General features: G+C 39.3%; 1 protein-coding gene and 2 pseudogenes across 4 annotated transcripts; 2 read left to right on the top strand and 1 right to left on the bottom strand.

The window, feature by feature from the left end:
* The first annotated feature begins 35,501 nt into the window (after window positions 1-35,501).
* On the top strand, window positions 35,502-94,307 carry Gvin1 (GTPase, very large interferon inducible 1). Of its 3 annotated transcripts, NM_029000.3 has the most exons (4): window positions 35,502-35,617; window positions 74,882-74,935; window positions 75,676-75,815; window positions 85,578-94,307. In NM_029000.3, exon 4 carries the CDS (start codon window positions 85,582-85,584, stop codon window positions 92,863-92,865), a length of 7,284 nt encoding a protein of 2,427 aa, NP_083276.2. In that variant the 5' UTR covers window positions 35,502-35,617; window positions 74,882-74,935; window positions 75,676-75,815; window positions 85,578-85,581; the 3' UTR covers window positions 92,866-94,307. The 3 variants fall into 3 exon arrangements, with proteins under 3 accessions (NP_083276.2, NP_001034249.2, XP_017167845.1); NM_001039160.2 differs by lacking the exons at window positions 74,882-74,935; window positions 75,676-75,815; XM_017312356.1 differs by lacking the exons at window positions 35,502-35,617; window positions 75,676-75,815 and having other exon boundaries at window positions 85,578-94,063.
* Window positions 60,743-65,099, top strand: Gm18853 (predicted gene, 18853; annotated as a pseudogene). Its single transcript, NR_040456.1, has one exon. The product of NR_040456.1 is annotated as a predicted gene, 18853 (transcript).
* Window positions 94,308-125,918: 31,611 nt separating the features above from the next.
* Gm8982 (predicted gene 8982) lies at window positions 125,919-127,653 on the bottom strand (annotated as a pseudogene).

Here is a 144,179-nt window from a genome sequence, read left to right as displayed (position 1 = left end):
ACAAAGGCAGATCTATTAGAATTACAACAACTTTTCAATGAAAATTCTAAAAGCCACAAGGGCCTGGAGAGGTGGGCTGAAGAGACTTTAAGAGACCATAGATAACAACCGAGACTACTAGGCACAGTAGTGGTCAAATTTTCAAATACCATTAATTAGAAAACAAGATATTCCATGATAAAGTCAAATTCAAAAAATATCCACCCACAAATCCAGCCCTATAGAAAGAACTAGAAGGAAAACTCTAACCCAAGGAGGTTAACTATACCCATGAAAACATAGGCAACAAATAAATAACATTAGCATAACCAAAAGAAAAAAAAGAAAAGAAAACACACACATATACACACACAAACTAAGACAAAATAGGAATTAACAATCATTGGTATCTATCAATATCAATGGACTCAGTTCCATAATAAAAAGACATAGAATAACAGAATTGATGCAAAAACAAAAGCAACCATTCTGCTGGATACACAAAATACACATCAACATCAACATCAAAAATAGATATTATCTCAGAGTAAAGATTGAAAAAAGATTTTCCAAGAAAATCACCCTAAAAATAAAGTTAGTATAGCTTTACTAATATCTAACAAAATAGACTTCAAACTGAAATTAGTGGAAAAGAAGATGGGGAAGATAGCTCAAAGTAAAACCAATAAGCTGATGTTCAATTTTCAACACCTATGCCCTCAAGTAAGGGCATCCACATTTGTAAAAGAAACATTACTAAAGCTTAAATCACACATCAATCCTCAAACATTAATAGTGGGAGACTTCAATACCCCACTGTCACCAATGCACAGCTCACCCAGACATAAAATAAGCAGAGAAATAATGGAGCTAAAAGATTATTAAACAAATGGTACTAACAGATATCTACAAAGCATTTCACCCAAACACAAAGGAATATACTTTCTCAGCACATCATGCACATTCGCCCAAATAGACCACATATTCCAACACTTAGCCAATCTCAACAGATTCAAGAGAACTGAAATAATACCATGCAGCCTATCAGACCACTATGGGGAACTCAAGAAGCTTTCTGAAAAGGGGAAATCGGATAGATTTTGCTGGTAGATTGGGGTATTGATTGTGATGGGAACAGGAGGGATCAATTGGGGGTAAATGAATGGAGAAAATATGGGGAGACAACTGGAATTGGGGGAGGCATTTCATGAGCAAAGTAGAAACCTAGTGCAATGAAAACTCCATGCAATCTATGAGGGCAACACTATTAATGAGGAACACAGAGCCTGAACTGACCATCCACTGTAGCTAGGCAAGGCCTCAAGTGGAAGGATTAGGACACCACCAACACAGCCACAAAACCTCCCACCTACAGTTTGTAATGCCTACAAGATGTGCTGGGACCAAAGGCTAACATAATCATCATCAGAGAGGCTTTGTGGAGTTACTGATGTGAGCAGATACAGAGTCCCACAGCCAAATATTAGGTGGAGATTGTTGAGTCCTGTGAATGAGGGGAAGGAGGATTAGAGGTTCCAGAGGGACAAGGATACCACAAGAACATGGTCCACAGAATCAACTGACTGGGACTCAAATAGGCTCACAGAGGTCACGGTGCCTGTCTGGTCATGGTCCTCTGCATATATGTCATGGTTGTGTAGCTCTGTGCTCTTGTGTGATCCCTAAAAGTAGGAGCAGGGGCTATCTCTAACTCTTTTTCCTCCTACGGGATTGCTTCATCCAGCCTTGATATGATGACATAAGCCTGGTCTTATTGTAGCTTATTATGCCATATTTGGTAGATGTCTCCAGAATGTCTGCTCTTTTCTGAGGTGAAGAGGGGGTGAATACAGGAAAAAAGGGAGGGGAACAGTCCTGCAGTCAGAATGTAATATATGAAAGAAGTAATTAAAAAGAAAAATGGGGTATAGATCTAACCAGAGAATTCTCAGGAAAGGAAACCCAAATAGCTGAGTAGTACTTAAGGAAATGATTAGTGTCCTTATTCGTTAGCATAACGTGAAGCAAAATCACTCTAGGGTATAGACCTGAGCTTTATCTTAGCACAAGGAGACTTGCTCAGCCATGGTTATCACTGCTTTATTCAAAACAACCAAAAACTGGAAACAACCTAGATGTCCCTCAACAGAAGAATGAAAAAAGAAAATGTGGGACATTTACATAATAAAGTGTTACTCGGCTGTTTAAAAAATTGCATAATGAAATATGTAGGCAAACAGAACTAGGAAAAAAATCGTCCTATGTAGCCCAGGCCCAGAAAGACAAATATAAAATATACTCAATTATAGGAGGGTGTTAGCTATTGAATTAATGATAACGAAGCTACAATCCATAGAGCCACATAGGGTAAGGATACAGTAAAGGACTAAGGGGTACAGATAGATCTAGTTTAGAAATGGACATAGAATAGATACTTGTGGGTGGATGTGCTTGCAGAATGTAACAGGAGAATCAGGTCTGAAAGGAGAGGGGGAAAGCAGACAAAGGAATGTATATGGAGAAAGGGAAAATATTGTTAAAATTAATGGCCATTCAAGGAATAGCATGGAAACCCAATACAGTAGACTCTTCCTAAAATATATGTTTATATGAAGGGGACATAAAGGGAATTGCCAAGTAATGAGGGAGACAAAGCCCCAACAGGGTATCTTTTGTCACCAAATGAAGCTTTCCATACCAAGATTGGATTATACTGAATTGAATTATGGGCCAAAGAGATCCCATGAAAATTCCCAAACAACTCAAGCTGTTGCCAAGACAATAATTTATTCTCCACAAACTAATAGTAAGTAAGACCACCTTGTTGAAGACAACCCGTACATAACGTACATGGAACAGTCAGGCTAGTGTCTACATAGACTTTAACACAACATTCTAATGTCTTTGGCACAGGAAGGTATTCAGGAAGCTACCAAAAAAGAAATGTGAACACCACACCACCCATAAACCCTTTGAACCATGTGATGACCAATCAGATATAGTTTATAGCCAATTGAAAAATCTTTATTTCAGGCAGCTGAGACCATGCCCAAGTATTTGGAGTTTTAGGTATGGGTCGAAATGTCCAGAACAAGTTGTTTTTGTAGGCAAATCTATGTTCTGGCATCTCTGTCAGCAACTTCATGGGAGTTGGGGGCAATATGAGAGAAGTACTAACCTTTGTTTCCTACAAAAGATTTGGGTAATTTTCCATGGGATTCTCAATCAAGATCAAATTCTAATTAAATTTTAAATGGCCTCAGCAATAATATAAGATAGAAGAACTTTTGCACTGCCCTGCCCTGTCTCATGGAGATTTAGGTTAAAAGCAAATATTGCTGGTCTTAAAAGAAAAAAATGAAATGATGAACTGACACTGTTATATTCAAAGATCAGTGCTTTCCTCAGCCATCATCAGAGACGCTTCTGCCTGCAAAGGTTGGGAAAAAATAGGGAGACCTTCATCCAGACGTGATGCAGAGAGTAAGAGACCTTGGAACACTGGGCCTTAAACAGGATGTCTTTATCAAATTCCTCCCCTAAGGGCTCAAGGAACACCATGGAAGGGTCAAAGAACCAGAGAGGATGGACAACAAGAAAACAAGGCTTTCTAAATCCATATGATCAAAGCTCATTTGACCTCACAGAGATTAAGGCAACATGCCAAGGCCTGCAGAAGTGTGCACCAGGGCTTCTGAGTTTATATTATACTTTCTAGTTTAGTTATTGTAACTAGTCTAGTTAGTTCTAGTTTAGTTTTACAGGATTCCTGAGTGTGTGAATGAGTGGGTCTTTGATCCTTGTGCCATCACCTGGGCTCTTTTTATTCTGTTTGTCTTTTCCAATTCCAATGTAATAGCTTTTGTTTTATCATATTATATTTTATTTTACCTAACTTTATTATTATCCTTTAGAAATCTGTTCTTTTCTAATGTTAAAGAAAGGAATAAACCTAGAAGGAAGGAAGGAAGGTGAAGAGGAACTGTTAGGAGTGTTGGGAAGGGGCATACTCGGGAAATATTGTGTGAGAAAATAATCTATTTCTTTTTAAATTAATTTATTTTTTACACTCCATATTTTATTCCCCCCATCTACCCTCCAACTGTTCCACATCCCACACCTCCTCCCCACCCACTGTCTCCACGTGAATGTCCCCACCCCATACCACCTGACCTCTAAACTCCCTTAGGCCTCCAGTCTCCTGAATTTAATTTTCAATGGAAAAAAAGTGAATAAAAATAATTTTGAAGCTTAGAATTTTCATTGGCACTGAAATCAATGCATAGAAATGTAAACTTCAAAACCTAACTTTCACAATTCACAAACAAGAAGTATTTCTTCATTCATATGGATTCTTTTCATTTCTCTTTTTAGTGTTTTACAGTAGATTGAACTCCAAAAGCAGCCTCCTGCATATCCTTAACTTGTGACAAAACCGTCAAACCTGGGTAGGAAAGACAGTGTTTTCAATAAATGGTTCCTGAAACTCTAGTTAGCCTGTGTGCAATAAGAAGACCCTAATTTACCATTTCATACCAAAGGCAAATATTAAAGCAAAGTAGACGACAGGCTAAATTAAAAATAATTAGTAAATTGTTTTTTAAAAAGACATGACAAAACATTTGAATGACAGTGATTAGACAAAAAATGTTTAATTTAATAATCCACTAATTAATTAATATTAAGCAATGAAAAATTACTAAGTGAATCTCATTAAAATATTTAAGTTACTGTGGAAGAAAAAAAAAACAGTTAAGACAACCAAATGTCAAGCCACAGAAGAAAAAGGTATTTATGAAAGTGTATAGTCAAAGATTTAAAATACCTAAAGAAATCTGAAAAATGAAAAGTAGAAAAGCAGCCAGAAAGAAAACAGGAATAATACTTGAGAAAAAATTATAATAGAAAATATGTTAACGATTATTAAGAACATGAAAATCTATTCGACATAGTCCTACAACAAAGCAAATTCAAACCACAATATAAGATTTTTTTCAAGTCCATTCAAACAACTAGCAGAAGCAATGAGGGCTAGTGTGTGGTGCCAGTGGGTGGCACATGGCCAATTTACATTCACTGCTTGTGAGGAAAACAAATGGTCCAGTCATTTCAGAAAACACCACGGCAGAATTTGAAGATAAACATCGATTTACCATGTCTTCCAGCCACATACTTTTAGATGTTTAATGACGAGGGATGAAAATACATGCCTATTAATCACACGTACACAAGTATTTATAGTAACATTATTGATAAGAATCACAGATGTAAACACTTCCAGCAATTATCTGACCAAGAGATAAAGAAGCTGTTGTACCATAGCAAGTTTTCGGATTTGTGAAACAGTAACAGTAGGTCTAGAGAGGCAGCTCACGGGGTATAGACTCTTGCTGCCAACTCTGAGCATCTGAGTGAAATCACTAGGACCCACATGGTAAAGAGAGAAAAGTTATTTCTGTAAACTGTTCTCTGACTTCTACACACATGTAATTGTATGTGTGCCCCCACACATACACACTATAGATATCTAGATATGGAATTAAAATGTTAAAAGTATTAACTCAGGGGAGTAGTGTTTGTTTTCTAATTCATCTTCCCAGGTATGTTTGTGCTGGATAGCTATGTCTTCAAGAACAAAAGCCCAGCTCACAAACTATCTTGTAGACAGGAGAAATTGGACTTACTTGAAGATGAATATTTTTTAAGAGTTGATCTTCTGCTCCATTATGTTCATAGAAGCCTTATTTGTAATAGCCAGAAGCTGGAAAGAACGTAGATGTCCCTCAAGAGAGGAATGAATACAGAAAATGTGGTTCAGCCAGGTGCATGCCTTTAATCCCAGCACTTGGGAGGCAGAGGCAGGCAGATTTCTGAGTTCAAGGCCAGCCTGGTCTACAAAATGAGTGCCAGAACAACCAGGGCTACACAGAGAAACCCTGTCTCAAAACTAAACTAAACTAAACTAAACTAAACTAAACTAAACTAAACTAAACTAAACTAAACAAGAAAAAACCAACAACAACAAAAAAAGAAAATGTGGTTCATTTACACAATGGAGTACTACTCAGCTATTAAAAACAATGAATTAATGAAATTCTTAGGCAAATGGATGGATCTGGAGGAGACCATCCTGAGTGAGGTAACCCAATCACAAAAGAACATATATGATATGCACTAACTGATAAGTGGATATTAACTCAGAAATGTAAAATACCTAAGATGCAATTTGCAAAACAAATGAAAATCAGGAAGGAAGATACTTCATTCCTTCTTAGAATGGGGAACAAAATACCCATGGAAGGAGTTAAAGAGATGAAGTTCAGAGCTGAGACTGAAGGAAGGACCATCAAGAGACTGCCCCACCTGGGGATCCATCCCATAAACAACCACTAAACCAAGATACTATTGCATATGCCAACAAGATTTTGCTGACAGAACCGTGATATAGCTGTCTCTTGTGAGGCTATGCCAGTGTCTGGAAAATACAGAACTGGATGCTCACAGTCATCTATTGGATAGAACACAGAGCCCCCAATGAAGAAGCTAGAGAAAGTACCCAAGGAGCTAACGGGGTCTACAACCCTATAGGAGGAACAACAATATGAACTAACAAGTACCCCTCAGAGCTCTTGTCACTAGCTGCATATGTAGCAGAAGATGGCCTAGTTGGCCATCAATGGGAGGAGAGGCCCTTGGTCTGGCAAAGATTATATGTCCCAGTATAGGGGGATTTCAGGGCCAGGAACCGGTAGTAGATGGGTTGGGGAGCAGGGGGCGGGGGGGGGGGAGATAGGAGACTTTCAGAGAGAAAACTAGGAAAGGAGATAGTATTTTAAATGGAAATGAAGAAAATATCTAATAAAAAAAGAAAAAGAAAGAGTTTATGTTCATTGTTTCACATAAGCTAAGAACTATAAACAGCCTAAATACCCTTTAACCAATGAAAGGATAATGAAATAGAGTACATATGTAGTATGAAGAGCCATTCAGCAGTAAAAAAAAAATTAAGATATGAAAATTGTAGTTAAGTGAATGGAACTAGATCATATTGAATGACGTAATCCTCAAACAGAAAGTGTCAACATGATCTCCCTCATGAGACCCTCCTAGATCCAAATCTTTAGATGTGAGAAATATCTAGGAGTAACAGCAGGAACCAGAAAAGTAAAATGAATCCATTTCTAGGAAAAGGATTTGGGAGCAATAGAAAAAAAAAAATAGCAAGGTAAATGTGACCTGATCACATGAAATGAAAAAGTGAGCTCTTGAGAGAAGGAGAAGGGGGTAGCTACAGAGAAAGAAGGGGAGATGGTAAAGGGGAATAGGAAGATTACCTGATAAGAGAAATGGGAAAGAGGAGGGTTCTCTAAAAAGGAAAAGGAAATAAATACAGAGTAATAAATACAGAGGTAAAATAACAATAAGAATCTCTGAAAAAAGGAATCATACTACTCACTATCTAAGAAAAAAACATACAATACATGTAATTGTTTTTATAAACACACAGATATAGTTTTTTTAGAAGATAGAGTGCAGCCAATATCATAAAAAACTTAAAGTTTCTTTTTTTAATTAGGTATTTTTTTCATTTACATTTCAAAAGTTATCCCAAAAGTTCCCCAGACTTTCCCCCCGAATCCCCTACCCACCAACTCCCACTTCTTGGCTCTGGCATTCCCCCTTACTGAGGCATATAAAGTTTGCGAGACCAAGGGACCTCTCTTCCCAATGATGGCCGACTAGGCCATCTTCTGATACACATGCAGCTAGAGACACGAGCTTTGGGGGCACTGGTTAGTTCATATTGTTGTTCCACCTATAGGGTTGCAGACCCCCTTAGCTCCTTGGGTACTTTCACTAGCTCCTCCATTGGGGGCCCTGTATTCCATCCGATAGCTGACTGTGAGCATCCACTTCTGTGTTTGCCAGTAACCAGCATAGCCTCACAAAAGACAGCTATATCAGGGTCCTTTCAGCAAAATCTTGCTGGTGTATGCAATGGTATCAGCGTTTGGAGGCTGATTGTGGGATGGATTCCCGGGTATGGTAGTCTCTAGATGGTCCATCCTTTCGTCTCAGCTCCAAACTTTGTCTCTGTAACTCCTTCTATGGGTGTTTTGTTCCCAATTCTAAGAAGGGGCAAAATGTCCACATTTTGGTCCTTGTTCTTCTTGGGTTTCATGTGTTTTGCAAATTTTATCTTGTATCTTGTGTATTCTAAGTTTCTGGGCTAATATCCACTTATCAGTGAGTACCATATCATGTGAGTTCTTTTGTGATTGGGTTACCTCACTCAGGATGATGCCCTCCAGGTCCGTCCATTTGCCTAGGAATTTCATAAATTCATTCTTTTTAATAGCTGAATAGTACTCCATTGTGTAGATGTACCACATATTCTGTATCCAATCCTCTGTTGAGGGACATCTGAGTTCTTTCCAGCTTCTGACTATTATAAATAAGGCTGCTATGAACATAGTGGAGCATGTGTCCTTATTACCGGTTGGGACATCTTCTGGATATATGCCCAGGAGAGGTATTGCGGGATCCTCTGGTAGTACTATGTCCAATTTTCTGAGGAACCGCCAGACTGATTTCCAGAGTGGTTGTACACGTTGCAATCCCACCAGCAATGGAGGAGTGTTCCTCTTTCTCCACATCCTCGCCAGCATCTGCTGTCACCTGAATTTTTGATCTTAGCCATTCTGACTGGTGTGAGGTGGAATCTCAGGGTTGTTTTGATTTGCATTTCCCTGATGATTAAGGATGTTGAACATTTTTTTAAGGTGCTTTTCAGCCATTTGGTATTCCTCAGGTGAGACTTCTTTGTTTAGCTAAGCCTCATTTTTTAATGGGGTTATTTGATTTTCTGGAGTCCACCTTCCTGAGTACTTTATATATATTGGATATTAGTTCCCTATCTAATTTAGGATTGGTAAAGATCATTTCCCAATCTGTTGGTGGCCTTTTTGTCTTATTGACAGTGTCTTTTGCCTTACATAAGCTTTGTAATTTTATGAGGTCCCATTTGTGGATTCTCGGTCTTACAGCACAAGCCATTGGTGTTCTATTCAGGAATTTTCCCCCTGTGCCCATATCTTCAAGGACTTTCCCCACTTTCTCCTCTATAAGTTTCACTGTCTCTGGTTTTATGTGCACAGATATAGTTTTAATGAACTTCTCTCACCTGAGCTGACAATGCTCCCTCCACAAGCCAAACACCACCTGATAAAACACAGGAACAATCATGAAATGTCTTCTTTCGACTTTTTTAGGTTATCCATGTGACTCCCAAACATACACCCTATTACTATTTCCCTTGGGTGTCCCCAAGAGATGGACTTACCCAAAGGTAAGTTCCTGTTGCTGAACATACATGTACTTCAGAAACAGGGCTCAACAAGCCCTGGTCTGGAACTAACTTGAATGTACTCTCCCTGAGGAGTAACTTTGCTAATACCAAAAGGCATCATGCAAGCTTTTACATGAAAGAGATCTACCCAGATCTTCCCAACAGATCTGCCCAGTTGTGATTCCAATGAACCACAGTAACAAGCAGCGTGGTACAATAATCCTAAGAGTACAGTAGTGGCATGCCTAAGAGTGGAAGGTGCTAGAATAAGAAACAGAGAAATAAAGAAGAAAATAAATAAATAAATAAATAAATAAATAAATAAATAAATAAAATAAAGACAGAATAGTTGGGACCAGGAGATCTTGCATAAACTTATTACTTATCTAAAGCAAGTTGATTAAGAAGTACATCATCATATGCCGCAGACCCTCTGGGTCCATGTGTCTGCATGGAAGGGGTCTCTCGACACGGGTGGGCAAAGCATGGATGAATGACAAACAGACACACACAGGAAAGGTCGTGTGGAATCTGAGTGTAATTTTCGAATCAAGCATCAGACTTTTTATGCAGAGGACAATAAGGAAGTTGGGTGACATATTCGCAAGATACAATTGAGGTAACCAGAATCTTACATAAAACAGAGGAATGCAAACACAAAAGGTCTAACAGGAACCACCTGGGATAGAATACATTGATAACAGCTGGGGTCAACAAGGGCTCCACCTAAGATTCACTAATCTTAGAAGCCAGGGTCAAGGGCTTCGCGCGCCCTTGCCATAGTTCCTATTTTAGTCTCTTGTATAGTCCACCTTCCCCTTAGGCCATTGTAAATACGTGTGTATGGGTGTAACTCTGCTATAGTTCTAAGTATCTATTCTGGTTTCTCTTTTGGTCTGAAACTTCCTTCTTCCTTAGTAATGGTAAATTCCTGTGTAAGGGAGTGACTTAGCTTTTACAATCTTACTGAATTCCAAGCCCTTGATCTTGGTAAAGGACGTTCTAGGAGTGTTGGAACACTGGCTGGCGGAAGGCTTTAGCCATGTCAGAATTCAATTTTAAAAAGCACTTATAATAGGAAAATACTGAAAGAGAGCACATGGATCCATACACTAGACTAACGTGGTAATGGAACACGGGAATGAAAAATTAATGTATTGGTAAAGAACGCTAGACTCCAGGAGGAGAGCTTCCTTGAAACTCTTTTGCCTCATGAGTGACTTTTAAGCCTTTCGGCTTGTCCAGCTGACTGGACCGGAGAGCATAGCAATCATACAACTGTTTACAGGGGGTGGGGAGAATGCCCAAGGACAGAAAAGAACTAAGTTAGACAATGTTGGCAAAGAAAACAATGGGTATCTCATACACAGCTGCCTATAGTCTAATAACTACAGCTCAGGGGGAATAGTTAGGTTCCCAGAAGCTGCCAAATTTAAAACCTCTGGAGAGGCTCCAGCCATAGACCAGCCTCACCACTCCTGAACAAGAACACAGAACTAAAGTTTCTCTTTCTGCTTTCATCAAAGCCTCTGAGAAAGTCTTGAGTCAGTCTGGTCCCCCGAATTCAGTAAAGATCTCTTGATGCCCACACAGAGGGTCTCTCACATAGAGGTTGAAGTGTGCTTTAAAATCACAATACATAATAACAGTTTTTAAAAAAGACTGCTGACACTAGCAAGTATGTTTGGAGTGCTGTCACTAATTCTGCATTGTAGTCCTGAAAAGGTCAGGGCTATAGTTTTCCCTTCTCCTTCTTGTCCAGATGTGTAGTTTGAATAACTTAGAGAAAGATATGAATGGGAGAGAGATAAGAGAGGTCCAAAGAAATTTCAACCTAGTTACTGAATTAAGACTTAAATGTTCTTATATCTAGGCTAACAACAATTTCTCATCCAAATTCCTATTCAAAAAACTCCAAGGGTTTGTCTACTAGTGGGAATTTTTTGTAAGTCTCTCCCAAGAATATGTCTTAACTAAATATAGATTGAATCTGCAGGGCAAACGCCAATCACCAATACCAAGCCTCTAGCATGCAAATGTGTTAGGTGTTGCTACATAGTCTACATTGCCCCTGGCTGAGTGTCTGACCTCTTTTAAGCCCTATAGCACTGTTCTGTGCCTGACTATTTGCTCTAATAAATCTGCTTCTTGAATAACAGTCTGCCTCATTGACCCTCTTTTTATGAAATTGATCAGGCCTGGGAGGAGGCTGGAAGAAGAAGGTTGATCACTGGGGCTCAAAACACTTGCACTGCTTCCTTCATGCCAAGCACTGGCTCCATACTCCATACTGGAAATGGGTTTTAGCTCATCAGGAGCTCTGTCATCTACCCTAAGATTCTTCAGTGAAGTGCAAGATAAGACATTCTAGAGGTATGTATAAGGGCAAAGAGTGTGGAGTATCACTATGTTCATAGCAGATTTATTCATAATAGCCAGAAACAGGAAGCAACCCAGATGTCCCACAACCAAAAAAATAAAAAATGGATACAAAAACTGTGGTGCATTTATACAATGTAAAATCAGCTATTAAAAAAAACAACACCATGAAATTTGCAGGCAAATGAATGGAACTAGAAAATACCATCTTGAGTGAGTTAACCCAGTCCCCAAAGGGCATGAATGGCATATACTCACCAATAAGTGGATATTAGCCAAAAAATTCAGAATATCCACGATACAGCCCACAGACCCAAAAAATGTAAAATAAGAAGAGAAGCCCAAGTGAGGATGCATGAATCCCACTTAGAATGGGGAGCAAAATAGTCATAGGAGGCAGAGAGAAGGAGAAATCTGGGTGGGTGGAGAGCTAGGAAAATAGGAGCCAGGATCAAGCATTTGGGAAAAACAGGAGTGAGTCCCAGAGGGCCAGGTGAACAAATGGAAATATACAGCTGCCAGGAGTCAGGATGCAGGGATTCTCTAAGAAATCCCAGAGACACAGGATGAAGAGTCAGTGCAGGTATTCTTAGCAAAATGACCAACATTTGGGATATGGAACTTGAAGAGACTACCTCCAGTAGCCAGACAGCACCCCTAATGAAGGAATGGGGACACTGACCCACTTACAAACTTTTTACCCAAAATTGGTCCTGTCTCAAAGAAAACAAGGGACAAAGATGGAGCAGAGACTTAGGGAACTGCCAACAGCCACTGGTTCATTTTGACACCCATCCCATGGGCAGGTATTAATGCCTCACACTATTAATGATGCAGACATGAGGCTAGCAAACCACTCCTCTGAGAGACTCTACCGAGCAGCTGACTGAGACAGATGCAGGCACCCATTGAAAAACATTGGAAGGAGTTCAGGGACCCCTGTGAAAGAGTTAGGGGAAAGATTAAAAACCCACAAAGAGATGGCAACCACACAGAAAAATCACAGAGTCAACTAACCTGGACCCCTGGGAGCTCCCAGAGACTGAGCCACCAAATGAAGAGCAGATAGATACATAGATAGGTAGATAGATAGATAGATAGATAGATAGATAGATAGATAGATAGATAGATAGATAGGCTGGTCCGAGACCCAAACTCATATGTAGCAGAGGGCTGCTTTGTCTAGCCTCATGGAAGAGGATATGCCTAATCCTCTAGAGTCTTGGTGCACCGAAGGATGGGGAGGTTAGGGAAAGGGTGCTGCCCTCTCAGAGACAAATGGGAGACTGGGATGAGGAGCATTTAGGATGTGAATAAATCAGAGTGTAGGGTAGTAAATAGAAGAAGTCTACAGATAGTTGAGAAGACCAGAGCTGAGGTTGACAGAATGACATATTCCCAAAAGAAAACTACAAGAACTGGTGTTTGGAAGATGGATTTGGGGGAAGCTGGAGACATTTTCCCCCAAGGCAGCCAGAATGAGAAATGAGCTTCTATCTGAGTAATTAGAAGTGGGAATGAACTATGGTTCATAAGTTACTTAAATGTTCTCCATTTTAGAATATGAGTAGATTGGAAGAAATTTAAGAAATTCCAATACATAAGAGCTTGAAATACTCCATGAAACCTTAATAATTTGGAAAAAAAATACATTCCTATGAGGTTTGTGGCTAAAGGCATTTGATTTGAATGTACAAACCTTTTTGCCTCTACCTTTCTTTATGAAATGAATTCAGATGTTTATCTATAAACAAATAATCTCCTTCATAGTATGTAGATTAACAGAGGGTAAGGAAGGTACTTGGCTGTCCCCAGAGGAGACAGTATTTATTTATGCTTCTTACTAGTATTTGGTCTGGCTATTTGCATACCTGTGGTCTAAAGTGGCCTTTGGGACTCATGCCATCCTGAGATAAATGGAGTAAAGCAGATTTCTCCTTTCCTCCTGACTCCACTGGATATAAGATGTCAGCCTCTACAAACAATAGTGTTGAGGACTCATTAAGCTTTCACAGTGCTCTGAACATAACAGAAAAAAAAGGAACTGTGCTATCAAAATTTCTTACTTCAACATTCTGAACAGTGTATAATTTGGGGAGTAACAGCAAAAGAAAAATTAGAAGAAACAAGAAAATGTAAGGAAAAATAACTTCCAAAAGATATTGGTTAATCAACAGACACCCAGTTAACTGACACTCCCCTTTCACTTGTGGTGAAAAATAGCCATTTCTCAGAAATTGGCTTTGACTAAGAAACGAAACTGAATGTCTCTGTTCAGTAACAGGATGTGGACTGGCCTAAACAATAGGAGGAAATTATTAACTGAATTCTATGAGGAGATGAAGCAGAACCTACATTAATCTTTCTGCAAAGCTGACTGATTAAAACCAAAAATATTTTTGGAATGTTGGAATGCTGTATGCCTCTCAAGTTGCTTTGGGCTGTCTTAGCCCCTAAACAGTCATCAGTGTACACTTCTATATTTGACCTAAAAACCTTGTAACTATTATGTACATACATCAGAAAATGCAAGAAAACCCCTAACTTCTACCAACTAAAAGTTCTTAGGTGCCATCAAATATGACTCAAACAATGAGTCATAAGAGACTGATTCACTTTGATGGAGCTTGCCTCACTCATGGTTCTTTTGGCCAGTTTGTTTGGAAATGTCAGAAGAAGTTAAAAATGTAGACTCAGCTACCCAAGTGGAGCTCATAAGACTTCAGGATGAAGAGTAGGCATACGATAGTGCTGAAAGAAGCTAGGTAAAAGTTGTAAGTGCATCTAGTCATCTGTAAGATAGGCTATACATCAAGAAATGTTAGAGGAAGAGGGCTGTGTAGTGAACCTGCCCTGCAATGGATTTAAAGGGGCTGAGGCTAAGGGAATGCCTGAGAAGACGACACAAGTGAAGCAGAGCAGTGCTGAGAAGAGTTGGTCAGAACAGTTTGAGTTTACACATTATTTCAGATAACTGTTGTTTGAGAACAGTGTTAGTATATTCTACTTACTTGAGACCTATGGTCTATAGGGATATGAAAAGAACACTTAGTACCTAGGATAGGAGTGAGATATTGTGTTATCTTAGAAACAATATCAAGTCTGTTGTCAGATTGTAGATAGCTGGGAGCAGATCAAAATGAGGAAAGACGTAAGATAGGATGTGAGAATCTCTTTCTTGTGTTCTCTCATACCTGGTAGAGAATGCTAACATCCAACCAGACAATAAGTCTACCAATGGGAGAAGAGAACAGTCACTAGAAGAAAAACTTTCAGTCCTGTAATGGGAGATGATCTCATGTCCAGTGGGTAAGAAAGGGAGGTTGCCTGACAGCTCCTTGGATGACAGCTTGAGGGTGATGTGAACAACCTGAGGCAAGGAGGGAGAGTAGAGAGAAAGCAAGGTGAGATATCTCACCATATAATGTGCGACTGGGAGCCTGTCCTTGAGCAGAAAAGAAAACAATAGTTACTGAAAATATACCCTGTGTCTTTGAAAATGGCCTCTTATTTCTAGGTGAGAACCCTGTGATGAGATTAAATAGGCTAACATGAGACAAGGAATAGGACATGCTCAGTAGTACAGGAGGACATTAACTATGGCATATTGGAAGGATATGAAACAGAAGATGATGAGTCCAGTTCAGCAATAACATCAGCTTTAGTATTACCTTTGGCTGTTTGTTCAGAAATGGTCTGATGGCCTATGTAGTAGATAACAAAGGCAAGTTATAAGAGCTTACAGGTTAATTTGCTTTTAATTAAATGAGTCTAAGCTAAGAGAGCCTCCTTTTTACCAAATTAAGTCATGAGAGCAGAGAGTGTGGTATGCATGATCATGGTCAGTGTGGGCAATAACCTTTTGGTTTTCGACTGGTCGAATGTCAGTGAATTCTGCCTGTTGTGAATTCAAATGTAGGCTTCTAAGATGATGGTTTCTGTGTCAATGACATAGCCTTCAGCTGGATGGAGTTCTTTCTTTAGGGTCTAGGATTTCTAAAGCAGAAGAGGACAGAAGGACCTCTTTAATTTTGAATCATAAAAGTTGGGCATGTTGGGAGGGGCCTAGAGAGGACCATGAATATCTTGAGGTCCAAATACAAACTTAACTCATTAGTTCTAAAAAAGAGAGAAGGTTGCATTTGGTCTGGAAGCAAGGGAAATATGTCCTGCTTTATAGTTTCACAGCTTTGATCTATGTTGGATGAAGAGAGACTTGAAGTAAATCTATGGTAAGTTCATGCTGAAGGTATCGGATCTTTACAAGGGAGATGCCTGATATGATAGTTAATCTTAGTTGTCTACTTGACTGGATCTGTATCACCTAAAATGCAAGCTATGGAGCACACATGTTGGACTCTGTGGTCAGATTATTTGAAGATTGAAGGCCCACCCAAAACATGGTCACCACAACAAGATAAAAGAGAGATAGAGGGTTTCTGTCTGTGCCCGGAGCTGATCCTCTGTCTCAGGGCTCCATACTCAAATAGCAACAGGTGAGAGAGAACTAGTCTCCCAGGAGTGCAGACAAGCCTGTGAGTGCAAGTAAAACTACCACTGCTACGCAGATGGACACTCCCGGAACCCTCAGGACACAGGACCTAAGGAGCATCTTGGGAAAGGAGTCTTCTGTTTCCCATCTGCACCCAGAGCTGATTCTGTACCACACCTCTTTATACCCAAATTCTTCTCAAAGAAAACTGGTCTCCCAGGAGTACTGACACAGAGGCTTGCACACAAATACCATCAAGAGAGAGCTGCTCTCCCAGGACAGCTGAAATATCTGCAAGCTCAGGAAATGCCACCACTTCTGTTCAAATTCCTGACCCAAGAGGGACCTTCCCAGAACCATCGTGACACAGGAATCAAGTAACATCTGGGGACAGGATCCCTCTGGTTTCTGTCTGCACCCCAGAGCTGACCCTGTCCTATAACTCTTCATACCCAAATTCTTCCCATAGAAAACTGGTCTTCCAGGAGTACTGACACAGAGACTTGCAGGAGGGACAAGCCACAGTCAGAGACAGCAAGATGAGCTAACATCAGAGATAACCAGACAGTGAAAGGCAAGGGCAAAAACATAAGAAACAGAAACCAAGGCTACTGGGCATCATCAGAACCCAGTTCTTCCACCACAGTGAACCCTGAATACCCCAACACACCAGAAAAGCAAGACTCTGTCATATCTCATGATGATGATAGACAACTTTAAGAAAGACATAAATAACTCCCTTAAAAAAAACAAGCAAACACAGATAAACAGGTAAAAGACCTTAAAGAGAAAAGACAAAAAAGTACTTGAAGAATTAAAGGAAAATACAACCAAACAGGTGAATGAATTGAACAAACCCATCCAGGATCTAAAAATGGAAATAGAAACAATAAAGAAATCACAAAGGATACAACCCTGGAGAAAAAAAAAGCTAAAAAGACATCAGGAGTAATAGATGCAAGCATCACCAACAGAATACAAAGGAGAGAATATCAGAGGCAGAAGATACCTCACATCAGATAACGTTGGTACAACAGTCAAAGAAAATGCAAAAGGCAAAAAGCTCCTAATCCAAAATATCCAGGGAATCCAGGGCACAATGAGAAGACCAAATGTAAGGATAATAGGTATAGAAGAAGGTGAAGATTCCTAAAGTAAGGGACCAGCAAATATCAAAGTTATACCAGGATCAGATAAACCATCTAAACAGTCCAAAAACCCCTCAAGAAATAGAAGTCATTAATAGTCTGCCAACCAAAAAAGGGCCAGCACCAGATGAGTTTAGTGCAGAATTATAGGAGATGTTTAAAATAGACCTAATGCCAATACTCTTCAAACTATCTACAAAGCAGAAACAGAGGGAATACTACCCAATTCTTTCTATGAAGCCACAGTTATGCTGATACCAAAACCTCACAAAGACCTAACAAAGAAAGAGAACTTCAGACCAATTTCAATTATGAATATTGATGCAAAAATACTGTATAAAATTCTCACAAGCCAAATCCAAGAACACATCAAAATGATCATCCATCATGACCAAGGAGGCTTCATCCCAGGGATGGAGGGATGGTTCAATATATGGAAGTCCATCAATGTAATTCACTACATAAACAAACTCAAAGGAAAAAAAACCCACATGATCATTTCATTAAATGCTAAGAAAATATTTGACAAAATTCAGCAAACCTTCATGGTAAAATTCTTGGAAAGATCAGGGACTCAGGGTCCATATATGAACATAGTAAAACAATATACAGCAAACCAGTAGCCTATATTAAACTAAATGGAGAGAAACTTGAAGCAATATCACTAAAATCAGGGAGTAGACAAGGCTCCCCACTTCCCCCTTATCTATTCAATATAGTGCTTGAAATTCTACCTAGAGCAATTAGACAATAAAAGGAGGTCAAAGTGATACAAATTGGAAAGGAAAAAGTCAAAATATTACTATTTACACATGGTATGATAGTATACTTATAAGTGACCCCAAAAACTCTACCAGAGAATTCATAAACCTGAAAAACAACCTTAGCAAAGTGGCTGGATATAAGATTAACTCAAACAAATCAGGGGCCTTCCTCTACTCAAATGATAAATGGGCTGAGAAAGAAATTATGAAAATGACAACCTTCACAATAGTCACACACAATATAAAGTATCTTGGTGTTACTCTAACCAAACAAGTGAAAGATGTCTATGACAGACAAGAACTTCAAGTCTTTGAAGAAAAAAATCAAAGAAGACCTCAGAAGATGGAAAGGCCTCCTCCCATGCTCATGGATTGGCAGGATTAATATAGCAAAAATGTCCATCTTGCCAAAAGCAATCTTCAGATTAAATGTAATCCCTATCAAATTTCCAACACAATTCTTCATAGAGTTAGAAATAGCAATTCTCAAGTTCATTTGGAATAAAAAAAAAAACTGAGGGTGGTGAAAACTATTGTCAAAAATAAAAGAAATTCTGAAAGAATCACCATCCCTGACCTCAAGCTACACTACAGAGCAATCGTGTTAAAAACTGCATGGTACTTGTACAGTGATGGGAAGGTAGATCCATGAAATAGAATTAAAGACCCAGAAATGAACCCTCATACCTATGGTCACTTGATATTTGACAAAGGAGCTAAAGCCATCCAGTGGAAAAAGACAGCATTTTCAACAAATGGTGCTGGCACAACTGGCAGTGAACATACAGAAGAATGCAAATTTATCCATTATTATCTCCCTGTACAGTGTTCAAGTCCAAGTGGATCAAGGACCTCCACATAAAACCAGATACACTGAATCTAATAAAAGAGAAAGTGGGGGGGAACCCTCAAACACATGGGCACAGGAGAAAAGTTCCTGAAAAGAACACCAATAGCTTATGCTCTAACATCAAGAACTGACAAATGAGACTGAATAAAATTGCAAAGTTTCTTTAAAGCAAAGGACACTGTCAAAAGGACAAAGCAGCAACCAACAGATTGGGAAAGGATCTTTACCAATCCTAAATCTGATAGGGGACTAATATCCAATATATACAAAGAATTCAAGAAGCTGGACTCCAGAAAAATCAAATAACCCCATTAAAAAATGGGTATAGAGCTAAACAAAGAATTCTCAACTGAGGAATACTGAATGGCTGAGAAGCACCTAAAAAAAATGTTCAACATTCTTAATCATCAGGGAAATACAAATCAAAACAACTCTGAGATTCCTCCTCATACGAGACAGAATGGATAAGATCAAAAACTCAGGTGACAGCAGATGCTGGCAAGGATATGGAGAAAGAGGAACACTCCTTCATTGTTGGTGGGATTGCAAACTGGTAAAACCACGCTGAAAATAAGTCTGGTGGTTCCTCAGAAAACTGGACATAGTTGTACCTGGGGACCCAGCAATAGCACTCCTGAGTATATACCCAAAAGATTCTCCAACATATAACTAGGACACATGTTCCACTATGTTCAAAGCAACCTTATTTATTTATTTCTGCCAGAAGCTGGAAAGACCCACATATCCTTCAACAGAGGAATGGATACAGAAAATTTACAGGTTATTTACACAATAGAGTACTACTCAGCTATTCATAAATTCATGAAATGCTTAAACCAATGGATGGAACTAGAAAATTTCATTCTGGGTGAAGTAACCCAATTACAAAAGAACACACATGGTATGAGCTCACTGATAAGTAGATATTAGCCTAAAAGCTCAGAATACCCAAGATACAATTCATAGACCACATGAAGATCAATAAGAATGAAGACCAAAGTTTGGGTCTTTCATTCTTTCTTAGAAAGGAGAATAAAATAAACATGGGAGTAAATATGGAAGCAAAGTGAAGAACAGAGATTGAAGAAAAGGCCAACTAGAGACTTTCCTACCTGGGGATTCACCCCAGATATAGTCACCAACCTCTGACACTTTGTAGATGCTAAGATATACTTGCTGAAAGGAGTCTGATATAGCTGTCTCCTGAAAGGCCCTGCCAGAGCCTTACAAATACGGAGTAGGATGCTCTTAGCCAACCATTACACTGAATGTGGGGTCTCCAATGGAGGAGTTAAAGAAAGGATTGAAGGAACTGGTGGGGTTTGCAACCACATAGAAAGAACAACCAACCAGACCTCCAGAGATCTGATGACTAAACCACCAACCAGGTAGTACACATGACTCCAGCTGCATATGTATCAGAGGACAGCCTTGTCAGGCACAATTTGGGAGGAGAGGTCTATGGTCCTATGAAGGCTCCATAGATGCTCCAGTGTAGGGGAATCAAAGGAGGGGTAGGTGGGTGGGTGGAGGGACACCCTCTTAGAAGCAGGAGGAGGGGGGATGGAATAGGGAAAACCGGGTCAGGAGTAACACTTGAAAGGTTAAAAAAAAAAACTTTGAAAAAAAATACAGTAATGTTTGTGTGTGTGTGTGTGTGTGTGTGTGTGTGTGTGTGTGTGTGTGTGTGTGAGCGAGAGACAGAGAGGCAGAAAGAGAGTAAGGAAAATTTGCTTTTTGCCTCTTTATCTTCATGAACATGGGGAGGTTCATTTATTCTGCTGTTGCCTCACTGCAATTTCCTCACTGATATTAGAACCAGCTTCTTCAAGCATACAGCATAACCTGAAGACTCTAGGAGTCATCTAAGCCTTCAGTATCAGATTGGGACTGCTGATATATATAGCATTGTAGAGTGAGAAACTACTAGATTCTTGGCCACTCTGGTATGAGACAGCCAGTTTGAACTATCCAGATAATGTCATAAAAGCCAATACAACAAATCCCTTTTCAATAAATATTCATGCTATAGGATCTGTTCCTACCTAATACAGCTGATAATACTGTTCAACCAGGAAATGAAAGACAATAAGGCCACCTCAAATCTCTTTGGAAGTGTAACCTGTCTGCCACAAATGAAGATGTTCTAAAGAGATTCTTCTGTCTCAGTCTTACTATCAGACTACTGAAACAATTTAGACTGTTCACCAAAGAAATGGAAACTTCTACCAACACTCGGTGGGAATTTTCCACCCAGAAGGGGAAAAAAGGAATGTAAGGCCACTCTGGAGCTGAAGCCTAGATAATGATGGGTCAATGGTAGGCAAAATTATACCTTGATGAAACTACTCACGTGTACTGATCCTTGTTTGCCATCCAATTAATTATGATCACGTTTCAAGATCCTGAAGATGGACTTGAGGGACTTGGGGAACTCTTTGTACCTCTTCTCACAAAGGCTGCATTGGAAAATCTCCTCTTTCTTCTTTCTTCTATTAATATTGCTCTTTTAATTGGCTCATTGATGATGGGTGTGCAGACCTGGCTTAGGGCATAAATAATGAACTGCAAATTTGATATCAAAAGGACTAGCAAGATCAGAGGAGTAGACTTTTGGATATGAGAGTCTGTTTGTATAGAAGTGGTAAAATTGTGACAAAATGAGTTAAGGGAAATAAAAAGCAAAATATCTTTGGGATTCAGGAGCAGGAAATGAGAGACAAAAAGAGGATTATCAGATAGAAGGTTGAAGATGGCCAAGTGGGTAGAAATTATAGCTTACTTACTTACTAGGTCATAAGCCTTACCTTTGGGTTAAAAGTCATCTGGATTTTATACTGCCATAATACATGGTTGCAAAGTAAGTTAGTAGGCCATAAAATGTAGGTTGAAAATTATAGAATGAAGGAGCCTGATAATTATAGAATGAATTCCCTTAAATCCCTCTGGAAATAGATACTGAATCTGGCACAGAGGAATAAGGGACCTGCTATTGATTAGTATTGGAGAATATGGATAGCAGCAGTGGGGAGGAGGAGCCTGAGGATGGATTGATGGTAGGAGAGAGGTAGGAAAGTCCCTGGGAGGGGATGAGTCAGGAAGACAACATAGTAAGAAGTATTCAAGGGAAGTTTTATGATGGAAAAATAATAAAGTCATGAAATTTTCTAAAATGTCATGGGGACATGGAGTGGGGGCAACAACCACAAATGACCAGGAAGAAATGGGAAATATCTGTGCAGTAACAGAGCAGTCTTTTTAGGTTTGGTAGGAATTCCATCCAGTCCCATAATAGAGTGAGTAAAAATCCATTTCAATAAAAGAAAAAAATTTAAAAACATTATTTCTGCTTGTTACATTCATTCATTCTAGAGCAAACAACAAAAATTCATGTTTATTTATCAATGAATTGTATTTATGTGATATAAATCATATTGATTTATATATGATCATATTTATACTTCTGTCATATATTACATGTGTTCTGTGACATGTGGAAACAGAAAAGAAAATCTGAAACAAAATCATAAGAAGAGGTGAAGTGAGAGTAGAAAAATGGGGAGATGGTAAATGCAGAATACGTGAATGTATAAAAATAGTAAAGTGTGTCCCCTTAATTCTAATAACCACTGATAATTATAGATAAATATTTGTACAGTCAAAGAGTAAATGATTTAAACCTTTCACTGTCCTTGCAGAAGTATTTTAACACTTAGTATAATTTGATGAGGAAATCCAATTTTAAAACAGCCCAAACTTATTTTAAATCTACCAAAGAAACTACATTTCAGTGCTACTTATATTTTTAATGCAAAATATTTATTTTCCAGTTCCAACCTATTGGATTTTTAAAAAGATTAAGATATAGTGGCCTACTCTCTAAAAGTCTCTATAACATCCCCAGATGCTTCATCAACATCAGCTTAAAATCTATTTACATTGCTTAGAAATGACAAAGTTAAACTGCATGGTACTGGTATAGAAACAGACAAGTAGACCAATGGAATAGAATTGAAGACCCAGAAATGAACCCACACACCTTTGGTCACTTGATCTTCGACAAGGAAGCTAAAACCATCCAGTGGAAGAAAGACAGCATTTTCAACAATTGGAGCTGGAACAACTGGTTGTTATCATGTAGAAGAATGCGAATCGATCCATACTTATCTCCTTGTACTAAGGTCAAATCTAAGTGGATCAAATACCTTCACATAAAACCAGAGACACTGAAACTTATAGAGGAGAAAGTGGGGAAAAGCCTTGAAGATATGGGCACAGGGGAAAAATTCCTGAACAGAACAGCAATGGCATGTGCTGTAAGATCGAGAATTGACAAATGGGACCTAATGAAACTCCAAAGTTTCTGCAAGGCAAAAGACACCGTCAATAAGACAAAAAGACCACCAACAGATTGGGAAAGGATCTTTACCTATCCTAAATCAGATAGGGGGCTAATATCCAACATATATAAAGAACTCAAGAAGGTGGACTTCAGAAAATCGAACAACCCCATTAAAAAATGGGGCTCAGAACTGAACAAAGAATTCTCACCTGAGGAATACCGAATGGCAGAGAAGCACCTGAAAAAATGTTCAACATCCTTAATCATCAGGGAAACGCAAATCAAAACAACCCTGAGATTCCACCTCACACCAGTCAGAATGGCTAAGATCAAAAATTCAGGTGACAGCAGATGCTGGCAAGGATGTGGAGAAAGAGGAACACTCCTCCATTGTTGGTGGGATTGCAGGCTTGTACAACCACTCTGGAAATCAGTCTGGAGGTTCCTCAGAAAATTGGACATAGTACTACCGGAGGACCCAGCAATACCTCTCCTCGGCATTTATCCAGAAGATGCCCCAACTGGTAAGAAGAACACATGCTCCACTATGTTCATAGCAGCCTTATTTATAATAGCCAGAAGCTGGAAAGAACCCAGATGCCCCTCAACATAGGAATGGATACAGAAAATGTGGTACATCTACACAATGGAGTACTACTCAGCTATTAAAAAGAATGAATTTATGAAATTCCTAGCCAAATGGATGGACCTGGAGGGCATCATCCTGAGTGAGGTAACACATTCACAAAGGAACTCACACAATATGTACTCACTGATAAGTGGATATTAGCCCCAAACCTAGGATTCCCAAGATATAATGTACAATTTGCTAAACACATGAAACTCAAGAAGAATGAAGACTGAAGTGTGGACACTATGCCCCTCCTTAGAATTGGAAGCAAAACACCCATGGAAGGAGTTACAGAGACAAAGTTTGGAGCTGAGATGAAAGGATGGACCATGTAGAGACTGCCATATCCAGGGATCCACCCCATAATCAGCATCCAAACGCTGACACCATTGCATACCCTGCCAAGATTTTATTGAAAGGACCCAGATGTAGCTATCTCTTCTGAGACTATGCCGGGGCCTACCAAACACAGAAGTGGATGCTCACAGTCAGCTAACGGATGGATCACAGGGCTCCCAATGGAGGAGCTAGAGAAAGAACCCAAGGAGCTAAAGGGATCTGCAACCCTATAGGTGGAACAACATTATGAACTAACCAGTACCCCGGAGCTCTTGACTCTAGCTGCATATGTATCAAAAAATGGCCTAATCGGCCATCACTGGAAAGAGAGGCCCATTGGACACGTAAACTTTGTATGCCCCAGTACAGGGGAACGCCAGGGCCAAAAAGGGGGAGTGGGTGTGTAGAGGAGTGGGGGTGGGTGGGTATGGGGGACTTTTGGTATAGCATTGGAAATGTAAATGAGCTAAATACCTAATAAAAAATGGAAAAAAAAAAGAAATGACAAAGTTTTGGATTTGCCTGCCTTATCCAAATGACACAAAAGACATCAAGCTCTAATAATAATATTCATGACATTTTATATCTTTTTTTTGCCTTTGTTTTTATTGTTGTTCCTGCTGTTGTTGGGTTTGTTGTTGTTAATGGTAGTGGTGATGGGTGTGTGTGTGTGTGTGTGAGAGAGAGAGAGAGAGAGAGAGAGAGAGAGAGAGAGAGAGAGAGAGAGAGGGAGAGAGAGAGAGGGAGAGAGAGAGAGAGAGAGAGAGAGAGAGAGAGAGAGAGAGAGAAGCTCTCATGTAGCCCTAGTTGCCCTGGAACTCACTCTGTAGACCATGCTAGCTGGCCTCAGACCCACAGAGATCTGCGTGTATTTACCTCTCACATGCTGGTATTAAAAGTGTATACTACTATGCCTGGCTCAAAGCACTTTAAATTTATTTAATCATTTTTTTACAGTCCATATTTTATCCCAATCCCGGTCTACCCTCTGACTGTTCCACATCTCATACCTCCTCCCAGTTGTTTCCATGAGGATGCCTCCACCTACCTAACCCCATCCCACCAGATCTCTTCCCTACCTGGGGCCTCAGGTCTATGGAGGGTTAGGTGTATCTTCTCTGATTGAGTCCAGACCCAGAAGTCCTCTGCTGTATATGTGTTGGGGGCCTCATATCGGCTGGTTTATGCTACCTGGTTGGTGGCCCAGTGTCTGAGAGATCTCAGAGGTCCAGGTTGGTTGAGACTGCTGGTCGTCCTACCGAATCGCCCTCCTCCTCAGCTTTTCCCAGCATTTTCCTAATTCAACAACAGGAATCAACTGCTTCTGTCCATTGGTTGGATGTAAACATCTGCATCTGACTCTTTCAGCTGCTTGTTGGGTTTTTCTTAGAGCAGTCATGATCGTTCTCTTTTTGTGAGCATTCCATAGCCTCAGTAACAGTGTCAGGCCTTGGGGCCTCCCCTTGAGCTGTATCCCAATTTGGGTCTGTTCATGGTCCAGCATTTTTTGTCTTAAGAGCAGATTTTTCTTGTTTTTCTTTTGTTTGTTTTTTGTTTTTTGTTTATTTGTGTTTGGTTTTGGGTTGGTTTCTTTTTTTTTTTTTTTTTTGGTATTCTATAGTATTCTTGTGCAGGATAGTTAAATATTCTTATTTTTGGCAAGATATCGAATCTCTACAAAAGTTAATATTTTTCCACTCAGGAACGAAGTGCACTCTATTGCACTGACACCAGCTAGGGTCCCATTTCCCTTGCTAACTATTAAATTTAAAGTTAGATTTGGTTATGTCTACAAGACCTATAAAATTCTGATTTCTAACTGAACTTCCCTTTAATGTTATTAATAATATAAAAGATATGAGGAAACACAGTTTTGTTAAGAGAACATTTGAAACAACATTCTTTTTCTACCTGAATTTTTTACTTTATCATTAAATAATTACTAATTTTCTGTTATTTTATACTTCATTTACTTCATAAAACTTAAATCTGAGTTGCTAAAACAGATCAGTTGAATAACCACAACTAAGAGCTATGTAATCCTCTAGCTATCAAAGATTAAACTTTCCTAAGAATTAGAGATAGCCATGTCCCAGAACTTAAGGACAAACATGCTCCAATGAGCCAGGTTTAGATACTTGTCCATGATAAGCCCATTAAAAGAGTCATATTGACAGTAAAAAGCAAAGAAATGAGATTTATTCAGTGTGGCCACATTGTGAAAAGGGAAAAAAAACCCCATCCAGCAGCACCCCTAAATCCATCCTCAGAGACCTAAAGCCAGCTGATGTTTGAAATAGAGGGCTAGGGGGCTAGGGTTGGGTGCACCTGAGCAGTCAAGGCCGAGGAATGGCCCGTCCCACTACCTACCAATACTGACTCTTCTGTAAGGTAGTCTGACAAGTTGTAAATCACTTTCCTATAGAAAAGATTTCTGCACTGACTGGCCAAAGTTTAGACTTTTTCTTCTCCTAACATGAGTTCCTTGGGAAATATCAAGTTCTTGATAGCCCATTATTTTCATAGTCTGATAACCCAAATAAGGTACACAAGTATCTTCTTAAGATATATTCATTCTTGCTGTGCAAACCTTTTATAGCTACTCCACATGAGGTGATAGGTATCTCCGGAGAAGAAGCTACAATTAAAAGACAAATAATCTCTTTAAATACCCTAATCATTCCTTAAAATAATTCAAAAGATACAGGTAGTATGGACACAGGGAGAAAAATATATCATTAGTTCAGTTAAAAATGATGGCATTGGCAGGTTTTTTGTTGGTTAAATACCTACCTCCCATATCTGCTGCCTTTACTTCTTAGGATACATAGTGTTGTTGATTTTAACTCAACATAATTATCCAATTATGTATTACATGTAATTTTTTCTATTGAGGGTGGAAAAAGGAAACAATTTCACATCACAATGGCCAATAGATTTGATGATATGATCCAGTGAGTTCTTCCTTGGATAACAACTTAAAAGCTATGGCTATAACTTTTCCTCATGAGACTCAGAACCTAAAAAGGGAAAACTGCTTTTATGCTAACACTTAAGTGTCATTGCTGGCGACATTCCAATGACATGATTGTCACTCTGAATATGCAATTAAATAACCAGAGCAGACTGGTAAGCTCATTTCCTGTTTAACATCACATGTTTCTTGGATATCCATACACTTCATGCACTTTCTCTGCCATGCTCAGGTAGATAGTCAGAAACCAGCAGGCTTAGGGGAGATTAGGATGTGTTCCTTCCTCAACAGCTTTGACTCCACATCAATGTCCCTGAAAACATTTCCAGTTGGGAAAAGTATAGCATCTGGCCCTCCTTAGAATATTAGGTATCATGTGAGAGGAGTGAGTTATGTATCATAACAGCCCCTCCTTTATACTAAAAATATTTAAAGACTTGGGATGAAAGTTGAGGTCACTCATGGAAAGGCTGCTTTCTTCTGGTAAAGCAGAGTTCTCATATAGATTATGTTTCTTTGTTTTGTTGCTTAATTCTTTTATAACTACTCTACTACATTAGTTTTTTTCTTTTTTTAATCAAAATAATGGGATCTGATTTGCAATCCTGGCCCTAGGTGAAGACATGATATTCTAAACTACCTAAAGGATTATAAAATCACAAAGACATACTACATTCTTCTGAGGTAAGAGTTAATCCAAATAGCCTTAACAATTGCTTAGACAAAAAAGTTCTTCAGAAAACCCAGCCTGACCAGGGTCACACCAAGGTGCCAGCACATGGTCACCTTGGGTGTGGAATCAGCAGACACCCCCAAGGTCCCTAGAAGACTCTCCATGTGATCTTAGGACCACTGGTGAGTGGAACAGAACTTCTGTTCCAATCCAATCACATGGGACCAGAGACAGCATTAGGGAAGTAGAAAACACTGCATGACCAGGGTCACAAGTCCCTTCTGGTTGGCTCTAGTACCTGGTCACCTTGTGCACAGAGTTGGCAGACACCCCAATGTTCCCTAGAGGACTCTTCATGCAATCTTAGAACCACTGACAAGACAGCTCCACGCTCCTCAAAGGAAACACCACTTCCAGGCACTGTAACACGCCCACTATCTTTGAAAACAGGATCCCAGGATAAAAGGAGCTTGGTCACACCAGTATTTCAGGGTCTCAGAGGAACTTGACTGCCAAGAACTCTGACACACCCAGAATCTCGGGTTCATAGGAGCCCAAAAGCAAAGGATCACAGAGAAATCTGGACTCTGAGGAGTACTGAATCAACTGGGATTATAGGAAGGACAGACTCCAATCAGATATATTGAGGACAGCAAATACTTGAGATAATCAGATGGCAGGAGGCAAGCATAAGAACAGAAGCAACAGAAACCAAGGTTAGTTGGCATCATCAGAACCAAACTTTCTCACCATAACAAGTCCTGGACACATGATCACACCAGAAAAGCAAGACATGGATCTAAAGTCACTTCTTATGGTGATGATGGAGGACTTTAAGAAGGAAATATAGGAAAACACAGGTAAACAGCTAGACACATTTAAAGAGGAAACAAAAAAAATGCCTTAGAGAGTTACAAGAAAAAAAAATACCAAACAGGACATGGAATTGAACAAAACCATCCGGGATCTAAAAAGGGAAATAGAAACAATAAAGAAAACCCAAAGGGAGACAACTCTGGAGATAGAAACTCTAGGAAAGAAATCAGGAACCATAGATATGAGCATCAGCAACAGAATACAAGAGATGGAAGAGAGAATCTCAGGTGCAGAAGATTCCATAGGGAACATGGACAAAACAATAAAAGAAAATGCAAAATGCAAAAAGATCCTAACTCAAAACATCCAGGAAATCCAGGACATAATGAGAAAACCAAACCTACGGATAATAGGAGTAGATGAGAATGAAGATTTTCAACTTAAAGGGCCAGCAAATATCTTCAACAAAATTATAGAACACTTTCCATACCTAAAGAAAGAGATTCCCATGAACATACAAGAAGACTACAGAACTCCAAATAGACTCGACCAGAAAAGAAATTCCTCCTGACACATCAGAACAACAAATGAACTAAATAAAGACAAAATATTAAAAGCAGCACGGGAAAAAGGTCAAGTAACATATAAAGGCAGGCCTATTAGAATTACTCCAGACTTCCACCACAGACTATGAAAGCCAGAAGATGCTGGACAGATGTTATACAGACACTAAGAGAACACAAATGCCAGTACAGGCTGCTATACCCAGCCAAACTCTCAATTACCATAGATGGAGAAACCAAAGTATTCCATGACAAAACAAAATTCACACAGTATCTTTCCACGAATCCAGCCCTTCAAAGACTAATAACAGAAAAAAACCGATACAAGGATGGAAACTACGCCCTAGAAAAAGCAAGAAAATAATCCTTCAACAAACCTAAAAGAAGACAGCCACAAGAACAGAATGCCAACTCTAACAACAAAATTAATAGGAAGCAGCAATTACTTTTCCTTAATGACTCTTAATATCAAATGGACACAATTCCCCAGTAAAAAGACATAGACAAACAAACTGGCTACACAAACAGGACCCAAAATTTTGCTGCTTACAGGAAACCCATCTCAGGAAAAACAGACACTACCTCAGAGTGAAAGGCTGATAAACAATTTTCCAAGCAAACAGTCTTTAGAAAAAATTTGGAGTAGCCATTCTAATATCGAATAAAATCGATTTCCAACCCAAAGTTATCAAAAAAGACAAGGAGAGGCACTTCATTCTCATCAAAGATAAAATCTTCCAAGAGGAACTCTCAATTCTGAATATCTATGCTCCAAATGCAAGGGCAGCCACATTCATTAAAGAAACTTTAGTAAAGCTCAAAGCACACATTGCATTTCACACAATAATAGTGGGAGACTTAAACATCCCAGTGTCATCAATGGACAGATTGTGGAAACAGAAACTAAACAGAGACACAGTGAAATAACAGAAGTTATGAAACAAATGGATTTAACAGATGTCTACAGAACATTTTATCCTAAAACAAAAGGATATACCTTCTTCTCAGAACCTCATGGTACGTTCTCTAAAATTGACCATGTAATTGGTCACAAAACAGGCCTCAACAGATACAAAAATATTTAAATTGTCCCATGCATCCTATCAGATCACCATAGACTAAGGCTGATCTTCATTAACAACATAAATAATATAAAGCCAACATTCATATGGAAACTGAACAACACTCTCCTCAATGATACATTGGTCAAGGAAGGAATAAAGAAAGAAATTAAGGACATTTTGGAGTTGAATGAAAATGAAGCCACAACATCACCAAACTCATGGGACACAATGAAAGCATTTCTAAAAGGAACACTCATAGCTCTGAGTGCCTCCAAAAAGAAACTAGAGAGAGCACACACTAGCAGCTTGACAACACACCTAAAAGCTTTAGAACAAAAGGAAGCAAATTCACCCAAGAGGAGTAGAAGGCAGGAAATAATCAAACTTAGGGGTGAAATCAACCAAGTGAAAACAAGAAGAACTATTCAAAGAATCAACCAAAGAGCAGCTGGTTCTTTGAGAAAATCAACAGGATAGATAAACCCTAAGCCAGACTTACTAGAGAGCACAGGGACAGCATCCTAATTAACAAAATCAAAAATGAAAAGGGAGACATAACAACAGATCCTGAAGAAATCCAAAACACCATCAGATACTTCTACAAAAGGCTATACTCAACAAAACTGGAAAACCTGGATGAAATGGAAAAATTCGTAGACAGATACCAGGTACCAAAGTTAATTCAGGATGAGATTAATGACCTCACAGATTTATATACCCTAAAGAAATAGAAGCAGTTATTAATAGTTTCCCAACCAAAATAAGCCCAGGACCAGATAGGTTTTGTGCAGAGTTCTATCAGACTTCAAAGAAGACCTAATTCCAATTCTCCTCAAACTACTACACAAAATAGAAACAGAAGGTACTCTACCGAATTCATTCTATGAAGCCACAATTACTCTGATACCTAAAACACAGAAAGACCCAACAAAGATAGAAAACTTCAGACCAATTTCCCTTATGAATATCTATGCAAAAATACTCAATAAAATTCTCACTAACAGAATCCAAGAACACATCAAAACAATCATCAAACCTGATCAAGTACATTTCATTCCAGGGACTCAGAGATGGTTTAATACATAATCCACTATATAAACAAACTCAAAGACAAAAACCACATTATCATCTCGTTAGATGCAGAAAAAAGCATTTGACAAAATCCAACACCCATCATGATAAAAGTCTTGGAAAGATCAGGTATTCAAGGCCCATACCTAAACATAATAAAAGCAATCTACAGCAAACCAGTAGCCAACATCAAAGTAAATGGTGAGAAGCTGGAAACAATCCCACTAAAATCAGGGACTAGCCAAGGCTGTCCACTCTCTCCCTACCTATTCAACATTGTACTTGAAGTCCTAGCCAGGGCAATTAGACAACAAAAGGAGATCAAGGGGATGCAAATTGGAAAGGAAGAAGTCAAAATATCACTTTTTGCAGATGATATGATAGTATATATAAGTGACCCTAAAAATTCCACCAGAGAAGTCCTAAGCCTGATAAACAGCTTCAATCAAGTAGCTGGATATAAAATTAACTCAAACAAGTCAATGGCCTTTCTGTACACAAAGGATAAACAGGCTGAGAAAGAAATTAGGGAAACAACACACTTCACAATAGTCACACATAATATAAAATACCTTGTTGTGACTCTAACTAAGGAAGTGAAAGATCTGTATGATAAGAATTCAAGTCTCTGAAGAAAGAAATCAAAGAAGATCTCAAAAGATGGAAAGACCTCCCATACTCATGGATAGGCAGGATCAATACAGTAAAAATGGCTATCATGCCAAATGCAATCTACAGATTCAATGCAATCCCCATCAAGATGCCACCTCAATTCTTCACTGAGTTAGAAAAGGCAATTTGCAAATTCATCTTGAATAACAAAAAACCTAGGATAGCAAAAACTCTTCTCAAGGATAAAAGAACCTCTGGTGGAATCACCATACTTAACCTAAAGCTGTACTACAGAGCAATTGTGATTAAAAAAAAAAAACTGCATGGTACTGGTATAGTGACAGAAAAGTAGACCAATGGAATGAAATTGAAGACCCAGAAATGAACACACACACCTATGGTCACTTGATCTTTGACAAGGGAGCTAAAACCATCCAGTGGAAAAAAGACAGCATTTTCAACAAATGGTGCTGGCACAACTGGAGGTTATCATGTAGAAGAATGGGAAATGATCCATTCTTATCTCCTGTACAATGCTCAAGTCTAAGTGGATCAAGGAACTCCACATAAAACCTAATATTGAAACATATAGAGGAGAAAGTGGGGGAAAGCATCAAAGATATGGGCACAGGGAGAAAATTCCTGAATAGAACATAAATGGCTTATGCTGTAAGATCAAAAATCAACAAATGGGACCTCATAAAATTGCAAACCTTCTGTAAGGCAAAAGACACTGTCAATAAGACAAAAAGGCCACTAAAAGATTGGGAAAGGATCTTTACCAATCCTAAATCAGTTAGGGAATTAATATCCAATAGATATAAAGAACTCAAGAAGGTGGACTCCAGATAATCAAATGACCCCATTAATATCAGAGCTAAACAAAGAATTCTCACCCGAGGAATACCAAATGGGTGAGAAGCACCTGAAAAAATATTAGGCATCCTTAATCATCAGGGAAATGCAAATCAAAACAATCCTGGAATTCCACCTCACACCAGTCAGAATGATTAAGATCAAAAATTCAGGTGACAGCAGATGCTGGCAAGGATGTGGAGGAAGAGGAACACTCCTCCATTGCTGGGGGGATTGCAAACTTGTACAAACACTCTGGAAATCAGTCTGGCAGTTTCTCAGAAAATTGGACATAGTACTACAGGAGGACCCCGCAATACCTCTCCTGGGCATATATCCAGAAGACGTTCCAACTGGTAATAAGGACACTTGCTCTACTATGTTCATAGCAGCCTTATTTATATTAGCCAGAAGCTGGAAAGAACCCAGATGTCCCTCAACAGAGGAATGGATACAGATAATGTGGTACATTTACACAATGGAGTACTACTCAGCTATTAATGACAATGAATTTATGAAATCTTGGGTAAATGGATGTATCTGGAGAATATCATCCTGAGTGAGGTAACCCAATCACAGAAGAACTCCCATGATATGTACTCACTGATAACTGGGTATTATCCCAGAAACCTAGAATACCCAAGATACAACTTCCAAAACAGAATAAATTTAAGAAGGTAGACCAACTAGTGGATACTTCATTCCTCCCTAGAATATGAAATAAAATATCCATGGAATGAGTTGCTGAGACAAAGTTTGGAGCTAAGATAAAAGAATGGACCATCCAGACACTGCTGCTCCCAGGGGTCCATCCCATAATCAGCCACTAAATGCAGACAATATTGCATACACCAGCAAGATTTTGCTGAAAGGATCCTGATATAGCTGTCTCTTGTGAGGCTATGCAAGTGCCTGAAAAATAAAGAAATAGATGCTCACAGTCATCTATAGTATGGAACACAGGGTCCCCAATGTAGGAGCTAGAGAAAGAACCCAAGAGCTGAAGGGGTCTGCAACCCGATAGGTGGATCAACAATGTGAACTAATCAGCAACCCCGGAGCTCGATCTCTAGCTGCATATGTAGCAGAAGATGGCCTAGTTGGCCATCATTGGGAAGAGAGGCCCCTTGGTCTAGCAAACTTTATATGCCCCAGTACAGGGGAATGCCAGGACCAAGAAGTGGGAGTGAGTGGGTAGGGGTGCAGGGCAGTAGTGTGGGTTAGGGGACTTTTGGGATTGCATTTGAAATGTAAATGAAGAAAATATCTAATATAAAAATAAAATTAAATTAAAAATAAATAAAAAGCTTAAAAAAAAAGTTTGTTTCTTGTTTTGTCAATTTTCACTTCTGTGTTTTCTATTTCTGGTTCAATCTAGAGGCCAAGAGAGACAGAGCAGACATGCTTTCTGTCATCTAGTCTAGGATTATGGAGGACAGCCATGAACCCCATCTGGAAACCTTGGTAGTTCTCATCTGATTTATGAATCGCTGTGTGTCTGTGGATCTTCAATGAACAGGTAGGAAGACCACCTGAGACAGTCATTTCCTTTTGGTTTTGGTTTTCTGGGAACATTATAGTGTCTGTCAGTGTGTACTTTGCTTATGGTTTCTGTCCTAGAAAAACAGCCAAAGTGAAAACAAGTATAATACTTGAGAAAAAAGTTATAATAGAAGATATATTACCAATTACTAAGGACATGAAAATATATTCAACATAATCCCACAAAAATGCCAATTCAAACCACTGTGTAAGTTCATATCAAGCCCATTTAAACAACCAGTAGAAGCAGTGAGGGTGCTCTGATGGGTGGCAGCAGTGGGTGACACATAGCCAATTTGCATGCATTGCCTGTGAAGATAACAAATGGTTCAGTCATTTCAGAAAATGCCATGTCAGTATTTGAAAGTAAACATCTATTTACTATGTCATCCTGCCACTATATTTTAGATATGATGAGAGATGAAAATAAATGTCTACTAATCATAATTACACAAATATTTGTAGTAATATTATTGATAAGAATCCCAGACATAAACAATTCCAGCAACTAACTGGTCAACAGATAAAGAAGCTGCTGTACCATAGCAGGTTTTAGGATCTGTGAAACAGCACTATGTAGGTCTAGAGAAGCAGCTCACTGGCTACAGTCTCTTGCTAGGCCACTGAGGCAGGAGTAGAGGGGAGCACCCTCATAGAGGCAGAGGGAGGGAAGAGGGGATAGGGGGCTTGTTTTGGGAAACTGTAAATAAGGATAACATTTGAAATGTAAATACATAAAATAATCAATTTAAAGAAAACTCTGATTCTGAAAGAATTGCTATCATCCTTTTATCCACACCCTGTCCCCACTTGGCAGCTACTAAGATTGGCAGCTAGGCTGATTTGGGTTATTTTTGGTTTTTTCTTTGTTTGTTTTATTGTTTGTTCATTTTTTCTCTAAAACTCATGTAAATCTTCCTCAGTCCATATTTAGCTACAAGAACTTACACAACAGACCCAAGAAAGAAACGAAACCTCTGTGAACAGGGAGGAACAGGAAGGAAAAGGGAGGTGCCTGGTTCTGAGTGTGATTTCAGTCTCTGACCTCATAGAGCCCTATCTGAGCCTCTGCAGATGGACAGCAGCCTGGCAGGCTGGAGGAAGGTGCATGTCCACCTCCAATTACTCTCTAGAGCAACAATCTGAAGACTGGAACTGGGCTTCAAGCACACAAGTAAGTGAAAGGAGTTAAATGGCTAGACAGATAAGTACAATAGACTTAAAAACTAGAGTAGAAAGAGAAAAGATGAAACGTATGGACATTCGGGGATTGTAACAAGCTAAAACCACAGATAGGAAATTAACATTTCCAGGTTGCTAGAACCTAAGGCTCACAGAAAGATTAGACTTTTGTCCATGACACTTCCAAGAACTGACAACAAAACAGGAATTGAATCTTTAGCCAGTGCTGTATTGAGAAAGCTAAATGCTAAAAATCTGCCTTCTTTTTTTGTAGGTCCTGTTAATTTCTTAAAAGTTGTGCCTTTTGTTTGTATGGGTGAGATGCTTGTTAAACATGGCTTTCCTTGAAAGCATTGAAAACGTTTCCTTCCATGATGGTCCCAATCATGTGAATGGTGTACTGGTTGTAGTCAGGTCTTTGAGACCTCACTCCTTGACCTCTCAGATTAGGAAGGCAGCTGGTTTACTGAAGCTGTAAGGCTCTTAGAGACATCCTATTTTTCCCTGCTCCCTTGGTAATCTATTGACCTGAAACAATGGCCAAAATGTTGATATCCCTTTTAGACTATATATCCTCATTGATTTGGGCCTCTAACTATGATTATTGAGCAACCAGAGCTTCTGTTACAGCAGTATTGACAAATGAATAAAATTTGGTTCTATAACACTAAAGTGAAGCTTGACAAATATCTTAAAACAAACCTTTATTCCTTTAATACAGAGTTTTCTATTTAGAATCATATACAGCTATTTTAATAAAACATAAAATCCTTGCTCTTTAAGCAAGTTTTTATGAATTATAATACTTTTACATTTACTCTTTTGTGTGTGTGTGTGTGTATGTGTGTGTGTATATTTGTGTGTATGTCTGTGTGTGTGTGTGTGTGTGTCTGTGCATGTATGTATCTCGAGCTTATCCCCGTCCCGCGGGAAATAAACACAGGACACACCAGATTCTTCCACGGTTAACTTTTACTTCTATATCATATTGAGGTAGACAAAGAAAGCTCAGAAAGAGTGTGGTTTAAATACTTTTGGTGACGTGTCTAAACTAGGACTGGTAGCAACACCCATGATCCTCATGCACCCTGGGGATAGGTTAAAGCCCCCAGGGGTTGGGCAAAAGCCCTGGAGATGGACTGGTGACTTTGGCTGGCTGTGCTCTCGCAGCTGCGCACAAGGAGGTTTAGCACCATCTAGTGGCGGCACATATATTGCAGCCCTTTACATGTATGTGTCTGTGTGTATGTGTGTCTTGGGAATCGGTGACACAGCATATGTGTGGAGGTCAGTTCTGAGGTCTGAGGATCAAACTCAGTCTGCCATTGCCTTTCCCCACTGAGCAATCTCACTGACTCAATACACTATTTTCAAGTTTTAACTTTTATAAATCATTTTGTGATACACATAAACTCAGTTTTATCCAATCTCTTTATGTTTATTAGAACAATCTTTTACCTTAAAATCTACAAAACAACTGCCCTCCCATCTAAAATTATGCTTTTAATACTCTTATCAAAATATATGCTGTATTCATAACATTTTATATCTTTCATTTTAATTGATATTACCTATTGCATTATATATTTTGAGCCAACAAAATTTAGAAAGCTCTTGCTTCCTAACAAGATATTTATATTTCAAATAAATACACATGAAACTGTATTTGAAACTCAGGCAAAATAAGTTAGCAATCCCAGAGTCTGCTTTCTCTTTTCATCCTGTTTTTGTCTTTCTGGTCTTAAACTGGTCAAGATAAGAAACTTAAGGAGAAATCTGTTTTGTTTTGTTTGGGGAAAGACTCAATCAGGTAGAAAATAGTTTTTACACATAAATGACACAACTGTTAGATAAATTTATCTTCGAGATATACTATACTGTGTTAGCCATACTAAATTAATTACCATTTTAAAGAACTGCATGAAGTAAGCTTCCCTACATTATGTATTCTACTGTTTGTGGGGTAGGATCTTCGGTAATTCCCATTATGAAGTGGAAAAGTAATATAAAGATATTTTGCAAATGTATATGTATGTATAGTTATCGTTTTGTTTGTATCACACTCTTCATGAAAATCTTGCATTTATCATATCCATGTAAAGGTTAATTTGTTTGTTTGTTTTTTGGGAGGGTTGGGTTTTTGTTTTGTATAGCTTATTTTTTTCTTAATTGTATTGTATATTTTCTTTATTTACATTTCAAATGTTATCCACTTTCCTGATCCCTGCCTCCCCTCCTGGAAAACCCCTATCCCATCACCCCTCCCCATGCTTCTATGAGTGTGTTTCCCCACCTGAACACCCACTCCCACCTCCCCATCCTCGAATTCCCCTACACTGGGGCATTCAGCCTTCACAGGACACAAGGGCCTCTCCTCCCATTGATGCCTGAAATGGCCATCAACTGCTACTTATACATCTGGAGTCATGGGTCCCTCCATGTGTACCTCTTGGTTGGTGGTTTAATCCCTGGGAGCTCTGCGGGTCTGGTTTGTTGATATTGTTGTACTTCTTAAGGGGTTGCAAACCCCTTCAGCTCCTGCAGTCCTTTCTCTAACTACTCCATTGGGGAGTCCAGTGGTTGGCTGTGAGTATCCACCTCTATATTTGTCAGGCTCTGGCAGAGCCTCCCAGCAGACAGCTATATCAGGCTCCTGTCAGCATGCACTTTTTTTTTTTTTATCTTTTTTTCACCCAATTCTCCAATGCACATGTTTAGCAATTTTCTTTTTACTTAGAAAATATTTATTGGTGAACTTACTATTTATTTATTTTACCATACTAATCTTTTTTGTTGTTGTTGTTGTTGTTGTTTTTGTTTTGTTTTGTTTTCTTTTCTTTTCTTTTTTTTTCCATTTTTTATTAGGTATTTAGCTCATTTACATTTCCAATGCTATACCAAAAGTCCCCCATACCCACCCACCCCCACTCCCCTACCCACCCACTCCCCCTTTTTGGCCCTGGCGTTCCCCTGTACTGGGGCATATAAAGTTTGCGTGTCCAATGGGCCTCTCTTTCCAGTGATGGCCGACTAGGCCATCTTTTGATACATATGCAGCTAGAGTCAAGAGCTCCGGGGTACTGGTTAGTTCATAATGTTGTTCCACCTATAGGGTTGCAGATCCCTTTAGCTCCTTGGGTACTTTCTCTAGCTCCTCCATTGGGAGCCCTGTGATCCATCCATTAGCTGACTGTGAGCATCCACTTCTGTGTTTGCTAGGCCCCCGCATAGTCTCACAAGAGACAGCTACATCTGGGTCCTTTCGATAAAATCTTGCTAGTATATGCAATGGTGTCAGCGTTTGGATGCTGATTATGGGGTGGATCCCTGGATATGGAAGTCTCTACATGGACCATCCTTTCATCTCAGCTCCAAACTTTGTCTCTGTAACTCCTTCCATGGGTGTTTTGTTCCCAATTCTAAGGAGCAGCATGCACTTCTTGGCATCCACCATAGTGTCTGCATTTGGTTACATTATATGGGGTGGATCCCCAGATTAGGAAGTCTCTAGATGGCCTTTTCTTCAGGCTCCGCCCCACACTTTGTCCGTATTAGCTCCCATAATTGTTTTGTTCCCCTTTCTATGGACAAAGCACCCTGTAGGTTAATTTTTTAAAACACATCCATTGTTTTTATCAAATCTAATCAAAGGATTTACATGTATATCAATATAGTTGACTAACAAAACATTTTATGGGTTTTTAGGGTTTTTTTATCATTGACTGTTTTAAAAAATAAAATTTATTCTTTTTTTAACTTATTTTTTACACTCCATATGTTATTTCCCCCACCCCGATCCACCCTCAGACTGTTCCACATCCTGTACCTCCTTCCCCCTGACTCCATGTGGATGTCCCCACCCCCACCCCATCTGAACTCTAAACCCCCTGGGGACTCCAGTCTCTTAAGGGTTACATTCATCATCTGTGAATGAACACAGACCCAGAAGTCCTCTACTGTATATGTGTTGCGGGCCTCATACCGGCAGCCTGTTTGGGGTTCCAGTGTTTGAGAGATCTCGGGGTTCAGATTAATTGAGACTGCTGGTCTTCCTATAGGGTCATCCTTCTCCTCAGCTTCTTTCAGCCTGCCCTAATTCAACAATAAAGGTCAGCGGCTTCTGTCCACTGGTTGGGTGCAAATATCTGCATCTGACTCTTTCAGCTGCTTGTGGGGTCTTTTGGAAGGCGGTGACGATAGGCCTCTTTTTGTGAGCACCCCATAGCCTCAGTAATAGTGTCAGGACTTAGGACTTCCCCTTGAGCTGGATTCTACTTTGAGCCTGTCCGCTGGACCTTCTTTTACTCAGGCTCCTTCCCATTTCCATCCCTGTAATTGTTTCAGACAGGAACAATTGTGGGTCAGAGTTGTGATTGTGGAATGGCAATCCCATCCCTCACTTGATGTCCTGTCTTCCTGCTGGAGGTGGGCTCTATAAGATCCCTCTTCCTACTGTTGTGCATTCATCTAAGATCCCTCCTTTTGAGTCCTTAGAATCTCTTACCTCCCAGGTTTCTGGTGCATTCTGGAGGGTGCCCCCAACCTCTTGTTTCCCAAGGTTGCCTGTTTCCATTGCTTCTGCTTGCCCTCAGGGCTTCAGGTTTTTTCCCTCACCCAAGAGGAGATCAGGTTCCCTTCTCCCCCCTATAAACCACCTCCTCCCATCCACTTTCCCTCCTAGATCCCACCCTCCCTCCCACTGGTGACTGCTTTCTTCTCTCTCCCAAGTGGGACTGAGGCATCCTCCCTTGGGCACTTCAGCTTTTTGATCTTTTTGAGTTCTGTGGACTGTATCTTAGTATTCTATACTTTTTTTTTTGGCTAATATCCACTTATTGGTGAATGCATACTATGCAAGTCCTTCTGGGTCTGAGTTACCTCACACAGGATGATATTTTCCAGTTCCATTCTTTTGCCTGGAAAACTCAGCATGTCCTCATTCTTAATAGCTAAGTAGTATTCCACTGTGTAAATGAGCCACATTTTTTGTAGCCATTCTTGTATCATGGGACATCTAGGTTGTTTCCAGCTTCTGGATATCACAAATAAGACTGCATGAACATAGTGGAACAAGTACCCCTGTGGTATGGTGGGCCATCTTTTGGGTATATTCCCTAGAGTGGTATAACTGGGTCCTCGGGTAGATCTATTTCCAGTTTTCTGAGGAACCTCAAGATTGATTTCCAGAGTGGTTGTACCAGTTTACAATCCTCCAGCAGTGGAGGAGTGTTCCTCTTTCTCCACATCCTCTCCAACATGTGTTGTCATCTGAGGTTTTGATCTTAGCCATTGTGATTGGTGTAAGGTAGAATTTCAGGGTCATTTTAAATTGGATTTCTCTGATCACTGAGGACTTTAAAAATTACTTTAGGTGCTTCTCAGCCATTCAAAATTTCTCAGTTGTGAATTCTCAGTTTAGATATATACCCCATTTTTTGATTGGATTGTTTTGGTTTTTTGGTGATTAACTTCTTGAATTTGTTATATACTTTGGATATTAACCCTCTATCGGATGTGGGTTTCTTATAAACATGTTTACGATATTAAGATTTAGGTAGTCAATGTTTAAGTTCGTAGATTCATGAAAATTTCTTTTATGAATTAAAAAGTGTTGTTCTAAATGAACTAAGCCTTATGTAAAGTAGTTCAGATGCTAATTTTGCTTTAAAATATTTGGTGAGGGGACAGATATCATGCAAGGTTATACTTAACCGTTTTAGTAATTTATGAAATATACTTTTAAATACCACTTCCCTGGGTTTATAGACAAAAAGAATACCTATGCACTAGATGTATTAGATTTAGCAGTAGATGTATAGATGTTATCTGTGATTTTCCTGTTCTCATATTCTTCTTTGAGTTCATTTTTTAAAGAAGTAGGTATACACCAAGATTTTTAAAATATATATGGATGTGAATATGGACATTACCAAAGCCATATGCTGAGAAAAGGCAATCTTTTCCTCTGTGACAATGTCTTTCCTCCTCAGTAAAAAATTAGTTAATTCTACTAACATGGTGTATTTTGGACGCTAATATTTTCCATTGATTTTTAAAAGTCTTCATCAATGCTGTGTGTCACTGATTGATGTACCTATTTATTAAACCTTTCTGTGTCAGTATTCTACTTTTCTCTTTTAATACTGAACTGGTTGTTCTGTTCCTTTTCTTCTTTCATATAAACTTCATTTGGTTAGTTATTTAGAAAATAACTTGGTAGGGGTTTTGTTAAGATTATAGTGAATTTATAATGTCAAGCTGTAAAGAGCTAGTGTGATAATTGATCTGCTGGGTAAAGATATCAAGAATTTGTGCACTGCAACTGAATGCCTGTGAAGACTTTTTCAGATAGGGTTGACATGTCAGTGAATAGTAAGGAAGCCCCTGCCCTGAATAAGGGTGAGATTATCAACAGTGTAAACTGCTCCAATGAAGAAGTGAGATGAAGCAAGATACAAGCTACCTTTCTTTTCCCAATGACTGTTTCTATTGCTGTGGCCACTGCTGACATTAGAGTCCAGATGTCCAGATATTCAGCATGTACTCAACTCTTCAAGGCTTTACACATTAGACTGACAGTGCAAAGTCATCCTTCCTGGATTTCAAATCTAGTTCTCAGCCTCTGCAGCATGTAGCTGAGCACTGTACAACTGCCCTAATCATACCACATATAATTCATCTACTTTTATAATTGGCAGGTACGTACACTCTGTTGACTCTTTCATCTAGGGATATGTGGAGCAATTAAAATTTTAACAGCATGAATTACAGAATATGATTTTATTGTTTATGTACTCTTCAATCTGTTTCATTGAAATTTTGCAGTCTCCTTTTTTTCTTTCTTTCCTTCCTTCTTTCTTTCTTTCTTTCTTCTTCTTTTTTTTTTTGTTTGTTTGTTTGTTTGTTTTTCAAGACAGGGTTTCTCTGTATAGCTGTGGCTGTCCTGAACTCATTTTGTAGACCAGGCTGGCCTCAAACTCAGAAATTCGCCTGCCTCTGCCTCCCAAGTGCTGGGATTAAAGGTGTGCACCACCTTGCCCTGCTCTGCAGTCTCCTTCACGTAACCCTTGAACATGTTTTGTTAGGTTTACATTTAACTGCTTTAAAATAGTAATATGCTCTTATTTTGAAACACAACTCAATTATTCTTTGTTGATATATGAAAAGCATTTTTTTATTTTAACCATGTAACTGGAAATTTTCTTATATTCATGTTAGTTCAAGACAGTTTTTATTGTGCACCCTTCAAGATTTTCTACATTGTAAGTCTTAGTATCTGTGAATAAAAGTAGCTTCATTCTTAGTTACTACATTCCTGTATATAGGCAGTTAACAGTTTTAAAAGGATGAACACTGCATTCAGAAGGGCAAATAATCCTTTCCTATATCGAGAGAGACAAAAGGAGAAAATACTTAATGATTTTAAACTATCCTACAAAAACTGATCTGACATTGACTGGTTTCCCAAATGCAGTTTCTCTTCCATTAGTATAGTGAATTAATATAAATACTCAAAATCCTTAACAGTTCCTTATCAATTTCCTTGTCATCTGTTACATTCTCTTCTTCGATGAGATTTTTTTTTTTTTTGATGAGAATTTTGTGACTCAATTAAATTCAACCAATTAAACACACAGATTGGATTTATCCTAGGAGTTTAGAATTAGTGAATCATTCTATAAGTATTCTTCAAACTACTATTTTACCAAAAGTTCAAGTTAAATGTACAAAGAGGCAGGAGAGATGGCTCAGAGGTTAAGAAGACCCAAGCTCAGATTCTATCACTCGTATAAGATAGAGTAAAACCACCTGTAATTTCTACTCCAGGAGATTCAGTGCACTCTTCTGGCCTTCACAGGGACACACACACACACACACACACAAATTGATAATAAATAGTAAATCTAAAACAATTAAAATTTTAAACCTTGTGTGGTGGTCCACCCCTTTAATACCAGCACTTAGGAGGCAGAGGCAGGCAGCTCTCTGAATTCAACACCAGCCTGTTATACATAGAAAATTCCAGGACAGCCTGAGCTACATAAAGAGACTCTATTAATAAATATGTAAATAAATGAATAAGTGTAAGTTTAGTTTAATTTTAAATTTTTTTGGTGGGAGAGGATGTACCTAGACCTGCAGATGCTTGATGTGCAAGGGTAGGGGGTATTCAGGGAGGCCTTACCCTATCAGAGGAGAACAGAGAGGGGGTGGGGGAGGGGCTGTGTGACAGGGTGGGGGGGGGGACCAGAAGGAGGTAGGCCAGTGAGCGGTTGAAATATAAAGTGAATAAATAAAAGTAAAATTAATGGGAAAAACATGGATTCCGGGTGTTATTGTGAGCAAAGGACAGTTTCATTAATAACACTGTTGTGTGCACCTCTACTGCCATCTTGTGAACATTTCTTTCCTCACAGTCCTCTATCCTAAGACTCACATGGTTTCTTTAAGCATGGCTTGAAAGGAAAAAATAAAATTTGCTCTAGTAACTAATAACAACATATAGAGAACAGAAGTGTTGTGTCCGGCCAGCAGACCACAACCTGGGTTCTAGCCTGGAAAGGCATTTTGGAAACCTGGAAGAGAAGAGGGGCTAGGTGGCGAGAGAAAGGAATGTAGCCAAGACAGTTATTCTGATCAAGGCTCAAATTTTATTGTTGCGACACTAGTTATGAAGGAAGGGGGAGGGGACCCGATTCCCGCCAAATAATCTCTGGTCCAGTAGAAAGGTGCACGTGTGTGGCTCCGCAGGTTCTAGCAGTGGGCGTGGCAGAACGAATGAGCAGGAAGCTCCACCCCTGAACAAGCAGGTTTCAGGCTGGGGGAGGGGAGACTATATCTCCTCCCTTTTATTAACAAAATCTAAAAAAAGAAAAAGCTGGCCTGAGGGGGGAAAATTATCTATGCTCAATAGTTCTGCCTGGAATCTAGGGCTAAAGAAAAAACTTGCTTTCGTGGGATTCCTTAACTTTTCTTATGGTAAACTGTATAAGGCTAAGACTGTCCTTTCTTATCTTAGTAAACAACTAACTGAAAAGCCTGGAGCTGTAGGCTCTGAATTTATAATGCTAATTAGTACTTGGTAGGTAACTTTCTAGTTGAATTTTAAGTAGGGCGTTGGAACTCTGGCTAAGTTTGACTGAACAAATGTGAAATACACTATAATAAGAATAACACTAAGTTGATATTCCTCCGCATTTTTGGATGATAGGTGGGAAACAGGGAAAAGGGGTTCGGCCAGCTCTGTAGTACAAGGCCAATTGGCTTTTTTATTTTGGGGAGGGAGGCAGTGAAGACAGTACGGTCTCCAATCTCTCTCCCCCCTATTAATTAAGTTAAATAAGGCAATGCTTAACTGAGGTGATCAAATGATTTTCTCATCCGTAGATGAGTGGGCCTTTAACCTTGGCTTGGGTGGACATTGACCCGATTTTTCTCGTGGGTACTGATAAGACCCACACCTGTGGCTCTTGGTATCTTTTGGGGAGGGGGAGGCAGAGCCGAAAAATATTTTTGATTTTTAGCCAAAATTTGATATCAACCTCTTTTAAACCGGGTTTATCTCACAGGAAACTCAGAAATGGTCAAGCTGGACCTTTTCCTGTAGTGACTCTGCACTAAGCGATGTCCATACTGAATTTGTACGATCACAAACCAGTATGCACAGTTCTGAGTGCTGTGTAGCTCCTAAAGGAGAATTATCAACCTCAGATTTAGCAAGGCCTAAGCAATAATTACGTCATTAGTAACACCACGACTTGTGGCTAAAATAGAAGCTGGAAGTCATTTTTTTTTTTTATCTCTGTTTTTTTCACAGTCTAAGGACACCTTGCAGTAACAGCAAGGGTGAAAAGCCAGAGGTCAGCTAAGGGACTAAGCCTGTCTATCAAAATAAAAACCAATCTTTATTAATATAGAAATATCTACTTTTCTAGCCCTCTTGGTAAACCTAATTTTTAACTCAGACTGAAAGCCACGTGCTGGAAATGTCCTTGGAAAGGAGATAACAGCAGCCACCTGTGTGCTCTAGGGGGGCGGGGATGCACATCCGCTGGTCCACCTCGAGAATGTAGATTTACCTGCTTGAAAGACAAAATCTCTGACAGTGAGAAAGTAGGAAAGCAGAACTTCTTTTGGGGAAGTCCAGGTACTTTATTTAAATGCAAATTGTAAAGCTGAGGCTAGTCTCTGGCCTCCTGTCGGGAGCTGCCTCAGAGAGTAGCTTTTTTTGGAGCCTGAGTCCTCAAGCTGACTTTTAAGCAAAAGAGGAATTTTAGTCCTCAAGGTGATACTTTAGAAGATTTAGAATCTGTGTTCATCTGACGAATTAATTTATCTGGCAGTCACCGCACTCTATCTTCATCTCGTGAAAAAACACAAACTGAGCCCCTACCCCAAATTAGAACTGGATCTGGACCCTTCCATTTGTTAGTCAGGGGGTCCTTCTATTTTATCAATGTATTAAGTGACCAATTGCTCTTTAATAGCTTTTTCCACTAGCTGTAAGGCCAGCAATCCTTCTGAGGTTAGGGATCTAGGGGAAGTGGGGGATGTGCTCTGAATTAACTTTGTTAGGTAATTTAGAATATAGGAATCTCTAACATTGGACTGAATATTAGACCAGTCTAAGATTGAGTTAAAATGACTGGTCACACTGAAGAAAGGAGAAAAATCATTATGACTCTATTAAATGACTAATTTTACTAAGTCTGAACATACAGTCTCTGATATACTATTGCCATAAAGTTAAAAGGCTAGAAGCTAGTCTAAGCTGGAAAAATGACAAGTAAGGATGGATCTAAAACATGAATTTAATTTAGTTTTTTAGTCAATTTAATCAGGACATAAGTCAACTTACCTACCAGCTCGTCACACGAATTAATATGTTTCTGCAGTGTTCTGTGGAGAAAACCTGTTTTTTCCTTTTTTAATAAGGTAGCTGTTTTAGGATCAATCTATAAGTCAATAAGTAGATCTCTTTAAGATACTATAAAGCATTTATTAAACTTTTTGACATTAAAATATTAAATTTTGAAAATAAAGGTAAGACTTTAATAGTGTGCATGGGAATGCACTAAATAGTATGCACGGGGATACAATTTTTTTCTTTTTTGTCTTTTAAGAAGTTAAAGTTTTAAAATTTTACAATACCTAAACTTTTGAATTAATAACTAGTTGACAAAACATTTTAAATACTTGGCTGTAAAGGGGCAGTGACTACTTGCACTTTTAATCAATTTTCTTAAAGAGCGGTTGTAACTAGAAGGCTTGCAAAGTTATTAAGAGTCACATGTGCATAATTTATTTATTTATTAACTAGAAATATGCATAAGCAATTGTAAATTTGAGAATTAATAGTATCTGAGGGATGAACAATTTAAGCAATTGCGAGCTCAGAGATATGGCATTGACTATTAATATACAAATTAAGGTTTGATTGTTCAGTATTTTAAAACACCATCTACAGCACACAACTAGATCATCTGTGCTGGAACAGGGGAGACTGTGTCTTAAGACTCTGCCCCACAGAAGCTAGTTGGGCCCACGTGGGCCAACGATCGGCTGGGAGGATGAGAAAAATGACTTTACAATAATGTTTTTTTTTTTTTGGCCAAAGAATTGTTTTGGGCACAATCAATTTTTAACTACCAATTAATAACAATTATAAAAGCTTTCTTTATTTTTTGTAGAAACTTTTGTAGTAAACTAAAACCCTAAGTAATAAAAGGATATTGTCTCTGAATCTTTTGGGTGAGAGCAAGGATTTAAGGTAAACTTTAAGAAGCATTAGTTAATAAAATACTTTTTACTTAGGAAACAATATACACTGAAAGATTAAAAATCTTGGCTTCTTGTATAGAAGCAGAAACAATAAAAATTTTTCTTACATAATGTAAAACTATATTATCTATACCTAGAGGCAAAATTTTCTAGTGATTACAGTTCACTAGAAGCAAAACTCTTTGAATTTAAGCATTATTAAACATCTGAATAGATCTGCAACACTGTTAAAAAGAATTTCTCTTGAACACAGGGAAAAAAACTTTCTCAGGCACTGTTTGTAAAACAAAAGAAAGGCCACAAGCCACTCTGGGGCTGCCCAGAGCCATGTATTGACTCAAACGTAAAATACTTTTTAATCTGAGCATCCCGGCCCTCCTGTAATAAGGACCGATTTTAGAGAAACAATATAACTGTCTACGCCTCTAAATTTTGATACTCTTTCTTAAGATGACTTACAGTTAAAACGTTCTTCACAACTTTAGTGTTGTGAAAAAATTGCCCGTACTACAGTTTTCTGCCAGGCAGCAACTATAACCAAACTGTTTGTCTAATCTATTCACAAAGACAAACATAACTAGATAACTCTGTCACAGTTTTGTATGAAGTGAGCTGTATGAGCGCTCTCATAAGATGATTACTCTTGTAATTATCTTAATTACAATATACAGGTGAATTAAAGATCTTAAATTTGAAATCAAACTGCAAGCTGCAGTCAATGGAACAATAGCAGTTTTAACCATAATTTTAAAGTTTTTTGTGCAAGGTTAGGATAATACCTATAACCTTGGGAAAGCAAAACCCAAGTTTAAAACAATTTATTATCTTTAAAATTAATATTAGAAGCATTACTATCATATTACGAAGTTTGGATGTCAATTAATACCTATGAATACCTATTAAAGCAAGCTTTAATAAAAAGACATTGCTTTAAATCTTATCTTAAATTTTACTATTTAGGATACGAACCACATTAATTATTACCTAAACTAGAAATATCTTTAGAGACCCAGCCTCTTGGCCTGCTTTATGTCACGTGTTGGAAGGACTCTAAACTTGAGTTATCAAATTTAACACTAACCATCTGTAGCAATGTAACAATTATTAATCTTAACCAACAACTTATGAGCTGAATGTGAAGACATGCAGAGCACATTTTCAATAAAAAAGAACCAAATGAAGCAGTTACATTTAGACCAATCAGAGAATAATTTTTGTAGCTACAATCATAGAATAAAAAACACTTTACCATTGTCAAACACATTAATCATGAACCATTTATTAGCTTTTTTACTCCGAAACTTAGAGGCTGTGCACTCGCCCTTATTTCCTAAAACGAACAGTTTTTTCAGCAGGGGCCCTCCCGCCATGTGTCTGATTTTTGGCTGAAACACGTGGCAGCTCTCGGCTTTGCAGATAAAGTTTTTTATACCATCTTTATTATCCAACACAAAACATAGAACATTCATTCATACAGACTGGACACGAACATACATGAATTGAACACGAGAACAGATTGGTGCACCGGACATTAGACAAGACACAAAAGGGAACAGAGTACTCCTGCTATAAGGCCCAGAGAGAAATTTCTCTCTGCTTTTTGGGACATTTTCCTCCCTTATGATGCATTTTTTATTAACTGGGGCAATCCGCCTGTTCCTTTTAATAAACCCTTTCTTTTCTCACGCCTCATGTAGCTTCAGAGAGCTACGGCCTACCGCCTATTACCCAGCTCCTCACTGCTGAACCTAAGTGAACCAGCGCTCGGGTTTAACGCTGTCTCAGCTTAGCCCATACCTTCTCCGGTATGAATTTCCTTTATCCTTTATTTTATGGAGCTCCGAACCAGCAGCGTCTCTTCCAAAAATCCTTTGCCGTTTCTCAGTCCCGCGTTGGTTCGCCAATTGTTGTGTCCGGCCAGCAGACCACAACCTGGGTTCTAGCCTGGAAAGGCATTTTGGAAACCTGGAAGAGAAGAGGGGCTAGGTGGCGAGAGAAAGGAATGTAGCCAAGACAGTTATTCTGATCAAGGCTCAAATTTTATTGTTGCGACACTAGTTATGAAGAAAGGGGGAGGGGACCCGATTCCCGCTAAATAATCTCTGGTCCAGTAGAAAGGTGCACGTGTGTGGCTCCGCAGGTTCTAGCAGTGGGCGTGGCAGAACGAATAAGCAGAAACCTGAGCAAGCAGGTTTCAGGCTGGGGGAGGAGAGACTACACAGAAGAAGAAAGGCTTAGGTAGGTCTTCATTGGGAGATTCATTATAGAATGCTGATCAGTGTAAAGTGAGGACTTAATCAAATCTAGGAGAATGAGAATTTCCAAGCTGAAAATAATTTTCAGGTCGAAATGTTGCAATGTAAGGTGAAAGAGAACTATTGCACTTGGAGGATCTTGTTATAAGTAAGGGATGATAAAATTAAATGCATTAATAAGTTACTTAATTGGAAAGGAGGTAGAGTGATGAGAAGATGTTGATGAAGTCTATAGAGATGCTAATATAAGGTCTTCATTAGGAAAACTGGAGAGTAGGAGTTTCATTCGAATTAGCATATACTTGGGAGAGATGCAATTTTGAGTGACTTAACTTACTTCTAGAGTCTGAAGAAAGAAACAAAGTGGGGAGAGGAAGGGAGACAGGGAGAAAAGAGAAAAGTAGAGAGGAGAGAGAAGAGGACAGGAGACCAAGGAATAGAAGAGTAATGAAGAGAAAGAGAGAAAGGGAGAATGAACACAGGAACAGAGGAGAGGAGAGGAGAGGAGAGGAGAGGAGAGGAGAGGGATAAACATCAGAGGCCTTAAGATCTGGGAAAATGACATAAATATTCAAAATAAGCCAGGTGTAGTGGCTCATGCCTTCAGTCCCAATACTCAAGAGGCAAAAGGAGGAGACTCTCTGTAACATGGAGCCTGGTCCACATAGTGAGCTCCAGGAATCAGACTACATAGTAATATTCAATTTTTTAAAAATAGGGAGTAGAGAGAAGATTTTTTTAAAAAGCAATAATAAACAAAACATGAAAAATTAACCAGGTCAAAAGGCAGATTAAATTCATTTTTTTGTAATATAGGATTTAATAGTTAAGTTGATTCAGTTAGAGGAAATTTTCCAATAAAATCTAGATATATAATTTCCATGTCTTTACTGGGATCAATCAACGATGGTCACAGTTTTTTTGCAATAAAAATGCAACTATGTGTTTTGAAATTATTAATAAATGTATTGACCCTTGTATGATTTATAGAAATAGAAGAATTCATGGGAATAGAGTACAACTGAAGATACAAGGAAAGAAAGAGACACATATAGGCAAATAGCTAGGAACAGGAAAATGTTGTAGATATTGTTAACCATGGCACACCATCTTTTAAAGTACCTCCATTTTGATTACACAACTTCTCCCTGAGATAACAAATAGCTTCACACAGCTTTTCTTACTAGTAAAATTCCCTACTATGGTCAAGCCTAACTTCTCAAGATGAAACTGAAGTCTTCTTCCTTTGAAGGAAACCCGATTTGACACTCCTAAACACTAGTCCTTGAGTGAGGGGCACTCCCTTCTGTTCATTCTTCATCTCCTCACAGCCAGGCACCTGAATGGGCTGTAAGTCTTCACCAGACACTGCTTCTCCCATGGAAAAACCCACTGTGCCTCCAGATGCATTTTCTCCAGGGTAAACTTCTAGATCAGAAAAAAATGCCAAATTCTCAGCCTACCAAAATAGTTAAGTCTATGTTCTCCAGCGGCATCATTACTGACTTGTAACTATTCCTTAGAGCCCACCTTACATGCTAGCCCCTTTGAGTTACTTTTTTCTTTTTCAAAGCTAAACTATGTTCAATCCCAGGACTTAAAGACATCTTTACCAGTCAGCAAGAATCCGGTCAGCTCCACCATTTTCCATTCCTGACCTCAACACCAAGAATGAAAAGTCCTACTCTGCCCACATCCCTGCCTTGCCCTTCAGCTCTCAACCACAAGTGGAGAACATGAAGTGTGCTATGAGGAGCAAGCCAGTTAGTAGCTCTCTTCACGGCCCCTACATTGGCTCCTACCTCCAAGTCCCTGCCTTGTTTTAAGTTCCTGCCTTGGTGCTAAATAATGATGTGGAAGAATAAGCAACATAAACCCTGAAGTCTCTCTTCTATCTCTTGCATTCTGTTCATGATGCTTGCATCTATGACTCCTGAACTCTTTCCTATGTTTTCTATCTCCAAGATTGTCTCCCTTTGTGAATTTTTTATTGTTTCCATTTCCATTTTTAGATCCTGGATGGTTTTGTTCAGTTCCTCCACCTGTTTCCTTGTGTTTTCCTATAATTCTTTAAGTGATTTTGTGTTTTCTATTTAAGTCTTCTACCTGTTTACCTGTGTTCGCTTCTATTTCTTTAAGGGAGTTATTTATGTCCCTTTTAAAGTCCTCTATCATCAAAATGAGAAGTGATTTTGAATCAAAGTCTTGCTTTTCTGGTGTGTTGGCATAACCTGGGTTCAGTGTGGTGAGAAAACTGGGTTCTGATGATGCCAAGTAGTCTTGGTTTCTGTTCCTTCTGTTCTTGCAATTGCTTTCACTGGTTATCTCCTGTGTTAGCTGGTTTTGCTGTCTCTGACTTTGGCTTATCCCCCCTGCAAGCCTATGTGTCAGTACTCCTGGGAGATCAGTTCTCTCTGGGAGGAAATTAGGTATGGAAAGCTGTGGTACAGAATCAGCCATGGGGTGCAGTTAAAGACCAGAAGGATCCTTTCCCCAGCTAATCCTTGTTTGCTGTGCCCTGGTAGCTCTGGGAGGATCTCTCTTGGGCCAGTAATTTGAAGAGAACTGATGGTCTTACCTTTGCTTGCAGGTGCTTAGGCACTCTTGGGATACCAGCTCTCTTCTGGCGGTATTTTTGAATGTGATTCTCTGGCACAGGATCAGCTCTGGACACAGGGGGAGACTAGAAACCTCCCATCCTAAGCTGCCCCTTGGTTCATGTGTCTTCAGGGTTCTGAGGAGATTCTCTGAGCAGCAGTGGTGGTCCTACCTTCACTCACAGGCCTGTCCACACTCCCAAGAGTGTTGTTTCCTCCCGGTGCTATTTGGGTATGGGGCCCTGTGGCAGATGATCTGCTACAGGCAGAGACAAAAACCAAAAGGCTCAAATCCCAGGCCTCCACTTGGTTCCTGTGTCCTCCAGAGCAGTATTTATAAAGTACCTCTACTACCACATAAGCTCAGCCTCTTCTGACCTCTGTGAGCCATATCAAGTGCTACAGGACTATGTACCGAAATCTGACAAAAATAATGATTCAAGATCATGGAAAAGAAACTTTAACTCAGATATAAAAAGCATTCAGCAAATTTGTTATAGATCTGTTTTAAAACAAGACCAACAGATATATGAAAAATGTTCAACATAATTAATAATGAGAAAAATTAAAATCACAGAAAGTTACTGACATTTAAATATATAAATATTACTACTACTCAAAAGACTGCAAAAAAAGTTAGTCAAGATAACAGAATGATAGGGAATTAGGTAGATATGCATATAGCTGTTATTATAAGTGGTACCTATGCTCCCCAAAATATAATAGAACTGCCAGGTGAACTAGCACTCTCACAACTGGCCAAATATTCAAAGGAAATCACAAACACATTTTGGGCACACATTTGTGTCCCTATACTTGTGACTGCAGTGCCCACAAGTTTAATTAATTTAGGAGTTCATCAACGAATAAGTTGATAAAGAAAATGTGGTGTACTCATGTACATGTGCACACACACACACATACACACACACACATACACACACATACACACACACACACACACACACACACACACACACACACACACACACGCACACACACACACACACCTTCCCATTCTCCCCTCCTGTTTCTCTTTTGAGAAGGGAAGAGGTGCCAATCCATGCTGGCACATCAAGTAGCAGCAGAACTATACACATCCTCTCCCACTAAGACCATACAGTGCAACTCAGCTAGGATAAAGTGATCCAATGGGAGGCAAAAGAGACAGAGTTGCACCCTACCACCAACTGTTAGGGGACCCACATAAAACCATACAGCATATCTGCTGTATATATGTGGCTTAGGTCCTCCCCATGCATGCTCTTTGACTAGTGGTTCAGTTTCTGTGAGTCCTCATGGACCCAGAATAATTGGCTCTGTAGGTCTTCTTGTGGTGTCCTTGATCCCTCTGGCTCCCTCAGTCCTTTTGTCCATTCTTACAGAAGACTCCCTGAGCTGTTATTGATGTTTGGCTATGGCTCTCTGCATCTGTTTCTATCAGCTGCTGGATGAAGGCTATCAGAAGACAGTAATACAAGGTTCTTGTCTGCAATCAGAGCAGAGTATCATTAATATTGTCAGGGGTTAGCTCTCTCCCATGGGATGGGTCTCAAGTTGTGCCAGTCATTGGTTGGCCATCACCTCAAGCTCTGCTTCATCTTTATCCCTGAACATCTTGTAGGCAGGACAAATATTGGGTTTAAGGTTTCATGGGTTTCCTCTACTGGAAGTCTTCCCTGGCTACTGGAGGTGGCCACATCAGCCTCTAAATCCCCCACTACAGAGATTCTCTGATAGGGGTGCCTCCAAAGACTCCAAGGAGCCTCTCTGACCGAGGTCTGTGGCTAGTCTTGGTTTGATTTTCAAAGGTGGTAGGCTACAGACCTCTAGATATCCTAGTCACTCCTGGAAAATATATGTTCTGTTTATAGACATTCTGTATTCCAGGACTGCTTATGTAGTTATGATTGTTTGTGTGAGTCCTTAAATTAAATCCAGAAATATCTCTTCCCATTAAAGTGATTCTGTTTCCTTATACCATACTATAAAGGGAGCACAAAAGTCTTGGGACTGGAGAGGTGGAACAGTGATTAAAAGTACTTGCTACTCTTCAGAAGAACAGGGTTTGGTTCTCAGCACACATCAAATGTTCACAGCTACCTTTAACCCTAGTTTCAGAAGTTGCAGTGCCCTCTTCTAATCTCCACAGGCACCAGGCATGCACATGGTACATATACATGCATGCAGGCCCACAAATATATAATAAAAATGGACAAATCTGTTTTTTTTTTCTGTTTCTTCTCAGATCTTATCTGGAAGCTACACAAACATGGGAGAGTTAACTGACCTCTCACTAAATGATCCTCTTTTCTATTCTCTAGGATCCTAATTAGGGTCTGAGATAATTTGTTTGCTGTGTTCTGCTGCATTGTTGGTTGAAAGTGTGGTATTTAGACTGGTTCACTACTGCCTTCTGAGATTTCTGAACAGTCCTTGAAACGTCCATAATCTTGTTTAACAACTGAAATTAATACCAACCTCAAAATACATTAAAGTGTGAGTGTCTCCACTATGAAAGAATGGCTGAGTGTTCACTTTCACCAGAAGTAGAGAGCAATAGTATAGAAATTTAAGCTAAACTATAAAGTTGGAAGGTTTTAATAGTATAGCCAATCAAACTCCTAGGAGTTTACAGGTATAAGCCACCACTGAAAGGAAGATAAAAACATTTGTTCAACAAAAACATTCAATGAAACATCATTTTTAAAAAATGTTGGGGGTATGTGTTGTACAGAATTAATGTTCTCCCTCTTCTGGTTTTTGCTGCTAGCAGAAAGGTTAACATAAAAGGTGGCTGATGATGGTGTTTCTCTACCCATTGCAATAAAAAACACTAAGTAAAAGTATTCTGGGAGAAAGAACACACCCAGTGCATTTCCAGGATCAAAGAAGTCTGGTTGCAGTAATACTGGCCAGTGGATAGTAGACTTAGACATCCAAACTGTTCCAAGTTCTTAGTGGATCTCTGGGTTGGGTTATTCTGACTTGTATTGCCAGGATAACAAGAAAGAAAAAAAAAAATCCTGTAAATGTGAGTTTGTGTCAAGTCATTTTATTTGGAGCTGTTGTTCTGAATTGCCCTTATGGACCAGAGAAACCCAGAACCAGATGGGCTCAAATTCTGTTATGATATCTTTATTACCTAAACTTTGAGCTGTTTGAATTAGATCAATTAGGCATATGGAGCAGTTGTTAAGGTGTGTACTTGAACATACTGATAAATTTTAAACATAAGAATCACAATAAAACATAAGTACATCACAAAGAAATCTTTCATATACCAGGGCTGGTTGATATGCATGGGAGGCCTCCCCTTTTCTGAAGTGAAACAGAGGAGGAGTGGATGGGGAGCGGGGAAGAAATAAGAGGAGAGAAGAGTGGGGAAACTGTGGTTGGGTATAAAATGAATTAATTAAAATTAAAAGGAATAAATTAAAAAGTATTTTGTGACTATAATTATATCATTTCCCCTATTTCCTTCCTCCCTCAAAACATTCCCATGCACCCAGCTTTTATCTTTTATTCTCTTTCAAATTCATGGCATCTTTGTGTGTGTGTGTGTGTGTGTGTGTGTGTGTGTGTGTGTGTGTGTGTCTACATGTTTGTGCTTATAATATATAGCATATATTATAATATTACATATTATATGTGTATATATATGCATGTACCACACACATATATAGTGTTAGCAATTATTCTAGTCTTCACACAAAAGAGCTACCTAGCAACAGCTTGCTTCTCTGCCTGCCAGGTAGAGCCAGGAGCCAGGCATATAAGGACTTCTCAGCTTGCATCTCTTCTCTCTCTCTCTCTCTCTCTCTCTCTCTCTCTCTCTCTCTCTCTCTCTCTCTCTCTTTCTCTACCTCTTCCCTTTCTCCTTCCCCCTTCCCCTCCCTCCCTGTCCATCTCCCCCTCCCTCTCTCTCCCTCTCTCTGTCTTTCTCTGTCCCCCTTTCTCTGCCTCTACCCCTTTCCAGGTCCCTACTCTGCTACCTGACTCCCTTCCCCCAATAAACTTCTTTTTGTACTACACCTGTCACATGGTGATTATTCCTCAGGGGAACACCTTATAGGGGTCTGCTAAGGTATACCCTTCCAACACACTGTATTGCATTTTTAAAAACACAACATATAATATATGTTATCATATATAATTTATAGTAGGAACACACATATATATAAAATTATTATGCATATTATATTATATATGTATTATATATCATATAGACAATATGTGTTATATATTATATATGCATATGTTATGTGCATTATGTATACTATATATCTGACTTTTATAATTTTCCATCTCCTTTTCTGCAATGATCCCTGAGACTTAGGTATAGGAGTTGCATTGTAGATGGATCAGTTAGGCTTGATCGCCACAATTCTGCTACTTGATTTGTTATAATTTTCTGTATTTGACTCAGTCTGTTACAGAGGTTTCTTGATGAGGATTTAGACTATACTTATATGTGTATATAGGGTATGTCCTCAATATAAGGACAAATACTTAGGATGTAATTATGGGTTATGCTGGTTTAGTAAAGTGGCAATTGCATGGTCTGCAAATATATGACATCATTAGCACTGATAGGTTGGCTAGGTTTCCTGTCTTGTTGGCATGAGTTCTGTCTTGTTGAGCAGGTTTTAGATTAAATTAGAGAACTATTGGTTATGCTATAGTATTTGTGACACACCTGCAGCGCTCATGCCATTCTGGTTATTGTGGTTGTCCATAGGCATCATAACTAGCTTGCTTCTACCCTTTAAAGCTTGCATAGCTCCTTCTGCTAACATGAAAGCTAGTTCTCAAAGAGGAAGCTTTCAGGTCATATCTAGCTCAAGTCCTCTGGGCCCTGTGTCTGAAGTGCATATCTTCAGCAACAGACACTTATCTTCTACCTCTAAGGATATGGGGTTGTCAGGGGCAATAGAAATAACCCATAATGTTTTGGGAGTCTCTTGGACAACCCTGACCTAAAGAGGGTTTCTCAGCTTCCCACACCTTTTGTTGGGGTTTTTATTAGATGGTCTATAGTTCTTGAGGGAAGCACTGTCAGCCCAGATGGGAAACTTTCCCTTAAACTATATATGTATATTCACACATTGATTTATGTATATTATAGGTATTTTTAGTAGAAAGTTAATAGTATGATTACTTGTGACTTTGTCAGGTAGCCATACTATTATTTTGTTCTTCTCCCTCATTCTTCTATATTTATCTTTCTCTCCATCCTTATTTAGAGCCCCTCACATTTCCCTATTACCTCTTTCAGATCAGTTGTGCTTTATTTGTTATTCCTTCTTTTTTGCTACACACACACACACACACACACACACACACACACACACACACACACATTCCCTTTTATTTTCCTGGTTTCAGCAGTTAATCCAGATTATATACTCATTCTGACAAGTTGGATCTAGGATCCTCAAATGAGAGAGAACTCTTGCTCCTTGTCTTCCTGGGTCTTGTCTCAGTACAATCTTTTCTAGTTCCATCCATTTACCTGAAAGTTTTATTATTTCATTTTTCATTATAGCTGAAAAGCATTCCATAGTGTGTATGTGCCACATTGCATTTCCATTTATTGGTTGAAGGGTATTTAGGTTGTTTCCATTTCCTAGCTATTGTGAACACAGCAGCAATGAATATGCAATATGCAATGAATGATCAAATTCCTGTGGAGTCGGTGTCAGTCCTCCAGGCATACAAGGAGAGACACAGCTGGGTCATATGGTAGACTCATTTTTAGCTTCCTGAGGATTCTGCACACTGATTTCCAGAATGACTGGAACATTTTTGCAATCACGACATCAGCAAATGAAAGTCCCCTTTCTCCATGATTAACTTTTAGCTTATTAAATATTTTCCACACTGATTTTCAGAGCGGCTAGACCAGTTTGTAATCCCACAAAGAAAGAATGAGAGTTTTCCTCTCCCCATATCTCACTACCCAGCATTTGTTGCAACTTGTTTTGTTAATCTTTGCCATGCTGGATGGGGTAAGATGAAATCTCAAATTTGGTTTGTTGATGTTGTTTCTTTCATCTTTAACATTATAATACAATTACATTATTTCCTCTTTCCCTTTCCTTCCTCTAAACCCACCTATATATCTATCTCTCTGTGCTCTTTTTCAAATTCATGGCCTCATTTTCATTGCTATTACATACACAGAGATAAAATAATCAAAATTGTTTTAAGTTTGCCCAATTGTTAGAGATAATGAACTTTTTAAAATATTTCTTAGTCATTTTGTTTCTTTTTTTTTTTTTTTTGAGAACTCTCTGTTCAAATCCCAAGCCCATTTTTAAAAAGAGTTGTTTGTTTTCTTGACTCAGAAGTGCTGTGTTTTATAAAACGATGGTATAATTGCAGCAGAAGGGAAGTTGTCCCCCTGAATAATCCACCTGTGCGAGAGACCTAATACAAAGACAATTTATATTGGTGGTGAAGGGATGGGGACTTAGAAAGGAACAGTGACAGAGAACAGGGGAGGTCAGAGAAGGACAGAAGAGAAAGAGTCCATCAGGGAACTCATGAGGAAAAAAAGACTAAAGAATGGGAGAGAGGAAAAAGAGAGGAAGGAGAGAGGGGAGAGACAGAGATAGAGACACTGGGGTGAGGAGAGAGAGAGAGAGTGAAAGGTGAGAGCTGGAGTAGCTGACCAGTCCCTCTTATACACCAGGTTGGACTGCACCTGGAGATGATGTAAGCTGTTGCTAGGTTGTTGTTGCTAGGTACCTGGGAGGAGCCTAGTGTGATTGTAAGCCAATAAAATATATAATTGGCAAACATTCTCTCCCATTCTCAGGGCTTCCTCATCACCTGATTATTTCTATAGCTGTGCAAAACCATTTTAGTTTTGTAAAGTCCTCCCTATTAGTTCCTGCCAGAACTGTTGAACAAGTGAAGTCCTATTTAGAAACTGAGGGTTGGGGAGAGTGTGTGGAGGAATGGATTGTCAGACTCACCTGACAAAATCCTGGAGAAAAATTGCAAGGGCGGAGAAGTTGGATGTGGAGTAAGAGAAGCCTGTGGTCAGAAGCAGGCAAATCAGGATCTAATGAAAGCCTAGAGAGCTGTTGTGACACTGGGGTGACCAGACTAAACCAGAGTACAGGATTTGGGTCCTAGACTATATCAAGGGGTGAGATGTATAGAGAAGAGCAGAAGAACTCATCCTAATTGACCCTGGAGAAGAATGTGCAGGATCTGACCAGGCAGAGACATTGGGTGCCATGCCCAGCTATTTACAGGAAGGGTGGATATTTGAATTCAGGTTCGAATACTCATACCTCTCTCCCCAGCTCTCAATCGCAAAAAAAGCAAATGAAGCTAAACGTGCTCTTTTATAACAGCATTAATCTCATCTTCAAAAATAAGATATCTTGCCAGTCATGAAAATACACGTCTTTAATCCCACTGCTCAGAATGTATAATCTCTGAATTCAAAGCCAGGTTGATAATAGTTACTAAAACAAAACAACTAGTTGTTGGGGTTGGGCTGTGGCTCTCCTATCCGTGTTCCAGCCTGGGAGGCATCTTGTAGAGATTTGAAGTTGTCAGAACAGCCTTTTAGCAGAAACTCACCAAATTCAGTTTGTAGTAAATGCCAGAAAATCTTGGAGAACCAGTTCAGCCTTGGAGCAGGTGGCAGGCAGTGTAACATCAAAGGAGAGTGATGAGAAGCAGCACAGCAGGTGGTCCTGCCTCAGTGGCAAACGCATCCTGCCTAGGATGAAGGAGGGTACAACTAGTAGTGTGTCTAAATGCCAGGAGAGAAATGTAATGTTATGAAATAACCTACAAAGACATGACAAAGCCAGGCATGGTGATGCACACTGGTAATTCCAGCAGTCAGGAGGCAAAAGAAAAAAATCATGAGTAAGAGTCCAATCTAGACAAAATAACAAGCTCCAGGCCAGCATGAGCTACATAGTCAAACACTGTCTGAAGAGGAAGGAAAAAGTGATAGAGCAATAGGAATAGAACCAGTCAACACGGTTTCACAAAAATTAATAAGGAAAGCATAATCAACAGATGATATCAATTGTTTTTAAAAACATCAACCAAGAAAACTCATGTATGTTATCAAATACTATCCTTCACATTAATTCACTCAAAGCAATTGATTCTTTCAAAGAGAAAGCTTTAAAATCAGGCAAAGTGTCAGGCAATGGTGGTGCACACCTTTAGTCCCAACACTCAGGAGGCACAAGCAAGGAGATCTCCAAGTTCAGGACCAGGTCTACAAACTGAATTTCAGAAAAGCTAGGGCTACTCAAAGAAACACTATCTTGACAACAAATGGAATCAGGAAAAGTGGCAACTCAATATAGTATCCAACAAAAGAGGTCATGCTGAGAACACTCACAATGAAAGGCTACACTTACGCAAACACACACACATACCCACACACAAATTTGTATCCAAATCCACTTAAAAAATTACAGGGGATGAAAAAGATTAACAGATTTGAAATATGAGTAATTCATTTTTCTGGCCACACAGCTGGAACTTCCTAAGGTCAGGACACAGAAAAAACTAACTATAATCTGTTCCTCACACTGCCATGGCAACAGTAAAGTGCCTCCCTGATGAGCCTAAACTAGGAAGTAGAAGACACTGACAGAAGTGGGACTATCTGTAAACTACAGGCTGCCTAAGCTTCCAAAAGACCTGGGTTTGACCTCTAGCCAGGCCTTACATTATTTGGACAAAAGAAATCTCCAGAAACTGAGGTCCCAGACACAGCACACTTGGGAGAAAAAGGCTCTGGAGAAGCTGCTGGACCTCTCACAGCCAAATAGTTTTGCAGAGCTGCAGGAGACTCCAGGGGAGATGATAAAGAACAGGCAGAGGCAGGCAGGCCAGGCACTGCAGGCACTGAAAGCCTTGCAGTCAGAAGGGAAGCACAGAGAGGAAGAGGCAGTGAGGAGAAAAGAAGCAGAGCTGAGACAAGCAATGGAGATCCCTGAGGAGTGCTGGCCAACAGCTGAAGTGTCCCTAGAAGACATCACTGAAATAATGGAGAGACATCTCAGTCACATGGAACAGACCCTGGCTCACAGTCCAAACCTCTCAGAAGGAGACCTGGTAAGATGGGCATCTGGAGGGCTGGCCCCACAGGGAATTTATAAGACCAGCCACCAAAGAAGCCTGATTCAGAAGAGAGAAGAGCTACTCAGTGTCCCCAAGCAGTTCTCACTTGTTGACCCAGAACACTGCATGGAGATAAAAACAAAGGAATTTTCATCTTTTGAAGAACAACCCATGTTTACACAGATTGTGGAGAGGATGGGTTTCAGTTCAAACTCCTTAGTTAAAGACAAGGTTGGGGACTTAAGAAGCTGGTATGTATGGGTCAAAACAAACAGAAAGAATCTGAGGATACCCACCAATCATATTCAGAGCAAACTTATTGTTGCTCAGCCAAGTTCAGCTACATTCTATTGGCTACCTACCATTTTCACATCAATGATCTTCAACTCTCCAAGGTTGCTCTCCAGAAACTAAAAAGTATTGAAGAACTCCTGGAACAGACTACACTCCACTGAGATTCACTACCCTTACTGAGGAACAGGGCTGAAAACTTTTTCCACAGGTTTGGCTCTCATGCTAACAAATGCCTTCTGCACCTGGGGGGAATCTACTGCTGAAAAGACATTTCAGAAGGTTTCTAAAGTAAGAAAAGCTGGCAAGATGCAAGTAAATCTCCACAGGACAAGAGCTACAGTCACAAAATCAGCAGATGTGTCGTGTCTCTACCCCCATAGTGTCCTTCATTAGGGTTGGAAATGGCCTCTCTGCTTCCAAATCTCAGATCATGAACTCTCTTCTCAGTAAACGTAAACATGATGTGTTTTTTCACAGATACTGAAGAGGAAGCAACAAACAGTGTGTTCTGATGTGGGGAGTGTTGGAAATCTGCTGGTTCTGGCCAGCCAGCCAAAGTGAGGACATGTTTGACAAGAGTCTGACTTTCACTAATCTTCCTGGAGATGCCAAGGAACAAACCCAACAACTCAGATTTTTCCAATATATCTCTTCTACCATAGTGGTCCTCATGCCAGTTTCTGATAACAGTAAAGAAAACCAAAAGCTTGTCAGACACCTCTGTCAGTCATCAACACTTTTGATTTGCTTGATTGATGACAAAGAAAAGGCCATAGCAAATATTTCTGGTAAAAGAATGAGAATTGGCATCAAGAATAGAAATGAGGCAGAATTAACAGAGGAGCTCACCAAAGCCATCAAACGTTTTCTAGTGCTCTCTAACACTGCTCTCAGTTTAGAGGACTGTTCACAGACAGCTGGAGAACAAGGATTCCTCATTGATGAAGACCAGAGAGACTGCAAGGAAGCCAAAGAAATGCCTCAGACTATAATGGCCCTTCTGGAGGAATACAAGTTATCTCAGACAAAAGGAAATTTACTACCCTTTCAAGGACAACTTTGGCATCTTTGGTGTAAGAAGGACAAAGAATTCTATCATCTGACAGAAAAAGGGAATCAGAGCACTGAACAACACAAGAGTGAGATTGCAACATGTAAATGAATAAGACATTCACAGAAGAACTTGGCTTTGATTATGTGCTTGTTGTAAACATAGAAGGACTTCGGGCTCCAGAACTCAACAACAAATCTCAGAATTGGGACCATGAGTCGGCAACATTAGTCATTGCCTTTGGAAACTTGACTCTGATCAATATTTTTGGGTAGAATCACTCAGACATTCAGGACATCCTAGAAATATCTGTTCAAGCATTTCTGAGAATGAAACAAGAAAAAATCTCCCCCAGTTGCCTCTTTGTCAATCAGAATGTGGGAGAAGTTACAGCAAAAGACCAAACTATGGAAGGACAGAGGAGACTGGAACAGAAACTGGATGAAATGACTGCATTGGCTGCAGAGTTGGAAGACTGCTCAAACATAACCCGTTTCAGTGATGTAATTAAGCTTGATGCCAATCGCTATGTCTACTACTTTGCTTACCTCTGGGATGGCAATCCGCCAGTGGTCCGTCCCAATCCTCACTATAGCTACAATGTCCAGGAACTAAGGAATGAAATTCTTTCAACTGCCCAGCAGGAATCTAGGGGAAGGAGCTTGAAAATCTTAGATTTCAAATTCAGAGTTCAAGATTTGTAGAAAGCCCTTGTCAGTGAAAACATCAGTTTCAGTTTCAGGAACACCCAAGAGGTCATAGCCATGAGCAAACTGGAAACCATGTATAGCCACTGGACCTGGGAGCTAAGGAGTCATGTACTGGACTTACAGAATCATCTGGACAATCAGATTCAAAATGGGAAAATCCTGACACTCACATCTAATTTGCTGGAGAATCCACTTGGTAAGAAATATGAAACCATCAAACATGAATTTGACAAATATTTCAAAGAAGACCCAGATAGTGAATTATTGGTTCAGTGGAAAGCAAATTTTGAACACAATCTACTAATCCTTAAAGACACACTTATTTCAGATGTCAGAAGGAAATGCAATTAACATATCAGTCTTTAAAAAAGCCAAAAAATTCTTGATACCCAAAAATCACAATATGAAAATCAGTTGTTAGAGTGGAGCTGACAGTTAGTTTTAAGTGAGACTGGTTAGGAATCAAGTGACAAAGAATTGGAAGAGAATTTCAGTCTACTTTGAAAAAGTGGATCTACAATGTGTCTTCCAATGTCCCTCATGTCACAGAGCCCAGCATTGTCTTCAGATTCTGAAAATATCCTTCTGGAATATTTCAAGAAGGAGAAAACTATTGTGCAAAGACTAAAAATAAAGTCTCGAGAAACTTTTAAAATCAAATATGGCAAACATATCCAAATGAAAAAAGAACATGTTGTATTTACAAAGAGTTTAAAACCTCATCACAAATTATCCATGGATGTCACTACTAACAATATTCTTTATAAATTTACTGAAACACTTAAAAACATTTGGAAGCAAAAGCGTGATTACAGTCAGAATTACTTTCATGAAATCTTGAAGATCATAGAAAATGAGCTGAAATCTGAACCCTGTGAGGGAGACTACACATTTACCAAAGACTACATCATTGACTTATCCTTGTACTTATTCCAAAGAGCATCCAAGGATTTCAGGAAAATGCATGAGGCATTCAAGAGTGCAAATGATCCTGTGAACTATCTGGAGTGAATAGAGAATAGATGATTATCCAGCCTAGCTGAACAACTTCGAAAATAAGATATAAGATAAACTGTTTGTTTCTTGGTAAATACAAATTGGTCAACATCTAAGCATAGAGAAAAGTTGCTACTGTAGACTTGGCTTGCTTAATCTTTGTTAATCAATGACGAAAGAATTGTGGCTTTGGGATTAGTATGAAGGAAAAGATAGATGAAAGAAAGTTAGGTGAGAAATGTTTCATTAGATGTGAGTTTCAAAAGAGGAATACACAATCAATACTCCTGTTGTAATTTCCTGTTGTGTGATGGCTTGATTCTGTTTTTGAAGAACATGGGTTTTGGTGATTGTTTTTAGAAAATTTGTAACTTGTAATCAGGTAATCTTTTACAAACATAGAGAACTTTGTCTTAGATGATGTTAAAAGGATAACTGAAAATAAAGTTGTTGGAGCTCACACTTTGCAGATTGCTTCCTCCACCAAATGTGTGAGCATGTGCCTGCTTTATTTACATCATCACCAACCCCATATCCCCTCATTTGATCATTGACATAGCTAGTCTTTAACATCCTAGTATCAATTTAAGTTGCATTATAAATGAAATAAGTCAAAATACATCAGTAACTATTGTAAGACTTGAAGATCTTCTATTAAAAAGATTTTACTTCTCTCTGATTTGATATCTCCTGCTTTCTCCAAGTGTACTAAATAAATTAATGTTTATTCTTTTGGCTTTCTTTTTGCTTGTTTACTTTGATTTTGGTTGCTTTCTGTTTTTGTTCTTTTGGGAGGGTATTGTTCTCATGTGTTACCTATTTTTCTTTTATTGCATGTTTGTGCGTTTGTTTGAAAGAAATGAACATACTAATAATAAAATTGTATCAGTATGGGTGTGGGCTATCAGACCAATTTCCTAGTTGCCTGGAAATCAATCTTCTCTTAGAGGCCAGCAGATGAAGATGTAGACCTCTCTGCACCTCCTGTACCATGCCTTCCTGCATGATGCCATGTTCCCACCTTGATGCTACCAGATTGAACATCTAAACCTGTTAGCCAGCCCCAATTAAATGTTGTACTCATAAGGATTGCCTTGGTCATGGTGTCTGTTCACATTAGTAAAACCCTAAGTAAGACAATGTTTAACAATGATTTTGAATGTGGGTGATCTACAATCACCTAGGAGACAAGCCTCCAAGTACACCAGTGAAAGATATTTTTAGATTGGTAGTCTATGTCCATGAGAGTTGACAATGATTAGATTACTGGAGGTAGAAGGACTGTCTGTAGCTGGGAAGCACCATTTCCTGGCCTGAAGTCCTAGACTACATAAAAAGGAGGAAATTCCCTGAGCACAGAGCATTCACTGCTCTCCTTTGTTGGAGATCCAGAGCTCAAGTTTCTGTCTCTACAACATCTCCCCACCTTGAACTCACACCATGACTGAAGCTATTCTTCCTTCAGTGACTCTGTCTAGTATTTGTCCCAGCAATAAGTAATGTTACCTACACTAGGTACTTTTCTGCTCTTAAGATAAAATAACCAAAAGCTACTTACAGAAGAAAAAGATGGTTTGGCCATGGTTCTGGAAGTCTAAGAGTCCCTCACACTGGGAAAGCACAGCAACAAAAATCAGGAGCAAGAAGCTGAGAGGTCACATCTCAACTTCACAAAGAAAACAGAGAGGGCAAACTGTGAGTTATTGAAGCTATAATCTCCTAAGCATGATGCCAATGTTTTACTTCTCACAGCAAATCTACATAGGTCTGAGAAGAAATGAGGTATATCCTAAAAATTTATACCCCCACAAACAGTGTAACCAGATGGGGATTAAGCACTGAAATATATAAGCCTACAGGCCACTTCTCATCAAAATCACAATATTCCACTCCTGACCCCTATAAACTCAGAGCCATATCAAAATACAAAATGCATTTACTCCAACATTTAAAAAAATCCACATAATATTTAATAGTCATGGATTAAAACTCCACAGTCCAAAGTCAATTCTCAGACTTGAGGAAGACTACTAACTGACACCATGAACAATCATAAAGTTTTTTTTTTTAATCATAAAGTTAAATAAGAGTTTTTTAAAAGAATTACATATTTTCTTCTTTCTTATTATATATTTTGTTTATTTTTCATTTCAAATGTTATCCTCTTTCTTAGTTTCCCCACAAACCCCCAACCCCTATTCCTTTCTCCTTCTCTCTGCTCATCAACCCACCTACCCCTGATTCCTGGCCATGGCAATGTCCTATACTGGGACATAGAACCTTCACAGAACCAAGGGCCTCTCCTCCCACTGATGACTGACTGATTAGGCCATCCTCTGCTACATATGCAACTAGAGCCAAGAGTCCCACAATGTGTTTTCTTTTTTTGGTGGTTTAGTCCCAAGGAGTTCTGGAGATACTGGTTAGTTCATATTGTTGTTCCTCCTATGGGACTGCAAACCCCTTCGGCTCATTGGGTACTTTCTCTAGCTCCTTCATTGGGGATCTGTGCACCATCCAAGGATGGCTATAAGTATCCACTTCTGTATTAGTCAGGCACTGGCAAAGCCTCTCAGGAGACATTTATAACCTGTCAGCAAGCTCTTGCTGGCATCCACAATAGTGTCTGGTTTTAGTGTGGAACTATCTAGGATAGATCCCCAGGTAGGGCAGTCTCTGGATAGTCATTCCTTCAGTTTCTGCTCCACACTTTGTCTCTGTAACTCCTTCCATGGGTATTTGTTCCCCCCTTCTAAGAAGAACCGAAGTATCCACACTTCAGTCTTCCTTCTTTTTGAGTTTCATGTGTTTTGCGAATTATATCTTGGATATTCTGAGCTTCTAGCCTAATATCCACTTATCATTGAGTGTAGATCATGTGTGTTCTTTTGTGATTGTGTTACCTCACTCAAGATGATATCCTCCAGATCCACCCATTTGCCTAAGAATTTCATAAATTCATTGTTTTTAATAGTTGTGTAGTACTCCATTCTGTAAATATATCACATTTTCTGTATCCATTTGTCTGTTGAGGGACATCTGGGTTATTTCCAGCTTCTGGCTATTGTAAATAAGGCTGCTATGAACATAGTGGAGCATGTTTCCTTATTACCAGTTGGAACATCTTCTGGGTATATGCCCAGGAATGGTATTACTGGATCCACTGGTAGTTCTATGTCCAATTTTCTGAAGTAATGGCAAACTGATTTCCAGAGTGGTTAGTTATACCAGCTTGCCATCCCACCCGCAATGGAGGAGTGTTCCTTTTCCTCTACATCCTCACAAGCATCTGCTGTCACCTGAGTTTTTGATCTTAGCCATTCTGATTGGTGTGAGGTGGAATCTCAGGGTTGTTTTGATTTGCATTTCCCTGATGACTAAGGATGTTGAAATTTTTTTAGGTGCTTCTCAGCAAGTTACATATTTGCTGAGAACATAGCAGAAAATATGTTCCCATTTCAAAGTGGGGATTTTGAGGAAAGAGTAAAGAAAAGCAAGCAGAAATCCACAAGGGAAAATTCCAAGACTTCTAGTTCTGTATCTAGTGTATAAAGTATAGGCATACTTACTCTCAAAGGACTTCTATGTATCCAGCCCTCCAGCTCTACTGCCTGGAATGTACAGTTCTTACTTATTCTACGCCCACTTTCTGTATGGAGCACCCATTGGCAGATATCTCATGCCTCAGATATCTTCAACAAATTGGGAAAATGTAGTATACATTTTTAAGGAAGATTCACATAGATTCTTACATTGAATCCAACAGCTTTCACTCACACCAACAATGAAAGTGTTCCCCTTTCTCTGAATCCTCACCAGCATTTCTTGTGATTTGTATTTTGACTTTGGCCATTCTCACTGTCTTACAATGAAATCAAAAGTAGATTTACTTTACGTTTCCCTGACAGTTAAAGATATTTATATTTTTTAGAACTATACCTTGGTCATTTGTATTTCTTCTTCTATGAAGTTTGTTTTGCTCCATACCTTATTCTGCAATAGGGCTGTTTTCTTGGTGTTTAGTGTTTTAATGCTTTATATATTCTAGGCAGTAACCCTCTGTCAGATTCAAAATTGATGAAAACTTTCCCCTTCTTTCTGTTTTTCCATCATCATGGTGTTCTTTGCTATCCAGAAGTTTTTAGTCTCAAGAGGTCCTGACTGTCTATTTTGATCTTAATGTCTGTGGCACCACAGTCATTGTTCAGAATGTCCTTATTTATGCCTATGCATTGAGGTGCATTTTCTGCATTCTCCTCTGTTGAAATCAGATTATCAAGTTTTGGTGATTAAGTATTTTCACTTGACACAAAGTGGGGTCATATGGGAAACTGAGGAAGGGATTTCAATTTGAGAATTACCTCTTTCATATTTGCCTGTGGTTGTCTGTCGATCGGGCATTTTCTGAAAAATGATCTATATAGGAGGACCCAGCCACTATTATCATTGTCACTGCAGGACTAGTGACTCTAGATTATATAATAAAATACCTGAGCAAGCCATGAGGAACAAGACAATAAGTAACACTCCTCCATGCTTTCACTTCAGTTCTTCCTTCTAAGTTCCTACTTAATTTACTCAATAATGATCTGTAATGAAAAATTGTAAGCCAAATAAACTGGTCCCTCTTCAAGTTGGCTTCATTCAGTATTTTACCAAGGCAACAGAGAAGCAAACTAGGACACAGCTTTTCTTTTCCAATTTTTTAATTGGATATTTTATTTACTTACATTTCAAATGTTATCCCCTTTCCCAGTTTCCCCTCTGCAAACACCCTATGAAATCCCCCCTTACCCTGCTTCTATGAAGGTGTTCCACCACCCATCCACTTTGGCCTCACTGCCCTAGCATTCCTTTACACTGGGGCATTATACCTTCACAGGACCAAGGGCTTTCCTTCCCATTGATGCCAGATAGGACCCTTCAGCTCCTTCAGTCCTTCCCCTAACTCATCCACTGGGGTTCCAACCCTCAGTCAGATGTTTGGCTGTGAGAATCCATGTCTGTATTGGTCAAGATCTGGCAGACCATCTCAGAGGACAGCTGTACCAGGCTCCAGTCAGCAAGCACTTCTTGGCATCAGCAATAGTGTCTGGATTTGGTGTCTGCATGTGGCCTAGATTCCTAGGTTGGGCAGTTTCTGGATGGCCTTTCCTTCAGTCTCTGCTCCAATCTTTGTCCCTGTATTTTCTTTAGACTTGATCAATTCAGGGTTAAAATTTTGAAGATAGTTGGGTGGCCCCATCGCTCAATTAGGGAGTCATGCTTAACCTCTGGATATGGTCTTGACAAGTTCTCCTTCCCCTTTGTGGGGTATTTCAGCTGCCATCCCCTTTAGGTCCTGAGGGACTCTTGCTTTCCTGGCATCTGGGACTTTCTGGTTGTTATCTCCAAATAAAACCAGATACACTAAAACTTATAGAGGAGAAAGTGAAGAAGAGCCTTGAACACATGGGCACAAGAGAAAAATTCCTGAACAGAACACAAATAGCTTATGCTCTAAGATCAAGAAGGGGTTCAAAATACTCATTGGAGGAAATACAGAGACAAAGTTTGGGCCAGAAACAGAAGGAAAGGCCATCCATTGACTGTCCTACCTGAGGATCCATCCCATATACAGTTACCAAATCCAGACACTATTCTGGATGCCAACAAGTGCTTACTGAAAGGAGCCTGATTAGTTGTCTCCTGAGAGGCTCTGCCAGTGCCTGACAAATACAGAAGTAGATGTTGACAGCCATCCATCAGAATGAGCACAGGGTCCTCAATGGAGGAGCTAGAGAAAGCACTGAAGGAACTGAAGGGGTTTGCAGACCCATAGGAGGGACAACAATATGAACCAACCATTACCCCCAGAGCTCCCAGGGACTAAACCACCACCTAAAGGGTTGGGACCCATGTCTATAGCCACATATGTAGCAGAGGATGGCCTTGTGGGACATCAATGAAAGGAGAGGCTCTTAGTCTTGTGAAAGCTTGACTCACCAGTGTAGGGGAATGTCAGGATAGGGAAGCTGGAGTGGGTAGATTAGTGAAATGGGGGGGGGAGTGATGGGACAGGGGAGTTTGGGGAGGAGAAATGAGGAAAGTAGATAAAATTTGCAATGTAAATGAAGAAAATCTCTAATTAAAAAAAAAAAAAGAACTGCAAGGACAAAAACTGGAGAAGAGACTGAGGGAAAGGCAGTCCAGTGACAGGCTCAACTTGGAATCCATCTCAAGAGGAGGTTTCAAGGTCTGATATTATAACTGATGTTATGGTGTCCTTACAGACAGGAGCCTAAGATGACTGTGCTCTGAGAGGCTCATCCAGCAGCTGACTGAGACTGATGCATATATTTATACCCAGCTATTGGACTGAAGTAAGGGAGCCCTGTGGTTGAATTAGGGAAAGGCTAGAAGAAGTTGAGGAGGAAGGCGACTCCATAGGAAGACCAGCACTCTCAACTAACCTGGAATCCTGACATCTCTCAGACACTGAGCCACTAACCAGGCAGCAAGCATCAGTTTGTCTGAGGCCCCTGAAACATATACAGCAGAGGACTGCCTGGTCTGGCCTCAATGGGAGAAGATGCACCTAAACCTGCGTAGACTTGAGGGCTCAGGAAATAGGGAGGCTGGTGGGAGGGAGCATCCTCTTAAAGACTGGGGGTGGCGGGAGAGGGAAGGGATGAGGATCTGTGTGTGAGGGTGGACCTGGAAGGGGACTATAAAAAAATAAAAGCAATATGAAAAATAAAGAAAGATAGAAATACATCATAGTCCAATAGTATATCTTAGCATTGGTCAATACCTTAGTTATGTTTTATCAGTCTACAAATATATTTCTCCATTATCTGGCCATTTAGCAACACTATTAAGAATTAAGATCAAATAAATTTTATTCAATAGAAACATCTGTTTTTGGACCACTCAGAGCTGGTCTTGTACTGAAATCTTAAGGGCTTTAAAAATATTTTTAGTTTACATTTACTTATTCAGGGTGTGTGTGTGTGTGTGTGTGTGTGTGTGTGTGTGTGTGTGTGTGTAAGCACAGCACACTGTGGAAGTCAAGAGGATAACAACTGTAGGAGTTAGTTCTCTTTTTCTACCACATGGGTTCTAGGAATAGAACTCAGGGTATGTTGGGTTGCTAGTGCCTTTAACTGCTGAACCATCTTCCTGGCCTTCTTGAAGTGTTTTTAAGGGTATTATTAACTAACATTAAATGAAATCTTTCTAAACCCAGGCTCATGGCATTTACCTGAGAAGAGTGAATGAAGACTTTTGTTCCATATTGCTGGTATTAGAGATGCTGGCTGGAGTCTAAGCTCCAGGCTTTGTTAATGAAAGAAACTCTAAAGACAGGAGTAGGAGAGAAAATGTGTTGAAGGAAGCCTGAGGAATGTGAGGGAAAGGGGGCAAAGTGGTTTCTCTATTAATAAAATTGTCCTCTCAAAGGAAACATACAAGTTAAAGATTTTTTTCTTTATTGTGACTATGCTAGATAAGCTCTTCCAGGTAAAAAAACAAAACATCCAAACTTATATATTGAGTCTGCTAGAACTGGAAAGCCCTAAGCAATGATAATGCAGAGTCATAAGATAGAGAGCTTTGTAGTGGAGAAGCATGCCATAAAATGACTAATACCTGGACCTATACCTTGGTGTTTATTACTCTTTGGGTTGAAATTGAAAAATACAATGTAAAAATGTGGATTGACTGTTTATGAATGAAAAGGGAACACCAAGCCCTCCCTGAATGTACAAGATGCCAGGAGGTCCTAAAATCTCATGATCAAACAAACATATCACTGACAAGTTTGGGCAAGCATGAAGAAGCATTCCTTGGAAACCCCCAATGCCAAGAAAAACACACACACAAAAAAAGCAAAAACAGTTGTAACTTGCATGAACATAGGCAAAGTTGAAACTGCTTAAGCATATAATAGATAGAGATATAGAAATTGAGAGGGGAAAGGGAATAGAGAGGGGAAGAAGTGAGGGAGAGATTTGGCATACAAAACTGGCATCCTTGGTCATGTCTTCTATTGCCTTGGCTTATTTTTTTTAAATCTCTGCTTACTTTTCTTGCATAAGGATTTGGTGCATTGTGGGAAGTCATAGAAATAATGATGCTCCTTTATGTCCTCACAGAGCTAGCCATATTTACTATATGAGGAAGGAAATATTTAGTCTGATCATGACTTCCGATGCTTCCCACGTCCTTAGTCTTTTCAAAGAGGTCTGGATTAAACCAACAAGACTGGTGTTGTATGCCAGATACAAAATCTAAAAATTGTGACTATTCAAATTTATCAAATGTGGGTGCAGAGAGATGTTTAAAGGGGACCTATGTTTGCCTCTGAGACTCACAACTGCCTATAACTCCAAATCCAAGGGATCCAATGAGCTGGCCTCTGTGGGACATGGACACAAACACAGACATGAAAACAGTCATGAACAGATACATGCACATACTCCCCCAAACACACACACACACACACACACACACACACACACACACGAAGGAAAAAATTATCAAATGTTTGGGTCAAAGAAACAATGTTCTTAGAGACTTGTTGAGAGTATATGAAATCCATTGATTCATCTTGCTATTTTAAAACATACTCACTTGCATTCACAATTAATATAAGGAAGTTCTTCAAAACTCTCCCATACATCGGCCATGACTCTGTGAGTGTGTACTAAACATTTAAATGGTTCTAGCACTACTCTTCTGAGCAGTTTAGAAATATATCAAAGATAGGAAAAAATTGAGTTTGAACTCAGGTCAAAAAATTCAGGTGAATGCTAGTGCTACTATGTTCTGGCCTCCTGAATTTTAGCCAAGTAATTGAAGCTTTCTATGCCTTTGTTTTCTAATCCAAAATGATGATAGTAACAATACCTATCACCTAGGAATACTATGAGGATAAAATGAATTACCTACATATATCTTAAAAGAGCCTCTAAAACATAAAAAGTACTAGCAAATGGTAGCCAGTAGAGATTTGATACAATTACTATAGTTTGAATAAAGTTTAGATTCTATTCAAAGTGGTAGATTTAGCATTATTCTTGTACTTTTCATGGCTTGTTACTCCTAACATTTATAGGGTACATAGTCTCATTCTGCATTGTATTCAGACTGGCCTTGCATGTGGTAGGGAGAGGAAGTGGGTGGTTCTACAGCTAGAACATGAAAGGCCTGTAGCTTTTACCCAGATGTGTTTCACTCTATCTTGAACTTGAGATGCCATGCCAAAAAAAAAAAGAAAGAAAGAAAGAAAGAAAGAAAGAAAGAAAGAAAGAAAGAAAGAAAGAAAAGAAAAGAAAAGAAAAGAAAAGAAAAGAAAAGAAAAGAAAAGAAAAGAGAAAAAATAAAATAAAACCCAACTATCTTGAGGTCATGATGTTAAGAAGAACTCACATTACCCCATCTTGAGAAGCCTCATGGAAGAAAAGAAAGATGCCCTCCATAAAAGTCACCTTATTTGTGGCCCTATATATCATGCCATTAACCCTACAAAAACTACAGATTTGTGAACCTCATATATGGTTGCTTTCAGTTGTATTATTATAAAACATATAACAATTTTATCAGTTTTTTCTGCTTCTTTTTTGTACATATTTTTATCTATATGTAACTGATGGCTCGAGAGGAACTAGGTGCAGCATCAAAGAAGCCCAAAATAATAGGCAAAAGGGTGGACAGGTAACCAAAATGGTTGTGTTCAATGGGGTAGTTCAGCCCTCTGGGCTGGAGAGTTCAGGGTATGCCAGCAAGCAAGCCAGGAGGGCCCTATAACTGGTAGGAGCTGAGGGACTCAGAGAGAATTTGTAGGTCACAGTCTGTTTCTGCTATGTTAAATAGGCATCTCAGCCTTTTGTTCAAGGTTTGAAACCTAAGAATAGGACAACTTTGTGAGGTTGTTTACCTTCAACTTTTACCTGGGTTCTGAGTCACAGCATCTTTAACACTGAGCTAGTTTACCATCTCTAACTCTCAATCTTGTGCGAGTTATCTTTTTAGTTTACTTGGACAAAGAGTAACGTTTATACAAATAAACTACAGAATTAATATATAAGCAAATATTATGGTTAGAATAAGGCAACTTACCCTCTATTGTCTATACTGTGTAGTATCCTTCAACAATTAAGTGAGTCAACTCCAAAGTTTTTGTTCTCATGTGTTTGATATCTTTTCTTTTTTATACAATTTGAAATGTAGCCAGCATGTTTACAGATAAAGATTAGATCCAGACCTTTCAGAATTCATCTGCCTGTTGTCAGCAACCTTTTTTTGTGGTCTGAAGATAACTCAGTAGTTATCATTCTTTCTGCAGTGACTGCTCAAGGGCTTCCACCTGTTTCGCAGTGTTCTCTTGTATTTCTTTAAGTGAGTTATTAATGCCCTTCTTAAAATCCTCTACCAGCATTATGAGATATGATTTTAAATCTGAGTCTTGCTTTTCAGGTGTGTTGGGGTATCCAGGACTCGTTGAGGTGAAAGTGCTGGGTTCTGATGATGGTGAGCAGTCTTGGTCTCTGTTAGTAAAATTCTTATATTTGCCTTTCACCATCTGGTAATCTCTGGCATTAGTTGTTATACCTATCTCTGGCTGGAGTTTGTTTCTCCTATAATTCTGTTAGCCTCTGTCAGCACTCCTGGGAGTCCAACTCTCTCCTGAGTCTCAGTGGTCAGAGTACCCTCTGCTGGCCACCTCTCCTCTGATGGGGAAGGAGTGCAGATGTCTGGAGCTCAGATCTGCTTCCTGGCTGAAGATGGCCTGTCTCAGAAGCTATGTTGCTTCTGCAGTCCGCAGGTTTTCCTGTGCAGATTGGGCTCTGATGGACCCAGGATATAAGATGGCTCTCTCTCCTGCTCAGGCTGTTAGAGCTGTCCCTGGCAGGCACCTCTCCTCTGGTGGGGTAGGAGCACAGGGGTCTGGCACTCAGATCTGCTTCCTGGCTGAAATGATAGCCCGAAACGGGGTCTGTCCTAGAAGCTATGTTGCTTCTGCCATCTGCAGGCTTTCCTATGCAAACTGGGCTCTGAAGGACTCAGAATACAAGATCAGGGATTCTCTTTTAATTTTAAAATTATTTTAAGAAGTAGCTTGGTCTTCATGCAGAACTCCTACAAGTGGGAGCAGGGGCTGTTACTGACTTGTCACCTGCCTTTAACACACTTCCGATCAACCCCGGGGTCACGGGTGAGTGGAGCACAGCATCAGCTCCAAAGAATCATGGAGGGTCTTATGCCTGCAGGAACCCCGCCCGACCAGAGGCTGGGATCTGTTCGGGTCCGGGCCACCCCCGCCATCTTCCTTTTGAGCCCAGCAGAGGCCACTAAGGACTCCAGAGTGCTCTCCACACCACAGGGCATCAGGCTCACCTCGGGAACACGGGTGAGTGGAATGCAACACCAGCTCCAAAGAATTGCGGAGGGTCTTGTGCCAGCATTAATTGGAACAAAGGAACCCTGCAGGACCAGAGGCTGGGATTCATTAAGGTCAGGGCCAGTCCCTCCATCCTCTGTATGAACCCGGCCAAGGGCATCTAGGGCACCAGAGGACTCTCCATGCCACAGGACCCCTAGGACACCCAGGACTTCCTGATCACCTGAGAGAACGTAGGTGATAGAAGCAACAAAACTTCTAGGTTAGGGTCCTGTCAGGGCTTCATCCTCAGCCAGGAGGCAGAGCTGAGACCCAGAGCCCTGGGCACATTTCTTGCCAGAGGAGAGTCAGCCTACAGGGAGAGTTCTGACCCCAGAAGTCAGGAGGTGGATCAGAGCTCCAGACTGCTGGAGACCAACATGGAAAGAGGAGAGCTTGCCTGCAGAGAGTGCTCTGACCATTGGAACTCAGGAGAGACTTGGACTACCAGGAGTGCTGACAGAGGCTAAAAGAATCACAGGAGGATAAAGCTCCAACCAGAGACAACTTGAACAATAACATCAGAGATCTCCAGATGGCAAAAGGCAAACATAAGAATCTTACTAACAGAAACCAAGAACACTGGGCATCATCAGAACCCAGTACGCCCACCACAACGAGTCCTGGATACCCTAACTCATCCGAAAAGCAAGAAGCAGATTTAAAATCATATCTCATGATGGTGGTAGAAGATCTTAAGAACGGCATTAATAACTCACTTAAAGAAATACAAGAGAACACTGCTAAAGAGGTAGAAGCCCTTAAAGAGGAAGCACAAAAATTCCTCAAGGAATTACAGGAGAATACTGCTAAACAAGTAGAAGCCCTTAAAGAGGAAATACAAAAATCCCCCAAGGAATTACAGGAGAACACTGCTAAACAAATAGAAGTCCTTAAAGAACTACAGGCAAACACTGCTAAACAGATAGGAGAAACACAAAAATCCCTTAAAGAATTACAGGAAATCACAACCAAACAGGCAATGGGATTGAACAATCCATCCAAGATCTAAAAAGGGAAATAGAAACAATAAAGAAAACACAAAGGGAGACAAATCTGGAGATAGAAACCCTAGAAAATAAATCAGGAACCATATATGCGAACATAAGCAACAGAATACAAGAGATGGAAGAGAAAATCTCAGGTGCAGAAGATTCCATAGGGAACATGGACACAACAATAAAAGAAAATGCAAAAAGATCCTAACTAAAAACATCCAGGAAATCCAGGACACAATGAGAAGACCAAACCTACAGATAATAGGAGATGAGAATGAAGGTTTTCAACTTAAAGGACCAGCAAATATCTTCAACAAAATTATAGAAGGAAACTTCCCATACCTAAAGAAAGAGATGCCCATGAACATACAAGAATCCTACAAAATTCCAAGTAGACTGGACCAGAAGAGAAATTCATCTGGACACATAATAATCAGAACAACAAATGCACTAAATAAAAACAGAATATTAAAAGCAGTAAGGGAAAAACGTCAAGTAACATATAAAGGCAGACCTACTAGAATTACTCCAGACTCCTCACCAGAAAGTATGAAAGCCAGAAGATCCTGGACAGGTGTTATACAGACACTAAGAGAACACAAATGCCAGCCCAGGCTACTATACCCAGCAAAACTCTCAATTACCATAGATGGAGAAACCGCAGTATTCCATGACAAAACCAAACTCACACAACATCTTCCCATGAATCCAGCCCTTCAAAGGATAATAAATGGAAAACACCAACACAAAGATGGAAATTACACCCTAGAAAAAGGAAGGAAGTAATGCTTTAACAAATCTGAAAGCAGAGAGCCACAAGAACAGATTCCCATTTAACAACAAAAATGACAGGAAACACCAATTACTATTCTTTGATTTCTCTTAACATGGACTCAATTCCCCAATAAAAAGATATAGACTAACAAACTGACTACACAAACAGGACCCAACATCTTGCTGCTTACAAGAAACCAACCTCAGTGATAAAGACAGACACTACCTCAGAGTAAAAGGCTTGAAAACAATTTTCCAAAAAAATGGTCCAAAGAAACAAGCTGGAGTAGCGATTCTAATATCCAATAAAATTGACTTCCAACACAAAAAAGACAAGGAGGGACACTTCATACTCATCAAAGGTAAAATCTTCCAAGAGGAAGTCTTAATTCTGAATATCTATGCTGCAAATGCAAGGGCAGCCACATTCATTAAAGAAACTTTATTAAAGCTCAAAGCACACATTACACCTCACACAATAATAGTGGGAGACTTCAACACCCAACTTTGAACAATGGACAGATCTGGGAATCAGAATCTTAACATAGACACATGGACACTAACAGACATTATTAAACAAATGGATTTAACAGATATCTACAAAACACTTTATCCTAAAACAAAAGGATATACCCTCTTCTCAGCACTTCATGGTATCTTCTCCAAAATTGACCATATATTTGGTCAAAACACGGGCCTCAACAGATACAAAAATATTGAAATCATCCCATGTATCCTATCAGATCACCAAAGACTAAGGTTGATCTTCAATAACAGCATAAATACTAGAAAGCCAACGTTCACATGGAAACTGAACAACACTCTACTAAATACCTTGGTCAAGGAGGAAATAAAGAAAGAAATTAAAGACTTTTTAGAGTTTAATGAAAATGAAGCCACAACATACCCAAACTTATGGGACACAATGAGGCAGTCCTAAGAGGAAAAGCATAGCCCTGAGTGTCTCCCAAAAGAAACTAGAGAGAGCATACACTAGCAGTCTGACAACACATCTAGAAGCTCTAGAATGAAAGGAAGGAATTTCACCCAAGAGAGATGTCAGGAAATAATCAAAATTATGGCTGAATACAACCAAGCGGAAACAAAAAGAACTATTCAAAGAATCAACCAAACCAGGAGCTGGTTCTTTGAGAAAATCAACATGATACATAAACAATTTTCCAGACTAACTAGAGGGCACAGGGACAGTATCCTAATTAACAAAATCAGAAATAAAAAAGGAGACCCACCAACAGATCCTGAGGAACACCACGACATCATCAGATCCTACGACAAAAGGCTATACTCAACAAAACTGGAAAACCTGGATGAAATGGACAATTTCCTAGAGAGATACCAGGTACCAAAGTTAAATCAGGATCAGATTAACGATATTAACAGTCCCATCATCCCTAAAGAAAGAAAAGCAGTCATTAATAGTCTCCCAACCAAAAAAAGCCCAGAACCAGATGGGTTTAGGGTAGAGTTCTATCAGGCCTTCAAAGAACACCTAATTCCAACTCTCTTCAAACTATTCCACAAATTAGAAACAGAAGGTACTCTACCCAATTCATTCTATGAAGCCACAATTACTCTGAAACTTAACCTCACAAAGATCCAGCAAAGAAAGAGAACTTCAGACCAATTTCCCTTATGAATATTGATGCAAAAATACTCAATAAAATCCTTGCAAACTGAATCCAAGAACACATCAAAACAATCATCCTTCCTGACTAAGTAGGCTTCATCCCAGGGGTGCAGAAATGGTCTAATATATGGAAATCCATCAACATAATCCACTATATAAACAAACTCAAAAACAAAAACACATGATCATCCTTTTAGATGCTAGGAAAGCATTTGACAAAATCCAGCACCCCTTCATGATAAATGTCATGTAAAGATCAGGAATTCAAGGCCCATACATAAACGTAATAAAAGCAACATACAGCAAACCAGTAGCCAACATCAAACTAAATGGAGAGAAGCTGGAAGCAATCCCAGTAAAATCATGGACTAGACAAGGCTGCCCACCTTCTCTCTAACTATTCAATATAGTACTTTAAGTTCTAGCCAGAGCAATTTGAAAACAAAAGGAGATCAAGGGAATACAAATTGGAAAGGAAGATGTCAAAATTTCCTTCTTTGCAGATGATATGATAGTATATATAAGTGACCCTAAAAATTCCACCAGAGAACTCCTAAACCTGATAAACAGCTTCAGTACAGTAGCTAGATATAAAATTAACTCAAACAAATCAGTGACCTTTCTCTACACAAAGGATAAACAGGATGAGAAAGAAATTAGTGAAACAACACCTTTCACAATTGTCACAAATAATATAAAATACCTTGGTGTGACTCTAACTAAGGAAGTGAAAGATCTGTGTGATAAGAACTTCAAGTCTCTAAAGAAAGAAATCTAAGAATATCTCAGAAGATGGAAAGATCTCCCATGCTCATGGATTGGCAGGATTAATATAGTAAAAATGGCTATCCTGCCGAAAGCAATCTATACATTCAATGCAATCCCCATCAATATCCCAACTAAATTCTTCACTGAGTTAGAAAGGGCAATTTGAAAATTCATCTGGAATAACAAATCACCTAGGATAGCAAAAACTATTCTCAACAATAAAAGAACCTCTGCTGTAATCACCATGCCTTACCTCAAGCTGTACTACAGAGCAATTGTGATAAAAACTGCATGGTACTGGTACAACGACAGACAGGTAAATCAATGGAATAGAATTGAAGACCAAGAAATGAACTCACACACCTATGGTCACTTGATCTTCAACAGTGAACTAAAACCATCCAGTGGAAAAAGGACAGCATTTTCAACAAATGTTGCTGGCACAACTGGTGGATATCATGTAGAAGACTGAGAATTGATCCATTCTTATCTCCTTGTACAAATCTCAAGTCAATGTGGATCAAAGATCTCCATATAAAACCAGAGACTCAGAAATTTATAGAGGAGAAAGTGTGGGAAAATTCCTAAACAGAACAGCAATGGCCTATGCTGTAAGATCAAGAATCAACAAATGGGACCTCTTAAAATTGCAAGCTTCTTCGGTGAAGTAGCTGGATATAAAATTAACTCAAACAAGTCAATGGCCTTTCTCTACAAAAAGAATAAACAGGCTGAGAAAGAAATTAGGGAAGCAACACCATTCTCAATAGTCACAAATAATATAAAATATCTTGGCATGACTCTAACTAAGGAAGTGAAAGATCTGTATGATAAAAACTTCAAGTCTCTGAAGAAAGACATTAAAACAGATCTCAGAAGATGGAAAGATCTCCCATGCTCATGGATTGGCAGGATCAACATTGTAAAAATGGCTATCTTGCCAAAAGCATTCTACAGATTCAATGCAATCCCTATCAAAATTCCGACTCAATTCTTCAACGAATTAGAAAGAGCAATCTGTAAATTCGTCTGGAATAACAAAAAAATCTAGGATAGCAAAAACTCTTCTCAAGGACAAAAGTACCTCTGGTGGAATCACCATGCCTGACCTAAAGCTTTACTACAAAGCAATTGTGATAAAAACTGCATGGTACTGCTATAGTGACAGACAAGTAGACCAATGGAATAGAATTGAAGATGCAGAAATGAACCCACACACCTATGGTCAATTGATCTTCGACAAGGGAGCTAAAACCATCCAGTGGAAGAAAGACAGCATTTTCAACAAATGGTGCTGGCACAACTGGTTGTTATCATGTAGAAGAATGCGAATTGATCCATTCCTATCTCCTTGTACTAAGGTCAAATCTAAGTGGATCAAGGAACTTCACATAAAACCAGAGACACTGAAACTTATAGAGGAGAAAGTGGGGAAAAGCCTTGAAGATATGGGCACAGGGGATAAATTCCTGAATAGAACAGCAATGGCTTGTGCTGTAAGATCGAGAATTGACAAATGGGACCTCATGAAACTCCAAAGCTTCTGCAAGGCAAAAGACACCGTCAATAAGACAAAAAGACCACCAACAGATTGGGAAAGGATCTTTACCTATCCTAAATCAGATAGGGGACTAATATCCAATATATATAAAGAACTCAAGAAGGTGGACTCCAGAAAATCAAATAACCCCATTAAAAATGGGGCTCAGAGCTGAAAAAGCATTCTCACCTGAGGAATACGGAATGGCTGAGAAGCACCTGAAAAAATGTTCAACATCCTTAATCATCAGGGAAATGCAAATCAAAACAACCCTGAGATTCCACCACATACCAGTCAGAATGGCTAAGATCAAAAATTCAGGTGAGAGCAGATGTTGGCTAGCATGTGGAAAAAGAGGAACACTCCTCCATTGTTGGTGGGAGTGCAAGCTTGTACAACCACTCTGGAAATCAGTCTGGAGGTTCCTCAGAAAATTGGACATAGTACCACCAGAAGATCCCACAATACCTCTCCTGGGCATATATCCAGAAGATGTCCCAACCGGTAAGAAGGACACATGCTCCACTATGTTCATAGCAGCCTTATTTATAATAGCCAGAAGCTGGAAAGAACCCAGATGCCCCTCAACAGAGGAATGGATACAAAAAATGTGGTACATTTACACAATGGAGTACTACTCAGCTATTAAAAAGAATGAATTCATGAAATTCCTAGGCAAATGGTTGGACCTGGAGGGCATTATCCTGAGAGAGGTAACACAATCACAAAAGAACTCAAATAATATGTACTCACTGATAAGTGGATATTAGCCCAGAAACTTAGTATAGAGAGATATACGGTACAATTTGCAAAACACATGAAACTGAAGAAGAACGAAGACCAAAGTGTGGACACTTTGCCCCTTCTTAGAATTGTAAACAATCACCTATGGAAGGAGTTACAGAGACAAAGTTTGGAGCTGAGACAAAAGGATGGACCATCAAGAGACTGCCATATCCAGGGATCCATCCCATAAATTCGCCTCCAAATGATGACACCATTGCATACACTAGCAAGCGTTTGGTGCAAGGTCCGTGATATAGCCGTCTCTTGTGAGACTAGGCCGGGGCCTAACAAACACAGAAGTGGATGCTCACAGTCAACTATTGGATGGATCACAGGGCCCCCAAGGAGGAGCTAGAGAAAGTATCCAAGGAGATAAAGGGATCTGCAACCCTATAGGTAGAACAACATTATGAACTAACCAGTACCCTGGAGCTCTTGACTGTAGCTGCATATGTATCAAAAGATGGCCTAGTAGGCCATCACTGGAAAGAGAGGCCCACTGGACAGGCAAACTTTATATGCCCCAGTACAGGGGAATGCCAGGGCCAAAAAATGGGAATGGGTGGGTAGGGGAGTGGGGGGGGGTGTAGGAGGCTTTGGGATAGCATTGGAAATGTAATTGAGGAAAATACATAATTAAAAAAAAAGAAAAGAAAATAGCAAATGATAAAAAAAAATTGCAAGCTTCTGTAGGGCAAAAGATACTGTCAATAAGACAAAAAGGCCACCAACAGATTGGGAAAGGATTTTTACCAATCCTAAATCTGATAGGGGATTAATATCCAATATATACAAAGAGATCAAGAAGATGGACTCCAGAACAGAGCTAAACAAAGAATTTTCAACTGAGGAATACCAAAGGGCTGAGAAGCACTTGAAAAAATGTTCAATATCCTTAATCATCAGGGATATGCAAATCAAACAACCCTGAGATTCCACCTCACACCAGTCAGAATTGCTAGGATCAAAAATTCAGGTGACAGCAGATGCTGGTGAGGATATGGAGAAAGAGGAACACTCCTCCATTGCTGGTGGGATTGCAAGCTGGTACAATCACTCTGAAAAACAGTCTGGTGGTTCCTCAGAAAACTGGACATAGTACTACTACTAGACCAGCAATACCTCTCCTGGGCATATACCCAGAAAATGTTCCAACTAGTAATTATGACACATGTTCTACTATGTTCATAGCAGCCCTATTTATAATAACCAGAAGGTGGAATGTACCCAACATAGGAATGAATATAGAAAATGTGGTACATTTACACAATGGAGTACTACTCAGCTATTAAAATCAATGACTTTATGAAATTCTTGGGCAAATGGATATATCTGGAAAATAACATCCTGAGGGAGGGAACCCAATCTCAAAAAACTCACTTGATATGCACTCACTGATAAGTGGATATTAGCCCAGAAACCTAAAATACCCAAGATACAACTTCCAAAACACAAGAAAATCAAGAAGGAAGACCAACACATGGATACTTCATTCCTCCTTAGAATACGGAATAAAATATCCATTGAAGGAGTTGCGGAGACAAAGTTTGGAGCTAAGACGAAAGGTTAGACTATCCAGAGACTGCCCCTCCCGGTGGTCCATCCCATAATCAGCCACCAAATGCAGACACTATCGCATATGCCAGCAAGATTTTGCTGAAGGGACCCTGATATATCTCTCTCCTGTGAGACTTTGCCAGTGACTGGCAAATACAGAAGTGGACGCTTACAGTCATCTATAGGATGGAACACAGTCCCCCAATATAGGAGTTAGAGAAAGTACCCAAGAGCTGAAAGGGTCTGCAACCCAATAGGTAGAACAACAATATGAACTAATCTGTACCCCCAGACCTTGTATCTCTAGCTGCATATGTAACAGAAGATGGCATAGTTGGCCATCATTGGGAAGAGAGGCCCCTAGGTCTAGCAAACTTTATATGCCCCAGTAGAGTGGAACACCAGGGCCAAGAAATGGAAGTGAGTGGGTAGGGGAACGGGTCAGGTGGAAGGTATAGGGGACTTTTAGGATAGCATTTGAAATGTAAATGAAGAAAATATCTAATAAAAATGTGGGAGAAAAAACATTTTCTCCTTTTGGGCTGTCTTGTCTAGAGTCAACAGGAGAGGCTATGCCGAGACTTACTACAACCTGATAAACCAGAGCTGATTGATATCTGTGGGTGACCCCCCTTTCTGAAGAGAAAGAGAGGAGGAGTGAATGGGGAGAGAGGAAGGAATAAGAGGAGAGGAGGGAGAGAAAACTAAGTTTGGGTATAAGATTAATTAATTAAAATATAAAAATGAAAAAGTACGTTGAGTTATAATGTAATTACATCATTTCCTCTTTTCTTTTTTTCCCCTCTAAACTCTCCCATTTACCCAGCTTTTACTCTCTTTCAAATGCATGGCATCTTTTTCTTAATGTGTGTGTGTATACATGTGTGTGTGTTCATAATATATGTTATATATTATAATATCATATATTATGCATGTGTATATATATTTACATATACCACATACACACACACATATATATATTCTAGGCTCCCCGAAAAACAGCTACCTAGCACTAGCTTGCTTCTCTGCCTGCCAGATAGAGCAAGGAACTAGACATATAAGAACTACTCAGCTGGCATTCCCCCTCTGTCTCTTACTCTTACTCTCCCTCGCCTTCACCCCTGTCATTTACACTTACTGTCCCTCACCCTTCCCCTCCCCCTCCATCTTCTCTATTTCTTCCTCACGTTCCCAGCCAATCTCTTTTGGTCCTCTCTCTCTCTTTCTACCCTTCTTTGTCCCTCTTTCTCTGCCTCTACCCCTTTCGAGGTAAGTTCTCTGCTCCCTGACTCCCTACCCCCAGTACTATTATATATATATATATATATATATATATATTATAAAATACCCTTTTATACTAGGCCTGTCACATGTCAATTTTTCCTCAGGGGATAATGTTGTGCTAGAATGTTGTGCTAAGGGACTCCATCTCACTGAAGTATATTGCATTTTTTTAAGACACAACAACCCATGTTAGTATCCAACAAAAGAGCTTATGCTGAGAACACCCAGGAGAGGCTTCATACACACGAAATGGTTTTAAAATACACTTGAACAATTACACATGATGAAACATTAGTAATTCACATTTCTAGCAAGACAGCTGATGATTTCTAAGGTCAGGACACAAACAAAGCTAACTACAATTTGTTCCCCCACAGAGCCATGGCAACAGCAAAGTGTTTCACTGATGAGCCTCAGCTACAAAGCAGAAGGAAGCACAATCTCCAGGAGATGCTGACAGAAGTGGGACTGTCTGTTGACTACTGGTTACCTAAGCTTCAGGAAGATCTGGGTGTCACCTCGGCCCAGGCCTTACAATATTTAGACAGGAATGACCTCCAGAAGCTGAAGTCCCAGACAACACACACATGGGAGAAAAGGGCGCTGGAGAAGTTACTGGACTTCTCACAGCCAAACAGTGTTGCAGAGCTACAGGAGACTCCAAGGGAGATGAAAAAGAACAGGCAGAGGCAGGCAGGACAAGCACTGCAGGCTCTGAAAGCCTTGCAGTCAGAAGGGAAGCACAGAGAGGAAGAGGCAGTGAGGAGAAAAGAAGCAGAGCTGAGACAAGCAATGGAGATCCCTGAGGAGTGCTGGCCAACGGCTGAAGTGTCCCTAAAAGACATCACTGAAATAATGGAGAGACATCTCAGTCACATGGAACGGACCCTGGCTCACAGTCCAAACCTCTCAGATGGAGACCTGGTAAGATGGGCATCTGGAGGGCTGGCTCTGCAGGGAATTTATAAGACCAACCACCCAAGAAGCCTGATTCAGAAGAGAGAAGAGCTACTCAGTGTCCCTAAGCAGTTCTCACTTGTTGGCCCAGAACATGGCACCGAAATAAAAACGATGGAATTTTCATCTTTTCACGAACAAGCCATGTTTACAGAGACTATAAAGATGATGGGTTTCAGTTCAACCTCCTTGGTTAAAGGCGAAGGATGGGGATTTAGTCTAGAAGCTGGTATAGATCAAAACGAACAGACAGCATCTGAGAATACACACCAATCCCATTCAGAGCAAACTTATTTTTGCTCAGCCAGGTTCAGCTACATCCCATTGGCCACGTGCCATTTTCACATCAATGATCTTGAACTCTCCAATGCTGCTCTCCAGGAACTAAAAACTATTGAAGAACTCCTGGAGCAGACAACAGACCACCGAGATGGACTACCCTTACTAAGGCACAGGGCTGAAAACTTTTTCCATAGGTTTGGCTCTCATGCTAACCAAGGCCCTCTGCAACTGGGTGGAATCTACTGCTGGAAAGCCATTTCAGAAGGTTTCAAAAGTGAGCACTTGGCTGATGTAAAGCAGCAAACAAGAGAGTCTTTGAATATTTACATTATGGGCAGTTATAGTGGCTTTGGAGTTAAAGTCGGTGCAAGTGTTAATATAGCAAACTCAAATTCAGAAACAGCATCATTCAGTACAACTCATCTACACTCTCAAACCAAGGTACAACTATCTGTAGCCCAGATAGGTGGACCAGCAGAAGCAGATGGAATTGCCCAGTGGACAGCTGGCCTTGTAGTTAGCAATCAAACCTGGTCTGTCATTGATAGGGAACTGCAGTTGGTACCTATTTGGGACATCATCCTGTCTAGCCACAGAACTGATTTTAAGAATGCTCTTCAAGTGGCTAACTGCCTAAAAGACAACTACACTGCTCTGACTGAACTAGATGCCCAGATTCAAGAGGGGGAAGAATTTCTGACTGCTAGAAAAGAAGCTAAGCTTTTCATAGAGGATGTGAAATGCTGGGAGGTTTCTGATCCTGAAGAACAACTTACAAAGTTATTAGATTTTATGCAAACATTGAGTCAAAAAATAAAAAGTTATAACATTTGGATTAATACATGTCTCACTGATTGGGATCTGCAGAATTTTCTAATAAATACTGTAAAGTTCTGCAAAACTTCACCCACTTATAAAACTCAGTTTATTAAATCTCAGTTGTGCAGCCTTCTAGAACCTCATGTCTACAAAGTTACAAACTTTCCTGAGGCACACTCCATCATACAGTGGATCAATCAGTCAGAGTATGGGGAAGAGCAAGTCAAAATCACCTCATTTTCTGAATTCATTAAGACCTTAAAGAAAACCCACAAATACCTGATGGAAGTGAATTTCAAAAATGAGGCCCCAGAAACAGTGGAAGAAGCAGAAAGAACGGCTACATATGAGGTCACCACAGCTCTCAGCTCCTTCTTGAAGTACCTCAAAGAAACAGAACAGCCAGACATGCAGCTGCTGCTGCTTTCCATTGCAGCTGGTGCAGGCTATCAGTTGGTAAACAGTATTTTTCAGCATCTTCTGGGGTGTGATGAGTTAAACTTCCTCTTGGATCAAATGCAAAGTAACCAACACAAATACCAAGAGCTTAAAAATATTTGCAACTACAGAGCCCAGGCATTCCTGGTGCTCACAGCTCTAAGAACCACAGTTGAAATCACAGATATTTCTACAGAAGAGAAAAGACAACGTTTGGCATTAATTAAACAACATATGGGGACACTGTTGTCTGAAGAAGTTGCACATGTTCTCACAAAACATGGAGAACATCATGACTGGGAAAGTCTGGAGAATGATTTGAGACTACTCATTGAGGGGGACTATAAAGCCACCACCCATTACTTACAAATGGATGAGGTAAAAAAACAATTGCAAAGTCTCTGCCATGGAAAGAAACAGACCTATAAACAAAAAAGTAATGAAAACATCACAAAAGGAATGATAGAAAATGGACCTTTCCTGAAATTACTCCAACGTCTAGGCCTAGACAATTACTATCCAAAAAGGATGAGCAGAGCTGACTTCCATCTGATCTATAAGACCTCTGTGTACAATTCACAGCCAAGGTCTGAAAAGGAGCTTCCATTCTATTTCCTACAAAAGCTACTGATGTTGGATTATGGGTTCAGACATCTGATAGTCAAAGATGATGAAAACATAAAAAAACAAATCTCCATAGGTTCCTCCAATCACGAAAATGAAGATATTGATCCATATGACGATGTCATTATAGACAATGATAGTCCTGGCTATCCTTCAGCCACTGAGTCCTGGCCCCACATTCACCCATTGGATATCCAGATGACCATTTTACACTGTGCAGATGATCTTACCAGGCAATATATTTTCTCTAAACTTTCCATTTGTCATTATGCACTCCCCCTTGTGGTACCAAATCCCAACACTTCTCAGATTGAATTTTATCTTTGGTCTCTCAGACAAATTAGGAAAAGTTGGCAAGATGCAAGTAAATCTCCACAGGACAAGAGCTACAGTCACAGAAATCAGCAGATGTGTCGTGTCTCTACCCCCATTGTGTCCTTCATTAGAGTTGGAAATGACCTCTCTGCTTCCAAATCTCAGATCATGAACTCTCTTCTCAGTAAACGTAAACATGACGTGTTTTTTCACAGACACTGCAAAGGAAGCAACAAACACTGTCTCCTGATGCAGGGAGTGGTGGAAATCTGCTGGTTCTGTCCTGCCGGCCAAGGTGAGGACACGTTTGAAAATTGTCTGACCTTCACCAGTCTTCATGGAGATGCAAAGGAACACACCCAACAACTCAGCTTCCTCCAACATGTCTCTTCTATCATTGTGGTCCTCATGTCAGTTTCTGATAACAATAAAGAAAACCAAAAGCTTGTCAGACACCTCTGGCAGTCATCAACACCTTTGATCTGCTTGATTGATGACAAAGAAAAGGCCATAGCAAATACTTCTGGTAAAAGAATGAGAATTGGCATCAAGAATAGAAATGAGGCAGAATTAACAGAGGAGCTCACCAATGCCATCAAACATTTTCTAGAGCTCTCTAACACTGTTCTCAGTTTAGAGGACTGTTCACAGACAGCTAGAGAGCTAGGATTCATTATTGATGAAGACCAGAGAGACTGCAAGGAAGCCAAAGAAAAGGCTCAGACTGTAATGGCCCTCCTGGAGGAATACAAGTTATCTCAGACAAAAGAAAATTTACTACCCCTTCAAGGACAACTTTGGCACCTTTGGTGTAAGAAAGACAAAGAATTCTATCATCTGAGAGAAAAGGGGAATCGGAGCATCGAACAACACAAGAGTGAGATTGAAACACATAAAAGAAAAATTCGACGTCAACAGTTGGAAAAAGCCTTTCCTCTCAATGATTTAATGCGCTCTGTTCTCGAACTCCTCCAAGACTATTCAGAAACACATAACAAACTCTACGTTTTGCAGTGGCTCACTCTGTTTTTTGACAACCTGACAATAGATCACCTGGACAAATTACATGAAAGGCAGAGATCTTTGTGGTTAAGGATACAAACAGAAAAGCAAAGAGCACAGAAGAGCAACTCTGTGCAGAATCAGATAGAAGCCATCTCCACAGAGATTCATAACTGTACTTTAGGAATTGAGCACCTTCTCCGAGAAGTTGGCCAGATCTATGAAGCTCTGGAAGAAACTTCCTCCTCTAGAGATAGCCTTTTTCTCTGCCTCCCTCAAATTGCTGCAGACCTGATGATAGCTGGTGTTCCCATTGAGCTGATGGACGGGGATGCTTCATATGTGCCTCTAAAGTGGGTAGCAGCTATTTTTGACAAGATCACAGAGAAAGTTGGAGACAAAAGGCTGTTTGTTCTCTCTGTCCTTGGCCTGCAGAGCTCAGGGAAGTCTACCCTACTGAATGCCCTGTTTGGCCTACAGTTCACAGTCAGTGCAGGCAGGTGTACCAAGGGGGCCTACATGCAGCTCCTGAAGGTGGAAGAGACATTCACAGAAGAACTTGGCTTTAATTATGTGCTTGTTATAGACACAGAAGGACTTCGAGCTCCAGAACTCAACAACAAATCCCAGAATTGGGACCATGAGTTGGCAACATTAGTCATTGGCCTTGGAAACTTGACTCTGATCAATATTTTTGGGGAGAATCCCTCAGACATTCAGGACATTCTACAAATATCTGTTCAAGCATTTCTGAGAATGAAACAAGTGAAAATCTCCCCCAGTTGCCTCTTTGTCCATCAGAATGTGGGAGAAGTTACAGCAAAAGACCAAACTATGGAAGGACGGAGGAGACTGGAGCAGAAACTGGATGAAATGACTGCATTGGCTGCTGAGTTGGAAGAGTGTTCCAACATAACCCGCTTCAGTGATGTAATTAAGTTTGATGCCAATCGACATGTCTACTACTTTGCTCACCTATGGGATGGCAATCCCCCAATGGCTCCTCCCAATCCTCGCTATAGCTACAATGTCCAGGAACTAAGGAATGAAATTCTTTCAACTGCCCAGCAGGAATCTAGGGGAAGGATCTTGAAAATATCAGATTTCAAATTCAGAGTTCAAGATTTGTGGAAAGCCCTTGTCAGTGAAAACTTCATTTTCAGTTTCAGGAACACCCAAGAGGTCATAGCCATGAGCAAACTGGAAACAAAGTATAATGAATGGACCTGGGAGCTAAGGAGTCATGTACTGGACTTACAGAATCAGCTTGACAATCAGATTCAAAATGGAAAAATCCTGACACTCACATCTAATTTACTAGAGGAACCACTTAGCAGGAAACTTAAAACCATCAAAGAAGAATTTGACAAATATTTTGAAGAAGACCCAGATTGTGAAATATTGGTTCAGTGGAAAGCAAATTTTGAACACAAGTTACTAATCCTTAAAGATTCACTTATTTCAGACACCAGACAGAAATGCAATGAACATATCAGTCTTAAAAATAGCCAAGAAATACTTGATAACCAAAAGTCACAATATGAAAATCAGTTGTTAGAGAGGAGCAGAAAGTTAGCTTTAAATTTGAAGGGTAAGGAATTAAGTGATGAAGAGTTGCATGAGAAATTCAGGCAACTTTGGACAAGTTGGATTTATGATGTATCTTCCAATGTTCCTCATGTCACAGAGCCTAACATTGATTTGGACTCTGAAAATATCCTTCTGGAATATTTCAAGAAGGACAAAAATATTGTGGAAAGACTAAAAATAAAGTCTCAAGGAAAGTTTGAAATCATGTATGACAAACATATTCAAATGAAAAAGAAATACCTTTTACTTAGAAAGAGTTTAGAAACCTGTCATGTTGAATCCATCAAAAAGACAACCAACAACATTCAGTTAAAATTTACAGAAACACTTACAAACATTTGGAAACAAAAGCGTGATTACAGTCAGAATTACTTTCATGAAATCTTGAGGATCATAGAAAATGAGCTGAAATCTGAACCCTGTGAGGGAGACTACACATTTACCAAAGACTACATCATTGACTTATCCTTGTACTTATTCCAAAGAGCATCCAAGGATTTCAAGAAAATGCACGCGGCATTCAAGACTGCAAATGACCCTGTGAACTATCTGGAGAGAAAGAAAGATGATTTCTTTATGAGTTTTAAGATCTCCTGCCAAGGTGCCACTTCAATCACTTCCTTTGTTGACTTCCTATGGCTCAAGCTCACTCCTGCTATCTCTGTCAGCATATGGAAAATAATGGTTCAAAAAATAGCTGGAGACATGCGAGCCACCTGCCCTGAATTCAATGGAAACAGAGCTAACCTGGAGATACATATTCTCTACTCTCTAGCAGAAGAAGAAAAATTTGATAAATACTGGAAATACATTCAAAAGCCAGAGGAATTTTTCAGGGATTATATTAGAGACCACATTAAAAGATACTGTTCAGAAAAAGAGAGTGAAAAAATAAAAACTTTTTTAAACATAAGCTTAGGTGACATCAAGAATACTATCCTGTCTGCCATTCATAACTCCACAAAGGTAGCTAAAGCTAAAGGCAGCACTGCATCTCACTGGCTGGATTTGTTCTGTGACCACCTAGGGAGCAACCTGGTCTTCCCAAGGAAAGACCTGGTAAGCATAGAGCACCAGGAGCTAATGGATACTGAGTTCCTCAAAGAAGCCATGAGCAAAGCTTTGGATCCTGCAATGAGGGAAGTAGAAGAGGATTGTTCAAGTAAGCACATAGATGAAATTGTTCCTGACATTGAGAAAATTCTCTCTGAACATCTCTGTGGCTGTTGGAAACAGTGTCCTTTTTGTAAGGCAATTTGTACAAACACCATTCCCCAGCATGAAGGAGACCACAGTGTGCCATTCCACCGTCCTCAGGCTGTCAGTGGTTGGCATTGGCATAAAACAGACCAGTTCCACATTAATGTTTGTACTAGTAGTGTAGCAAGTAATATTTCCTTCATTTTAGATGGCTTCCGGGAATTCCCACTCAAGAAATATCGAGAAGCAGGAGGTGATTATGCCACATGGAGCATCACCCCAGACTCATCTACCCAGCCATATTGGAAATGGTTTGTCTGTCATTTCAGATCAAACCTAGAAGAGAATTATGGCAAAAAATTTACAGGGAAAGGTAGTCTTCCAGATTTATGGACCAAAATCACAAAGCAAGAAGTCCTGAATGACTTAAAAAAATAATAACTGCCACAGACAGAACACTAGATGGGCCACAGAAATTTTACTTCAGCCAAGGGAGCCTAATGGAGAACACCATGCAGGAGGATCTGCAGTAGACATTTGAGCTTCCTCGATATGGCCCACTCTATTGGGCAATTTTTCTGCAGACCAATATGAAGTTAAACTTTCATAAAATAAGACTGTTTAGATGAATTAATGATTTTATAGAATTTCTGAGTTGATTTAAATAGTTTTAGGCACTAGGGTTAATGATAGAAAGTTTAAGGAGATGGCTTAATTTGTTCTGCTAAATAGATATGATAAAGTTAGAATTAAGAGCAGAATGTGACCTTTCCCTTGTAGGATAATGAGAGCTACATAGGTTTGAAAAGGAGTACAGTGAGCTTTCATGCATTGCAAGTATGTGATTGTACTTGGAAGAAGAAAATAGGCTTGGGACAAGTTAATGCTCAAAACATTCATTCTAGGTTGGGTCTGAGTTCCTGGATTTTGTGATCTAGAGACATAGTCACAGGTTTTGGTGGGCACCATAAAAAGGCAAGGTAATAAACAAGGAGTAAATAATTCGATTATTAGTATAGAATAGAGAATAGATGATTCTCCAGTATAGCTGAACAAGACTACAAAAATAAGATGTAAGAGAGATTGTTCCTTCGTAAATACAGATTGATCACCATCTAAGCATATGGAAAACTTGCTACTGTAGACTTGGCTTGCTTAAACATTGTTAATCAATAACAAAAAAATTATAGCTTTAGGTTTGCTATGGAGAAAAAGATGAGAGAACGTTAGATGAGAAATGCTTAGGTATGAGTTTCAAAAGAGAAATACACAATCAATGCTCCTGTTGTAATCTCTTGTGTGATGATTTTATTGTCTTATTGAAGAACATGTGTTTTGTGATTGTTTTTAGAAAACTTGCAACTTATGGCTATGAAGTAATTTTTGTCAAACATAGAGAACTTTGTCTTAGATGGTGTTAAAAGGCTAAGAGAACAATAAAGATGTTAGAGCTCACTTGTTGGAGCTTGCTTCATCCTCCAAGTGTATGAGCATGTGCCAGCTTTACATTGTATACAATCACACATGCCCTCTTTGGATCATTGACATAGCTAGTCTTCAACATCCTCATACAAATTGAAGTTGCATTATAAATTAAATAAGTAAAAATAAATTAGCTACTATTGCAAGACTTGAAGATTTTCTATGAAAATGATTTTACTTCTCTCTGATTTATTATCTAATGCTTTATTCATATATACTAAATATGTTAATGATCTATTGTTTTGATTTTTTTTTTTTTGCTTTGGTTGTTTTCTGTTTTTGTTCTTATGGAAGAGTATTGTTCTCCTGTATTTCTTATTTTTTGTTTTTTATTGTTTGTTTTGTTTTTATTTGAAAGAAATAAAAATAATAGTAATAAAATTGTATTGGTAGGGAAATGAAGAGGATTTGAAAGGAATTGGGAGAGAGGGAAATCATGATCAAAATATAGCATTTGAACCCCTCAAAGATTACAGAGACTGAGCCACCAACAATACATGGGCTGGTGTTCGGCCCTCTGGCAAACATGTAGCAGAGGTTTGACTTGTCTGGCCTCAATGGGAGAGAATGCACCTAATTCTGAAGAGACTTGACACCTGAGGGTGCGGGATACTAGTAGGGGATGAGGTGAAGGTGAATGGGTGAGTGGACGATCAAACCCTCTGGGGCAAAAGGGAGGGGGAATGGGTTAAAGATCTCGGCGATGGGGAGCCATAAAGGAGACAACATTTGGAATATAAATAAATGAAATAATTTAATAATAATTTTAACAAATGAAAGAGGGAAGAAAAAGAGAAAAGGATTTTTGTTTTTGTTTTTGTTTTGTTTTGTTTTGTTTTTTCAAGACAGGGTTTCTCTGTATAGCCCTGGTTGTCCTAGAACTCACTCTGTAGACCAGGCTGGCCTCGAACTCAGAAATCCACCTGCCTCTGCCTCCCGGGTGCTGGGATTAAAGGCATGCGCCACCACGCCCAGCAGGTTTTCTTTTTTTAAGAGTATTTATTTTATTATATATAAGTACACTGTAGCTCTCTTATAAATGATTGTGATCCACCATGTGGTCACTGGGATTTCAACTCAGGGCCTCTGGAAGAGTAGTCAGTGCTCTTAACCGCTGAGACAATAAAAAAAAAATGAACATAAAAATTAAAGCCTGGTGTTATATATAGGTCTGAGAAAGAATCATTCCTGAAATTCTATTATGGTGATCAGGTAAAAAATGAGGATGGGGTTATGATGGTTGTGATGGTTTGCCTATCTTCGGCCTAGTGGCACTATGATAAGGTGTGGCCCTACTGTAGTAGCTGTGGCCTTTTTGGAGTAGGTGTATCACTGTGGGTGTGGGCTATCAGACCCACTTCCAGCTAGCAAAGCAGTCTTCTCTTAGAGACCAGCAGATGAAGATGTAGACCTCTCAGCTCCTGCTACTCCATTCCTGCCTGGATGATGATATGTTCCTGCCTTGATGATACTAGACTGAACCTCTGAACCTCTAAGGCATCCACAATTAAATGTTGTCCTCTTAAGGATTGTGTTGGTCATGATGTCTGTTCACATCACCCTAAGACAATGCTTAACTATGATTGTGGATTTTTTAAATGACCTACAATCACCTAGGAAACAAGCCTCCAAGTACACCAGTGAAAGATACTTTTAGATTGGTAGTCTATGTCCGTGAGAGTTGACAATGATTACATTAATGGAGGTAGAAGGACTGTCCATAGCTGGGAAGCACCATTTTCTGGGCTGAAGTCCTAGACTGCATAAAAAAAGAGGAGGTTCCCTGAGCACAGAACATTCACTGCTCTCCCTTTGTTGGAACTCAAGAACTCAAGTTCCTGCCTCTACAAATTCTCCCCACCTGGAACTCAAACCATGAACTGAAACTATTCTTCCTTTAGTGACTTTGTCCAATATTTTGACCCAGCAATAAGTAAATTTTCCTAATTAGAGTAGGTACTTTTCTGTTCTTAGGATAAAATAACCAAAGCTACTTATAGAGAAAAATATGGTTTTGGTCAAGGATCAAGAAGTCTAAGAGTCTATCACAGTGGGGAAGCTGAGCAACAAAAATCAGGAGCAAGAAGCTGAGAGTTCACATCTCATCTTCACAAAGGAAACAGAGAGGGCAAACCGTAAGCCAATGGGGTTATAAACTCCTAAGACAGTGTTATACTTCTCACAACAAAGCTACATAGGTCTCTGAAGAAATGAGGTATATCCTAAAAGTTTATTTGCCCACAAACAGTGCAACCAGTAGGGGACACACCACAGACATATATAAGCCTATGGGCCACTTCTCATCAAAATTACAATATTCCACTCCTGACTCCTATAGGCTCATAGCCATACCAAAATGCAAAATGCATCTACTCTGTTGGAAACCAGGCCACAGCTAACATGAACTGGGTTACACCTGGGAGGCAAACTGGGGCTGAAAAGAGAGGGAAAACTAGGCGGATGAGAGAGAAATGGAGCCAAGACAAGGTTCCTGATCAAGGCTCAAATGTTTAATGGAGAATGAGCTTATAAAGGAGGGTGTACTGGCTAGTTTTGTGTCAACTTGACACAGCTGGAGTTATCACAGAGAAAGGAGCTTCAGTTGAGGAAATGCCTCCATGAGATCCAACGGTAAGGCATTTTCTCAATTAGTGATCAAGGGGGAAAGGCCCCTTGTGGGTGGGACCATCTCAGGGCTGGTAGTCTTGGTTCTATAAGAAAGCAGGCTGAGCAAGCCAGGTGAGGCAAGCCAGTAAAGAACATCCCTCCATGGCCTCTGCATCAGCTCCTGCTTCCTGACCTGCTTGAGTTCCAGTCCTGACTTCCTTGGTGATGAACAGCAGTATGGAAGTGTAAGCCGAATAAACCCTTTCCTCCCCAACTTGCTTCTTGGTCATGATGTTTGTGCAGGAATAGAAACCCTGACTAAGACAGAGGGGAAGGCCCATTCCCGCCAACTCATCCTTGAAGCCCAGCTGCAGGTGACCACGTGCAGGATAGGGTGTAGTCTCAGGAATAGCTCGGTAGCCTCCCAGCAGGTAGCATTATCTTGAAGAGGAACAGCGACTGTGGCTGAACGATAAATAGAGTGATCTAGGAAGGCAGGCTCCATCCTAGGTAATCTCCTTAGTGGCAGCAAAGTCAAGGTCTGGCTCAGTCAGGGTCAGGCTGGGGGGAGGTTACACTACTCCAACACTTAAAAAACTCTAAAATATTTAATAGTCTCAAAACTCCAAAGTCCAAAGTCAAATCTGAGACATGGAGGAAAATCCTAACTGTGACACCTTGAACAATCATAAAAGATAAATAAATGTTTTTAAAAAGAATTATATATTTTTAACAATAGGAGAATACATATTCCCATTTCAAAATGGGAAATATGAGGGTATATTAAGGAAAGAGTAAAGCAAAGCAAGCAGAAATCCACCAGGGAAAATATCAAGTCCTATAGCTCTATGTCTAGTGTATAAATTGTATGTATATTTAGTCTCAAAGGACTTCAGTGTATCCAGCTCTGCAACTCTGCTGCCTGCAATGTACAGATCCCACTTATTCTGATTTCATTCTCTGTATGTGACTCCTCTTCACAGATAGCTCATGCCCCAGATATCTTCAACTTATTGGGAACATGTAGTATACATTTTTAAGAAATATTCACATAGATCCTTATAGGGAATCCAACAGTTTGCACTCCCACCAAAAATAAGTGTTCCCCTTTCCCAGAATCCTCACCAGCATGACTTGTAATATGTATTTTGAAATGGCCATTCTGAATGTCTTACAATGAAATCCAAAGGAGATTTACTTTACATTTCCCTGACAGTTAAGAATAGTTGTATATTTTAAACTATACCTTGGTGATTTGTGTTTCTTCTAAGAACTATGTTTAGCACCCTACTCCATTTTGCAGTGGGGCTGTTTTCTTGTTTACTGATTTAATGTTTTATATGGCTTACAGTGTAACCATCTGTCAGATGCAAAATTGATGAAAACTTTCACCTTCTTTCTTTTCCCATCATCATGGTGTTCTTTTCTATCCAGAAGCTTTTTAGTATCAAGAGGTCCTCATTGTAAATTTTGAACTTTTTTTTTTAGAATTTTTTGTATTAGGTATTTATTTCATTTACATTTCCAATTCTATCCCAAAAGTCCCCCACATGCTACCCCACCCAATCCCCCACCCACCCACTCCCAATTCTTGGCCCTGGCGTTCACCTATACTCAGGCATATGAAGTTTGCAAGACCAATGGACCTCTATTTCCACTGATGGCCGACTAGGCCATCTTCTGATACGTATGCAGCTAGAGACACGAGCTCCGGGGGGGTACTGGTTTGTTCATATTGTTGTTCCACCTATAGGGTTGCAAATCCCTTTAGCTCCGTGGGTACTTTCTCTAGCTCCTCCATTGGGGGCCCTGTGATCCATCCAAGAACTGACTATGAGCATCCACTTCTGTGTTTGCTAGGCCCCGGCCTAGTCTCACAAGAGACAGCTATATCTGTGTCCTTTCAGCAAAAACTTGCTAGTGTATGCAATGGTGTCATCGTTTGGAACCTGGTTATGGGATGGATCCCCAGATATGGCAGTCTCTAGATGGTCCATTCTTTCGTCTCAGTGCCAAACTTTGTCTCTGTAACTCCTTCCATGAAAATGCTGTCTTTTTTCCACTGGATGGTTTTAGCTATCTTGTCAAAGATCAAGTGACCATAGGTGTGTGAGTTCATTCCTGGGTCTTCAATTCTATTCCATTGTTCTACTTGTCTGTCACTATACCAGTACCATGCAGTTTTTATCACAATTGCTCTGTAGTACAGCTTTAGGTCAGGCATTGTGATTCCACCAGAGGTTTTTTTATCCTTGAGCAGAGTTTTTGCTATCCTAGGTTTTTTGTTATTTCAGATGAAGTTGCGGTTTGTCCTTTCTAATTCATTGAAGAATTGAGTTGGAAATTTGATGGGGATTGCATTGAATCTGTAGATTGCTTTTGGCAAGATAGCCATTTATCCTATATTGATCCTGCCATTCCATGAGCATGGGAGATCTTTCCATCTTCTGAGATCTTTAATTTCTTTCTTCAGAGACTTGAAGTTCTTATCATACAGATCTTTCACTTCCTTAGTTAGAGTCACAACAAGGTATTTTATATTATTTGTGAGTATTGAGTAGGGTGTTGTTTCCCTAATTTCTTTCTCAGCCTGTATATCCTTTGTGTACAGAAAGGCCATTGATTTGTTTGAGTTTATTTTATATCCAGCTACTTCATTGAACCTGTTTATCAGGTTTAGGAGTTCTCTGGTGGAATTTTTAGGGTCACTTATATATACTATCATATCATCTGCAAAAAGTGATAGTTTGTCCTCTTCCTTTCCAATTTGTATCCGCTTGATCTCCTTTTGTTGTCAAATTGCTCTGGCTAGGACTTCAAGTATAATGTTGAATAGGTAGGGAGAAAGTGGGCAGCCTTCTCTAGTCCCTGATTTTAGTGTGATTGCTTCCAGCTTCTCACCATTTACTTTGATGTTGGCTACTGGTTAGCTGTAGATTGCTTTTATCATGTTTAGGTATGGGCCTTGAATTCCTGATCTTTCCAAGACTTTTATCATGAATGGGGGTTGGATTTTGTCAAATGCCTTCTCAGCATCTAACGAGATGATCATGTGGTTTTTGTCTTTGAGTTTGTTTATATACTGGATTACGTTGATGGATTTCCATATAGTGAACCATCCCTGGATCCCTGGGATGAAACCTACTTGGGCAGGATGGATGATTGTATTGATATGTTCTTGGATTTAGTTAGAGAGAACTTTATTGAGGATTTTTGCATTGATATTCATAAGGGAAATTGGTCTGAAGTTCTCTATCTTTGTTGGGTCTTTCTGTGGTTTAGGTATAAGAGTAATTGTAGCTTCATAAAATGAATTGGGTAGAGTACCTTCTGCTTCTATTTTGTGGAATAGTTTGTGAAGAACTGGAATTAGATCTTCTTTGAAGGTCTGATAGAACTCTGAACTAAATCCATCTGGTCCTGGGCTTTTCTTGGTTTTGAGACTATTAATGACTGCTTCTAATTCTTCAGAGGATATCAGACTGTTTAGATCATTAACCTGATCCTGATTTAAATTTGGTACCTGGTATCTGTCTAGAAATTTTTCCATTTCATCCAGGTTTTCCAGTTTTGTTGAGTATAACCTTTTGTAGAAGGATCTGATGGTGTCTTGGATTTCTTCAGGATCTGTTGTTATATCTCCCTTTTCATTTCTGATTTTGTTCATTAGGATGCTGTCCCTGTGCCCTCTAGTGAGTCTGGCTAAGGGTTTATCTATCCTGTTGATTTTCTCAAAGAACCAGCTCCTCATTTGGTTGATTCTTTGAATAGTTCTTCTTGTTTCCACTTGGTTGATTTCACCCCTGAGTTTGATTATTTTCTGCTGTCTACTCCTCTTCTGTGAATTTGCTTCCTTTTGTTCTAGAGATTTTAGGTATGTTGTCAAGCTGCTAGTGTGTGTTCTCTCTAGTTTCTTCTTGGAGGCACTCAGAGCTTTGAGTTTTCCTCTTAGAAATACTTTCATTGTGTCCCATAAGTTTGGGTATGTTGTGGCTTCATTTTCTTTTTTTTTTTACCATTTAAATTCATAAAAATTTTATTTACATATATATGGATATGTACTTATTTGTGTTTGTGTATTTGTGAGTAAATACAAAGTCATCAGACCTGAAATATTTCTCATGTTTACAGTTCTTTTAATAACTTCAGGGAATAGTACACACCTTTAATTCCATATTCAGGAAGCAGAGGCAGGCAGATTTGAGTTTGAAGCCAGCCTAGTCTACAGTTCTAAACCAGCCAGGGTTTCAAGTGAGGTGGCTTCATTTTCATTAAACTCTAAATAGTCTTTAATTTCTTTCTTTATTCCTTCCTTGACCAAGGTATCATTGAGAAGAGTGTTGTTCAGTTTCCACGTGAATGTTGGCTTTCTATTATTTATTTTGTTATTGAAGATCAGCCTTAGTCCATGGTGATCTGATAGGATGCATGGGAAATATTTTTGTATCTGTTGAGGCTTGTTTTGTGACCAATTATGTGGTAAATTTTGGAGAAGGTACCATGAGGTGCTGAGAAGAAGGTATATCTTTTTGTTTTAGGATAAAATGTTCTGTAGATATCTGTTAGATCCATTTGTTTCATAACTTCTGTTAGTTTCACTGTGTCCCTGTTTAGTTTCTGTTTCCATGATCTGTCCATTGGTGAAAGTGGTGTGTTGAAGTCTCCCACTATTATTGTATGAGGTGCAATGTGTGCCATGAGCTTTACTAACGTTTCTTTAATGAATGTGGCTGCCCTTGTATTTAGAGCATAGATATTCAGAATTGAGAGTTCCTCTTGGAAGATTTTACTTTTGATGTGTATGAAGTGCCCCTCCTTGTCTTTTTTGATGACTTTGGGTTGGAAGTAGATTTTATTAGATATTAGAATGGCTATTCCAGCTTGTTTCTTCAGACCATTTGCTTGGAAAATTGTTTTCCAGCCTTTCATTCTGAGGTAGTGTCTGTCTTTTTCCCTGAGATGAGTTTCCTGTAAGCAGCAAAATGTTGGGTCCTGTTTGTGTAGCCAGTCTCTTAGTCTGTCTTTTTAATGGGGAGTTAAGTCCAATAACAGGTATTAACTGATATTAACAGGTATTAAGGAAAAGTAATTGTTGCTTCCTATTATTTTTGTTGTTAAAGTTGGCATTCTGTTCTTGTGGCTGTCTTCTTTTAGGTTTGTTGAAGGATTATTTTCTTGCTTTTTCTAGGATGTGGTTTCCGTCCTTGTATTGGTTTTTTTCTGATATTATCCTTTGAAGGGCTGGATTTGTGGAAAGATGATGTGTGAATTTGGTTTTGTCCTGGAATACTGTGGTTTCTCCATCTATGGTAATTGAAAGTTTGGCTGGGTATAGTAGCCTAGGTTGGCATTTGTGTTCTCTTAGGGTCTGTATAACATCTGTCCAGGATCTTCTGGCTTTCCTAGTCTCTGGTGAAAAATCTGGTGTAATTCTGATAGGCTTGCCTTTATATGTTATTTGACCTTTTTCCCTTATTGCTTTTAATACCCTATCTTTATTTAGTGCATTTGTTGTTCTGATTATTATGTGTCGGGAGGAATTTCTTTTCTGGTCAAGTCTATTTGGAATTCTGTAGGCTTCTTGTATGTTCATGGGCTTCTCTTTCTTTGGGTTTGGGAAGTTTTCTTCTATAATTTTGTTGAAGATATTTGCTGACCCTTTGAGTTTAAATCTTCATTCTCATCTACTCCTATTATCCGTTGGTTTGGTCTTCTCATTGTGTCCTGGACTTCCTGGATGTTTTGTCTTAGGATCTTTTTGCATTTTGCTTTTTCTTTGATTGTTGTGCCGATGTTCTCTATGGAATCTTCTGCACCTGAGATTCTCTCTTCCATCTCTTGTATTCTGTTGCTGATGCTCACATCTATGGTTCCCGATTTCTTTCCTAGGCTTTCTATCTCCAGCTTTGCCTCACTTTGGGTTTTCTTTATTGTGTCTACTTCCCATTTTAGGTCTAGTATGGTTTTGTTCATTTACATCACCTGTTTGGATGTGTTTTCCTGTTTTTCTATAAGGACTTGCAACTCTTTAGCAGTATTCTCCTGTATTTCTTTAAGTGAGTTATTAAAGACCTTCTTGATGTCTTCTACCATCATCATGAGATATGCCTTTAAATCCGGGTGTAGGTTTTCTGGTGTGTTGGAGTGCCCTGGACTGGCTGAGGTGGGACTGCTGCGTTCTGATGATGGTGAGTGATCTTGATTTCTGTTAGTAAGATTCTTCTGTCTGCCTTTCGCCATCTGGTAAACTCTGGAGTCAGTTGTTATAGTTGTCTCTGGTTAGAGCTTGTTCCTCTCCTGATTCTGTTATTCTCTACCAGCAGACCTGGGAGACTAGCTCTCTCCTGAGTTTCAGTGGTCAGAGCACTCTTTGTAGGCAGGCTCTCCTCTTTCAGGGAAGGTGCACAGATATCTGGCGTTCAGACTAGCCTCCTGGTAGAAGATGAAGACCCAAAACAGGACCTGTCCCAGAAATTGTTAGCTTCTGCAGTCCACACTCTCACCTGTGAAGTCTAGGCTCGGTGGTGTCCAGGAACCAAGATGTCTCCCCCAGATCGTCTGGCAAAGCCCTCCCAATCCGGGCAGACGCCTATCCTCTGGCAGGGAAGGTGCCAAGATATCTGGAGCCCGAAAAGGGGGCTGCCTCAGAAGCTCTATGGCTCCTGCCTGTCCCAGAAGCTGTTAGCTTCTGCAGTCCACACTCTCACCTGTGCAGACTAAGCTTGGTGGATGTCAATTTTTATCTTAATGCCTGTGATACCACAGTCATTGTTCAGAATGTGCTTCTTATGCATATAACTAGAAGTACATTTTCTACTTTCTCCTCTGTTGAAATCAGATTATCAAGTTGTTCTGATTAAATATTTTTCACTTGACACAAACTAGGGTCATATGGGAAACTCAGGAAAGAATTTCATTTTGAGAATTGCCTGTTCCATATTTGCCTGGGCTGTCTGTCTATGGGGCATTTTCTTAAATAATGATGGATATTGGAGTGCCCATCCACTGTTATTATTGTCACTCCAGGACTAGTGATCCTAGACTATACAAGAAAGCAACTCAGCAAGCCATGAGGAACAAGATAATTAGCAATACTCCTCCATGGTTTTGCTTCAGTTCTTCCCTCTAAATTCCTTCTTAATTTGCTCAGTAATGGACTGTACTGAGAAATCATACACCAAATAAACTGGTTCCTCTTCAAGTTGGTTTCATTCAGTGTTTTATCACAGCAACAGAGAACCAAACTAGGACACAGCTTTTATGCTGAGGTTCTTGATCCATGTATGATTAAGTTTTGTGCCAGGGTGAGATAATAATCTAGTTTCATTCTTTTATCTGGAATCATGAAAATGACCAGTACCATTTGTTGAAGATGCTGTCTTTATTCCAATATTTATTTTTGGCTTCTTTGTCAAGAATCAGTTGGCTGAAGAGTGTGGGCTTATATTTATGTTTTCAGCTGTATTGCATTGATCAATATGTCTGTTTTGTGGTGGTACCATGCTCCTTTTATTTCTAAGCTCTGTAGCAAGACAAAGACTTCATGTTCCCTCTCCTATGTTGATGCTAGTTTTGACTCTTAAGATGGGTATGATTTTATTTTAGTACCCATAGAAGTAAAAAAAAAAAAATTAACCTAAGTAGCAGATGAAAGGGTAAGCTTCCAATGGAGCTGAGAAAAAATAGTTAGTATGAAGGATTTAAATTATATGAACGAATAAGAAAGTAAGGCAAAGAAGAGCATATGGAAATGAATACATAGTGCTAAAGTCCTTTGAAAATTGCATATAGAAAATGACTACTGTAGAAATATCCTGAAATACATAAATATACATATATAAAACCAGGTGAAATTGAATTACACTATAAAGAGGAGAGAGCTTTCACAAACACCTTAAGTAATCAAAAAGAAAACACAGTGTCAGGTATGAGCTGCCTGTTTTTCAGGTTGCCAGTGGTTCCACAGAAACCCTAAGTATTAAAAGGTATTGCCATTGCTCCTGCTTATCATCCAGAACTTGATGGTAAGAAGCCATTGGTGAAGATACCACATATTTGGGTCATCATTGCATGGAAAATGCAAGCTGGTACTAACCTAGAAGCATAAGTCTTATTAGTTAGCTTTCACAGTATTAGAAGATGTCAACATCACTGGAGCACCTGGGGGAGCCATCTTGGTTCCCAGATCCCTCCGAGGCTAGTCTGTGCAAGTGAGAGTGTGGAATAACCAGTACCCGCAGAAGCTAACAGCTTCTGGGACAAGCAGAAGAGACACAGCTTCTGAGGCAGACCCTGTTTCGTGCTCCAGACATCCAGGCACCTTCCCTGCCAGAGGAGAGTCGTCTGCCCTGCCCAGGAAGGCTTTGCCGGAGCACCTAGAGGAGCCATCTTGGTTCCAGGATCCCTCTGAGACTAGTCTGCACAGGTGAGAGTGTGGAATAACCAGTACCCGCAGAGCTCCCTGGGACTAAACCACACACTCAAAATAAATAGTATATCTAAAACAATTAAAATTCTAAACCTTGTGTGGTAGTCTACCCCTTTAATACCAGCACTTAGGAGGCAGAGACAGGCAGCTCTCTGAGTTCAACACTAGTCTGTTCTACATAGCAAATTCCAGGACAGCCAGTGCTACATAAAGAGACTCTGTCAATAAATAAATAAATAAATAAATAAATAAATAAATGTAAATTTAGTTTAATTTTAAAATATTTTTTCAATGGGAGAGGATGGGCCTAGCCGTGTTAGAGACTTGATGTGCCAGGGTAGGTGGATGATACTCAGGGAAGCCTTCACCCTCTCAGAGGAGAACAGAGAGGTTTGGAGATGGAGGGTCTCTGTGAGGGAGACCAAGAGAAGGGGGTCAGTGACCTTAATATAAAGTAAATAAATAAATAAATGAAAAAATAAAATTAAAAAAATATTTTTTTAAAAAAACTAAAATTTTATAACTGTGCATATCTAGAACTTCCTAACTTACTTTTTTCTCTTTTTTACTTAAGCCTCTGTTAAATTCCTACTAAGAGGCAGGGATTTGGTTAGGGCTGGAGTTAAATAAAGAGTAATAAAGGACATGGTTTCTGGGTGTTATCCTGAGCAAAGGACAGCTTCATTAATAATACTCGTGTGTGCTCCTCTACTGCCATCTTGTGGTCAGTTCTTTTCTTCACACTCCTCTATCCTAAAATCCACATTATTTTTTTTTTAATTTTTCATTTTTTTGTAAGCATTGCTTGAAAGGAAAAACTAAAAATTGCTCTAGTAACTAATAACAACATATGAGATCTGATTATGAAGATGGTTAACAGAGAAATAGAGAACAGAAGAAGAAAGGCTTAGCTTGGTCTTCCTTGTGAAAATCATCATAGAATGTCGTTCAGTAAAATGTGAGGACTGAGTCAAATCTAAGAGAATGAGAATTTGCAAGGAGAAAATAATTTTCAGGCATGCAATATAAAATGAAAGAACTATTGCACTTGGGAGGATCTTGTTATTAAAGGAAAGGAAAGGAAAGGGAGAAAGGAAAAAGGGAAAAGGAAAAAAGAAAAAAGGAAAGGAAAAAATTGAATGTCCTAATAACTTACTTAATCCGAAAGGTGATAAAGTATTCAGGAGATGTTGATGAAGTCTATCTCTAAAGATTATCTCTATGTTAATATAAGGTCTTGTTTAGGCTAACTGGAGAGTAGGAGTTTCTCATTGAATTAGCATATATTTGGGAGAAATGCAATTTTGAGTGACTTAACTTACTTCTGAAGCCTGAGGAAAGAAAGTGGGGATGAAAAGGGAGAGGGTGAGAGAGGAGAAAAATAGAGAGGAAAGAGAAGAGAACAGGAGACAGGGAGAGGGAAAGGAAGGGAATGAAGGGAAAGAGAGAGAGTAAGGGAAAAGGAACACAGGGAAGAGGAGCAGAGGAGAGGATGGGGGCTTTAAGTTTGGGGAATGACATTACAACTAATACTAAGCCAGGTGCAGTGGCACATGCCTTTAATCCCAGCACTCAAGAGGCAGAAGCAGGTTTAACTCTGTGAGTTCCAGGACAGTCAAACCTATATAGCAGTATTCAATGAAGAAGAAAAGAAGAAGAAAGAAGAAGAAGAAGAAGAAGAAGAAGAAGAAGAAGAAGAAGAAGAAGAAGAAGAGGAAGAGGAAGAGGAAGAGGAAGAGGAAGAGGAAGAGGAAGAGGAAGAGGAAGAGGAAGAGGAAGAGGAAGAAAGAAGGAAGAAGGAAGAAGGAAGAAGGAAGAAGGAAGAAGAAGAAGAAGAAGAAGAAGAAGAAGAAGAAGAAGAAGAAGAAGAAGAAGAAGAAGAAGAAGAAGAAGAAGAAGAAGAAGGGGAAGAAGAAGGGGAAGAAGAAGGGGAAGAAGAAGGGGAAGAAGAGGGGGGCTGGAAAGAAGGTTTTTTTAATTAGATGTTCTCTTTATTTATATTTCAAATGTTATCCCCTTTCCTAGTTTCCCCTCCGAAAATCCCCTATCCTCTGCCTCCTCCTCCTGCTCCCCAACCTACCCACCCCCACTTCCTTGCCCAGGCATACCCTATACTGGGGCATAGAACCTTCACAGGACCAATAGCCTTGGAGAGAAGTTTTGAAAGAAAGAAAGAAAGAAAGAAAGAAAGAAAGAAAGAAAGAAAGAAAGAAAGAAAGAAAGAAAGCAATCATAAGCAAATGATGAAAAATTAACCAGGTCACAAGGCAGAATAAGTTCGTTTTTGTCACATAGGATTTAACATTTTGGTTGATTCAGTTAGAGGAAACTTGCTAATGGAATCTAGATATATAGTTCCCCTGTCTTTGATGTCACAGTTTTTTTTCAATAGAATACAACTTTGTGTCTTAAAAATATTAATAAAAGTATTGAACCTTGTATGATTTAAAGAAATAGAAGAATTAATGTGGATACAATACAATTAGGAAAGAGAGAGACATGTAGGCAAATAGCTAGGAATATGAAAATGTTGAGGATATTGTTAACCATGACACACCATCTTGTAAAGTACCTCCATTTTTGGTTACACAACTTCCTGAGATAACAAATGGCTTCACACAGCTTTCCTTCCTAGTGAAATTCCCTACTCTGATCAAGCCTAACTTCTCCAGGTGACACTCAAGTCCTCTTTCTTTGGAGGAAGCCTGATTTTCCACTCCTATACCCCGGTCCAGTGGTGGAGCGCACTCCGTTCTAGCATTCTTCACCTCCTCACAGCCAGGCACCTGAAGGGGCTGTAAGCCTTCACCAGCCACTGCTTCTCTCATGGAAAAACCCACTGTGCCTCCAAGTGCATTTCCTCCAGGGCAAACTTCTAGATCAGAAAAAAATGCCAAATTCTCAGCCTACCAAAATAGTTAAGTCTATGTTCTCCAGCGGCGTCATTACTGACTTGTAACTATTCCTTAGAGCCCACCCTACATGCTAGTCCCTTGGGTTACTTTTTTCTTTTTCAAAGCTAAACTATGTTCGATCCCAGGACTTCAAGATAGCTTCACCTGTCAGCAAGAATCCGGACAGCTCCACCATTTTCCATTCTTGTCCTTACCACCAAGAGAGAAAAGTCCCACTCTGCCCACATCCCTGCCTTGCCCTTCAGCTCTCAGCCACAAGTGGAGAACATGAGGGACAGAGGGAAAGAGGGATGGAAGACAAAAGGAGAGAGAGAGAGAGAGAGAGAGAGAGAGAGAGAGAGAGAGAGAGAGAGAGAGGAAGGAGGAAGGAAGGAAAGAAGGAAGGAAGGAAGGAAGGAAGGGAGGGAGGGAGGGAGGGAGGGAGGGAGGGAGGGAGGGAGGGAGGGAGGGAGAGAAGGAAGGAAGGAAGGAAGGAAGGAAGGAAGGAAGGAAGGAAAGAAAGAAAGAAAGAAAGAAAGAAAGAAAGAAAGAAAGAAAGAAAGAAAGAAAGAAAGAAAGAAAGAAAGAAAAAGAAGTCCTTCAGTCCTTGAGCTGGGCATGGTGGCACATGCCTTTAATCCCAGCACACAGACAAGCAGGTCTCTGTGACTTTGAGGCAACCAGTGCTATGTAGAGAAATGAGGAAAGGGGATAAAATTTGAAATATAAATAAAGAAAATATCTAATAAAAAAGAAAAATAAATAAAAAAATAAAATAAATTCTCATCTCCCCCATTAAAAAAAGAAAGAGATCTTGCCTCAACATAAATTTAAAATTTTTGAATAATACAGTCCATCACAGTGTCCCCTTGAAGTCCTAACTTGAAACCTTTCAGATATAAGTTGACATCATTCTTAATTTAAAAAATTAAGAAAAATTTTTGCACAGAGGCCTTATTTAGATTTTAATGTTCAATTTTTGAATTGCTGCTTTATGTCAACTAAATTATTTCCAAGAATTATTTATCAACTTATCTGAAAAGACAGAAGTGTTCATTATATTTTCTAAGATTTATATATGAAAATAATGTCTATAATCCACACTATGTTGTTCATTTTCTTTCAGCAAAACTATCTTAAAAGAAAGCATTGCAAATGGTCAACACTGGTGATTTTCTAAAATTACTAGTGTTAAAACCTTGACTTTAGGATCAGTCATAACAGTGAAGAGAAGCTCATGCTCGTAAGGAAGACACCCTTGACTTCTGAGCACAGCACACAAAGCACTGACCTGCTCATAATCCACATGAAGAGATAAGCATGCATTCTCTACTCTGGTGAAAATAACTGCCTCTTAGAATTCTTACCTAATTCAAACCTCAAGCCATCAAAGCAAATTTAATTGCTCTCTATATGCCTTCTGGAGGGTAATTTTTAGCCTAGAGACCTATAATTCAAAATTCAAAACCAATCTTCCTCTCATATCCTACCCAAAAACATTCAGAAAATGTGAGGTCTATTTTAGATAGTCAGAAAAACAAACTTCATTTCTGATTTAAATTTTTCTCATGAACTTTTAAAATATTTTCAAATCTTTCCTTTATCAAAGCACTAGCCTTCTATCACTAAAGAAAGGTCAAAGAATGCTATAATAAAAGATCTCATGCAGGCATGGTATTTGTAGATAACCAAAAGCTGCACCACCTTTTTAGAGTAATTTTATGTTTTATTTGTTTTACTGTTAAATTTTAATGATCTTTGATCCACCATAATTATTGTATAACAATACAGTTTTTAAGGCTATAAAATGCTACCAGAATAATAAGGCACATTCTTTAGTTGATGCACAAAGGCATCAAAAAAATTTTTTAAAGTTTATTGTAAAGGAAAATGGGAAGAATTTTTTTAAACAAATATGTAAAAACATTTAGCAATCTAGGAAGAAAATCTTGTTCTCTTTAAACAGAAAAGATGATTGAGATCCAAGAACCCTTTAATAAGTTAGTTTTGTACCCAGCACATTTAAATGGAAGCTCTCAGCTCTGTGTATGTATGTCAATACATGACATGCAAGTGGTATTCCTTACCCACGTAAATAATGGTCAAAATTAAATTGTAAAAGCTCTAATTTACTGATGTAGAAAAAAGTAAGTACATATATTAATGAAATGTTGCTTCAGAAAATTAAGAACAATACAATACAATACAGCCTGCCTCCCCCATTCATGTGTTTAGACATGATGTCCAGAGTGACAATATCATAGGGCAGTGGAGCTTTAAGGATAGGGCCTACTGTAAGGTCCTAAGGTCATTAGAATTAAGAGGTGTTTTTTCATGTCACCCTTAGTAACTCTAATAAGAAAATTGCTCTACAAGGTCCCATTAGATCAGATATGACCACCATGGCTGACATGACAGGGTACAGCTCTCACCAGAACTGAGCTGATACAGACACAAAAGCATGAGGTAAAAAAAAAAAAAAAAAAAAAAAAAACCTAGATAAAATTATCTGTGCCAGATACAGTAGATACTGAAAAAAATTCAAAACCCAAGTTCACAGGACTTACTCGTCTTTAGAAAAATAAGAATATGGGTGATTCTATTAAAGCAGAAATGTCTCAAGAGCTTTCACCACTAAATGTGACACAAATGCATGACTTTCCATGCTGTGATTACCACTAAAAGATAAAATTTATCAACAATAAAAATAATTTAAAATGCTGACATATTATTCATTGTCTCATCTTCATAAGCAATCTAAGTATGTTGCAATAGGGATGTAGCTCACTGGTAGAATATTTTTCAAGCATACACAGGATCATAAATGAATAAATAAATAAATAAATAAATAAATAAATAAATAAAATATACTATATAATTTGAAAAAATTAAAAGAATGGAAGGTGAAGCTTAGAGAACTCTATACCAACATATTAACTCCTAAGTCTACAAAAACCTAAACTTTTGTTCTTTAATTTAATAAAGAGATGACAGATATTATTTGAGACTTCTAGGAAACATGTCTGTGTCCAATGACAAGCTTACTGTGAGAGAATCGTGCTTCTAGAAGTTATGATTCAAAGACTGCGATTGCTGAGTGTGGCATGGCACTTCACAGTTACTTGGTTCCTATTATGCATTATAAGTTTAGATTACTAAGGATGGGCTGAAGAGTTGGCTCAGAGATTAAGAGCACTTGTAGTTCTTTCAAAACACCTGGGTTCAATTCCTAGCACCTACATGGTGTCTCAAAACCATCTGTAACTCCAATCTCAAGAGATGTGGTGTTCTCTTTTAATCTCCACATGTACTCATGTAGTACACACATATTCATGCAACCAAAACACATAAAATAATAAAATATGTAAATATTTTTAAATTATATTATTATTAATCTAATTATTACAGGTAACTAAAATTATTTAGGATAATAGGAGAAGTATCTGTGCAAACTTCCAAGAAAATTATGATTTTTTTTGTAAGGAGAAACTATAAACTATAAGGATGTTTTGTTTTGTTTTGCTAAAAGTAAAAGGGGCAATTTGTTGTAAAGTAAAATGATTGTCTGAAAATGAATAAGACAGAAAGTAAAGGACAAAAAAGCTGAGTGACAGAAACACTACAGAAAATTTGTAGAAGACAAATCCTATCAAAGGTACTTTATGCATGACAACCAAATTTTATGTGTTGTGTTAAAAAAAAACTTTTGAATAAGTTTTCAGAACATACATTTTTATATATTAACAGTGAATCTGATACATAACATTTCCATATGTTAACAGTGAATAATGAAGATGGGAGCAGGGAAATTATTTTATTTAGTAGCCTTCACAAAATTAAATGTCTACAAATAAATTTATGCAAATAAATAAAAACTATAAAACACCAGTGAATGATATTTTAAAAATATAAGCACATGGAAAGGTAGCCTGTGTTCATGTATTGGAAGAAATAATGTTGTTAAGATGTCTATCCTAACCATCAGAATCTATAGAATAAATGTAAATCCTGCCAAAATAGCAACATCTTTCTTTACAGAATTAGGAAGAACAATCTCGAAAATTACATGGAGCCACAAAAGCTACTCATCAAGAAAGCATAAAATCCTCTCATTTGTGACAATGTAGACAGACCTAGAGGGAACTTCATTAAGTGAAATAAGTCAAAGCAAAGAAAAAATAGGCCTGCATGATCTCTCTCTTAAATGGAATCTTGAAAGATTGACCTCATAAAAATTACTACTAGTAGGAATCTCAAAGAAAGAAAGGTTTGACCAAAGGGCACAATTTGATAAGCAGAATCAGTTCTGATATTTTATCATTTGAGGGAGGAATACATTCTGGTGACCAATTCTACTGCAGAATAAAATATTAAATCATACACCTCAAGATAGTTTGGGAAGAAAAAGAAATTTGACTCAACCGTTAAAAAGTGAAAACAATTTAAAATATCAGGTCCACTGATAACTATGAATTAATCACTACTCAATATATATGTGAATCACATTGTACTTTATACAGATGCAATATACCAATCAAAAATAAATAATGAATTTTTTATAAAAAAAAATACTCCTCTATGAAAAAATTCCAGTCCCACTTTTCACAAATGCCAGTACTATGGAGATGATGAAGATTTTTAAGTAAAATTAATAGAGTCTGTAGTGGTTGAGATAAAAATGGCTACAATAGATTCTTAGGGAGTAACATTATTAGGAGATGTGGTCTGCTGGAGTAGGTCTTGTCAGAGGAGGTGTGTCACTGAAAGTGGGCTTTGAAGGTTCAGAAAGCTCAAACCAGGCCCAATATATCACTGTCTCTTCCTGCTGCCTGCAGATCAAGCTGTAGAACTTTCAACTACCTCTCTAAGACCATGTGTGTCTGTATGTCACGACGATGATAATGGACTTAAACCTCTTGCCTATAATCCAGGCCCAATTAAATGCTTTTCTTTCTAAGAGTTGCTGTAGTCATGGTGCCTCTTCACAGCAATAGAAACCCTAACTATGACAGTGACATTTTACTCTTTTACAATTAAAATGAGTACAAAAACAAAGAACAAGAGATTTCCTTGTCATAAAAATTGATGTCAACTAATTATTTCAGAAACAAAAGATTTCAAGGCTTGGTATTAATGTCAATTAAATAATTTTAAATAAATTATTTTTATTTTTAACATTTCCTGAAGGAGTCATATTGGTGAATAGAAGATATTTGACTGAACACATTTTGGGGCTTAGATTCAGTAATTTCTGTGAGAATAAGTATTCCTGAGAGTACTCATTTCCTCAAACAGGAAAATAATGAAAGAGTTCCTTTATCTCTGGTAATTAGCCAGTTAAACAGATATTGTACTTTACCATGATAATTCCTATATTCCCTGTTATCTTTGTTGGGTTTTTTATTACATTAAAAACAAAGTTCACTCTAAAACAATTGGGTTTTCTAAAACTGTGCAACGTTTTACATTTGTGTTTGAAATCTCTGAATAATGATTTCAGTGAATAAGTCATAGGTATGTGCCATCACCGCCTGATTAGCTTGGCTGTTCTGTTTGGTTTTGTTCTTTTCTTTTCTGCTATACTAGTTTAGTGATTTTTTGGAGGGTTTCTTTGTTTGTTTGTTTGTTTGTTTGTTTGTTATTTTATTTTATTTTTTGAGACAGGTCTTTCTACATAGCCTTGGCTATCCTGAAATGCACTATGAAGACTTGGCTGGCCTCAAACTCATATAGATCTGCCAGTCTTGGCCTCTCAGGTGCTGGGACTAAGGTATGTGCAACTATGCTGAACTGGATCAAGTTTCACGTTGATTTTGTCTTCTTTAGATTCCAACAACTCCCTTGTTTTGTTTTTTCATACTTTATTTTTTATTCACATTATATCCCAATCACAGTTCCTCCTCTTCCTCCTCCTTCTCCTCCTCCCAGTCCTATCCTTAAATTAGAAGTTTCACCTTGGGTACCATACCACCCTGGGACGTCTAGTCCCAGCAAGACTAAGCAACTCCTCTTCCAATAAGGGTCTACCCAGGAATCCAGATAGGAGAAGGGGACCCAATTGCAAGCAACAGAGTCAGAGATAGCCTCTGTTCCAATTGTTAGGGGACCCACATGAAGACCAAGCTGTACATCTGTTACAAATAGGGGGTGGGAGGCAGCTCCTGCATGTTCTTTAGTTGGTGGTTCATTCTCTGAGCCCCTATGGGCCCAGGTTTGTTGACTCTGTATGTAGGTCTGCTTGTAGTATCCTCCACCCCTCCAGTTCTCTCAATTATCTGTCCCCTACTCTTCCACAAGACTCCCCAAGCTCAATCTGATGTATGGTATCTGTTTCTATCCCCTGATGGATGAAGCCTTTCAGGAGTCAGTTCCTGATTACAAGCAGAGCAGAATATCATTTATATTGTCAGAGGTTGGTTCTTTCCCATGGGATGGGTCTCAAGTTGGGCCACTCAATGGTTGACCATTCTGTCAGTCTCTGTTTCCATCTTTATCCCTGCATAACTTGTAGGCAGAACAAATTTTAGGTTGAGGGGTTTGTGGGTATGTTAATGTCCCCTTCCTTCCCCTGGAAGTCCTGCCGAACTACAAGAAATGGCCATATCAGTCTCCGTATACTCTGCTGAAATGAATCTCAGGTAGAGTCACCCCATATATTCCTGTAGTTTTCCCATTCTATATCTCCACCAGGTCCCAGGAATGCCTCCCACCATCCTAACAACCAGAACTCTCACCCCCTCCTTACACCTCCTTGCACTCAACACCTGCTTGCCATCTCCATAACCTTCCTTAGCAACTCTCCACCCAGTTCCCTCTCTCCATCCACCTCTGATGACTATTTTGTTTTCCCTTCTGAGTGAGAGTCACACATCCTCCCTTGGGCCCTCCTTATTACTCAGTTTCTTTGGGTCTGTGGATTGTAGAATGGCTAACCTGCACTTTATGGCTAATGTCCAATTATGAGTACATACCATACACATGCTACATCCCTACCACTGTTTTCCCTACCTCCACTTCTCCTACCACCCCCTGTTTCCCGTCTCCCCCAGATCTATTACTCCTCTGCTTCCCTTCAAAAAAAAAATAGGCCTCCCCAGGGTATCAACTGCACATGGCATAACAAATTATAATAAGGCTAGACACAAACCCTCATATAAAGGCTGAATGAGGTGACCCAGTAGGAGGAAAATTGTCAGAGATCCCACACACACTCCTGCTGTTAGGAGTCCCATAAGAACAAGCCATATAACAAGCCATATAACCATAATATTTATGCAGAGGACCTAGCTCAAAGCCATGCAGGCTCCATGATTGTCACTTCAGCCTCTATGAGACCCTATGGGCCCTGCTTAGTTGATTCTATGGGCTATGTTCTTACAGTGCCTTCAACCCCTCTGGTTCCTAGAATCCTTCCTCCTCTTCTTATATAGGGTTGCCCTGATTTCACATAGTTTTGGCTGTGGGTCTCTTCATCTTCTCCCATCAGTTGCTGCATGATGGCTCTATGATGATGATTGGCTAAGCACTGATATATAACTATAGCAGGATATTATTAGGAATCATTATATTGACTTTTTTGACAGTTGTATCTGGTTCTGTCCTGGGTCTCTGGGATGCCCAGCATTGGTGTTCTGGCCCTCCAGGCTGTTTCAGGCCTGGTCTCTCTCTCATGGTATGGGTCTCAAGTTGGGCCACTCATTAGTTGGCCACTCCCACAAAGTTCTGTGCCACCATTGACCCCAGCACATCTTCTAGGCAGGACATATTGTAGGTCGAAAGTTGTAAGGCTGGGTTGATGTCCCAGTGTTACTGCTGGAAGCCTTGCCTGGTTGTAGAAGATAGCTCTGTCTGGCTTTGTACCCGCCATTACTAGGAGGCATCATTAGGGTCACTCTCATAGATTCCAGGGAATTTCCACTGTACACTGTTTCTACATTGCCCCCCACAATGTCCTTTAATGCCAGTTGTCTTTCCAAGTACTCTTTTCCTCGATCCTCTACCCTCCAGCTTGCAACCTCCTGTTCCTATTCCCTCTTCCCCACAGTTCACTATCAAACTCTATTGCCCTTTCCCAAGCAGACCCATGCTTTAATTGAGCTCTCCTTGTTACTTAGCTTCTCTAGGTCTGTTGATTGTAGCATGGTTATCCTTTACTTAATAACTGATGCTGACTTATAAGTGAGTATATACCATGTTTGTCTTTCTGGGCCCAAGTTACCTGACTTGGGATGATTTTTTTTTCTATTTCCATCCATTTGCCTATAAATTTCAAATTGTCATTGTTTTTAATCAGCTGAGTGGCAGTTTGTTGTGTACCACATCTTTTTTTATCCATTTTTCAGTTGAGGAACATGTAGATTATTTTCAGTTTCTGGCTATTATGAATAAAAGCTGCTATGAACATAGATAGTTAAGCAAGTATCCTTGTATTCCAAGGTGAGATGGTTCTATTCAAAGTTATCAGACTACTCAGACAATGGGCTCCAGGGAATTGGCATGTCCCCTGGAATCTTCTGCTGAAGCCTTGATGCCAACCAAAGGAGGAACAACTTATGAGACCACCATTCAGGACAGACTGGAGCAGAGGTAATGATGGGTTAGTGATAGGTGGGACAACGTTGCTTAGTTATGAAAGCTCCTGCCTTCTATCTAAATCTAAACTTACTAAAGGTACCAAAAGATGAACCTAAGGAAATTACTGGATCTCTTTGTCCTTTTTCACAATTAGGCCCATTGAATAAGTCTTCATTTTTTACTTTTCACTATTAATTTGGATCTTTCAAGTTACAGGCATAGGCAAGGATAGTTTTGAATACATTGTAACAGTTTAGGAAATAATTGTAAGACATATTTCCATTAAATTAAAAAGCTTCTGCATAGTAGTTGAAACAATAAATCAGAATAAAGAAAGTCTAGGTCTAGAAAATCATTCAGCATGTAAATTCACTTCTTGCAAGCATGACAACTTGAGCTTGTCTCCCCAAAAGCCATGTGAAAACAAGACACAGAGGTTCTATTTCTGTCTTCACACAGCTAGTATCCCTATGGCAAGATGGGAGGAAGAGATAGGAGAATACCCCAAAAGGTCACTGGTCAACTAAGTCTCTATGCATCACAGTATAAGAGAGAGAAAAAGAGAGGGGGAAGGAGGAAGAGAAAGAGAAAGAGAGAGAAAGAGAGATAGAAAGAGAGAAGGGTGGGGGAGAGAGATAATCTCAAACAAAGTAGGAGGCAATGAACAGCCCTCAAGGTTGACCTCTGACCTCCACACATGTATACTGGAAATATGCATTTTTACATATGAACATGTATATATGCACACATACATAAAAGTAAATGAAAAATAGTTAAGAAACTATCTACATAATAGAAGAAAACTTTCGCCAACTATACCTGTAGTAGGGATTATTGTCTCCAATCTATAAATTCAAACAATTAAGTACACACAAAGACAAATTATCCAATCAATAAATGTGTAAATAAATTTACAAATATATGTCAGTAGAAATAAAAATGGCATATCATGTGCGTACTTTTGTGATTAGGTTACCTCACTCAGGATAATATCTTCCAGATCCACCCATTTGCCTAAGAATTTCATAAATTCATTGTTTTTCATAGCTGTGTAGTGTCTCTGGTTTTGTGTGGAGTTTCTTGATCCACATAGACTTAAGCTTTGTACAAGGATATAAGAATAGATCAATTCGGGGCTGGAGAGATGTCTCAGGGGTTAAGAGCACTGACTGCTCTTCTGAAGGCCCTGAGTTCAAATCCCAGCAACCACATGGTGGCTCACAACCATCCGTAATGAGATCTGGCACCCTCTTCTGGAATGTCTGAAGACAGCTACAGTGTACTTACATATAATAAATAAATAAATCTTAAAAAACAAAACAAACAAACAAAAAAAAGAATAGATCAATTCGCGTTCTTCTGCATGCTAACCACAAGTTGAGCCAGCACCATTTGTTGAAAATGCTGTCCTTTTTCCACTGAATGGTTTTAGCTCCTTTGACAAAGATCAAATGAACATAGATGTTCATTTCTGGGTCTTCAATTCTATTCCACTGATCTACCTTTCTGTCGTTGTACCAGTACCATGCAGTTTTTATCACAATTGCTCTGTAGTACATATTGAGGTCAGGGATAGTGATTCCACTAGAGGTTCTTTTATTGTTGAGGAGAGTTTTTGCTATCCTAGGTTTATTGTTATTCCAGATGAATTTGCAAATTGCCCTTTCTAAATCTGTGAAGAATTGAGTTGGAATTTTGATGGGGATTGGATTGAATCTGTAGATTGCTTTCAGCAATATAGCCATTTTTACTATATTAATCCTGAGATCATCTTTGACTTCTTTCTTCAGAGACTTTAAGTTCTTATCATAAATCATTAACTTGCTTAGTTAGAGTCACACCAAGGTATTTTATATTATTTGTGACTATTGTGAAGGGTGTTGTTTCCCTAATTTCTTTCTCAGCCTGTTTATTCTTTGTGTAGAGAAAGGCCATTGACTTGTTTGAGTTAATTTTATATTCAGCTACTTCACTGAAGCTGTTTATCAGGTTTAGGAGTTCTCTGGTAGAATTTTTAGGATCACTTATATTTACTATCATATATCTGCAAAAAGTGATATTTTGACTTCTTTTTTTCCAATTTGTATCCCCTTGATCTCCTTTTGTTGTCGAATTGCTCTGGCTAGGACTTCAAATACTATGTTGAATAGGTATAGAGAAAGAGGGTAGCTTTGCCTAGTCCCTGATTTTAGTGGGATTGCTTCCAGCTTCTCACCATTTACTTTGATGTTAGATGCTGGTTTGATGTAGATTGCTTTTATCATGTTTAGGTATGGGCCTTGAATTCCTGATCTTTCCAAGACTTTTATCATGAATGGGCGTTGGATTTTTGTCAAATGCTTTCTCAGCATCTAACAAGATGATCATGTGGTTTTTGTCTTTGAGTTTGTTTATATAATGGAATACATTGATGGATTTCTGTATATTAAATCATTCCTGCATCCCTGGAATGAAACCTACTTGGTCAGGATGGATGATTGTTTTGATGTGTTCTTGGATTCAGTGAGGGAGAATTTTATTGAGTATTTTTGCATCAATATTCATAAGGGAAATTGGTCTGAAGTTCTCTATCTTTGTTGGGTCTTTCTGTGGTTTAGGTATAAGAGTAATTGTAGCTTCATAAAATGAATTGGGTAGAGTACCTTCTGCTTCTATTTTGTGGAATAGTTTGTGAAGAACTGGAATTAGATCTTCTTTGAAGGTCTGATAGAACTCTGAACTAAATCCATCTGGTCCTGGGCTTTTCTTGGTTTTGAGACTATTAATGACTGCTTCTAATTCTTCAGAGGATATCAGACTGTTTAGATCATTAACCTGATCCTGATTTAAATTTGGTACCTGGTATCTGTCTAGAAATTTTTCCATTTCATCCAGGTTTTCCAGTTTTGTTGAGTATAACCTTTTGTAGAAGGATCTGATGGTGTCTTGGATTTCTTCAGGATCTGTTGTTATATCTCCCTTTTCATTTCTGATTTTGTTCATTAGGATGCTGTCCCTGTGCCCTCTAGTGAGTCTGGCTAAGGGTTTATCTATCTTGTTGATTTTCTCAAAGAACCAGCTCCTTGTTTGGCTGATGCCTTGAATAGTTTTTCTTGTTTCTACTTGGTTGATTTCACCCCTGAGTTTGACTATTTCCTGCCATCTACTCCTCTTGGGTGAATTTGCTTCCTTTTTTCTAGAGCTTTTAGATGTGTTGTCAAGGTCAAGTTGCTAGTGTCTGCTCTCTCTAGGTTGTTTTCTTTTTTTTTTTTTTTTTTGGAGGCACTCAGAGCTATGAGTTTTTCTCTTAGAAATGCTTTCATTGTGTCCCATAAGTTTGGGTATGTTGTGGCTTCATTTTAATTAAACTCTAAGAAGTCTTTAATTTCTTTCTTTATTCCTTCCTTGACCAAAGTATCATTGAGAAGAGTGTGGTTCAGTTTCCATGTGAATGTTGGCTTTCTCTTATTTATGTTGTTATTGAAGATCAGCCTTCGTCCATGGTGATCTGATAGGATGCATGGGAAAATTTCAATATTTTTGTATCAGTTGAGGCCTGTTTCGTGACCAATTATATGGTCAATTTTGGGAAGGTACCATGACCAATTATATGGTCAATTTTGGGAAGGTACCATGAGGTGCTGAGAAGAAGGTATATCCTTTTGTTTTAGGATAAAATGTTCTGTAGATACCTGTTAAATCCATTTGTTTCATAACTTCTGTTAGTTTCACTGTGTCCCTGTTTAGTTTCTGTTTCCACGATCTGTCCATTGATGAAAGTGGTGTGTTGAAGTCTCCCACTATTATTGTGTGAGGTGCAATGTGTACTTTGAGCTTTAATAAAGTTTCTTTAATGAATGTGGCTGCCCTTGCATTTGGAGCATAGATATTAAGAATTGAGATTTCCTATTGGAAGATTTTACCTTTGGTGAGTATGAAGTGTCCCTCCTTGTCTTTTTTGATAACTTTGGGTTGGAAGTAGATTTTATTAGATATTAGAATGGCTACTCCAGCTTGTTTCTTCAGACCATTTGCTTGGTAAATTGTTTTCCAGCCTTTCATTCTGAAGTAATGTCTGTCTTTTTCCCTGAGATGGGTTTAATGTAAGCAGCAAAATGTTGCGTCCTCTTTGTGTAGCCAGTCTGTTAGTCTATGTCTTTTTATTGGGGAATTGAGTCCATTGATATTAAGAAAAAGTAATTGTTGCTTCCTATTATTTTTGTTGTTAGAGTTGGCATTCTGTTCTTATGGCTGTTTTCTTTTAGGTTTGTTGAAGGATTACTTTCTTGCTTTTTCTAGGGCGTGGTTTCTGTCCTCGTATTGGATTTTTTTTTTTCCTTTGAAGGGCTGGATTCGTGGAAAGATAATGTGTGAATTTGTTTTTGTCGTGGAATACTTTGGTTTCTCCATCTATGGTAATTGAAAGTTTGGCTGAGCTGGCATTTGTGTTCTCTCAGTGTCTATATAACATCTGTCGAGAATCTTCTGGCTTCCATGGTCTCTGGTGAAAAGTCTTGTGTAATTCTGATAGGCCTGCCTTTATAAGTTACTTGACCTTTTCCCCCTTACTGCTTTTAGTATTCTATCTTTATTTAGTGCATTTGTTGTTCTGATTATTATGTGTCTGGAGGAATTTCTTTTCTGGTCCAGTCCATTTGGAGTTTTGTATGCTTCTTGTATGTTCATGGACATCTCTTTCTTTAGATTTGGGAAGTTTTCTTCTATAAACTTGTTGAAGATATTATGCTGGACCTTTAAATTGAAAATCTTCGTTCTCATCTACTCCTATTATCTGTAGGTTTGGTCTTCTCATTGTGTACTGGATTTCCTGGATGTTTTGACTTAGGATCTTTTTGCATTTTGCATTTTCTTTGATTGTTGTGCCAATGTTCTCTATGAAATCTTCTGCACCTGCGATTCTCTCTTCCATCTCTTGTATTCTGTTGCTGATGCTCACATCTATGGTTCCAGATTTCTTTCCTAGGGTTTCTATCTCCAGTGTTGCCTCACTTTGGGTTTTCTTTATTGTGTCTACTTCCCTTTTTAGGTCTAGTATGGTTTTGTTCATGTTCATCACTTGTTTGGATGTGTTTTCCTGTTTTTCTTTAAGAACTCCCACCTGTTTGGTTGTGTTTTCCTATTTTTCTTTAAGGACTTGTAATTCTTTAGCAGTGTTCTCCTCTATTTCTTTAAGTGAGTTATTAAAGTCCTTCTTGATGTCCTCTACCATCATCATGAGATATGCTTTTAAATCTGGGTCTAGCTTTTCAGGAGTGTTGGGGTGCCCAGGACTGGGTGAGGTGGGAGTGCTGAATTCTGATGATGATGAGTGGTCTTGGTTTCTGTTAGTAAGATTCTTACATTTGCATTTAGCCATCTGGTAATCTCTGGAGTTTTAGTTGTCTCTGGTTAGAGCTTGTTCCTCTCGTAATTCTGTTAGCCTCTATCAGCAGACCTGGGAGACTAGATCTCTCCTGAGTTTCAGTGGTCAGAGCACTCTCTGCAGGCAAGCTCTCCTCTTGCAGGGAGATGCACAGGTATCTGGCGTTGGGACCTGCCTCCTGGCAGAAGATGAAGGCCTGAAACAGGGCCTGTCCCAGAGCTGTTAGCTTCTGTAGTCCATGCTCTCACCTGCACAGACTAGTCTCAGATGGATCCAGGAGCCAAAATGGCTCCCCCAGGTGCTCCTGCAAAGCCCTCCCGGGCGGGACGGACATCTCTCCTCCGGCAGGGAAGGTGCCCGGATGTCTGGAGCCCGAAACGGGGTCTGCCTCAGAAGCTGTGTGGCTTCTGCCTGTCCTAGAAGCTTTTAGCTTCTGTAGTCCACACTCTCACCTGCACAGACTATTCTCAGAGGGATCCGGGAATGAAGATGGCTCCCCCAGGTGCTCCAGCAAAGCCCTCCCGGGCAGGGCAGACACCTCTCCTCTGGCAGGGAAGGTGCCCAGATATCTGGAGCCCAAAACAGGGTCTGCCTCAGAAGCTGTCCTCTAGGGATCTTGGGGGTGTCTGCCAACTCCTCGCCCAAGGTCTCAATGATCATTTTGATGTGTGCTTGGATTTGGTTTTTGAGAATTTTATTGAGTATTTTTGAATCAATATTCACAAGGGAAATTGCTTTGAAGTTCTCTGCACATAGTGGAGCATTTGTCCTTATTACAAGTTGGAGCATCTTCTGGGTATATGCCCAGGAGTAGTATTACTGGATCCTCAGGTAGTACTTTGTCCAATTTTCTGAGGAACCACCAAACTGATTTTCAGTGTGGTTGTACCAGCTTGCAATCCAACCAGAAATGGAGGAGTGTTCCTCTTTCTCCACATCCTTGCCAGTATCTGCTGTCACCTGAGTTTTTGATCTTCGCCATTCTGACTGATGTGAGGTGAAATCTCAGGGTTGTTTTGATTTGCATTTCCCTAATGACTATGGATGTTGAACATGTTTTTAGGTGCTTCTCAGCCATTCGGTATTCCCCAGTTGAGAATTCTTTGTTTAGCTCTGTAACCCACTTTTTAAATAGGGCTATTTGGTTCTCTGGAGTCTGACTTCTTGAGTTATTTGTATATATTAGATATTAGCCCTCTATCAGATTTAGGATTGGTAAAGATCTTGTACCAATCTGCAGGTTGCCTTTTTGTCTTATTGTCAGTGTTCTTTACCTTACAGAAGCTTTTCTATTTTTGAGGTCCATTTGTCAATTCTTGATCTTACAGTACAAGCCATTGGTGTTCTGTTCAGGAATTTTTCCTCTGCACCAATATCTTTGAGCTCTTCCCCACTTTCTCCTCTATAAGTTTCAGTGTCTCTGGTTTTATGTGGAGGTTCTTGATCCACTTGGACTTGAGCTTTGTACAAGGAGATAAGAATGGATTGTTTCACATTCTTCTACCAGCTAACTGCAAGTTGAGCCAGCACCATTTAAGCTCTGAATACCCAAGATACAATTCGCAGAAACTCAAGAAGAAGGAAGATCAAAGTGTGGATACTTCAATCCTTCTTAGAAGGGGGAACAAAATACCCATGGAAGGAGTTACAGAAACAAAGTGTGGAGCAGAGACTGAAGGAATGACCATCTAGAGACTGCCACACCTGGGGATCCATCCCATAAACAACCACCAAACCCAGACACTATTGCAGATGCCAACAAGAGCTTGCTGACAAGAGCCTGATAAAGCTGTCTCCTGAGAGTCTCTGCCAGTGGCTGACTAATACAGAAGTGGATGCTCACAGCCATCCATTGTACTGAGCACAGGATCCCCAGTGGAGGACCTAGAGAAAGTACCCAAGGAGCTGAAGGTGACAGTACCGAAGCAGCCCCATAGGTGGAACAAAACCATGAACTAACCAGTACCCCCAGAGCTCCCTGGGAATAAACCACCAATCAAAGAAAACACATGGTGGGGTTCATGGCTTTAGCTGCATATGTAGCAGAGGATGGCCTAGTCGGTCATCAGTGGGAAGAGAGGCCCTTGGTCCTGAGAAGGTCCTATACCCCAGTATAGGGGAATGCCAGGGTCAGGAAATGGGAGTGGGTAGGTTGGGGGAGGGAATAGAGGATTTTCAGAGGGGAAACTAGGAAATAGGATAACATTTGAGATGTAAATAAAGAAAGTATATAATTTTTTTAAACAAAAAGAAACAAAAACAAAAATAGTCTGAAAAAAATGTTTGCCTTTATAAGATTTGTCTAGTTATGACGTCTCTTTACAGCAATAAAACGCTATCTAAGACAGGCAAAAAAAGAAAGAAAGAAATACAAATGGCCAATAAATAAGAAAAACTCTTCAAAATCCTTAACCATCCAGGAAATGAAAATTGAAATAAGGGGGATTTCATCTCACCTCATTTAAAATGGGGATCATTTTTAAAAATTAAAATAAAGGATGATAACACATGTTGGTGAAGTTGTGGGGAAAAGAAACCATTCTACACTTCTGATAGGATGTAAACCAATTAGCAACTATGGAAGTTGATATAGAGGCTTATCAAAAAAAGTAATAAATAAATAAATAAATAAATAAATAAATAAATAAAGCCTCGAAAGGATCCAGCTATACCACTTCTGAGTACACATCCAAAGGACTCTAAAGACACCACAGAGACAAATACACATCCATATTTCCTGCTGCATTCAATTCACAGTAGCCAAGATATGAAACCAAACTAGATCCTCATCAATAGATGAACAGACAGAGATAATGTGGCATGTATACTCAATGGGATTTTTATGAGTATTGGCTTACATGAATTATTGCATCATATGCATGTCTGGTGGCCACAGTGGCCAACAGAGAATGTCAGATACTCTGTAACTGGAGTTACGACAGTTATATGCTACCAGATGGGTGTTTGGGATTGAACCTGGTCTTCTGGAAGAGCAGCAAGCGCTTTTAACCACTGAGACACTTCTCCAGCCTCAATTTTATTTTCTTCATGTCTGAATTAAAGTTCGAGTGGGTAAAGGCTGAAGAGAACTCAATGGTTAAGAGCACTGGCTGCTTGTCCAGAGGACCTGAGTTCAGTTTTCAACACCCACATTAGATGACTCGTACTCTCCTGCACACTCTCCTGTGCATAGAACCCATGCATTCTCCTGGCCTCAATAAGCACCCGAAAACAAACAGTTTACATGCACATAGACACTCTCGTGAGCATAAATAAGAATAAATAATAAAAAATCATTTTAAAAAGAAGAATGAAATTGCATCATTTCTTAGGAAATCATGTAACTGTGTAGCAGCATATTAATTGAAATAAACTGGATTCATAAAGAAAAATATGTTTTCTCTCAAGTGGATCTGTGTGTACATACATGAAAAGAGGGGCTGGTTTGTAAATGGAGGGTAGAAACCAACAAGAGAAGACAGATTTTGGGAAAAGGAGGAAACCGCAGAATGAAAACAGGTAAATGTAATACTATACAGAAATAAAGATGCCATAATGAAACCAATTATGTTGTATGCCACCTAACAATAATTATTATTTTTTTGCTGTTGCTGAATTTATTACAAGAAGTTGACTGCCAAATGCTGTATGATACTTCCAACTGTTACTAGGTGGTGATGCAGGTGAAGTCAAGGGTTGAGGGAACAGTCAGCGTTTCTGCAGGCAAGGTTCAAAGAACCTCAGATGATCTCCCTAGGAAGTGGCCATGTCAACAGGTCACTAGGCAGATGACATTCCTCACCAACAGACTCTGGGCACCAGAGTTCTCAGCCAACTGCACACACTTGGGATGGGCTAAGCAGACTGATGCTGTACAGAGAGGGCACAGCCTTGTGCTATCCACCTCTCCTCTGTGCTGTGCTGGGATAGACTCACTGCTGGGATACAGCAGCCTGTGCAGATATTTGTGCCTTCTTTAAGGGATACTTGCAAACATTCCCTGATGCCCAATTATTTGAAGATACTTTATTTTCACAATAGTTCACAACATAAGCTTCTGGCCTATTCTGCCAATGTACAAACTACAAACTCTTGCTCAGCAGCTGAGGGCACTCTTTAGTATCATGTCTGAAAAGTGAATAAAAATCCATATAAAACAAATACTCAAAGTTTCCATAGGAACACAGTAAGTGTGACCCCAATCTCCTAGCCTTCCATACTGCATTGGTGTCAACCCTACTTTTACAAAGACATCCCAAACTAGCAGTAAGTTAAATGATCCCCCCAAATGCCTTAATTCAAGCTAAACTTGCATGTAAGAGCTACAAGAATGACATCTACACATTTATCCTAGAAGAAGCACAGGCTGCAGCGTGATGGTCCATCCCACTCCCCTGGGCACAAGACATGGACAGAGTGCCATCATCCTTCTCCACCTCCGGCGGGAAGCCATGGTTCTGGGTCTGCTTCAGGAGTTGCCACATTGGCTGTGACATTACATAGTAGATGTTTGGCCTCTGGAACCCATTGAAAGTAGAAGCAGCAGCAACGGTGTATGCACCCATGTTCTCAAACAGCATCCAATCACCCACATGCATTTCAGGCATGTTACAGCACTCAATGATCCGATCAAGGCCATCACATGTTGGCCCCCAGATGCTGGATGAGTAATACTTCTCATCTGGCTTGGGTCTCTTCTGCAGCATGATCATAAAGAATGCAGTTAAATGATCCTTATACTCCATCATTCACGTAATACAAGAAGGTTTGCTCATTTGACTCATCTTCATCGTCAGAGCCGAGCTGCTCCTTCCACACATTTTTGGTTGGTTGGTTGGTTGGTTGGTTGGTTGGTTGGTTGGTTGGTTTTTTGGCAATGATGTTGACTGCAAGCGTGAAAGCTGACGCGACATAGTATTGCCTGGCTCAGCTATGATTCTCACTCCAGAGTCTGATGGGAAGTACTTGTCCAGAGCTAGGTTGATTACACTGATGATCTCTTCAAATTTAAGCTTTGTATCTTCAGATCCAGAAAAGCCACCACCAATATCAAGCAGATACATGCTGAAAACAACATCTGTTCCCATGTCAAACACACAGCCGGCATCCGACACTGCCTGCACGAAGGTCTACAGGTCAGTACATCCACTGCCCACATGGAAGCTGACACCAATGACATCAATATTTAGCTCTTTTGATCGTTCCAAGAGAAGCCTGCTAGTTTTGAGTGTGACACCAAACTTAACACTGAGGCGACAAACAGCTTTGGAATCATCAGTGGCAATCCACAGAACCAACTTTGACTTTGGATGTGCTCTGGCGACTTTCATCAATACAATTTCACTGTCAAAAGTCATCATCTGGGGGCTGGTGAGATGGCTCAGTGGGTAAGAGCACCCGACTGCTCTTCCAAAGGTCTGGAGTTCAAATCCCAGCAACCACATGGTGGCTCACAACCATCCGTAACGAGATCTGACGCCCTCTTCTGGAGTGTCTGAAGACAGCAACAGTGTACTTACATATAATAAATAAATAAATAAATAAATAAAAAAAAAAAAAAAAAAAAAGTCATCATCTGGAATCCACTACTGGCAGCATACTTGATCTGAGAGACTTGTTTACAAGGATTTACAGAGATAATCCTCTCTGGAGGCACCCCAGGCCCCTGCACCAACTGTATTTCAGTCTTGCTTGCACAGTCAAATCCTGTCCCAGTGGCAGGTAGTGTGCTCACTATGGCTCTGCTATCGTTACACTTGACTGTGTAAAAGGGAGTAACGCGGGGAAGAGCTTTTAGCCACCTCAGATGCTTCTTTAGAATGTCTCCGAGGTCCGCAACATAGAACGCATCCTTATCGTCAGAGGAAGACTTCATTGATATACTTTTATAATATAAAAGTATTTAATATAATATAATGAAAAAGTCATTACTTCAGATGGTATGAGAAAGTTTTAGAAGCCTAACATTCCTAATAGGGATGTATAAAATAAAGGGATATAACTTGGGGCAACAAATATTCAAAAGGTGACTGGGCTTGTGGCTTTCTGAAAAACTACTTGTCGTATGCACAGATCCCTGTATTTGAGCCACTGTTCTACTAAAATATTTTCAGAATATGGGAAGGAATAGGATGCAAGTGTAACATCTCCCATCTCTCTCTCCTCTCTCTGTCTCTCTGTCTCTTCTCTCTCTCCTCTCCCCTCTCTATCTCTCTCTCTCTCTCCTCTCTCTCTCTCTCTCTCCTCTCTCTCTCTCTCTCTCCTCTCTCTCTCTCTCCTCTCTCTCTCTCTCTCTCTCTTCTCTCTCTCTCTCTCTCTCTCTCTCTCTCTCTCTCTCTCTCTCTCTCTCCTCTCTCTCTCCTCTCCCTCTCTCTTACACATAGATACACACAGTAACACCTCCTAGACTTATGTTAAGCTACTATAATTTCAAATTAGCATGTTACTTTTAAATACTAAAAATCTTTGCTTATTTATTTAATAATATATATACTATACCTTCACATTTCTTAAAAGAGGGAATGAGATTCCATTACAGAGGGTACTGAGACACCACGTGGTTGCTGGGAATTGAACTCAGGACCTCTGGAAAAGCATTGGTGTTTTAAAGCACTGAGCCACCTCTGAAGCCTCAAAATAGCATGTTATAATCAAAAACTTTTTTAATGCAATTCATAGTAATCACAAAGTAAAACCTATAATAGATATCAAAAACAACAAGGAGTTAGAGCATACCAGTATATAAAAATCACTTGACCAAAGAAGACTATAAAAAAGAAGAAAAAAAATATCAACTACTTAAAAAACTAGAAAACAACCAACACAAGTTTCAAAATAGCAAAGAACCCCCAGGCAGTATCTCCACAGTAATCTTGGGAAAGCTGAAGAACAGAATTAGAAAAGCAGCAAACACTCTAACCACCCAGGTCTGCAGCAATGACAGAACAAGAACCCTGGAAAAGCCCATCCCCTTGGTGCTGGATGCTTGGCCCTGGCAACTAACAGAGCAGCATCGCAAAAGAACTTCTACTACCATAGAGCCTCAGCCTCTTCTGACCTCTGTGAGCCATGTCAAGTGCTACAGGACTATGTATCGAAATCTGACAAACATAATGCTTCAAGATCATGGAAAAGAAACTTTAACTCAGATATAAAAAGCATTCAGCAAATTTGTTATAGATCTATTATTAAAGCATGATAAACATATATGAAAAGTGTTCAACATAATTAATAATGAGAAAAATCAAACTCACGGTAAGTTATTGCCATCTAAATATATAAATATTACTACTACTAAAAAGACCACCAAAAAAGTTTGGAATAAAATACCCATGGAAGGAGTTACAGAGAGAAAGTTTGGAGCTAAAACAGAAGGATGGACCATTCAGAGACTGCCCCATCCAGGGGTCCATACCATAATCAGCCACCAAACGCAGACACTATTACATATGTCAGCAAGCTTTTGCTGAAAGGACCCTTATATAGCTGTCTCTTGTGAGGCTATGCCAGTGCCTGGCAAATACAGAAGTAGATGCTCACAGTCATCTATAGAATGGAACACAGGACCCCCAATGAAGGAGCTAGAGAAAGTACCCAAGGAGCTGAAGGGGTCTGCAACCCCATAGGTGAAACAACAATATGAACTAACCAATACCCCCCGGAGCTCGTGTCTCTAGCTGCATATGTATCAGAAGATGGCCTAGTCGGCCATCATTGGAAAGAGAGGCCCATTGGTCTTGCAAACTTTATTGCCTCAGTACAGGGGAATGCCAGGGCCAAGAAGTGGGAGGAGGGGTAGAGGAGTGGGCAGGGAGGGTATGGGAGACTTTTGGGATAGCATTGGAAATGTAAATGAAGAAAATACCTAATTTAAAATAAATAAATAAAAGAACTTCTACTACCACAGAACCTCAGCCTCTTCTGACCTCTGTGAGCCATATCAAGTGCTACAGGACTATGTATCGAAATCTGACAAAAATAATGCTTCAAGATCATGAAAAATAAACTTTCAGATATAAACAGCATTTAGCAAATTCTTTATAGATCTGTTTTTAAAGCATGATCAACAGATATATGAAAAATGTCCAACATCATTAATAATCAGAAAAATCAAAATCACAATATATTATTGCCATTTAAAAAATATAAATACTACTACTACTACTACTACTAAAAAAGACCTCAAAAAAGTTTGTCAATAGCTGGGCAGTGGTGGCACACACCTTTAATCCAAGCACTTGGGAGGCAGAGGCAGGCGGATTTCTGAGTTCCAGGACAGCCAAGGCTACACAGAGGAACCCTGTCTCGAAAAACAAAAAAACAAAAAACAAAAAACAAACCAAAAAACAAAAAGCAAAAAGCAAAAAACAAAAAAAAAAAACAAAAACAAAAAAAAGTTTGCAAAGATAAAAGAATGATGGGGAGGTAGGTAAGGATGCATATAGCTGTTATTATAAATGGTATCTATGTTCCCCAAAATATAATAGTACTGCCAGTTGATCTAGCAGTCTCACAACTGGATATATATTCAAAGAAAATCACATCCACATATTGGGAACACATTTGTGTCTCCATACTGGTTACTGCAATACCCACAAGTGAAATTAATCTAGGAGTCCATCAAAGAATGAGTTGATAAAGAAAATGTGGTATATTCATGTGCAATGGAAAAGCATGCATCTATACAAAAGGATGGACTCCTGCTCTTTGTGGCAGTGTGGATAAAACTGACAATCATCACATTGAATAGAATAAACCAGACTGTGCTAAGAAAAATGAATTCATGGCACAGTCATAAAAGAATATCCATACCAGAGCTGTTATAAAACTTTCAATAAAGGATATACTCTGTTGACAGAAACATAGCAGTTGAATGCTCAGAATCATCCCTCTGAGAGGGAAGGAAATCCTTAATTACTGGGGTTTTGTTTGGGGAAAGGTGTTTCTGATTTAGTTTGGTTGATTTTGTTTTGGTTTTATTTTTCCTTAATTTATTTATTCATTTTACATCCTGATCTTAGCTCCCCTCCCTCCTCTCCTTCCAGTCACACACACACACACACACACACACACACACACACACACACCACAGCCCTTCCACTGAGGCCATACAAGGCAACTCAGCTAGGGATCCAAAGGGAGGCAAGAGAGACAAAGTTGCCCAACTGTTAGGGGACCCACATGGGAACCATGCTGCACATCTTGTGTGTGTGTGTGTGTGTGTGTGTGTGTGTGTGTGTGTGTGTGTGTAGGGGGACTAGATCCACCCCATGCATGCTTTTTGGTTGGTGGTTTAATTTCTGTGAATCCTCATGGGCCCAGGTTAGTTGACTCTGTAGGTCTTCTTGTGGTGTCCTTGATCATTCTGGCTCCCTCAATCCTTTCTCCCACCCTTCCACAAGACTCCCTGAGCTAGACCAATGTTTGACTATGGGTCTCTGCATCTGTTTCTATCATCTGCTGGATGAAACCTATCAGGGGAGAGTTACACTAGGCTCCTTTCTGCAAGCATAGGAGAGTATCATTACTAGTGTCAGGGATTGGCTCTCTCCCATGGGATGGGTCTCAAGTTGGACCAATCATTGGTTGGCCATCCCCTCAATCTCTGCTCCATCTTTATCCCTGCACATCTTGTAGGCAGGACAGATTTGGGGTTGAAATTCTGTGAGAGGTGGTCACATCAGCCTCTAAATTCCCTACTGCAAAGAGTCTCAGCTAGGGTCACCTACATGGACTCCGAGGAGCTTCTCTGACCCAGGTCCCAGATTATCTTGAAAGGATGTAGGCTATAGACCACTATCTATCATAGTCACTCATGGAAAATCTATATTGTGTTTATAGACATTCTGTATTCCAGGACTACCTATGTAGGTATAATTGTTTGTGTGACATCCTTAAATTAAATTCAGAAATATCTCTTTCCCTTAAATGTGATTGTGTTTCCTTACATCATACTATAAAGGGAGCACAAAAATCTTGGGACTAGAGAGGTGAAACCGTGATTAAAAGTACTTGCTACTCTTCAGAGGATCAGGGTTTAGTTCTCAGCACACATCAGATGTTCACAGCTACCTCTAACCATAGTTTCAGAGGATGCAGTGCCCTCTTTTAAACTCCACTGGTCATGCACATAGTACATAAATATACATGCAGGCCCTCGAACATATATACTAAATAAAAATAAACAAATCTTTTCCTTTTTTCTGTTTTTTTCCTGTATCTTGTTTGGAATCTACACAAACATGGAAGAATTTAACTGTCCTCTGAACATTACTAAATGGCCCTCTTTTCCATCCCCTGGGATCCTACAGCGGGGCAGGGATAATTTCTTTGCTGTGTCCTGTCTCCTTGCTGGTTGGAAGCTTGGCATTTAGAATGGTTCACTACTGCCTTCTGAGAATTCTGAACAGCCCATAATCTTGTTTAACAACTGAAATTAATTCCAACTTCAGAATACATGAAAGTATGAGTGTTTCCACTAAGAAAGAATGACTGAGTGTTCATTTTTGCCAGAAGTAGAGGGGTAATGGTGTAGAAATTTAAGTTAAACTATAAACCGGGAAAGTTTTAATAGCATAGCCAATCAGACCTCCTGTGAGTTCACAGGTAGAAGCCACTTCTAAAAGGAAGATAAAAACATTTGTTTAACAAAAACATGCAGTGACGCATCTTTTTTTCTCATGTTGGGGGCATGAGTGTGATGTTGAGCAAAATTAATTTTGCACTTCTCTCTATTCTGATAACAGAAAGGTAAACTTAAAAGGTGGCTGATGATGGTGTTTCTTCATCCATTGCAATGAAACACAATGAGGAAAGATCTTATAACAGAAGGACCCTGATATAGCTGTCTCTTGTGAGGCTATGCCAGTGCCTGGCAAATACAGAAGTGGATGCTCACAGTAATCTATTGGATGGAACACAGGGCCCCCAATGGAGGAGCTAGAGAAAGTACACAAGGAGCTAAAGAAGTCTGCAACCCTATAGGAGGAACAACAATATGAACTAACCAGAGCTGTGTCTCTAGTTGCATATGTAGTAGAGGATGGCCTAGTTGGCCATCAATGGGTGGAGAGGCTCTTGGTCTTGCAAAGATTATATGCCCTAGTACAGGGGAATGCCAGGGCCAGGAAGCAGGAGTAGGTGGGTTGGGGAGCAGGCTGGGGAGGGTATAGGGGACTTTCGGAGAGGAAACTAGGAAAGGGGATAGCATTTGAAATGTAAATGAGGAGAATATCAAATACAAAATTAAGTAAAAAAAAGAGAGAAGGACCACACCCAGTGCATTTACAAGATCAAAGAACAGTCTGGTTGCAGGAACACTGCTCAGTGGACAGTAGACTTAACTATCCAAACTGTTTCAAGTTTTTAGTGGATCTCTGGGTTGGGTTATTCTGACTTGTATTGCCAAGTTAACTAGAAAAAAAAAACTGTAAATGTGTGTTTATATCAGGTCATTTTATTTGGAGCTGTTGTCCTGAATTGCCGTTATGGCCCAGAGAAAACCCAGAAACAGATGGGCTCAAATTCTGTTATGATATCTTTATTACCTAAACTTTGAGCTGTTTGAATTAGATCAGTTAGGTTTATGGAGCAGTTGTTAAGGTGTGTACTTGAACTTCTTGATAATTTTTAAACTAAGAATCACAATAAAACATAAGCACATCACAATGAAGTCTTTCATAAAAATTAAACCAGTTTTGTTTTTCTGCATTGAGGATAAATTCAGCCCCCTCTTACACAAAGAGCCAAACCCTGAGCTGAAGTTATGAGTAAGCAGACTGCCAGTCTTGGGGAAAGAGCCTCCTCTCCATGCAGGTCTCTTGGGAGCAACATGCTATAGGAATTTGATCTCCTGAAGACAAGCACTCTGGAAGCAGAGACAAGTGCATTTCTGTGAGTTTGAAGCCAGCCTTGTCTACATAATGAGACCCAGTTTCACTTCCATGTCCTAGAGGAAGAAGCATACCCAATGTTTGGTCAAGGTAAGAAACAGTTTGTTTTAAATAATCTTGAAGGAAAAATAATTCAGATAATTTATGTAGCAAAGAACAGGGACTGGAAGACCCTATAATTGGCCTGTCTCTAGTTATAAAGGGAGGTATGAGTCACATCTAAGGCTTATGAAGTAGGCACTTTATCAAAACAAAGGATGAATGGAATTTTTAAATATACTTAAAAACTTTTCCAAGAACAAAAGTTTCAAATGGTTTATAACATTGTTACTACAAACCAGGTGAGTGTCAGGGACTGTTGTTGCTCTCACAGAATAGAGCTGATCATTTGACCAATATGGTCCATGAAAGATATCACAAAGATATCACTGAGATAGGGTAGGATATCACTGTCAAGCCCTAAGCAAAGACAGCATGAAAGTGACTAGGCAGTAATGTACAAGGTCAACAAATATCATGAAGAAGAAGGAAGATGGCAGAGGATGGGCATTTAAGAAAAGAGTGTATTATAGTAGCCCCTAACCTAAGGTCTGGATATGAATAAAAACATTTACCTGAAATAGGGGAAAGTGAAATAATATATGGAGAAGTTGAAAATTAGTTCATTTACAGTTTCAGCAGAAACTGGGATGTTAAGTGGAATGGCACAGGATAGCATGTGAAGACAGACAGCAGGGTCCTGACCAGTTCCCCTCACCCTAGGGACTTTCTACTTAGGTGAAACTGGATCCTTAACTACACTGCACAAAAGACTTCAGTATGAACCAGAGTAAAGCAAAGTGGTGAGCTGGTTAGGTATTTACCTTACACAGAGACATAAGAAAAGGACAGTACACCAGACCCAAGACAAAAATGCCAATTCCCAAGAGAATGCCACTCTTAAGTATCTTTACAGTGGCTATATATGCCATTGTGTGGCTATGTTACATTCCTCAAAAGGTATGATTTATATCAATGTTTAAGATTAAGATAAGGTTACCTTTTAAGAAAGGCTTGAAAGTTAAACATATATAAGTGGTTTACTTAGTTTTATCTTAAAGTATTTTCTTTCAGTTTTATGGATGAAACTGTGTTCTTATGAGGTACAGCATTCAGATTTGGAAAAGTGATAATTTGACAAAGCTCAAAATTACAAACAGCCTTGCCCTAAATAAACATAGTTCACTTGTTAATGTTTTAGCTTGTTTGAGATGTCTTCAGGAAAACAGATTATCTGTACACTTGATTTTGGCTCTCTCAGCTCTATTGAAGTTTCTTGATTCTCAGTCATCAGGAAAGTCAACCTAGATCCCAAAGTAAGAGATTTCTTTCTTTTCTCATGGACCATTAATTTTCTCTGTATTTTTAATCTAACCTCCATTTCCCCTTCTGAGACTTTGGTCCTTTAATTTTAGGAATCAGTGATGGTCAAAGAACCATTTGCTAAAGCTTATTCAGGCTGAATGTTGCTCCTACCTATAAGGGATCAATAAATGTGTATGTCTGGTCTATGAAAGATATGAAAGAATTTGCACTTAAAGAGATCTGAAAATCTTCATTTGATAGGAATATGAAAGAAATAACTTAGAATGTCAAGACAACAAAGAATATACTACATTGTTAACTTTAATTCTATTTTCTAAAGGCATAATAATGTCAGTAGGTATTTTTTCGTTTTAGACTAAATTGTGATATCCCTTAATAATTATTTTATTGTTTTATTTGGGATAAAAGACTCTTACATTTCCCTTGAGTTCAACAGCTATTTTCAGTCTACATCTGAGCGGTCCATTCCTTTTTGGGGTGTGAGATAAATTAGTATTTATATTCCTAAAATTATGTTTGTGCCTGAAATAAACATCAAAAGCAGATACAAGCAGAGCCCATTCATTGGTAAGTAACCATACATAACAACTGTAATGGGGAACCTATAAGAGGTGGACACCCAGACACAATGAATAGCCACTGAAAATCTGCATTCCAGCCAGCTAGGAGGTGGGTGTTAGACAAGCACACAGTTTAACAGAAGCTAAGATAAAGTAGCTGGGGCATCCTGGCCTCAAGTCCTAAAATAGAGTTGGGAAATCTTCCACAGGTTCTCCATCAAGAAGATCAAATTCTAGTTAAATGTGAAATAGCCTTGTCAAGAATACAAGATGGAGGAAACTCTGCACTATCTTGCCATGTCACAGAATCATTTTCTATAATCACTTGCCTTTAGTTGCTTTTGGAAGAGTTCACACAAGTTACTTAATTTGTGTTGTTAGATTTGAGACAAATTCTCAATACAAAACCCAGTTTACAAACTCATTATCCTCCAGCTTTAGCTATCCTGGTCAAGGTATGTCCTGCTCATCATTGGCCCATAGTTGTTTAGGCTCTAGTGTCCCTGGTGAAGTAGTCTGGGAATAATTACAATCCCTTGGAGACTTGCTTCAGCAGTCCAGACAGCCAGACCAAGGAAGCATTTCTTCAGAATATCCTCACACATTGTGGGCATTCTAATTGCAAAACTTATGATATTTTACAATATACTATAGTCAAATTGATATAGGAGAAAGTGTTTGAGGGTTTCTTAGAGAACAACAGATTATTACTTCAAATGAGTAACAGTTCTGAGGAATAGAGTCGCCGATAATTGTGATCAAAATTTCTTAGAATCTACAACCTGGAAGACTGATTAACTGAGTAGTTATTTCAGGGATTGTGGAGAGCTGAGATGTTTCAGGTTCAGAGCCTAATTACAATTTACCTTGGGCTCTATCTTTAACCCCCCCCCCCAATTGGGCTTTCCCACCTTTGTATCAGACCTGACATCCTGTGACTAACTGATAAAGGCCTATTGGAATATGTTAACATAAACCTAGTTAGTATAGATCAAAACTTAGGTACCAGGTAGCATGTGAGGCCTATACATGAGATTTCACCATTCTGTTTTAACTACATATTTAATGTTTCCACCAATGCATTTGAAAACACCTTCTAAGCATGGCTTTCTTTGTTCTGTTATTACAAAAACTTTCATGAATTAGGGTAACCTGAATCTATGTTCCCAGGCCATAATCACTGGCATTAATGGATGCTGAGGAACCTTGATCAGGTTCAATTTTTTGCCAGTTAAAGAATTAAAAGGTAGGAAAATTCTTGAGCACAACAAGTAGCAAAAGAGAAATCCCAAATACCTCATGCAACTGTCAGCAGTTGGAGAAAGTTGTTGGGAAATGCATGCACACAGTAGACAGAAAGAAAAAAAAAAAAAAGACCCTCTGCAAAGCTAGGCAGGGGACTAGGAAAGGTGAAAACTCCAGGCTAAAGTTTCTTTAAAGCCTCTGAAGTCTTCCTCCCCTACTTTAGGGTTCATCTGTTTGAAGAAAGCCAGTGTGGTTGACTGGCTCAGAACTGTTGTGTGGCATGTCCTGAGTAGGCCTTGAACTTATTGAGCCACTCCATCAGCAGGAGCCCTACAGATGGGAGACAAAAGCCTACAAGGACTTTGTTTTAAACTGCCAGGCTTTCCTCTCAAGTCAGGAAGATAAAGAAGAAGCCAACCATCTTCAAAATGCACCACTTTTATCACCTCTCCCTATGTAGCTGCCTACCAGGGAGCCAGTCTCATCCCTGGTCTCAATATTTGGCTCCAGAATGAACGTCTTAATCCATTTGAATTGAGTGTTATGTTTTTGTATTGCTACATCAATAGCCACCAAAGCCACTCTGGACCAAGTGGCTTCTATCTCATCTGATTTGTAATCTTAAAGAATAAATTTCACAGAAAAGACCAGGATGAGATTTTAGAAGAGTTCTAAACTCTTTTTTAGGTTCCCAACTAAGAGCTTAACAAAAAGAAAACAAGAGCTCCTGTTTAGCAAGAGGGTACTGCCACTGGACTGCTAGATTAGAAAATTTCTACAGAACCCAAGCAGAAACTGAGTAACAGCACAGAGTTAAGCTGGTCGGTGCAGTTATCCCACCCATATGGTGACCCTCATCTAAAATTTTGGTCCCACTTTTATGTACAGTCACTATGCTGCCAATGTTACTATATAAAAGGAAAAGAAATATAATAAAAATTCAATGAGAAGGAAAGACAAACAAGAGAGCAAGTGAATTGCCCACAGTGCCAACCTTTATTTGGAGTTTCCTCCAAATAAAACTTGAGAGAGATTGATGTAAGAATCAGAGCATGTTGCCCACTTATAAGCTGGGAAAGTTAAAGGACAGAAGTGTGGCAGGAAAGACATTTTAAAGTTTCCCTTTTTGGCACACCATTTGACCACTGCTAGGGGTCACCAACCAGTTAAAGAATGTTAGGTGCTCTATAAACCTCTATCCTAGATGGCAAGAATCAGGAGAAACTTTAGTTTATCTTTGTTCTGGAAAACAAGTGAGTTAACACAGTTCAACCAAAATGGAAGTGGTTTTATAAAACAGCATGATCTGGCTAACAGACAATAAACAAGAGTGTGAGCCAATAGTATCCTGAAATATTCCCAGCATTTCTGTCCTCTAGCAATGAAACCAAAACCATTTCAGAACAATAACAAAAAGCACCACTGCTCACCTCTGTCCTGGCCCTAAACTTCCTTACTTGTTTCTTTCCCCTTCTCACCAAAACAGAATTACATTTTTTTTTAAGTTTTGGCACCATCTGTTTTAAATCCCCCCTATTTTAAATGATGAAAAGGACTCAAAAGGAGAGTTCTCCGAGAGTACACTTGATTCTATCATGTACTGTCCTTTTATACTTTTGTATACCTAAAACATAAAGGGTTCAGATAAAGACTGCAGTACACATTATTCTGAGTTCTCCCTCTAAAAATCTGAGATGCTGCTTTATCCAAATTCCCTTTTCTGTAATAGGCACTGTGAACATTCCTGTGCTATGCTGCTATTTTTCCAGTGTGATGTAGCCCCAGTGTTCAGGTGACAGTTTCATCCATGGCCATCTGGGAGATCTCTGAACATATTGCATCACCTTATATTCATCTCCTTACAGAGTTTTAGAGACAAAGCTAGATATCACACCATACTGCACCTCTTTATCAAGCTTTAAAGAAAAAGCTAGCTATATAATTTAAATACAGACTCAGTAAGATAAACAGAGTAGCCCTAGAGGTTCAACTACCTACTTCCTCTACCTTACCTGAAGCATTTATATGATGCAACCAGCAAACAAAACATGGTGTTTTACAAGTCTAGGCTTAGAGAAATCAGATAAACTATTTGTCTCAAAGAAATAAATTTCTTTTTTGTGTCTTGTGGGGTGGGGAGATGTTGGGTTGATAGGTGAAAGGTGCTTGCGCTTGGAGAACCTCATTGTCTGATTCAGTCTTTGGAGGATATATAGGACAGAAAATAACTCTATTTTTCTCTTTGAAACTCACCTTTAGGTCTGGTCTCCTGTGGCCAGGATAAAATACTGAATTTTACAGGTTAAAACATCATAGCTTGCACAAAGGAAGAAGGCAAATGTCACCACTGTCTTTACCTGAGATTTAGAGCCCATGTAACAAAGGCTGATTGTTGCTGCTTAGACCACTGGGAGGAAGGGTTGGTAAAGCTTTGTACACACTGCATGTCAAAAGCTGAAAAGGAAATGCTATCCCCTAATAAGGTGTGGTTCCTTTCTTACAAGTTTACTTTTATTTCTCAGTAATGTTTAGTCTGTTCTGCTAGATTTGGATATTTTGTACTGAGTTGGGGATCACAGCCAGAATGAAGGAGAAACAAACATCAAATAAAGACTTTGAAAGACTGAAGTCAATAATGAAATTTTTAACAATCAACTTTCCAATAAAAGAAAGGGAAATTCCAGGCTTGTAATATTTATATATTTCCATTACAAAAAGGCATCCTTCTTCTGTGGCCAATTTCAAGTTCCTAACTCCATTGGAAAGTTGAAAGATATGTGCATTATCACCTAATTCTACATCATATCTATTATACATACATAACAAACCAAAGTGAGCTCCACAACATAGCCATTAAGTCCTTGAGAGTACCGGGCTTTGAATTTTATTGTCTTTGTTTTACATATATCTTAGTTACACAGTTATAGAACTTAATTTCATTGAAGTGAAATTTATACGACATAAAATTATTTTAAGTTGTACAATTCAATGACACCTAGTATATTCATAAAGTTGTGTAACAACAATCTCTAGCAAATCCCAAAATATTTTTCTTACCACAAAAGAAAACCCCACACTCACAAATGCAATCAGCTCCCACTCCTATCTCTCCAATTAGCAATGATCTGCCTTTAATCCCTAGAATTTACTAGTGTAGATTTTCAAAGTGTTTGTCATTATGGCTTTCTTCACTCAGAACAATGTTGATAAAGTTCATTCATATTGTACAACACATCAATATTGTTTCCTTTTCTATGACTTTACTTTTATCATGATTATTCCACGATTTGTTTCTTTACCATCAGTTGATGGGCATTTGGGTTCTTACCATCCTTTTGGATACTGTGACTAGAACATTTATGTACAAGGACATATTTGGACACCCATTCTCAGTTCTTTAGAGCATATATCTAGCAGTAGAATATACCTGCCCAGTATAATAAATTCAATACTAAATTTGCTCAAGAACTAACAGGAGTTCCATGCCTTTATCATTCTGAGAAGGTATCTTCAATTCCTAGTTTGTTATTTTTATCATAAAACAAGGTTGGATTTTATTAAGTGATTTTCCTCCTTTAATTCAAGTATTTGTGTGGAGTGTATTCCCTTCATACTATTTATATGGCCATATTGCATTTAATAGCCTTCATAAGTCAAATGATGCTTATATGCCTGAGAGAAACTATAGTTGGTTAGTGTATAATCTTTATATTTCTGGATTACAGTTTCTAGTATTGTTTTCACATCAACATTCATAAAGGATATTTATCTATAGTTTTCTTTTCTGTGGCATCCTTGTCTACTCGGAGACGAAGGTAATGCTGACCTCACAGAACAAGTTAAGAAATGTTTCCTCCTCTTCTATTTTTGTAACAATATGCTGAAGATTGGTACTAGCTTGTTACATGATTTGATGGAGTTTACCAGTGAAGATATTTGGCTTGTTAGGAAGTTTTCCATCGTTCAGGCTATCTATTTATTGTTGATAATATTGAGGGTTTTGTCTCCCTGCTTCAGTTTTTGTATAGTGCTCTTTTTTTTCTATGTGATCAAGGTTATCTAATGTATTGGGTTACATGTCTTCACAATATTTTCCCATATTTACATTTTGTTTTGTTTCCTTTTGTTGAATTAACACATACAGTATGGTGTTATATCACAGAATTTGTGTTATGCTTTATATTGTAGCATAATGCAGCTACAGCAGAAACAAGTTGGCAGCCTGGCTACTGCCATGCAACAGGCCTAGTATAAAGAAAGTTTACTGGGAAAGGGAAGGGATTGAGGGCCTGAAAAGGAATAGAGACAGATAAAGAGGGGTGGGGGGCAGAGAAGGATAGAAAGAGAGAAAAGCAACAGAAGAAAAAAAGAGGCTGGTCAGGAACACATGAGAACAGAGAAAGAAAGAAGATATAGAGAGAGAGGAGAGAGAAGAGAAAGAGAGGGAGGAAGGGAGAGAGGAAGGGAGGGAGGGAGGGAAGAGAGAGGGGAGGGAGGGAGGGAGGGAGGGAAGGAGGGAGGGAGGGAGGGAGGGAAGGAGGGAGGGAGGGAGGGAGGGAGGAAAGAGAGAGAGGGGAGAGAGAGATAGAGAGACAGGGACAGAGACAGAGACAGAGACAGAGACAGAGAACGCAAAGCTGGGACTGCTGGTGGTGATGTAAGTTGTTGCTAGGTGCTGATGCTAAGTTCCTAGGCAGAGCCAAGTCAAATTGCCTGTAAACTAACACTTGGTACAAGCAAATAACTGAAATGTGATGCTGTGAATAGGCCTGCTAGCCAGCTAGATCTTAGGATCTTACTTGTCTCTGTTCTTCAATCTTGAGGCTACAGGCAAATGCAAACATGACTAGCTTTTGGGTTTTTTGTTTGGTTTTGGTTTTGTTTTCAATTCATTTTTAAGTGTTTCTTTTTCAAATTTTGAGATTACTTTGAAAAGTAGCTTGGTCTTCATGTAGGACTCCTAACAGTGGGAGTAAGGGCTGTCTCTGATTTTGCTGCCTGCCTTTAAGACCCTTTCATCCTACTAGGCTGCCTTGTCTAGCCTCAACAGGAGAGGCTATGCCTAGACTTACTACAACCTGATATACCAGGACTGATTGATATTCACGGGAGGCCTCCCCTTTTGTGAAAAGAAACAGAGGAGGAGTAGATGGGAATGGGGGAAGAAATAAGAGGAGAAGAGGGAGGAGAAACTATGGTTGTGTATAAAATTAATTAAAATTAAAAAGTATTTTGAGATTATAACATAATTACATCATTTCCCCATTCTTTTTCCTCCCTCCAAACCCTTCCATTCACCCAGCTTTTGTGCATGTGTGTGCTTATTAATATTAGCAATTATTCTAGGTTCCCCTCCACAACATCTACCTAGCAACAGCTTGCTTCTCTGCCTGCTAGGTTCAGCCAGGAGCCAGGCATATAAAGACTGCTCAGCTTGCATGCCTCCTCCACCCCCTCCATCTTCTCTCTTCCCAACATGTTCACAGGCAGCCTCTTCTCTTCTCTCTCTTTCTGTCCTTCTCTGTCCCCCTTCTCTGCCTCTACCCCTTTCCAGGTTCCCATTCTGCTCCCTAACTCTCCCCCCAATAAACTTCCTTTTGTACTAGGCCTGCCACATGGTGATTATTCCTCAGAGTAACACCTTGATAGGGTCTGCTAAAGTACTCCCTCCCACCGCATTAAATTGCATTTTATAAAATACAACCTATAATATATATATATATATACATATATATATATATATATTATGTAATATATATTAGAAGCTCACACATATATACAATTATTATGTATGTTACATTATATATGTATTATGTATCATATAGATACGTGTTATATATTATATATGCTATGTGTATTATGTATAAAATATATCTGACTTTTATAATTTTCCATGCTCTTTTCTGCAATGATCCCTGAGCCTTAGGTATAGGAGCTGTATTGTAGATGGATCAGTTGGGCCTGAGCTCCACAATTCTGCTATTTAATGTGTATAGGGTATGTCCTAAATATAAGGACAAATGCTTAGGATATACCCTATACACATTAAATAGCAGAATTACGTGTTATGGTGGTTTAGTAAAGTGGCAATTTCAGGGTCTCCAAAATCCATGACGTCATTAGCACTGATTAGTTGGCTAGGTTTCCTGTCTTGTTGGCATGATTTCTGTCTTGTTGAGCAGTTTTTAGATTGAATTAGAGAACTATTGGTTATGCCATAGTATTTGTGACACACCTGCAGCCTTCATGCCATTCTGGTTATTGTGGTGGTCCATAGGCTTCATACCTAGCTTGCTTCTACTCTTTAAAGCTTGCATAGCTCCTTCTGCTAACATGAAAGCTAGTTCTCAAGAAAGAAACTTTCAGATCAGATCCAGATAAGGTCCTCTACCCCTGTGTCTGAAGTGTATGGTATCTTCAGCAACAGGCACTTATCTTCTACCTCTAAGGATATGGGGGGCTACCAGGGGCAATAGAAATAACCCATAATGTTTTGGGAGTCTCTTGGACAACCCTGACCTAAAGAGGGTTTCTCAGCTTCTCACAGCTTTGGCAGGGGTGGGGGCTTAATAAATAGTCTATATCTCTTGGGTAAAACACTGTCAGCCTAAATGGAAAATTTTACTTAAACTATGAATATTTATACACTGACTTATGTGTACTATAGGTGTTTTTAGGTAGAAAGATAATAGTATGATTCCTTGTGACTTTAGACATACTATTATTTTATCTTCCTTCATCATTCTTCTTTATTTATCTTTCTCTCCCTCTTTATTTAGAGCCCCTCACAGTTTCCCATTTCCTCTTTCAGATAAGTTGTGCCTTATTATTCCTTCTCTTTTGCTACACACACACACACACACATCCCTTTTTATTTTCCTGGTTTCAGCAGTTAATCCAGATTATATGCTCAATCTGAAGAGTTGGATCTAGGAACCTCAAATGAGAGAGAACTCGTGTTCCTTGTCTTTCTGGGTCTTGTCTCAGTATAATCTTTTCTAGTTCCATCCATTTACCTGAAAGTTTTATTATTTAATTTTTCATTATAGCTGAAAAGCATTCCATAGTATGTATGCACCACATTTTCATTTCCATTTGTTGGTTGAAAAATATTTATGTTGTTTCCATTTCCTAGCTATTGTGAACACAGCAGCAATGAATATGCAATATGCAATGAATGAGCAAGTTCCTGTGGAGCCAGTATCAGTCCTCCAGGCATACAAGGAGAGACACAGCTGGGTCATATGGTAGACTCATTTTTAGCTTCCTGAGGATTCTCCACACTGATTTCCAGAATGACTGGAACATTTTTGCAATCACAACATCAGCAAGTGAAAGTCCTCT

This window comes from Mus musculus, chromosome 7, assembly GCF_000001635.26.
Source record: "Mus musculus strain C57BL/6J chromosome 7, GRCm38.p6 C57BL/6J".
Lineage (NCBI taxonomy): Eukaryota > Metazoa > Chordata > Mammalia > Rodentia > Muridae > Mus > Mus musculus.
This window is presented reverse-complemented; position numbering and strand designations above follow the sequence as displayed.

Excerpts from the sequence above, each read along its gene's own strand:
- Gvin1 (NM_001039160.2), top strand. The coding sequence starts at position 85,582 with ATGGCAACAGCAAAGTGTTTCACTGATGAGCCTCAGCTACAAAGCAGA.